The sequence below is a fragment of the Nomascus leucogenys genome, chromosome 18, assembly GCF_006542625.1.
Source record: "Nomascus leucogenys isolate Asia chromosome 18, Asia_NLE_v1, whole genome shotgun sequence".
Taxonomy (NCBI): Eukaryota; Metazoa; Chordata; class Mammalia; order Primates; family Hylobatidae; genus Nomascus; species Nomascus leucogenys.
Window position 1 is genome coordinate 44,391,688 of NC_044398.1, and position 144,179 is coordinate 44,535,866.

At 41.0% G+C, this 144,179-nt stretch overlaps 1 pseudogene; it reads right to left on the minus strand.

The window, feature by feature from the left end:
* Positions 1-45,985: 45,985 nt before the first annotated feature.
* LOC100600559 lies at positions 45,986-93,833 on the minus strand (annotated as a pseudogene).
* Between the last annotated feature and the right edge of the window lie 50,346 nt (positions 93,834-144,179).

Below are 144,179 nucleotides of genomic sequence, written 5' to 3' on the forward strand. Positions count from 1 at the left end.
TAGCCCTCGGAATGTCCACTTGTAGTTTCTACAGAAAGTGTGTTTCGGAACTGTGCAATCAAAAGTAAGCTTCAACTCTCTTAGTTGAATGGACAGAACACAAAGCAGTTTCACTGAATGCTTCTGTGTAGTTTTTATTTGAAGCTATACCCTTTTCCACTATGGGCCCAATAGCGCTCTGAATGTCTACTTGCAGTTTCTACAGAAAGAGTGTTTCAGAACTGCTCAATCAAATGTAAGCTTCAACTCTGTTAGTTGAATGCACAGCAGAGAAAGAAGTTTCACAGAATGCTTCTGTGAAGTTTTTATTGGAAGATATCCGTTTTTCCACTATTGGCACTTTAGCGCTCAAAATGTCAAATTGCAGTTTCTACAGATAGAGTGTTTAGGAACTGCTTCATCAAAAGTAAGCTTCATCTCTGTTAGTTGAATGCACAGAAGAGAAAGAAGTTTCACAGAATGCTTCTGTGTGGTTTTTATTGAAGATAATCCTTTTTCCACTATAGGCCCATTAATGCTCAGAATATGCACTTGCAGTTTCCACAGAAAGAGTGTTTCAGATCTGATCAATCAAAAGTAAGCTTCAACTCTGTTAGTTGAATGCACAGAATAGAAAGAAGTTTAACAGAATGCTTCTGTGTAGTTTTTTTTGAATATATCCCTTTTTCCGCTATAGGCCCCATAGCGCTCCGAATGTCTTCATGCAGTTTCTACAGAAAGAGTGTTTCTGAACTCCTCAATCAAAAGTAAGCTTCATTTCTGTTAGTTGAATGAACAGAAGAGAAAGATATTTCAGAGAATGCTTCTGTGCTGTTTTTATTTGGAGATACTACTTTTTCCGCTATAGGCCCCTTAGCGCTCCGAATGTCCACTTGCAGTTTCTACAGAAAGAGTGTTTCAAAACTGTTCATTCAAAAGTAAGCTTCAACTCTGTTAGTTGAATGCACAGAACAGAAAGAAGTTTCACAGAATGCTTCTGTGTAGTTTTTATTTGCAGATATATCTTTTTCCCCTACAGGCCCTTTAGCGCTCGGAATGTCAACTTGCAGGTTCTACCGAAAGAGTGTTTCAGAACTGCTCAATCAAAAGTAAGCTTCAACTCTGTTAGTTGTATGAGCAGAATAGATAGAAGTTTCACAGAATGCTTCTGTGTCCTTTTTATATGAAGATATCCCTTTTTCCACTTTAGGCCCCTTAGCGTTCAGAATGTCCACTTGCAGTTTTTAGGGAAAGAGTGTTTCAGAACTGCTCAATCAAAAGTATGCCTCAAATCTGTTAGTTCAATGCACAGAAGGCAAAGATGTTTCACAGAATGCTTCTGTGTAATTTTTATATGAAGATATCTTTTTTCCCACTGTAGGCCCCATAGAGCTCCGAATGTCAACTTGCAGTTTCTACAGAAAGGGTGTTTCAGAACTGCTCAATCAAACGTATGCTTCAACTCTGGTAGTTGAATGGACAGAACAGACAGAAGTTTCACAGAATGCTTCTGTGTAGTTTTTATTTGGAGAGTTCCTTTTTCCACTATTGGCCCCTTAGCGCTCGGAATGTCCACTTGCAGTTTCTACAGAAAGAGTGTTTCAGAACTGCTCAATCAAAAGTGAGCTTCAACTCTGTTAATTGAATGCACAGAAGAGACAGCATTTTCACAGAATGCTTCTGTGTAGTTTTTATTTGAAGATATCCCTTTTAGCACTATAGGCCCTTAGCGCTCCGAATGTCTGCTTGCTGTTTCTACAGAAAGAGTGTTTCAGAGCTGCTCAATCAAAAGTAAGCTTCAACTCTGTTAGTTGAATGCACAGAACAGAAAGAAGTTTCACAGAATGCTTCTGTGTAGTTTTTGTTGGAAGATATCCCTTTTTCCACTATAGGCCCTTTAGCGCTCGGAATGTCAACTTTCAGTTTCTTCATGAAGAGTGTTTCAGAACTGCTCAATCAAAAGTAAGCTTCAACTCTGTTAGTTGAATGCACAGAACAGAAAGAAGTTTCACAGAATGCTTCTGTGTAGTTTTTATTTGGAGATATTCCTTTTTCAACTATAGGTCCCTTTGCGCTCGGAATGTCAACTTGCAGGTTCTACCGAAAGAGTGTTTCAGAACTGCTCAAACAAAAGTAAGCTTCCACTCTGTTAGTTGAATGCACAGAACAGATAGAAGTTTCACAGAATGCTTCTGTGTAGTTTTTATTTGCAGATATCCCTTTTTCCACAATAGGCCCCTTAGCATTCAGAATGTCCATTTGCAGTTTCTACAGAAAGAGTGTTTCAGAACTGCTGAATCAAAATTATGCCTCAAATCTCTTAGTTGAATGCACAGAACAGAAAGAAGTTTCACAGAATGCCTCTGTGTAGTTTTTAATTGAAGATATCCCTTTTTGCACTGTAAGCCCCATAGTGCTCAGAATGTCTACTTGCATTTTCTACAGAAAGAGTGTTTAAGAACTGCTCAATAAAAGTAAGCTTCAACACTGTTAGTTGAATGCACAGAACAGAAAGAAGTTTCAGAGAATGCTTCTGTGTAGTTTTTATTTGGAGATATTCCTTTTTCCACTACATTACCCTTAGCACTCCAAATTTCCATTTGCAGTTCCTACAGAAAGAGTGTTTCAGAACTGCTCAATCAAAAGTAAGCTTCAACTCTGTTAGTTGAATTCACAGAACAGAAAGAAGTTTCACAGAGTTCGTCTGTGTAGTTTTTATTTGAGGATGTTCCTTTTTCCACAATTGGCCCCTTCGGGTTCGAATATCCACTTGCAGTTTCTACAGAAAGAGTGTTTCAGAACTGCTCTAACAAATGTAAGCTTCATCTCTGTTAGTTGAATGCAGAGAACAGAAAGTGGTTTCAGAGAATGCTTCTGTGTAGTTTTTGCTTGGAGATACTCCTTTTTCCACTATAGGCCCCTTAGTGCTCCGAATGTCCACTTGCAGTTCCTACAGAAAGAGTGTTTCAGAACTGCTCAATCAAAAGTTAGCTTCAACTCTGTTAGTTGATTCTGCAGAAGAGAAAAAAATTTCACAGAATTCTTCTGTGTAGTTTTTATTTGGACATATTCCTTTTTCCACTATAAGCCCCTAAGCGCTCCGAATGTCCACATGCAGTTTCCACAGAAAGAGTGTTTCAGAACTGCTCAATCAAAAGTAAGCTTCAACTCTGTTAGTTGAATGCACAGAACAGAAAGAAGTTTCACAGAATGCTTCCGTGTAGTTTTTATTTGGAGATATTCCTTTTTCCACTGTAGTCCCCTTAGTGCTCCGAATGTCCACTTGCAGTTTATATAGAAAGAGTGTTTCAGAACTGCTCAATAAAAAGTAAGGTTCAGCTCTGTTAGTTGAATACACCGAACAGAAAGACGTTTCACAGAATGCTTCTGTGTAGTTTTTACTTGAGGATATTACTTTTTCCCCCATAGGCCCCTTCGGGTTAGGAATGTCCACTTGCAGTTTCTACTGAAAGACTGTTTCAGGACTGCTCAAACAAAAGTAAGCTTCAACTCTGTTCAATAAACAGAACAGAAAGAAGTTTCACTGAATGCTTCTGTGTAGTTTTAATTTGGAGTTATTGCTTTTTGCACTTTAGGCCCCTTAGCTCTCCGAATGTCCACTTGCAGTTAGTACAGAAACAGTGTTTCAGAACTGCTCAATCAAAAGTAAGCTTCATCTCTGTTAGTGGAATGCACAGAACAGAAACCAGTTTCACAGAATGCTTCTGTGTAGTTTTTATTTGAAATTATTCCTTTTTTCTCTATAGGCCCTTTGGCTCTCCGAATATCCACTTGCAGTTTCTACAGAAAGAGTGTTTCAGAACTGCTCAATCAAAAGTAAACTTCAAATCTGTTAGTTGAATGCACAGAACAGGAAGAAGTTTCACAGAATGCTTCTGTGTAGTTTTTATTTGGAGATATTCCTTTTTCCACTATTGGCCCCCTAGCGCTACGACTGTCCACTTGCAGTTTCTACAGAAAGAGTGTTTCACAACTGCTCAATAAAAGTAAGCTTCAACTCTGTTAGTTGAATGCACAGATGAGAAAGAAGTTTCACAGAATGCTTCTGTGTAATTTTTATATGGAGATAGTCCTTTGCCACTATCCGCCCCTTTGTGCTCCGAATATCCACTTGCAGTTTCTACAGAAATAGAGTTTCAGAACTGCTCAATCAAAAGTAAGCTTCAACTCTGTTAGTTGAATGCACAGAACAGAAAGAAGTTTCACTGAATGCTTCTGTGTAGTTTTTATTTGAAGATATTCCTTTTTCCAGTATAGGCCCCTTAGCACTCCGAGTGTCCACCTGCATTTTCTACAGAAAGAGTGTTTCAGAACTGCTCAATCAAATGTAAGCTTCAACTCTGTTAGTTTAATGCACAAAAGAGAAAGAAGTTTCACAGAATTTTTCTGTGTAGTTTTTATTTGAGGACATTCCTATTTCCACAATAGGCCCCTTAGCGTTCGGAATGTCCTCTTGCAGTTTCTACAGAAAGAGCGTTTCAGAACTGGTCAAACAAAAGTACGCTTCAACTCTGTTCGTTGAATGCGCAGAACAGAAAGAAATTTCACAGAATGCTTCTGTGTAGTTTTTATTTGAAGATATTTCTTTTTCCACTATAGGCTCCTTAGCGCTGAGAATGTCCACTTGCAGTTTCTACAGAAAGGGTGTTTCAGAACTGCTCAATCAAAAGCAAGCTTGAACTCTGTTAGTTGAATGCACATTACAGAAAGAAGTTTCACAGAGCTGCTCTGTGTTGTTTTTATATGAGGATATTCCTTTTTGCACAATTGGCCCCTTAGATTTCGGAATGTCCACTTGCAGTTTCTACAGAAAGACTGTTTCAGAACTGCTCAAACAAAAGTAGGCTTCAACTATGTTAGCTGAATGTGCAGAACAGAAAGAAGTTTCACAGAATGCTTCTGTGTAGTTTTTGTTTGGAGATAATCCTTTTTCCACTATAGGCCCCTGAGCGCTCCGAATATCCACTTGTATTTTCTACAGAAAGAGTGTTTCAGAACTGCTCAATCAAAAGTAATCTTCAACACTATCAGTTTAATGCACAGAAGAGAAAGAGGTTTCACAGAATGCTTCTGTGTAGTTTTTATTTGAGGATATTCCTATTTCCACAATAGGCCAATTAGCGTTCGGAATGTCCTCTTGCAGTTTCTACAGAAAGAGTGTTTCAGAACTGCTCAAACAAAAGTAAGCTTCAACTCTGTTAGTTGAATGCACAGAAGAGAAAGAAGTTCCACAGAATGCTTCTGTGTAGTCTTCATTTCGAGATAATCCTTTTTCCACTATATGCCTCTTAGCGCTCGGATTGTCCACTTGCAGTTACTACAGAAAGAGTGTTTTAGAAATGCTCAAAAAAAAGTAAGCTTCAACTCTGTTATTTGAATGTGCAGAACAGAAAGAAATTTCACAAAATGCTTCTGTGTAGTTTTTATTTGGACATGTTCCTTTTTCCACTATAAGCCCCATAGCGCCCCAAATGTCCACATGCAATTTCCACAGAAAGAGTGTTTCAGAACTGCTCAATCAAAGGTAAGATTCAACTCTGTTAGTTGAATGCACAGAACAGAAAGAGTTTTCACAGAATGCTTCTGTGTAGTTTTTATTTGAGGATATTCCTTTTTCCAGAAAAGGCCCCTTAGCGTTCGGAAGGCGCTCTTGCTGTTTCTACAGAAAGAGTGTTTCAGAACTGCTCAAACAAATGTAAGATTCACCTCTGTTAGTTGAATGCACAGAACAGAAAGAAGTTCCACAGTATGCTTCTGTGTAGTTTTTATTTGGAGATAATCCTTTTCCACTATAGGCCCATCAGCGCTTGGAATGTCCACTTGCAGTTTCTACAGAAAGAGTGTTTCAGAAATGCTCAAACAAATGTAAGCTTCAATTCTGTTAGTTGTATGCGCAGAATAGAAAGAAATTTCACAGAATTCTTTTGTGTAGTTTTTATTTGGACATATTCCATTTTCCACTTTAAGCCCGTTAGCCCTCCGAATGTTTACATGCAGTTTCCACAGAAAGAGTGTTTCAGAACTGCTCAATAAAAAGTAAGCTTTAACTCTGTTAGTTGAATGCACAGAACAAAAAGAAGTTTCAAAGAATGCTTTTGTGTAGTTTTTATTTGGGGATATTCCTTTTTCCACAGTTGGCCCCTTAGGGATCGGAATGTCCACTTGCAGTTTCTACAGAAAGAGTGTTTCAGAACTGCTCAAACAAAAGTAAGCTTCAACTCTGTTAGTTGAATGCACTGAACAGAAAGAAGTTCCACAGAATGCTTCTATGTGGTTTTTATTTGGATATATACCTTTTTCCACTATAGGCCCCTCAGCACTCCGAATCTCCACTTGCAGTTTCTACAGAAAGTGTTTCAGAACTGCTCCACGAAAAGTAAGCTTCAACTCTTTGACTTGAATGCGTAGAACAGAAAGAAGTTTCACTGCATGCTTCTGTGTAGTTTTTATTTGAGGGTATTCCTTTTTCCACTATAGGCCCCTTAGTGCCCCGATTGTCCACTTGCAGTTTCTTCAGATAGTGTGTTTCACAACTGCTCAATCAAAAGTAAGCTTCAGCTCTGTTGAATGCACAGAAGGGAAAGAAGTTTCCCAGAATGCTTCTCTGTAGTTTTTATATGGAGATATTCCTTTTCCACTATCGGCCCCTTATCGCTCCGAATGTCCACATGCAGTTTCTATAGAAAGAGTGTTTCAGAACTGCTCAATCAAAAGTAAGCTTCAACTCTGTTAGTTGAATGCACAGAACAGAAAGAGGCTTCACATAATGCTTATGTGTAGTTTGTATTTGAAGATAAGCCTTTTTCCTCTATCGGCCGCTTAGGGCTCTGAATGTCAACTTGCAGTTTCTACAGATAGAGTGTTTCAGAACTGCTCAATCAAAGGTAAGCTTTAACTCTGTTCGTTGAATGCACAGAACAGAAAGGCGTTTCACAGAATACTTTTGTGTAGTTTTTATTTGATGATACACCTTTTTCCACTGTAGGCCCGTAGTGTTCCAAATATCCACTTGCAGTTCCTACAGAAAGAGTGTTTCAGAACTGCTCAATCAAAATTAAGCTTCAACTCTGTTAGTTGAATGCAGAGAATGGAAGGAAGTTTCACAGAATGCTTCTGTGTAGTTTATATTTGGAGATATTACTTTTTCCACTTTAGGCCCGTTAGCACTCTGAATGTCCACTTCCAGTTTCTACAGAAAGAGTGTTTCAGAACTGCTCAATCAAAAGTAAGCTGCAACTCCGTTAGTTGAATGCACAGAACAGAAAGAAGTTTTCCAGAATTCTTATGTGTAGTTTTTATTTGGAGATATTTCTTTTTCCACAATGGGCCCCTTAACGCTCGGAATGTCCACATGCAGTTTCTTAGGAAAGAGTTTTTCAGAACTGCTCCATCAAAAGTAAGCTTCAACTGTGTTAGTTGAATGCGCAGAACAGAAAGGTGTTTCACAGAATGCTTCTGTGTAGTTTTTATTTGAAGACATTCCTTTTTCCAGTATAGGCCCCTTAGCTCTCCGAATGTCCACTTGCAGTTTCTATAGAAAGAGTGTTTCAGAACTGCTCAATCAAAAGTAAGCTTCAACTCTGTTATTTGAATGCAAAGAACAGAAAGAAGTTTCACAGAATGCTTCTGTGTAGTTTTTATATGGAGATATTACTTTTTCCGCTAGAGGCCCCTTAACGCTCCGAATTTCCACTTGCAGTTTCTACAGAGTGTCTCAGAACTGCTCAATGAAAAGTAAGTTTCAACTCTGTTAATTGAATGCACAGAAGACAAAGAAGTTTCAGAGAATGTTTCTGTGTACTTCTTATTTGAAGATATTCCTTTTTCCACTATAGGCCCCTTAGCGCTCTGAATGTCCTCTTGCAGTTTCTACAGAAAGAGTGTTTCAGAACTGCTCAATCAAAAGTAAGCTTCAACTCTGTTAGTTGAATGCACAGAACAGAAAGAAGTTTCACAGAATGCTTCTGTGTAGTTTTTATTTGAGGATATTCCTTTTTCCAGTATAGGCTCCTTAGCGCTCGGAATGTCCACTTGCAGTTTCTACAGAAAGAGTGTTTCAGAACTGCTCAAACAAAAGTAAGCTTCATCTCTGTTAGTTGAATGCACAGAACAGATAGAAGTTTCACAGAATGCTTCTGTGTAGTTTTTATTTGTAGATATTACTTTTTGCACTATAGTCCCCTTAGTGCTCCAAATGTCAACTTGCAGTTTCTACAGAAAGAGTGTTTCAGAACTGCTCAATCAAAAGTAAGCTTCAACTCTGTTAGTTGAATGCACAGAACAGAAAGAAGTTTCACGGAATGCTTCTTTGTAGTTTTTATTTGGAGATATACTTTTTTCCACAATTGGCCCCTTAGGGTTCGGAATGTCCACTTGCAGTTTCTACAGAAATAGTGTTTCAGAACTGCTCAAAAAAAGTAAGCTTCAAATCTTTAAGTTGAATGCACAGTATAGAAAGAAGTTCCACAGATTTGTTCTGTGTAGTTTTTATTTGAAGTTATTCCTTTTTCCACTATATTCCCCTTAGGGCTCGGAATGTCCACTTGCAGTTTCTACAGAAAGAGTTTTTCAGAACTGCTGAATCAAAAGTAAGCTTCAACTCTGTTAGTTGAATGTGCAGAACAGAAAGAAATTTCACAGCATGCTTCTGTGTAGTTTTTATTTGGACATATTCCTTTTTCCACTATAAGCCCCTTAGCACTCTGAATGTCCACATGCAGTTTCCACAGAAAGAGTGTTTCAGAACTGCTCAATCAATATAATCTTCAACTCTGTTAGTTGAATGCACAGAAGAGAAAGAAGTTTCACAGGGGTGGAGCCAAGATGGCCGAATAGGTACAGCTCTGGTCTCCAGCTCCCAGCCCCAGCGACACAGAAGACGGGTGATTTCTGCATTTCTGCTTCAGGTACCGGTTTCATCTCACTAGGGAGTGCCTAACAGTGGGTGCAGGGCATTTGGTGAAGCGCACTGTTGGGGAGCAAAAGCAGGGCAATGCATTGCCTCGCTCAGGAAGCGCAAGGGGTCAGGGAGTTCCCTTTCCTAGTGAAAGAAAGGGGAAACAGACAGCACCTGGAATATCGGGTCAGTCCCATCCTAATACTGCGCTTTTCCAACGGGCCTGGAAAACGGCACACTAGGAGATTGTGTCCCGCACCTGGCTCGGAGGGTCCTATGCCCACGGAGTCTTGCTGATTTCTAGCACACCAATCTGAGGTCAAGCTGCAAGGCGGCAGCGAGGCTGGGGGAGGGGTGCCCGCCATTGCCCAGGCTTGCTTAGGTAAACAAAGCAGACAGGAAGCTCGAACTGGGTGGAGCCCACCACAGCTCAAGGAGGCCTGCCTGCCTCTGTAGGCTCCACCTCTGGGGGCAGGGCACAGACAAACAAAAACTCAGCAAGACCCTCCACAGTCTTAATTGTCCCTGTCTGACTGACAGCGTTGAAGAGAGTTGTGGTTCTCCCAGCACGCAGCTGGAGATCTGAGAACGGACAGACTGCCTCCTAAAGTGGGTCCCTCACCCCTGAGCAGCCTAACTGGGAGGCACCCCCCCCAGTAGGGACAGACTGACACCTCATTCAACCGGGTACTCCTCTGAGACAAAACATTCAGAGGAACTATCAGACAGCTGACTTTGTGGTCTCACGAAAATCCACTCTTCTGCAGCCACTGCTGCTGACACCCAGCCAAACAGGGTCTGCAGTGGACCTCTAGTAAACTCCAACAGACTTGCAGCTGAGGGTCCTGTCTGAAAGCCAAGCTTCGAGAACTACGCAAAGATTGCAGAAGCCTCAGTATCAGATGCGATCAACTGGAAGAAAGGGTATCGCTGATGGAAGATGAAATGAATGAAATGAAGAGAGAAGGGAAGTTTAGAGAAAAAAGAATAAAAAGAAATGAACAAAGCCTCCACGAAATTTGGGACTATGTGAAAAGACCAAAGCTACGTCTGATTGGTGTACCTGAAAATGATGGGAAGAATGGAACCAAGTTGGAAAACACTCTGCAAGATATTATCCAGGAGAACTTCCCCAATCTAGCAAGGCAGGCCAGCATTCAGATTCAGGAAATACAGAGAACGCCACAAAGATACTCCTCGAGAAGAGCAACTCCAAGACACATAATTGTCAGATTCACCAAAGTTGAAATGAAGGAAAAAATGTTAAGGGAAGCCAGAGAGAAAGGTCGGGTTACCCACAAAGGGAAGCCCATCAGACTAACAGCTGATCTCTCAGCAGAAACTCTACAAGCCAGAAGAGAGTGGGGGCCGATATTCAACATTCTTAAAGAAAAGAATTTTCAACCTAGAATTCCCTATCCCGCCAAACTAAGCTTCATAAGTGAAGGAGAAATAAAATACTTTACAGATAAGCAAACGCTGAGTGATTTTGTCACCACCAGGCCTGCCCTAAAAGAGCTCCTGAAGGAAGCACTAAACATGGAAAGGAACAACCGGCACCAGCCACTGCAAAAACATGCCAAACTGTAACGACTATCGAGGCTAGGAAGAAACTATAGCAACTAACGAGCAAAATAACCAACTAACATCATAATGACAGGATCAGATTCACACATAACAATATTAACGTTAAATGTAAATGGGCTAAATGCTCCAACCAAAAGACACAGACTGGCAAACTGGATAAGGAGTCAGGACCCATCAGTGTGCTGTATTCAGGAAACCCACCTCACGTGCAGAGACACACATAGACTCAAAATAAAGGGATGGAGGAAGATCTATCAAGCAACTGGAAATCAAAAAAAGGCAGGGGTTGCAATCCTAGTCTCTGATAAAATAGACTTTAAACCAACAAAGATCAAAAGAGACAAAGAAGGGATCAATTCAACAAGAAGAGCTAACTATCCTAAATATATATGCACCCAACACAGGAGCACCCAGATTCATAAAGCAAGTCCTCAGTGACCTACAAAGGGACTTAAACTCCCACACAATAATAATGGGAGATTTTAACACCCCACTGTCAACATTAGACAGATCAACGAGACAGAAAGTTAACAAGGATATTCAGGAATTGAACTCAGCTCTACATAAAGTGGACCTAATAGACATCTACAGAACTCTCCACCCCAAGTCAACAGAATATACATTTTTTTCAGCACCACACCACACCTATTCCAAAATTGACCACATAGTTGGAAGTAAAGCTCTCCTCAGCAAATGTAAAAGAACAGAAATTATAACAAACTGTCTCTCAGACCACCGCGCAATCAAACTAGAACTCAGGATTAAGAAACTCACTCAAAACTGCTCAACTACATGGAAACTGAACAACGTGCACCTGAATGACTATTGGGTACATAATGAAATGAAGGCAGAAATAAAGATGTTCTTTGAAACCAACGAGAACAAAGACACAACATACCAGAATCTCTGGGACACGTTCAAAGCAGTGTGTAGAGGGAAATTTATAGCACTAAATGCCCACAAGAGAAAGCAGGAAAGATCCAAAATTGACACCCTAACATCACAATTAAAAGAACTAGAAAAGCAAGAGCAAACACATTCAGAAGGCTAGAAATAACTAAAATCAGAGCAGAACTGAAGGAAATAGAGACACAAAAAACCCTTCAAAAAATTAATGAATCCAGGAGCTGGTTTTTTGAAAGGATCAACAAAATTGATGGACCACTAGCAAGACTAATAAAGAAGAAAAGAGAGAAGAATCAAATAGATGCAATAAAAAACGAAAAAGGGGATATCACCACCGATCCCACAGAAATACAATCTACCATCAGAGAATACTACAAACACCTCTATGCAAATAAACTAGAAAATCTAGAAGAAATGGATAAATTCCTCGACAAATACACCCTCCCAAGACTAAACCAGGAAGAAGTTGAATCTCTGAATAGACCAAAAACAGGTTCTGAAATTGTGGCAATAATCAATAGCTTACCAACCAAAAAGAGTCCAGGACCTGATGGATTTACAGCTGAATTCTACCAGAGGTACAAGGAGGAACTGGTACCATTCCTTCTGAAACTATTCCAATCGATAGAAAAAGAGGGAATCCTCCCTAACACATTTTACGAAGCCAGCATCGTCCTGATACCAAAACCTGGCAGAGACTTAACCAAAAAAGAGAATTTCAGACCAATATCCTTGATGAACATTGATGCAAAAATCCTCAATAAAATACTGGCAAACCGAATCCAGCAGCACATCAAAAAGCTTATCCACCGTGATCAAGTGGGCTTCATCCCTGGGATGCAAAGGCTGGATCAACATATGCAAATCAATAAATGTAATCCAGCATATAAACAGAACCAAAGACAAAAACGACATGATTATCTCAATAGATGCAGAAAAGGCCTTTGACAAAATTCAACAACCCTTCATGCTAAAAACTCTCAATAAATTAGGTATTGATGGGACGTATCTCAAAATAATAAGAGCCATCTATGACAAACCCACAGCCAATATCATACTGAATGGGCAAAAACTGGAAGCATTCCCTTTGAAACCTGGCACAAGACAGGGATGCCCTCTCTCACCGCTCCTATTCAACATAGTGCTGGAAGTTCTGGCCAGAGCAATCAGGCAGGAGAAGGAAATAAAAGGTATTCAATTAGGAAAAGAGGAAGTCAAATTGTCCCTGTTTGCAGATGACATGATTGTATATCTAGAAAACCCCATTGTCTCAGCCCAAAATCTCCTTAAGCTGATTAGCAACTTCAGCAAAGTCTCAGGATACAAAATTAATGTACAAAAATCACAAGCATTCTTGTACACCAATCACAGACAAACAGAGAGCCAAATCATGAGTGAACTCCCATTCACAATTGCTTCAAAGAGAATAAAATACCTAGGAATCCAACTTACAAGGGATGTGAAGGACCTCTTCAAGGAGAACTACAAACCACTGCTCAATGAAATAAAAGAGGATACCAACAAATGGAAGAACATTCCATGCTCATGGATTGGAAGAATCAATATCGTGAAAATGGCCATACTGCCCAAGGTAATTTATAGATTCAATGCCATCCCCATCAAGCTACCAATGACTTTCTTCACAGAATTGGAAAAAACTACTTTAAAGTTCATATGGAACCAAAAAGGAGCCCGCATCGCCAAGTCAATCCTAAGCCAAAAGAACAAAGCTGGAGGCATCACGCTACCTGACTTTAAACTATACTACAAGGCTACAGTAACCAAAACAGCATGGTACTGGTACCACAACAGAGACATAGATCAATGGAACAGAACAGAGCCCTCAGAAATGATGCCGCATAGCTACAACTATCTGATCTTTGACAAACCTGACAAAAACAAGAAATGGGGAAAGGATTCCCTATTTAATAAATGGTGCTGGGAAAACTGGCTAGCCATATGTAGAAAGCTGAAACTGGATCCCTTCCTTACACCTTATACAAAAATTAATTCAAGATGGATTAAAGACTTATATGTTAGACCTAAAACCATTAAAATCCTACAAGAAAACCTAGGCAATACCATTCAGGACATAGGCATGGGAAAGGACTTCATGTCTAAAACACCAAAAGCAATGGCAACAAAAGCCAAAATCGACAAATGGGATCTCATTAAACTAAAGAGCTTCTGCACAGCAAAAGAAACTATCATCAGAGTGAACAGGCAACCTACAGAATGGGAGAAAATTTTTGCAACCTACTCATCTGACAAAAGGTTAATATCCAGAATCTACAATGAACTCAAACAAATTTACAAGAAAAAAACAAACAACCCCATCAAAAAGTGGGCAGAGGACATGAACAGACACTTCTCAAAAGAAGACATTTATGCAGCCAAAAAACACATGAAGAAATGCTCATCATCACTGGCCATCAGAGAAATGCAAATCAAAACCACAGTGAGATACCATCTCACACCAGTTAGAATGGCCATCATTAAAAAATCAGGAAACAACAGGTGCTGGAGAGGATGTGGAGAAATAGGAACACTTTTACACTGTTGGTGGGACTGTAAACTAGTTCAACCATTGTGGAAGTCAGTGTGGTGATTCCTCAGGGATCTAGAACTAGAAATACCATTTGACCTAGCCATCCCATTACTGGGTATATACCCAAAGGATTGTAAATCATGCTGCTATAAAGACACATGCACACGTATGTTTATTGCAGCACTATTCTCAATAGCAAAGACTTGGAACCAACCCAAATGTCCAACACTGATAGACTGGATTAAGAAAATGTGGCATATATACACCATGGAATACTATGCAGCCATAAAAAACGATGAGTTCATGCCCTTTGTAGGGACATGGATGAAGCTGCAAACCATCATTATCAGCAAACTATCACTGGAACAAAAAACCAAACACCGCATGTTCTCACTCACAGGTGGGAATTGAACAATGAGAACGCATGGACACAGGAAGGGGAACATCACACACTGGGGCCTGTTGTGGGGTGGGCGTAGGGGGGAGGGATAGCATTAGGAGATATACCTAATGCTAAATGAGGAGTCAATGGGTGCAGCACACCAACATGGCACATGTATACATATGTAACAAACCTGCACATTATGCACATGTACCCTAAAACTTAAATTATAATAATAATAAAATTTTAAAAAAATGTCATTCAATACACAACAGTGTTTAAAAAAACATTTAGTTTTAATTGTTAAAACAAATTAAGTATACATATAGATTAAATAAGACATTTCAAAATCTACAGTATCCTCAAAGGCTAAAATGTAGATTACAAACCCTCACAAAGCATTATTGTCTTTCTGATACCATGCTCTATGTAAAAAATGGGTGTCCTTTTAAAAAAAAGTCTGAGGTTAAGTATTTAGAAAATTGAGTTCACAATAAATCTACATCCTAACTGATAGGAGTTATATCTGAACATTTCTCTGATATGCATGAAGATTTCTTTATTGCTACTACACCATCTAACATTCAAGACTTCTAACTATTGCTACTATGAAGGTGTATCCAAAAAGCCCAGCCTTTTCTCCTGAATGACTCATTGGCAAAACTATTTATTTCTAAATCTCAGAGTGCTTCTGTCTCATAATTTAATGCAGAATAATTGTACCCTAAACACCTGACTCATGCATGACTTACAACACTGTCATATGTCAAATCTAAGAGCACCCACATTCATTTAGGTTTTTGTACCCTTAATCTTCCATGTGAATGATCTTCACATAATATATAAGAGCCTGTAGTAGCTTGTAGGTAGCAGAAATCCACTTCACACTTTTACTTAAATGTTACAAATTAAGAAAAAGCATCAGATAATTTGAGAGTTTAATTATATTAATAATATTTGCTCAAATAATTTCAAATACTGTCATTACAAAAAAGTATACACTGAATATATCTATTGCTCCATCCATCTCAGTTTTTGAAACACACAATTAAATTTTTTTATTGTTTGGACTTTGGATTATTCTTCATAATAAACACTCTGATTTAGAGTAATGTGTATCACTGTTAGTTTCTTAGTTCTTTCTAGAGTGATTAATCTGATTTTTGTTTTCATTTATCACATTTTCAGAGTTGATTTTTTAAATTAATTTCCCACATTTATTGCACATGTAAATTTTCTTTCCAGTATAAACTCTCTGGTGTTGTCAAAGGTGTAAATTTTGAACAAAGGTTATTCTACAATTATTTCATTTGTAGGGGTTGTCACTCATAGGAATTATCAGTTGAGTAAGATTAAAGAATCAGTTAAAAGTTTTGCTAACTGCTTTATGTTTATAATTTTTTCCAGTATAATTACTCTGGTGTCCTCTATGGTGTATAGCTTATACAAAGGTCTTTTCAAAATAATTATGTGTGTAAGATTTTTATCCAGTACTTATTTTCTAATGTTGAGGGAGACGTGAGCATGAGTTGAGGGCTGTGCCACATTTTTTAAATTTTCAGTTTTTCTCTGCTGTGAATTCTTTTGTGTTGAGTAAGGTTTTAGCACCTTTTAAACGGTTTGCCACATTCTTCTTATGTTTAGTTTTTCTCTGCTATGGATTCTGTAATGTTGTGTAAGGGCTGAGTACTGGTTGAAGGCTTTGCCACATTCATTCAATTTGAATGGTTTCTGTCCAGTATGAATTCTCTGATGCTTAGTAAGGAATGAGCCCTAGTTAAAAGCTTTGCTACATTCTTTACATTTGTATGGTTCCTCACAGGTATGGTCCAGGTGAAAGCTGATGGTGGCCTGACTTGGGGAGGAAGAAGGTGGGACTGGCTGACTTATTGACAGATTGGATAGGATGGGAATGGGGATGAAAATGGGGATGGGGATGGGGATGGGGATGGGGTGGGGGCAGGAGACTTCTAGGTTCTGGAAGGATCTTGAAATATTTATTGAATGAAGGATAAATGGATGCTGTTGCTGTTTCCCGGGTACTGATATGTGTCTGGTGCTTTACACACTCTATTTCAGTTGCTCCTCACCAGAAGTCTAAGGACTAAGCATGATCTTCACATTGGAGATGAGGATGCTGAGGCTCAGAGAGGTTCCATGACTTGCCCAGGATCACACGCTGGTAAAAGGAGGAGCAGGATTGAAACTCAGGCCTGTTTGACCCCAGGTGAGGGCTCTTCACCACTCCATCCCACCCAGCCCAGCAGGCATGCACTTAGTGGGGGAGACAAAGCCACTGTAGGGTCACGGCCCAGGAGTATAAAAGGCATATTTTTGTTTTTGGTTGAAACCCCACTGGTCTTTAGCCCTGGTTGGGGCAAGATGGTAAAGTGGGAACCAGGAGGCAGACACTAGCTCTCAAGGCCTAGTTAAGCTATCGACTGGCAGAGTGTGCATGGAAACATCTCATCACGTTTTAGGGCTTCCATTTCTTTCTTTGGGCTGGTTAATTGTCAATGGCATCTCTGAGAAGCTGAATCTCACCTTAAAAATATAAAAATAAATATTTTAAATCCTACCTAAAATTGTTGTAACCAAGCAAGTTAGAGAGAAAGGCCCCACTTTGAGACAAATTCAGGAGTCCTTTATTAGCCGGCAACCAAGAGACGGCTAACGCTCGAAATTCTCTTGGCTCCGAAGAAGGGGCTAGATTTTCTTTCATACTTTGGTTTAGAGAGGGGAGGGAGATTCTAGCTGTAGCAATCATACAGAAGTAAAACAGGCAAAAAAGTTAAAAAGACAAATGGTTACAGGAAAACAGTTCCAGGTGCCGGGGCTTTAAATTCATCACAAGGTGATAGGTGCGGGGGATCTGGGTGTTATCTGCCAGACACAAAGGCAATGGCTTTATGGTCCTATCTCCGGAGCAAATTCCTGGGAACTGCAGACACTGGTTGCCTCAGTACCTTATCAGTTAATTGCGTTCTTTGATATGCTGAGAGTCAGCTTGCACAAGTTAAGTCCTTGAGGAAGGGGGTGGGTAAGGAGCCCTTGATGTCTTGCAAATTAAGGAGCCAAATGGAGTCCACCCAGTTTTCTCAGCTAAGGGAGAGTCTATTCATGTTAAAACAAGATGAGGTATCTAAGGGAGAGTCTATTCATGTTAAAACAAGGTTAGGTATTACAACATGGCATTTTAATTCAGACACTTTAACATCCTTCTTGGAAAAATCATCCATAATTTCAGCACGTTTTTGGAGCCCGGGCCTTTAGTCAGAAAGGATGGGAGAATGGAAATTGAGTTGTGATTTCTGGTGAGGGTGCCAGGGTGCACCTCAATGAGCTGAATGAGGCTGGGTCTCAGAACCCCTGAGCCCAGACCAGGTCTCTGAGGTTGGTGAGGGGAACTTCTTCCGGAACCCCTCCACCCAGCCCTGACTCCTGAGAAGCAGATAGTGTGCTTCAGGTGGCAGAGCGCAAGTGCCCAAGTCATAGGCAGGTTTTCTCATGCCTCTCTCACCAGAGATTACCCTTATCTTATACCCTGCTAAATCACGGAGGTTTGGGGAGTTCTTTTCGGCCCCCAATATAACTTGTTTGTGGAGGCCTGGGGAGTTTCTTCAGACCCCCAATAAAACTTGTTCAATTCTAACCAGGTCCTGTTAAGAATTCCTTTGTTATCTTGTTATGCTTCAAGGCCCAGGAAAGCCCTAGGCACAACTCTTGGTGGGCTTTTGTTACATTCCAGGCTTTGTGTAAGGACCCTGGTTCTATCAGCTTTTAATATTTAACTTAACCACTCAGTCAGTGCTGAAACAGTTGTCATGGAAGCCTGCATGTTCAGCTGTTAGTGAGACCTGATCTGCCACAATGAGGCTCTGCAGCCCCAACAGGAACCAATATAGTGGAGAGTGTGGTGGGTCAGCTGGGGAGACAGACAGCAGGATGCAGGAGTGACAGGTGGTGCAGCTATGCTGAGCCTCCTGCAAAGGCAGCAGAGAAGGCCCTGGCAGGGTAGGATTGCCCACAGTCTCCCCACCCCTCCCATAGGCCTCGACCCTTCCAGACTCACCAGACCCCAGGCCCAGCTCCCAGTCGAGACTGGGGATGGCAGAGAAACCAGGGTTAGTCGGGAGAAGTGGGTTTCCTGGGTTCTGGGTCTGAGGATGGGGGCATCCAGGAGAAAGCCTTCTGCTCCCCAGAGAGCTTCCTCTTTGGCAGGCCTGCATCTTCTAGGAAAAATGTCCTTTCTTATTCCAACCTCAGGAGACCATAGATTTGGGGTCTGGAGAGGTCTTAAAGAGCCCTCCTTCAACAGAAAGGGCAGCAGAGTCGCTGAGTGGGAAATGGCTTGCCAAAGGTCATAGGGCAAGTGTGAAGGAGAGCCAGGATGGGAGTCCCAGGAGGCTCTTTCCAGGATCCCATGGATGACAGGTCAGGTGGTGAGAGAAGGGGAGAGCCTCTGCAAGTGGGAGTGGATGCTGGGGCTCACAGAGGTCTAACAGTTGGGAGTGGGGTTGGAACTATGGCTGCAGCAGTACCCTTTGAGAACCCAAAATGGCCAGGGTTGGGCATGGCCCAGCCCCGTTCCATGTTTAGAGAGGGATCTTTGAGCACCCCATCTTCATACATTTGAGAACAAGGTCACTGAGAAGGAGCCTCCGAGGTGGCAGAGTGTATTAGTTTGTTTTCACACTGCTATGAAGAAATACCTAAGTCTGGGTAATTTATAAAAAAAGAGGTTTAATTGATTGATAGTTCTGCATGGCTGAAGAGGCCTCAGGAAACTTACAATCATGGTGGAAGGGGAAGCAAACATGTCCTTCTTCACATAGCAACAGGAGAGAGAAGTGCAGAACAAAGAGGGAAAAGGCCCCTTATAAAACCATCAGATATCGTGAGAACTCACTCACTATCATGAGAACAGCATGGGGGAACTACTCCCATGATCTAATCACCTCCCAGGAGGTCCCACCCCCAACAAATGGGGGTTAAAATCAAGATGAGATTTGGGTGGAGACACAGAGCCAGACCATATCACAAAACCAGAAGAGATGAGCGGTGGGAGCTTAGTAAATGTTCATTAAATCAAACCCCTGCACAAGGCTGGCTTCAGAGGTGCCACCTGTGCAGTGGCAAAGGCCCCACACTCAGAAGGGACCTGAACTTTGTTTAACGCTCTGCTATCACTTTCTTGAAATTCTTAACAATTTTTGAACAATGTACTCCATATTTTCAGTTCACACTGGGTCCCGCAAATTATGTACCCAGTCCTGCCCCTGAAAGAAAGATATGGTTTGTTCATGAAGGGGCTCCCTCTACTCCTCCCTGCCCATCCCACTCCAAGATACCCTAAGTGAAGGGGAACACAGAGCTAGGAGAAGGTGGTGTTTGATGATGATCTTGGAGGTCTCACCTGATCATGGCTGGTGATGCATGTGTGTGGGTGGGAGAACTTGGCTGCTCTCTATTCTGGCAGCCTCCATCCCATGCACAAGGCCTTCACTTTGCCTCTCTGTCCCCGTGTCCCCCTACCTGACTCAGACCAGGAGTGTAGATGGGGGGTAGACACTGAGCCCCAGTGCTCCTGGTCTCAGCTGGAGTTCCCTGTTGATTGGGGAGATCTGGCCTCACTGACTACTCCTACGCCATCCCCACTATGACAGGAGTTGGTGAAGGGGACAGGATGGGAGGCTTAATTAGCAGCCAGGGCCAGGCAGCAGGCAGTGGGGCAAAGATCGGGCTGACTTTCCCTGCTACAAATCTGCTCTCCAGAAGAGGCATTTATGGACTGGCTTAGGCTGTGGCTTGTCTATTTTATGAATATTCTTAACCCTTCCTGGGTCACTTGCCATCATCAGACTTCTCTCTCAGAGCACAGAGCACCAGACTGTTGCCCCTCCCTGTCCCCTCTTCCCCAGTCCCTGCTTTCCTCCCTGGCAGCTGAGAAGGTCCAAGTTTTCTCAAGGATTGGGCAAGTTGACATTTGCCAAGGAAAACTCCCAGGCCCCTGTGCCCCATTCTTTGTCCTGCCCTGTGCCTTCTCCCTCTTCACTTCATCACAGCTCTGGATTCGGCAAAGTGGCAGAATGGGCCTCACCTCAGCCCTTCTTCTCATCTTATAAAATTGGAACGTTAGACTCCCTCATCTGAGGGAAAACAGCTAACCTGCATCCTGAGAATAGGATGGGAAGCTGCAGTCCTGGCTTCCAACCCCTGGCAGAGAAGGAGCCCCTGCCTGCCTGGCTTTGAGGCCCCATTAGAGGCAAGTTTCCAGCAGGGTGTCCCATCCAGCACCCAGAGCCCCTCAATATCATGGGGTTCTCTCTGCCTGGTTTTTCCTCCACTCCAGGTCCTTCCCAGAGTCTGGATTCTTGGAAAAGCCGAGGCCAGGATATAGGCATTACCTGTGTAAGGCCAAGGGGAGTCCCACTGTGGGCCAGGAGGGCTCAACACTAATAAATCTGAAATTCAAGCCAAGACGGGGAGAGATCTTGGCTTGATGTCAGGGGTTTCTGTGTCATGTTGGGCTTGCCTAAGCTGGGAGGCCCAGGACATCTGGGCCTTGTGGTGCCTTCTGACACTAGGAGTTGGAGTTTGCCACAAAGAGCTAATGGGAAAGTTTGACCTGGTGATCCAGGCATAAGGCTGATGATGCCACACAAATGCCCAAGGGCCTGTGGTGCACCTGACGCTGTCCTGGGCAATGAATGGGTATAGAGGACCAATAATAATAATTCTCCTCCTGAGAAAGGAAGCTTTCTTGGGCTGGTTAACCAGGCATCTGGCCACAAGCCTGGGCCAGTGTTGATGGGCTCCGGCAAGTGAGTCATCCCAACTAATCCCCCCTCCTCCAGGTTATCACAATTAGCCCAGCTCCAGAAGTGAAAGAGCTGGCTGCAGATGGGGGTGAGGCCAGATGAAAATACTTTCGCTCCCCTTAAGAGCTGCAGCGGGGGCCCTTGCAAAAGGGGTCATCGAGCTGCAGTCTCTTCCAGCCTCCAATCTAGAAAGAGCCTGATGGATTGATCAAGGTGTCCTGGGAAAGATTTTGAGTTCAAAGAGACAATCCCCTCCAGGAACTCCAGGAGAATTTTGTGTGTCATTTAAAGAGTAAGTAGCTGCTGGGTGTGGCAGCTCACACCTGTAATTACCATGCTTTGGGAGCTGGAGGCAGGAGGAGCACTTGAAGCCAGGCATTAGAGACCAGTGTGGGCAACACAGTGAGATGGCCCCCTCTACTAAAAAAAGCAAGAAGACCTCTCTCTTTACCCGAACTTGAGAGATGTGAATAGAAGACAGGAAGCTGGCTGTTGAGGGGGGAGTCTCTCTCTTCATCAGGCAGAGGTAGGGATGCTTCCTGGGGCAGAGGTGTGGATAACATTTCTGGTTCTGCAGTTCCTGATGAAGAAATACTAGTTAACCTTTGGCAAAACTATGAGCCGAACTCAGGAGTCCCTGATGCCAGCCTCTCCAATGCGGTCCTCCCTTCCCTCCCCAATGTGTCTCGCTCTCTAGCTCTCTCCCCACCAGCTTCCAGGCCAGGAGCCCCAGCTGGCCGGCGGAGGATGTTTTGCTCCTCAGCAGCTGGGATTTGTAAGTATTTATAGGAACATGGAACAGCTCAGTGGCTGACAGGCCCAGTGAGCGGGCAGGCCCCTTCCCAGAGGTCAGCAGCTTCACTACCCCTTCCCGCTACTGCCCTGATTTGAGAGTGCCCAGGATGACAAAGAGAGAGTAGTTGAGCAAGGTATGGGGTGGCAGCCTCCACAAGAGCTCAAAGGATGCATTTGTCCATCTGCCCCGGGCTCAGCTTCCACACTCAGAGTCACTCACATGCCTCCACCCTTGCCACAGCTCACCTGTGTGCCAACATGGTCAAGGCCACACTGACCCCAAACATACACTCTTTCAACTCTCAACACTTCACTGGCACACTCACGTGTGTACACACATGCTTTTTAAATTCCATAGCCACGTGGATTCTCACAGGCTCACACCTTTGCACACACGAAGGCTCACACTCACAGACCCATTGAGGGCCCAGATCCTGGTCATTTTCCACAGGTCTTAATAAAGGTTCTGAGAGGGAAACTTGTTTCCTTTCTGAGTCGGAGTGGGAGTGTGTGTTTGTGGAGGGGGGTTAGGAGAGTGTGAGAGTGCATGTATGTTTGTGTGTGTGTAAGAGAGTGTGTGTGTAAGGAGCAGGAGTGATTATGTCCTGACTAGGGAGTGGGGAAGAGAAGGAAGAGATGGAGACAGGCGTGGACCAAGAGCCACTCAGAGCTGAAATCCTGGAAGGGAAGCGAAGCTGAGATAACGGCGAAGAAATAGACACCAACAAGGATCAAGCCAGAAGAGGGCAGGAACTGGGGACAGAGCTCGCCCCCATGAGACGCTGTCACATTGCTGCTCCGGAGGCCTGTGACACCAGCGCCATCTCCAGCTGGAGCTTCTCCCCTCTGGATCTTGTCACTGTGACATGCTTTGCTACTTGGGCAGCCAGGAGTGGTGACAGGCAAGGAAGACGGTGCCCACGGCAGCTGGCCATGCCACTCCAGCCCACCTGTCACTGCCAGTCTCATCACCTGCGGAGGCCCAGATGAAACCAGCAATTGTTCTGGCTGCCCTTGCCTCCTAGTGTCACAGTGGAGGCTAGGGGAGCAACAGGCTTTCCTCGACAAAAGGTGGGCAGGGTTAACCAGACCTTGCCCAGGTCCCTGAAGGCTGCAGCTGAGCTTGAGGAGAACGGGCCAAGTCTCTGCTCCCAGCCACCCAGGACCTATTTATTATAAGAAACAGGAACCAGCATATGAGACAGGGCTTGAGGAGGAGGTTGGAGAAGACGCATTTTTGGCATAAGCTTTGGGTCTCTGTCTGCGCTCACTGCGCCGGGCTGAGCCTGCCCCGGCCGCTTCCACGGGCAGCACCTGGTGCTGCATCTGGGACAGCGCATGAGCGGTGGCTGATCCCGCCTGGATGTCCCGGACCGGCTCCTACCCCACGCCCGCCGTCCCTAGCCCCAGTGAGGAGAGGCTCGCGCTGCTCCTCGCCATGCTTGGCAGTGACTGCTGACGAGCTCTGGGTCCCGCGTCGCACACGCACCGCCAACCCTGGCCACTAGTTAGGAGGGGACCCACGGGGCTGCCGTTCCGGGCCCCGCAGGCTGTGGGTACGGAGACAGCTGAGGGCCTGGAGCCAAGAGAAGCAGCAGCTCCCAGGGCCAACTCCGCAGCCGCAGCAGTTATCTCCAGCTTTGTTCCAGGGTCCGGAAACCAGCGGCCGCCGTCGGCCACCATCGTGGTGGAGAAGAGGGGTGCGGGGCGGCCGGGGATTCTGTTGGGCACCTCACGTGCGCGCAGGGCCCCGCTTCACAACCGCAGCTGCAGCCAGGCAGCCTGGGACCTGCGGGTTTCCCGGGCTCTGGCGCGGTATGGCCGCGAGGAATGAGGGTGCGGCCCAGGTGGGGAAGGGGCAGGGCTGCGGCTGCGGCCCCGGGGCGGGGGCAGAGAAAAGACCCCGGCGCCGTCTGGGTGCCCAGCTCCGTTCCCGCCCCTGCTAGGAGACTCCCGGGAGCGCCAGCGGCTCGGGGCCCACAGAGCCCTGGAACTCAAGGCGGCCTTGCGGCTTAGAAGCGGGGGGAGCCTGAGACCGCATTCGGCGAGGCGACCACGCTCTACCCACCACGGGGCCGCAGGACTCGGATTTCGCCGCTGGTTTTAAAATTGTGCCCGCGAAGCCCGGGAGGCTGGGAGGAGGAGCGTTCTGTGCCCCTCGGGTTGCGGTCTCCGCCCTAAACCGACTTCCAGAGCCGCCTCGGCTCCCCAGAGGGTCGGGCACCGGCGTCCCACGAGGTCGCCCGTCCTCAGCCTCAGGTCCGCCAGCCTCGCTCCGTTTGCGCAGGGAACCCAGCCTCGCTGCGCTCCCCACTGGCGGCTGAGGCGCGCGTTGCGGGCGGGAGCTGCGGCTCCCGAGGTTTCCGGGCGTCCCCGCCCTGCCAGCGATGGAGAAGCGCGGAAGCTTCGAGGTAGCGGCGTCCGGAAATTCGGTTATTGAGCGGAGTTGGGGGGTCAGGTTCTAAAAGGACAGCCCCCCGGGTTGTAATCACCACCCGGTCCGCAGCTTCCGCAGCCGCGAGTGTAGGGCGGGGCTGTTGGGTTGACAGAGCACCGAGCAGGTGGGGCGCGGGCGAGCAGCTGCAGTGATTCGCAATCCGCCTCCGACCGGGGCTCAGGGGCCGGCCCCACCTTTCCCTCGGTCACCCCTCAGCCCCGTTCCATCGACTTTCAGCACCCCTCCAGGCCCAATTCGCTTCAGAGGCGCGAGACCTGGAAGAAGGAAGCGAGCTCAGCCTCAGTCCCCATCCCCACCCCACTTTTGGGGCCGCAAAGCTGGAAAATTGAAGGGGGCGGGCCCCAGATTAAAGCTGCTCCCTTCCCAGACTTGCCCCCCTTTCCTTCTGTCCGTGATGATTTTGTTATTGTCAGGCGACAGCCAGGCTCCCCGAGCTCCCGGGACAGGGCGGTTGAGAGGGGGCTCTGGAGCCCACGCCTGGGGTCGGGCCCCAAGGGATGACCGCAGCCCCCTCGCTGGTGCAGCCGGAACAGCTGGTTTCCGCCGGGGCGGGGAAGCGTGGACAGCGTGGGCTCGGGTGCCTGAGAGGCACTCGGGGGCTCTAAGGCTTGGCCACTGTCACGGGTCGTGTGGTTGTCGCTTCCGCCCCCGCCACGCCCTCCTTCTTGGAAGCGGATTCCCAGGCAGGTGTATCGCGGACCTGGCGCCCTTGCAGGGGAGGCCCCTAGGAGTCTGAGGCGGGGACTTGAGACGCCGGGGGGCGCGGGGGGGGGGTCCAGGTTGGGAGAAGCTGGCGGAAAATATGACAACTGAACTCTCAATGCCAGGCTGTTGTGGAAGCTCCTGGGACAAGCTGTGGAAGTCCCCGCCGGAGGCTTCCCGCAATGTCCTAGGCGGCTGCAGCGCTTCTTCGCGGGGAGCGCAGCCCGGAGCTGCGGGCAGGGCAGCGCTGGGGGTGGCGCGTCAGAGGCTGGGCCTGGAGACATGAGGCCTGGCTGGGGAAGAAGGCGGGCTCAGGTTCTCCCGAGCATCCCCCTGAGCTGTCCTGGCGGGAGCAACCACTGCAAACGCCGCGCTGGCCCCAAACGCTGCGTCCTTTGAATTTTTAAATTAAGAATAATTAATAGAGAAGGGCATGGAGGTTCACGACTGGATCCCAGTACCTGGCGAGGCCGAGGAGGGAGGATCGCTTGAGCCCAGAGGTTCGAGACCAGCCTGGGAAACACAGTCAGACTCCATCCCTACAAAACAAACAAAGGGAAATAAACAGAAAAGAACCAAATTAGCCAGGTGTGGTGGTGCAGGCCTGTGGTCCCAGCTCTTCGGGAGGCTGAAGCAGGAGGACCGCTTGCGACCAAACCACTGCACTCCAGCCTGGGCGACAGAGTAAGACCCTGTCTCAAAAGATGTGTATGTCTGGGTAAATGTATAGATTTTATAACTGTTTTGAAGGCAACTTTTTTAACATTAAGTAGAGCATTCTGGAGGAGACGCCTGACCCAGAGTGCTTTCCCTAAAGTTCGGTGCCCGAAGTGCACTCTTTCCCTGGCTGGGGTCTCTCTCTTCTACCAACCCCTGCCTTCTGCAGAGGTTGGCTCCATAGTGTCTCCTGCCCCGTCCCAACTGGAGAACAGTGTAAACAATTGTCAACCAGAGGGAGCTGAAATTCAGAAGCACGCTTAAGCCAAGTCCTCAAAACTAGAAAGCATAAAGCAGGGTAGACGTTTTGAAAGCTTAAGGACAAAAGACCATGGGCAGGGATGACTGAATCCGGGGATCAGCATCGTAATTTGTTGAGAAGGAGGCCATGCTGTGCTGCCAGTTATTAATGGGTTTAATCGGTTGAAGCACAGCCCTGCTGGTGGCCTAACCAGTAGTCCAGGGCCGGAGAGGATTTGCAGGACGGGTCAGAATTTGATTGCAGTTCCTTCCACTTGGCATAAGGAGACACCATCAGCTTGATTGGGAGGGTCATGGTGGGATGGAGCCCTGCGAGGTGGCGGCACTGAGCTGACCACGCCACAGACCATAGAGTGGGAGCCTTTCCTGCCCCCTTAACGGCAGCTAACATCAAAAGCACTGGTATGGGCTGTCTATCTGCGCTGGAACCCGAGTTTGTCTTTGTCTGCAATTAAGATTCTTCTGGGTTTAATTTGCCAGTTCATCATCCAGCCCTCTGGAATCAGGCCTCCCAAATTTAGCAGGTGCTGGGGAGGACCCCAGGGAGTGGTTTATGAGGGCTGGCTGATGAAACTGCCCTTTCCTTTCTGTTCTGAGTGTGATGGTGTTTGAGATATGTGGGGCTATGGTTCAGGAGCACTTCACATGTGCAAACATGGAGAAAGCACTCACCTACACATTTAGGCTCGGAATATTGATTGAAATTAGCACTTATCATGCACTGTGGCTGTAACTTTTGCAGTTTGAGGTACAAAAGCAAAACTAGCAAGAATTTATTTTTCCTTTTCCACAATTTTACAAATAAAAGATTAATTCTTACCCTAGATGTAAGCAACCTCAGCATATTTTTTTCCTCATTAAGTGGAAAACTTTCTGCTTTTCAGTTACTGAAAGCATTTTCAGGTTTCTCTTTTGCATATCTGAATTGCCAGCATCACAACTCTTGCATATTGGGACCATTACTTGAACACAAACACCACGATACTGAGACAGTCCATCTAATAACTTAGATGGCTGCAAGTGACTAATGAGCAGGAAGCAGGAAGTGTGGATCTGCCGAGCAAAGGGATACTCACATCCTGAACCCAATACAGCAGAATGGCAGGAGGTTGCATCACAATCCTGAGAACTACGCGTGACTTAAAACTTATAAACTGTTTATTTCTGGAGTTTTATATTTAATATTTTTTGACTGTGGGTGACTGAAAGTGAGGAAAGTGAAGCCACAAATAAGGGAATACTACTATATTATAAATATGCTCAAGGACTGAAATAATAATCACATTGTGTAAACACATGTGAAATCTCAGCAGAGATAAACACTTAAAAAAATAAAAATTCTAGTACTTAAAAATACAATATCTTACAGAAAAAATTTCATTAGACTGAGAAGAGGCAAGAGAATAATTCCCAAAATTAATTTTTAAAAAGTCAGTCAACTTTTAATTTCTTCAAGTGCCTTCTAGGATTTTAGGAAACCAGATTACTACTTAAAAAACTGCTAAATAAAAGAGTAACTGATAAATAGAAAATGGTAAATAAAGCAAAAGAATCACATATTTATTCTATCTTTTCTCTACAAGCAGTACCTAGGGGTAACCAAAGAGATAATGAAGAAAAACTATCTACAAAAGTTTTCCATTTAATATATGAAAGAAGAATAATAGGATTAAAATGGCTCCATTTCTTGACCTCTAATTTAATCAATTTTGGAATTTATCATCCCTGCTGCTCTTGTTTTGGATGAGCCAGGAAAAACAGCCAATTAAGTATTATAGAAATAAACAGCTTAATATAAGAATTAGTGCCTACATTCATGTGCATGTAAGCAAAAAAAATATGAAGGTTTGGCAGCTTTCCTTCAGAAAGTCAGAAACGCAATCACAAATGGCATCAGCTGAAAACACTGATACAGGAGGTAAAGCAGCAGCTCATGAAAGAGTCCAGGAAACTTCTGTATTCAGCAGGATTATGAAGTACAGCTTGTGCAAGCTCTATGATGGGGCTACATCTGGATGCTAGAATTGCTGAGAAGAACCTTGTTAATGGCTCTGAAAGTCTCCAGGCCTGGCTGCCAAAAATTGCTGACAGTGACTTCAGCTTCACTTTTATCTTTGGAATTGTGTGTGAATTTTCTTCATTTGCAAATTTTATGAGGATTCATTTAGGGAAGAGGGTTCTCGAATATAGAGTTCCTAGTTTTAGAAAAGTGTAGTGGTTGCTGCCAAGTTGACAAAAGAATTCAAAACAGCTGCTAATATCACAAAAAGAAATACAGCTAGAAATAATGTTTGGGTAGAAAAAACAACGTCGTCTATGAAATATTCTTGAAAAAAATCTAAACGGTTCCTTAAACTTTTGTTTTTTTGTAAAAACACTTATAAATGTAACAGAAGACATCCTAAAACTCTTCACTTAAATTTATAAAACATTTTTGACAGATCTCAACTGAGAAACAAATAAATGTTGGTATATACCATGTTCGTGAATAGAAAAGATCAATACTCTTTGGATTCCAGTGTTCTTCAAATTGGTCTATATATTCCCTGCAACACCAATAAAAATTCCAAAATTTATTTTTGTAAAATGATCAGCTGATAATAACATTTACGTAGGAATGTGAAGGACCTAGTATGGACAAAGAATTCTAGAGAAAGGAAAACAAAGCTGGAGGGCTTTTACTACTGCAAGATTTACAATAAAACTACAGTAATTCAGAGCATGTGTTATTGACACAAGCATGGACATACAGATCAGTGGAACAGAATAGAGAGCCCAGACATAGATCCAGCCATAAACAACCAATTTAACAAAGACCAAGGCAAGAAGATAGAGAAATAAAAGTCTTTGCAGAAAATGGTGCTGGAACAAATGAATAAATACACTGAAACTGTGAATATAGACCTCTATCTTATCCCATAGACAAAAGCTAATTTGAGATCATTGTAGATGTAAACATAAAAACTAAAATTAGGCCGGGTGCAGTGGGTTACGCTTGTAATCCCCGCACTTTGGGAGGCTAAGGTGTGAGGATCACTTAAGGTCAGGAGTTCAAGACCAGCCTGGGCAACATGGCAAAAGCCTGTCTCTACTGAAAATAGAAAAATTAGCTGGGCATGGTGGCACGTACCTGTATTCCCAGCTTCTTGGGAGGCTGAGACACGAGAATTGCTTGGACCCGGGAAGCAGGTTGCAGTGAGCGGAGATCGTGCCACTGCACTCCAGCCAGGCTACAGAGTGAGACTCTGTCTCAAAAGAAAGAAATATATGTTATTTCTATAAGAAAATATAGGAGAACATCTTCATCAATTCTGGATAGTCAAAGACTTTTTAGGCAAGGCTCAGAAAGCAATAACCATAAGCACAGAAATTAATTTTTTGTTTCAAAAAGTTAAATTTAATTAACCTTCATAAAAATTATAACATGCTCAACAAAGTTACCGATAAGAAAATAAAAAGAGAAGTCATAAACTGGGATATATTCCTTATAGCACAGACATGTGACACAAAGTTTGTACCTGAAAGTTATACAATGCATCTGTAGATCTATAAAGACAATAACCTTTAAAACAATGAGCAAATACTTAGACACTTCACCAGAGAAGAAATACAAATATACAATAAATATTTGAAAAGCTGTTGAAACTCATTATTTATGAGTAATATGTGTATATTATATTTATGAGTAATATACTTTAATATATACAATTAAAGCCATCATAATTTACTGCTTCACGCCCTATCCACAAAAATGGCTAAGACTGTAAAGATTGGCAAAACTACATGTTAATAAACATGTGAGATAACTGGAAATCCAACATGTTTCTAGTCGGAAGGTAAAATGACCCAACCACTTTAGAAAGTGATGTGGCAGGCCAGGCGTGGTGGCTCATGCCTGTAATCCCAGAACTTTGGGAGGCTGAGGCAGATGGATAACGAGGTGAAGAGATTGAGACCATCCTGGCCAACAAGGTGAAACCCCATCTCTACTAAAATACAAAAATTAGCTGGGCCTGGTGGCTTGTGCCTGTAGTCCCAGCTACTCGGGAGGCTGAGGCAGGAGAATTCCTCAAACCCTGGAGGCAGAGTTTGCAGTGAGCTGAGATTGCGCCACTGCACTCCAGCCAGGCAACAGAGTGAGACTCCATCTCAAAAATAGAAAAAAAGAAAATGATGTGGCAGTTGTTATAAAGTTCAACATATGCCTTTCCTATAAGCAATAAATTACACTCCTTTGTATCTGCCCAATAAAATATACTCCTAGTATTTATAACTTTCACAAAAATGGACATAGAGGATATTCTCATAAATATTTCAATCCCCAAATTACCCAAATGTCCTCAGACAGAGAATGGATCATAAATTGTGTTACATGCATACAACGGGACACTCTTAGCAATAAACAGAAAAGAAAAATGAGTTAGACAGTGATATGTATGCATCTTTAAAACCATTATATTAAGAGACAGAAGCTGGATGTACAATTATGCATATTGTGTGAATTTTATTTATATGAAGTTCAGGGACAGGCAAGATTCATCTATGGTGATAAAAATCCAAATGGAGTTTGAGAATCACCTGGAATGGGCCATGAAAGAACTTTCTGCAGTGATGAAAGAAAAAGGTAAAAATAATTGCTTTAACAGCTATCAAAATATGACAAGCCAGTATTAATTAATATGATGTTTTCTTGGCACAGGAATAGACAAGCAAACCAACAGAAAAGCTTGAGAGGATTATATTGTTTTTTAAAGTTATAGGTACATACATAGGTAGCTTATAATAGCTACAAACGTTAGCTAAAATCTCAAAAACTTGTCTCATCAAACCTCTTTTTACCCAAGAGCAAGCTTTTGTACTCTGACAAGTAATACCTAAAATGTCAGTTTCTCCTTCTGAACATGTTTTCCAAATAAATTTTATAATATCTTCAAAATTTATTTTAAAAAGTTTTTTGTTTGGATACTTTTAATTCTACTTCCAACTTTGTATCCTACGTGACACTTTTGAAAGCTTTCTTATTTGATTTTTATTAGCTTCCCACATTCTATCAAAGCTGTCTTTTTCATCATGTTGGCCTCATTTGCTCTCTCCAAGTGTCCCTGGGCCCTTTGATCCTTTTTCTTAGGCTTTCTCTGAGGGATTTTGGACAGTTCTTAGACTTTCTCTCTGTCATTTCATTTTTTCAGTTTTTTTCCCACCAAACACTGTCCACATTTTCTGTTTGTTCTCATTTCCAAAACTACATAATCACAAATTGAATTCCTTTAAATTCTGTCTTGGTTTAGTAGAATGTTGACATTGCCGTACACTAATCAGTGTTTCCCAGTAGTTTATCTGCAATTACCTGTTGCAACACTTCTGGTCTCAATTTAAGACAGAGCCCAGAATTTTTTTAAGCACAAAAAGACTTGCTCTAAAATATCACCATTGTGTGTTAAATCTTTCCTTTAGTAATCACTTCTTTAGATTATTGAATTCCATCATAAACATTATAAAACATACCTTTTTAATTTTTCCAAAACTCTTTTTCAGTTTAAACTTATTCACCTTATCACATGCTTCCTAGTGATGTCATAGCATTTTTATTATTCAAACTAGGAATATTAAGAGTAACCAAATCTAAAAGGTACAATTACAGAAGATAATATTTTTAACATTTTTCCAGTACTTCTTGAATTTTGCAAGATTTTCAAAGATTATTTATTATTTTTATTAGCAGAAATGTTTAAAACTAAAAAAAAAAAAAAACCTTTTAGTACCAGAATATTATTAACCACTTTTTAAACATCATCATTTATTTTGCTTTACATGAATGCCATCTTGAAGACGTAATTTAGGTTTAGCTCAGTAATTCCAAAGTGTAGATACCTAATACAAAGTTCAGGAGGTCTTGATGCATTTTAGCGAACACAGCAAAAGAAACACCTTTTGTATGCAGATGATCTTATTTTATGTACACCATTCCATTACCCCTTAGACGCCTGATACCTAATGCTTTTTGCAAAAGCACTTAGCTTAGCCTAGACGTGGATTTATTTCAATATCCAGGAAGTTGTCAAAATCTATCTCAAACTGCATTCTATTCAAGACACGTCAACTAGTGGAGGCATGTCAAATCCTGACTGGGCCTCCTTCTTTCTTCGTTCACAAAAGCACCTTTAATCCCCTAGCCTACATTTCTGGACTCCTGAGTCACTGAGGAATGACTCAGTGTTTCCCTTAGAATTCCAAGTTTCCCTTAGAATCCTCTCAAACAACTCCTCTACAGCATTCAAGAATCTGGCCTTAAGATGCCCCTTTAGCCCCACCCACCCCACTATGGGTCAGTGGCCACAAACTGAATGACCCACGATGTCTGGAGGATGCGTTTTCACCCGTGTCCTCTAGTTTTGCTGCCCCTTCCGCACCCCTTTTCCTCTGCAACCTCCTCTCCTGAGTCCCATCAGGCCTTTAGGACCCTGCTTGGCACCTCCTCGCCCAGGGAGCCTTATCGGTTTCCGGGTGGCTTTCTACCGCTTTGTCCTTCTTTCACAGGACTTATCACTGGCTGGTGTCACCCTTAGGATTTCATCTTCTCTTCCACTCGAGACGTACGTTCCTAGGTGAGGGCACCGCGGAGCACTTCACCTTCGAGTCCCTCCGGCGTGGGCTGACTAAGGCGCCTGCAGGCAGTGAGCGCTGTGACCGCACAATTCCTCCCCAGAGGTCAACGTTTCCCCAAAGGATAACCACGGAGATGGCATCTGCCCCCAGATGACAGCAGGTTGACCCGTAGCCCGGAGCAAGGCACTTGAGCACCGCCGGGTGCAGTTGGAGAACTAGGTGCTGTGGGGTGACCAGGTTCCGTTGGCGGGGAGGGGCCGAGGGTGGTAGGGGTGACGGGAAGCCGTGGGGGGGGCGAGTGCCCTGGGGGTGAACGGGTGCGGTGGGGGTGGCCGTGTACGGTGGGGGTGATCGGGTGCAGTGAGGGTGGCTGGGTGCAGTGGGGGTGATCAGGTGCCTTGGGGGTGACGGGGTGCGGTGGGGGTGACTGGGTGCGGTGGGGGTGGCCAGGTGCGGTGGGGGTGACTGGGTGTGGCGGGGGTGATCGGGTGAGGTGGGGTGGCCCGGTGCCGTGGGGGTGTCCGGGTGTGGTAGGGGTGATCGGGTGCCTTGGGGGTGGCCCGGTGCAGTGGGCGGTGACCGGTGGGCGGGGGTGGCCAGATGTCTTGGGGATGATCCGGTGCGATGGGAAGTACAGGGTGCCGTGGAGGCAGTCCGGTGCAGTGGGGGTGATCGGGTGCGGTGGGGGTGACCGGGTGCGGCAGGGGTGGCCAGGTGCGGTGAAGGGTGGCCGGGTGCCGTGGGGTTGATCGGATGCCCTGGTGGTGGTAGCGGCCCCACCGCACTTCCCAGCCCTCCGGACTCCGGGCCAAGGGGCGCCACCAGCCCCGCCTGAGCGCAGGGGAGGGCGGCAGGAGCCCCGCCCCGCCTGCCCCCGCAGCCCCTGAAAGCCCCTGCCGCGAAGGCCAGGGAGGGTTTCCGCAGAGGCCCAGGGCGGGCAGGGCCCAGCTTCTCTACGGGGCTCTGGGGCCGAGCTGGGGAAGTCCAGGCCCCCGCGATGAAACGGAGGCCGCCCGCGCCGGGGCAGGGACAGGCCAGGGTCCCTCCCGTCCGCTCCCTCGATCTGGCGGCGGCTCCAGCCCAGTCCTGGGCTGCCGCCGCCTCGGGCTGCTCCTGGGAACTGCGCCCTGGCTGGGCGCTCCCCGTCCTCTGCCAGCGCCCGCTCCTGGGCTGGGCTCCGCGGTGGCCGCCGCACCGTTGTGCTGGCTCGGGCTGGTGACTGCTGCAGGGCAGACGCCACCGTCGCCTTCGCCTGGCTCCTGAAGGCGGTGTCTCATTTTTAAAAGGAAAGAACCAGGTGCAAAATTCTCCTACACGCCTCTCTCCACTGTGATGCTTCAAGACTCCCCCCACTGCCATGTGCCGCTGGGCTTTTCAAGTCCGCAATTCAGGGGTGCGTGATGTTTCCACAGAGGTGGTCAGTTGTCACCACTACCTGTGTTCAGAACATCTTCACTATCCCCAAAGAACCCAATACCCATGAGCAGTCGCTGCGTTCCTCTCTCTCCCCTGCCAGGCAACTACTAATTTACCTTCCCTCTCTACCACAGTGCTCGGTCTGGACAGTTCTGGTAAATGGAGTCACATAGTAGGTGGCATTTTGTGACTGGCTTCTTTCACTTAGCATGTTTCCAAGGTTCATCAGTGTCGCAGCATGCACCAGTACCTAATTTATTTTTACAGTTGAATGGTATGAATATACATACGGTAACATTTGTTTCTTCATTTGACGGACATTTGAGTTGTTTTCACTTTTGGCTATTATAAATAATGTTGCTGTAAATATTCACATTCAAGTTTTTGTGGGCCCATCTTTTCACTTCTCTTGGGAGAATACACCTGGGAGTGGAATTGCTGAGTGGTATTCCAGCTCTATGCTTCCCATGTTGAGGAACTGCCAAACTGTTTTCCAAAATGGCTGCCCCGTTTACAATCCCACTAAACTGCACCATTTATTTGAAGGGTCTCTGGTTTCCTTACAGAACCACTCAATCATAGTGTCAATACAGCCTTTAGTAAAAGTAAATCATACAACTGAGGATCCTTTTCCTTTCACCCCATTGACTAAAGCAAAGTCATTCTAGCACAGCCTTTGTAAACCTAAGCCAAGTGTTCTCTAATTTTGCTTACAGTTTTCAAATCTAAACTTTCACTATTTCAATCTTCAGCATCACAACCTTGGCGCCACACTGACCTGTTTGGAGGTAGGGGCGCTTTTTGTTCCCAAATGCTTGTTACCCCAAAAGTGAAACATTTCTTCCTGAATCATTGTTGAGCATTCAACATTGAAGCTCTGGCCCCCTGCCCTGTCCCAGGTAGCTTGTGTATTGCCATCCATAAATATAGACACAAAGTAACTTATGGACCTTGCTTCAAATTCAAAGTGAAGAAAACAAAAGAGAAATGATGAAATCAATAATAAAATTATCAGTCTCCTTTCCTTAAATTTAGTATACTCTGTAGGTAATTACTTAGTGTCAACCAAAGAGGAAGACTTACCTAACACTTTTAGGACATTTCTGCTCCTATTTTAAGAGACTAATAATTTGGACACTTTTCATAGTCTTTGTAAGCAGTTCTGTTTCTATAACTGAAGTTCATGACATCATATGACATCCAGAATAACAGAGCTAATAATTCTTTGGCCTGCTTTCTCACACACATAGTCCTTATAACTTATTTGGTTTTCAATGACTCAAGTAATAGGATCCTACCGTTTCCTATTGGTAGCAATTTTACAGTTTGGTGGTCCTAAGATTAGTTTTTCATGCCTAGTAGCTGCTGCATGAGCTACTGTAAGGCTTAGAAGTGAGTTTCACATTCTTAGAGCTGTTTTCTCTCCTTTCGCTCTTTTTTTGAGTCAGAATTTTGCACTGTCGCCCAGGCTGCAAGTGCACTGGTGCAATCTGGGCTCACTGGAACCTCCGCCTCCCAGGTTCAAGTGATTATCATGTCTCAGCCTCCTGAGTAGCTGGGATTACAGGCATGTGCCACCACCCCTGGCTAATTTTTGTATTTTTAGTAGAGACGGGGTTTCACCATGTTGGCCAGGATGGTCTCGATTTCTTGACCTTGTGATCTGCCCACCTCAGCCTCCCAAAGTGCTGAGATTACAGGCGTGAGCCAACGTGCCCTGTGTAGAGCTGTTTTCTTAGAGGTGCTTTGAGGGATTAGAAACAGAAGAAAATTTCCAAGCATAAGTTTGTAAAATACCCAAGGTAATAAAAAACTCAGAATTGTCCCAAGTTGTATACCCTTCATGTATATTTTGCTCTTTTAGTCTTACTTTATTTGTCCCTATCTGTAGACTATGGTGCTATCCAGGAATTTATAAATTTTGAGATGAAAGTGGCTTTTTTTTTTTTTTGAGAGGGAGTCTTGCTCTGTCACCCTGGCTGGAGTGCAGTGGCATGATCTCAGCTCATTGCAACCTCCACCTCCCAGGTTCAAACTGATTTCCCTGCCTCAGCCTCCCGAGTAGCTGGGACTACAGGCACACGCCACCTCTCCCAGCTAATTTTTTATATTTTTAATAGAGACGAGGCTTCGCCATATTAGCCAGGATGGTCTCAATCTCCTGACCTCATGCTCCACCCACCTCGGCCTCCCAGAATGCTGGGATTACAGGCGTGAGCCACCACACCTAACGCAAAAGTGATATTTTTTAAATTAAAAGATTGTGTAAATAATTTGAGGCCCTGCTACCTCTTTGTGGCCCTTAGGATTTACACATTGAAATCCCCTGCAGTCAAATGGCATCAGATTCCACAGATCTCATAGGTCTGGTTTTCCTGTTTCCCAGGTCCTCATTGAGCTGTTTTATTGCCAAAGCTGTGGTAATGAAAAATAAAAAACAAAAGTAAAAATATTTGGTTAGAAAATATTATTTGGAAAGAACAAATAACATTACATTTTTGCCCCACAAGCTGATGATGCGTTACATGAGACCAGAGAAGTATTTTAGGAAACTGTAATTTCTAGACTAGAGAAAGATAATTTGAAAACTGTGCTTTGCTTATTTCTTTTTGTAACATTATTTGAGAATAAATGTTATGTTTCATTCCTAATGCATTATGGTGAGTACAGTCAATACTGTAGGGTCTAAATTATAAGAAAATACAAATAGACTAACAAATCCATGAAATAATCATAATAATGCAGCAATGTTGCATTCACTAAGTAACCATTTATAAGATCAAGATTTTACTCTTTCATTATAGATATGGGAATGCAGCACTGTTAGTGGAGATGTATTCCTGTAAGAAATACAAGACATAGAATAAAATATATTTGTAGAAATTCTGATATATTTGACTTTAATTATAGTCACCGATAGTTTTAATCAAGATGAAACAGATGGCAGGAGATTATTTAGCTTTGTCAACACAAATATGAAACAAAAACTAATTCTCATAATTTTCCTATTTGCTCCATTATATTCAAACATTGGACAATGTTTGATATTCTGTGTCATACTGATTTTTTAAATTTTATTTAAAACTTTTAAAACTATTAAGTTATTAAATTGGTTTATAAAATATCTCAACACCACAGCAATTTATTAAATGTATCTCATGTTTCAAAATCCTTACTTTAGAAATACATCAAAACTATTTAAAATCTAACTTAATAATATGTTTCCCAAAATATGCCAACACAAAGTATTGAATGGTTGACTCTGTAATGAACCTAATAATGAATGATTAAATTACAAAAATTTTATCCCTAACTAGTGTCTTCAAAAGGGGCAATTTCAGTAAAAATTGTAAGTTCAAAAAAAAAATCTTTAAAAATACAATGAAGACATGAAACTTGAAACTTCTAAGTTAAAAAAAATTGTCGAGACAACTTTTTCAGACAAGAATATATAATAGTTTTTATTTTTATTTTTACTCCTCACAATCATAGAGAATCAGGCCAATAATAAAGTTAGAAATTATTCAAGAATGTGAGATCTGCTTGAAATTTTTATGATAGATATAAACAAATAAAATATTTGTTTTTGTAAAGGGGGTTACAAAAGTTTTCTTTAGACCAGGAACCATTTTCCCTTTTTTTTTTTTTTTTTTTTTGAGACAGAGTTTTGCTCTTGTTGCCCAGGCTGGAGTGCAGTGGCACAATCTAGGCTCATCACAACCTCTGCCTTCTGGTTGCAAGCTATTCTCCTGCCTCAGCCTCCTGAGTAGCTGGGATTACAGGTGCCACCACACCCAGCTAATTTTTGTATTTTTAGTAGAGACGTGGTTTCACCCTGTTGGCCAGGCTGGTCTTGAACTCCTAACCTCGTGATCCACCCACCTTGGCCTCCCAAAGTGCTGGGATTACAGGTGTGAGCCACTGCGCCCGGCCACCAGGAACTATTTTCTACATATGTTCCAAATAATAAGTGATGTTAAATGCTTAATCACTATTTCTTCAATAACAAGCCAGCACTAGTATCAAGTGTTGGACATAAAAACATTAAAATTATTTCAATTATTTATCTTGAAATAAAATTTAAAGAACTATCTTTTTTGTTGTGGTGATTCTTCGTCAGGTATGCACGGATGATGAGACATAAGTGACCAACGTAAAATATTCCAGACTAAAGATGGGGTCCTTGAAACACGGTCATGAAATGTTAGGCTCACAGACACTTAGACGGGTGAGAAAAATGGAATTTTTTAAGCAAAAAGGATAAAGGGGAACCAGGGCCCCTCAGCAGACCGAGAGTCATGCTAGCATCGGCGTCCTGCCTCACAGATTGAATTCCAGGTTCCACCCAGGAAGGGAAGGGGCCAGGCTCCCCACTACAAACACAGTGAACTTCCCGAGGTTCCACCCCAGTGCACACTTCTCTCAGTGTGCACGCCATTTTGAGGTTCTCTGATGACCCCTTTATACTCAGCTGCCTCATTCCTCCCTCTAAAGCAGCACATCTAACTGCCATTAGAATAAGGATACTGCTTCCAGCTGTCAGGGGCAGTTTTGGGGAAACAGCACTCAGAGTCCCCTCAGAGGCCTACCTAAGGGTCCCTGGCAGAAGGGGCCATTATCCAAGGCTCCAGCTGCATGACCATTCAAAGTTTGATGGCTGAAGGTGAGAAGAGACACAGCAGGTTATTAGGAAACATGTATCAAAACAAAATGAGCCAGGCATGGTGGCTCACACCTGTAATCCCAGCACTTTGGGAGGCTGCAGCAGGCAGATCACGAGGTCAAGAGATTGAGACCATCCTGGCCAACAAGGTGAAAACAAACAAAACAAAACAAGGGGAGGGGTAAGGACAGCTCAAAAGTCCCAAGGCCTTTTACCAGTTTGCACAGGGAGAGGGAGGCCAAAAGCTCAACTGGTAAAAAACTTGACCCTTTGGCCAGCATGTTGGGCTTCTGGGTTCCCTTCTCCTGAGCCCAATCCTAAGCCAAACAGTTTAAGGTTTGGGAAATTAACTTTTCTCAGTTTGGAGGATATATCTGAGGAATATGTCCCATAGTATGGAGACACAGTTACCTACCTGTGAAGAGGAGAGAGGAGGAGAAAGGAAAAGAGGTTTTTTCAAAGGAGTCCCAGGGGTTCAGGATACATTCAAAAGCCGTACAGACTGAAGATTAATGGCTACCCATCTAGAAAGAGGGGCAGGCACACTTGGTTCCCTTCTCCTCCTAGCAGATATACCCAGGGTACATGAAGGAGAGAAGGAAGAGTGTCCTCTTTCCCTCTTCAGTCCTTGCATCCCTGAGTCTCTGCAACCTTGGCAGGTGCCACTCATACGTACCAAAGCAGCTTGCACCCATGAAGCAGGGAGGGCCTAGAGAATAAGAATTATCCACTCTTATGCATGTCTCTATCCCACCTACTCTCAGTAGCCTTGGAGTTCCCTAGACTGCATTTATGCCATGGATACTACTCACCCATAAAAAGGAACAAAATACTGGCATTCATAGCAACATAGATGAAACTGGAGACCATCCTAAGTGAAGTAACTGAGGAATAGAAAACCAAACATCATATGCTCTCATAAGTGGGAGCTAAGCTATGAGGATGCAAAGGCATAAGAATGATACAATGGACTTTGGGGACTTAGGGGAAAGGGTAGGAGGTGGGTGAGGGATAAAAGACTACATATTGGGTAGTGTACACTGCTCGGGTGATGGGTGCACCAAAATCTCAGAAATCACCACTAAAGAACATATCCATGTAACCAAACACCACCTGTTCCCCAAAAATCTATTTAAATAAAAAAAGGAAAAAATTTAAAGTCTCGAATAGGAAAAAAAAGGTCTTATGAATCTATAAGACATACTTCCGTCAGCGTGCCTAATAGGTTTATGTATTTATGTGTTGTGTGCACAATATTTCTCTACTGTAAATAGATAGCTCTAATTCATTGGCTTAAAGAAAAATAAAAGTACGTAAATCAACCATTATATCTATAAAAAAGACTAGTCAAATGTTTTTTCAAGATCATGTGACTTAAGTAAAATCTTTTATAAATAAGGTGGCTTTCAAATTATCGGCAAAATAATATTAGAAATGTAAGAATTATTAGTTTTTTCTTTTTTGAGACAGAGTTTCACTCTTATTGCCCAGGCTGGAGTGCAATGTTACAATCTCGGCTCACAACAACTTCGGCTTCCTGGGTTCAAGTGATTCTCCTGCCTCAGCCTCCCAAGTAGCTGGGATTACAGACATATGCCACCATGCCCAGCTAATTTTGTATTTTTAGTAGAGACGGGGTTTCTCCATGTTAGTCAGACTGGCCTCGAACTCCCGACTTCAGGTGATCTGCCCACCTTGGCCTCCCAAAGTGCTGGGATTACAGGTGTGAACCACTGTGCCCAGCCTGTTTGCATGTGTTGATCAAGTGATTTCATGCTTATTCCTGCAGAATACTATAAGGTTTGTCATAAGGGTTATAAAATTATAAAACCCAGCCCAAGACAGAATGATCTTTGCTTGTATAATTTTTGACAAATAAGACATGGAATGTGTTGGTTTAATGAAAACAGCTAAATTCTGAGTTATTAGTAAAAATATCCTTATATTTCAACCTTAAGAAAATTACTAAAATAAGCACCTGAAATTCACAGCTATAAAAATGGTTAACAGGGAATTTGACTTAAATAACGACTACCACAGTTTTCATAAATAATCTAGGTAAAATATTAAATAATTTTGTAAATGTAATGGAATAAATACTTGTAAACAGACTTGTCATATGATTGGGGATCTAAGGTTATTAATAGATATTAAGTAGCTGAGTAATTTCCAACTTAAATAATACAGGAAAACATTTTAAAAGTGTTATTAAAAGGTAAATATTTTTGTCTAATTCAAAGCTTCTATAAAAGTTATACATAAAATGAGGTAAAAGGAACCAAGAAATAAGAGATGTAAAGAAAGTTAAAGATATAAACAGGTATTTTTGATAAAGAAGGTGAAAAAAAGCAATTTTATGTAAGAAGGAATTTTGTGTGGTAAATTTTTTGTCCTAAAATAAAATGACGGGGTTGTCCAAGAAAGAGAAATATTTAGGCAAAACACAAAGTCTAAGCATGTTTGAATCAACTATGTAAATTGTAATAAGATCAGTTAATAGGAACTTTATTTTTTTTATAGAAAACAGAGTTGTATGATTTAGTTGGGTATGATTAAGAAGAAAATTATAAGTCTTTCTGGAGGTGGGTCTTTGATATTAAAAATATTGAACAAATACAAATAATTGGTTAAAACAAGATTTTATTTAAAATATGTAAAAGATTTTATTTGATATATTTATTTATTTTTGAGTCAGAGTCTCACTCTGTCACCCTGGAGTGCAATGGCATGATCTCAGCTCACTGCAACATTTGCCTCCTGGGTTCTAGCGATTCTATCTATACTTCTGAGCTACTGTCCATAAATCATGGGCTTCCATAACCCGCTTGGCTCAAGTTTAATAATTCAATAAAACTACGCACAGAACTTAGAGAAACTTTACCTGTGTTTATCAGGTTATTATATAGAATACAACTCAGGAAAACCAAATGGAAAAAAAATGTATAGGACAAAGTAAAGTGGGGGAAAAGATGTGGTGGGTAGTAAATATTGGTAAACAGTCATGATTAAGAACTCTCCATCCTTTGTGTTCTGCAGGAACAGCTTACTGCAAATAAATACCCTTTTTATTATGATTTAGATGATACTTCCTCCTTTACATATCACAGATGCACAGACTCTCTAAATTCTCATTTTTCCCTCGTAAACAAATAATTTTGTCTTCGCTGTTCAGAACAAAATACTTGTTAAACAAACTTTAAGTTTCTCTCTTTTCCTCAGGCTCCCAGACTCTGCTCCACTTTCAGTCTGAGCCAATATACAATCTGCCTTTATGCCCCTCCAAAGAACAGGCTGACATTCTCTAAGCTTGAATCTGATTTTGCCATTCTCTATTCTCCTCTCTTCCTACCACCTTCCTTCTAATCTTGTTTGCTCCTCCATATGAAACACAGCCCTTTTCTGCCTCTTTTGAGATGCTTGCAGATCTAATGCTTGATGCTTTCCCCACTCCAATACTCCTTTAGAATAAAGTCACTTCTTACCTACATCTGAATTTATTTGACAGTATCTAGAAACAGCCTCAGGACAATAACAATTACACCCTCACAGAGAACATCACAACCTTCCTCCCATCTCAACTTTTAAAACGTCTGCCTGTGCATTCCCAGCTTTCCATGGCTCTGTAGCTTCTCAGTATAAAGGCTCCTTCTATGGCTGCTGTGAGGAGGCTGGGATGCCTGCAGGGGAGGCTCCCTGGGAAGAAGTGACTGTGCTGTTCATGACCTCCTTTGACAGGTCAAGATTGGCCTTAGCCTGCAGTCAATGGGCTCACTTCTCCAATTTCCAGTAAAGGTTATTCATTTAGTTTTAAATTTTAAAAAACTCAGTGTTTGGCCAGGCACAGTGGCTCATACCTGTAATCCCAGCACTTTGGGAGGCTGAGGCGGGCAGATCACCTGAGGTCAGGAGTTTGAGGCCAGTCTGACCAACATGGAGAAACCCCGTCTCTACTAAAAATACAAAATTAGCCGGGTGTAGTGGCACATGCCTGTAATCCCAGCTACTTGGGAGGCTGAGGCAGGAGAATCGCTTGAACCTGGGAGGCAGAGATTGCAGTGAGCCAAGATCACGCCATTGCATTCTTGCCTGGGCAACAACAGCAAAACTCCATCTCAAAAAAAAAAAAAAAACCTCAGTGTTTGAAGAATCCAGCAAAATTTATCAAAATCACTGCTTATGTTTACAGGGGTAAAGGAAATTGTAAAGGTACTTAAATTTTATACTTCAAGAAAAGCCAAAATATCTGTTTCAGACAATAAACATGTCATTTAGGTGTAATATCTATGATGACAAATAACTTATTAACTAATCATATATTAACACTTCCAGGAATGTTAAGTTTTATCCCATAGAATTTAACATTAAACTCAGACTTCCAGATAACAGGATACAGAATAGATTTATCCACTATCACAAATACTACACCATACAGAAAAGAGGAATTGTTTTTTTTGTAAATCACTAATTTATCTGCCACAATTTCTTGTGGATATGAATTCATTTCTCTGCAGCTATAAAGGAAAATAATTTTTCCTTCTCACCCAGTAATATTCCTAAAGCTAAGCCCTGAGATTTTGCTTGAAATAACCCACAAAAAGTACAGACCTCATATACTTATTAGACATTCTCAGGAGAAGAACAAGTAAAAATAATGTTTAACAAATTAAATATATCACTAGATTTTTTTCTGATAGTCACATTTTTATGTTTGAGAATATTTTCCTATCTTTCAAGCTCTATCAATAAAATGCATTGTATACTTAATAAAAATGCAAGTTGAAATAAAACAAATCTTTTCAAAATGACACATCCAGGGAGTGGCAGTACTGGCTGGAATGATAACACACCTGACTCTTGTGTCAAGTCAGAACATCCTGTCATATGGATGCTCCCACCCCTATTCTGCTCACGAAGTACCACCCTCTGGAGAGCCTCTTCACTGTGCCCCCAAGTGTGCCTGGAGTGCGTTTTTCTTTGCAGGTCCTTACACCATCTTGCTAGAATGGATTTTCCACATGTGCCTTGCCTGACAGAATGCTTAGGAAGGAGCAGAGAAGGACGGGAGCTGGCGTAGCTCTCAGTCTAATGCTTTCACATTGCACCAGATTCCTGCAGTTGGGCGTAACCCACTCTGCAAGGCATGTGTCTATTCAGGGTTTCCCAGGAAGAGGAGGAGGCCCCTGAAGGGGTGCAGCAGCAGGGGTGTGGGAAGGGAGGGTAAAGCAGAGAGAATGTATTCACAGGAGGCCATAAATTAGCATTGTGCCATGTCCACCTGTTGTTCCTGGAATCTGACACATGATTGTAGACAATGATGGCATTTTATGATTTTTAAAAAGGATTTTGTTTGTTTTAAGGTGGAGAGGGAAGAGAAGTCTGAATTGGGGAGCTTGGGAGTGGAAGCTTTTCTCATGCATGTGATTTGGTGACTCTTCTAAATGCTGATTCATTAGGGATTATTACAGCAGATGTCAACTGGTTGTGGTGATGGGGTGGGGGCAGAACATGAGTAGCAAAGAAAAGGGAGAGACGAAAAGGGTAGAGGCTCATGTAAAGTAATGAAGCCTTTCCCAACCAGGATGGTTCACAAAAAAGCTGTGAGATCCACAGTTACAAGTGACACGCATGCACACATGGAGTTCCACATGGGGTCCTGTTGAATGGAGCACACTGAGGGGAAGCTTCCCTCTCCCAGGCCACCTCAGGAGAAGGTGGAAGAGAAAGGGTGGGTGGGGAAGGCAGAGATCTCTGTTATTCTGGTCCATTTAATTATGTAACTTCTTTCAGTTATTATTTTAGCTTTAAAAGGAAATAAGGGGTTCAGATTTGAAAGGAGCTGGTATGGGTGGGGGTGGGGAATTGCCAACAAAAGAACACTGATTGTAATGTGAGAAAAATGTATTTTTGTATTTTAATAAATATTGTTGAATTAAAAAAAAAAAGAATGGATTTTCATTGTCTTTGGAGATAGTTTTCCTCCCTTCCCAAAACTGGAAAAATCCAGATGGTAGGAATTATTTCTGTCTTTCCCCTAAATATCACCACGCAATTGGCTGAACAGCAATGTGTCTCCAAGAAATGGAAACTGGGGTTGGAGAAAGAAAATCTTAATGCCACAAGGATTTAGCTTTTTAGATAAAAGGTAAAGCAGATTTATAATCACTTACCAGTAATAATTTAAAGATTCAAGTTAATTGTCTACAAATAAAATATCACTGGCTCTGATGTGTAAGTTCTGGATTTAACATGACAGTGTCTACACCGGATGGGATAGTTACTGTACATATCTGGACATCATAAAGAGTATTGAAGGTCTGCATTTGAACTACTGACTTGGTATGTGCCTCATTTGGCTCAGTAATAAATCTACCTGCACCAAACTCATATCAAGTCACTAAATCTCTCATCTACATTACATATATTCTGTAGATACACACCCACAAAATGTACATACGATACATACACTTTGTACAGACGTTAAGTCCCTTTTTTTTTTTTTTTTTTTAAGGAGTCTTGCTCTGTCACCAGGCTGGAGTGCAGTGGCACAATCTTGGCTCATTGCAGCCTCCACCTCCTGGGTTCAAGCGATCCTCCTGCCTCAGCCTCCCTAATAGCTGGGACTACAGGCATGTGCCACCACGCCCAGCTAATTTTTGTATTTTTAGTGGAGACGGGGTTTCACCATGTTGGCCAGAATGGTCTCGATCTCCTGACGTGATCCGCCCACCTTGGCCTCCCAAAGTGCAGGGATTACAGGTGTGAGCCACTACACCCAGCCGAGTCCGATGTTTTAATAGTAATACCATATTGATTCCAAATGCATATGCAACAATATTGGAAGAAAGAAAAAATGTGAAAAAAAAACAGAAAAGTTATCTTTAAAATCTAAAAAGTTAAACTATTGTTTTAAAAGCCTTACATAGTTTACAGCTATCAGCCTACACACTAAGCAAATACCTGTGCATGGGCAGGAGTCTTTGGAGTGGTTTTTATAACTTTGTTTACATTAAAAGGGACAGAAGAGTGTAAGAGTGTGTTGCTACCCTGACAAAGTCCCATTCTTTACTACGAAGTGCAATCTTAGTTGTCCTTGAGTTAACTTGAATTGAGGTGTTTCTTCTTTTGAAAATATCAACTTGTCTAGTTCTTTATTTAGCAGGAGAGGTGATATTTTCCTGTCTTTTTTGATGAGGGGTTCAGATGTTACATTACCCTTCATTTCTTCCTTCAGAAGAGGATGGCCTTAGCACACTGAAGATGAATTAAATCATCAGCACTCAAAGACCCATTTTCAGCAGCACTATGGAAGATTTCATCTTGTTCCATCCTTGAAAAAGCCTAAGAATGTCAAATAGAAAAGAGGTACAATTTTAAAAAGGTTTCTAACCTTTTAACAATCACCACTTATAATAAGCCACACCTGCAACTCCTTTAGATCGTTCAGTTACAGCTACTTTGGATGAGGTTTACACTGCCAAATTCTGTCAACTCACTAACGTAATCTTTTAGGGCTAGAATTAGATTGCTGTTGCAAAAGGGAACTTGTTTTATTAAGTTACTTAAAAATTGGGCTCCCAAAAATGTCACAGTATTGTGACAGGCTTCTAACAACAGTATCATCTGTTACTTGTGCACTTGTTCCTTAAACATAATGAACGCACACTTTTGCAAAAAGTTAATTAATCTATTCAAATTCTACCCAATCTATAGTAGTTATTATGTACTCAAAGCAAATTTTAACGAGGCAGGCATGTGCTGGATTGTATTGAAATGTCAACGAAGTCTAATGACTAAAGCATCAAAAGGCACTACTTCACTTGCACATTAATTATGGTAGAAAAATTAATTATTTAAAAATATTTACATGTTATCACAGAACACGCCTATTTTAAATGTTCATCCTTGTCAGCTGTGAGTCATTTTGTTGTGTACTTACCAAAAGTCACAAACCATAAATATTACTTTGTCCCATAAAAGTTATCATTTCCAGTAAAATCCCATGTACTTCCTGCATCCAGTACTTGAGACATGCACACCTTATACAGTCTAAGTGCAGGTCTCTCAGCTTAGGCACTAATGCTTTGTCTAATAAACCCCTGGGACTGATTGCACTGTGGTATATACAGTAGAAAATGACATAAATTTGGCTGGGTGCAGTGGCTCAAACCTGTAATCCCAGCAATTTGGGAGGCCAAGGTGGGTGGATCGCCTGAGATCAGGAGTTCAAGACCAGCCTGGAAAACTTGGTGAAACACCATACCTACTAGAAAATACAAAAAATTAGCCAGGTGTGGTAGTGGGTGCCTATAATCACAGCAACTCAGGATGCTGAGGCACGAGAATCGCTTGAACCCAGGAGGCGGAGGTTGCAGTGAGCCGAGATGGCACCACTGCACTCCAGCCTGGGCAACAGAGAGAGACTCCATTGCAAAAAAAAAAATTGCATAAATTTGCAAACTGAAAAATTACATAAATTTGCAAACTGAGTAATAAAAAAGTCAAGCGTGGTAAGTGCATTATGTATGTAGACATCATTAGGAATACAATGGCAAGAAATCATTAATGTATGGTTATTTGAAAGGGCAAAGCTTCAAATTCATTAAGAATGAATTCAATTTGATTAAAACATTCTGGCCAGGCGTGGTGGCTCATGCCTGTAATCTCAGCACTTTGGGAGGCGGAGGTGGGCAGATCACGAGGTCAAGAGATTGAGGCCATCATGGCTAACACAGTGAAACCCCATCTCTACTAAAAATACAAAAACAAAATTAGCTGGGCTTGGTGGTGGGCACCTGTAGTCCCAGCTACTTGGGAGGCTGAGGTGGGAGAATGGCATGAACCTGGGAGGCAGAGCTTGCAGTGAGCCGAGATGAAGCCACTGCACTCCAGCCTGGGTGACAGAGAGAGACTCCGTCTCAAAAAAAAAAAAAAAAAAAAAATCTGAATTATGGTCACAGAAGAGAGAATATCCATAATTTTCAAATAATGTAGATCCTTGTAAAAACCATAAAAGATACAGGAAACAGAATGCCAAAAGGTTAATAAGCTCTTCAGTATGTTAATTTTGAAGTTTTCCATTTTTCTAATCACTACTTAATATGACATAGTCACAGATGCTGGCATTGGTGTTTGACTGAAAACCCACTTGGTAATGTCATAGCCTTACCTCCAGCTTCCATGCTCGTTCTCTGTTCAAGAAGGTAATCTGGCAAGTACAAGCCATGCTTGTGTTCCAAGCTGCGATGATAGAAGTAGTATTTGGTACAAATGCTGCCAGAAACGTTGATATTTAATTAGCTTCAAGAATTGCCATTCCAACTCATTCCTGGGGAAGGAGAAACACAACAAAACCAACATAGAAAAATGTTAATACACTGGGCTATGTTCAAAAACATTATTCTCATGTAAGAAATGTGGTACAGCCATCATGTGCTCCAGTTTATTAGAACACATGAAAGAACTCGCACTGTACAGAACTCTATCCATCAAAGAAATACAAGAAAGCATGCAACTTTCCCAGTTCTTCTTTTGAAAACTTAGAAAAACTTGTACTGGAAAAAAAAAAACATGAATGTAAAAAATGTGTTAATAAACTTGATTTTCCCACATGCTTTCAAAAACATATTCAAATTTAATATGGAGAAAAATGACAAGGTTAAGAAACATGGTAAAGCCTTCAGCTTTTTCATTTCTTTGAAAACATGAAAGGATTCAATGGAGAAAATTCTTATAAATACAAACATGTGGTAAGGTCTTCAGTTGTTCCAGTTTCACATGAAGATAAGAACTCATTTCTGAAATAAAACCTATGAATGTATAGAATGTGGAAATGCCTTCATTTACGTGATATTTGCTCCAAGACCCATAATATCACACACTGTAGATAGACCTTCTAAATATAAGAAAGCACACTGGATTGGAACCCCAGTAGATTACCAAATTCAGAAAAGTTTTCAGTTTTAACAATTTCTTCAACATTTATGTGAAAACTTCCCCTAGAGGGAAATCCTATCAGTGTTATAAATTGGAAAACTTGATGTAACTTGATTATTGTATAATCTTCAAAAATGTACATAAGTAAATGTTATACTACTTATAAATTTTTTTTCTCAGTGATTCTTCATTTGAAAAGGTCTCTGTACTTCGCTTGTTTTGCAAGATAACACTGAGGTTAGAATTTTGTAGACACTCTTTAAACAATACTGTATGAATTTAACGGCAGTATTTTTTTGTTAAGACAGTTAAATAAAATTTTTCTCTATTTATTTAAAAACATCACACTGAGCTACTAGAATGGCTCCAAATTCTGCTTTGAAACAAATATAGGCTATGCAGGTGGATTCCTACACTAATTTCCAAACAGGGCACAGCTGCTCACAGTCCATTCTGCATCCAGCGCCCCAAGTGTGGGATGAAGAGAAAGGGGAACAGCCTCTTCTGCACTCGTGCACCTGTCTCAGGGGTCATTCTTGAGGGTCCATTGCACAACTCAGACTCCATGCTCACTCCCAAGGCATCGCAGTAGTGATCAGATGATGGAAATGATGGATGCCATTTATTAGCTGTCACTATTATGGGGCAGGAGTACTCTTTACACTTTGGATGGTAGAAAGATCAAAGAGAGACATCTTGGCTAGACTAAACCCATTTTATGAGATGTCTTCTGGTAGGGCGCTGGCCTTACACAGTGTTTCTCCTGAGTTGGAAATAAAACCCCAGGGTGCTCAGCATCTGTCACCCCTGGCCAGAACAGAATATGGAGATGAGTTGAATGCAGTGAGAGGGGAACAGGCTGGGAGCAGCCTTCTGCCACATGATTATTTGGCGTTTGTTTTTGTTTTTTTTGAGACAGGGTCTTGCTCTGTTACTCAGGCTAAAGTGCAGTGGCATGATCCTAGCTCAAAGCAGACTCAACCTCCCAGGCTCAAATGATCCATTCGCCTAAGCCTTTCAAGGCTTGGAACTACAGGCTCATGCCACTCAGCTGGGCTATTTTTTAAAATTCTTTTTGTAGAGACAAGGTCTCACTTATTGCCCAGGCTGGTGTTAAATCCTGTGATCAAGTGATACTCCCACCTTGGCCTCCCAAAATGTTGGTATTACAGACATGAGCCACTGTATCCAGCACTTTGTCAAATGTTTAAATAAATATAAAACTAGAGTAATCTTACCACTTTCATAGTAATCTTTGTAAAGACTTAATTGTATAAAAACAATTAATACCTCAACAACATATTTGGTTCCTTGGTTTTAACATGTTAATGTTTTATCCACTGGCTTAGTCAACAAATGCTTGATGTTCTCTGGTATGGAAAGCAGTTAGGATATAAGCAGATATGTGGTTTTCTCATTTGTTTAACTGAAAACCCAACTGAAACTACTTCCAACATTAATTTCCTATTCATATAACCATAATGCTATATGAATGCAAATCAGATAATGTTTGAATAATCAGCTGATCAGAACTTAATTTACTATAGGAACATATGCACTTCATAATCTCTTTTATGTTTTTCCACAAACATATTTTAACTGTGTAAAATACAGTATTTTATAGAATTATCGTGTTTATTAATAGTTTAGTTATTGAAGAAAACCATTATCCCTACATGATATGTATCTTCTCAGTTTGTTGTTGTTTTTTAAATGGCTGAATAGAATATCCTTTACAGGCAAAGCAAATTTTCTGAATAGGAGCTGCTTAGTCTAACTTACACGTATGTGTGTATGTGTGTGTATGTGTGTGTGTAAGTTTTCAATAATGTTTTTAAAGTTTATTTAAATAGTTTTTGAGGTACAGGTGGTTTTTGGTTACATGGGTAACTTCTTTAGGTGTGATTTTGGAGCTTCTGGTGCACCTACCACCTGAGCAATGTACACTATACTCACTATATAATCTTTTATCCCTCACCCTCCTTGCAACCTTCCTCCTTGTCCCCAAGGGCCATTATATCATTCTTATGCCTTTGCATCCTCATAGCTTAGCTCCTACCTATAAGTGAGATCATATGATATTTGGTTTTCCATTCCTGAGTTACTTCACTTAGAATAATGGCCTCCAGTTCCATCCAAGTTGCGTAAAGGCCATTATTTCATTCTGTTTTATGGCTCAGCAGTATTCCATGGTGTATATATTCCACATTTTCTTTATCTACCCATTCACTGATGGGCATTGAGGCTGGTTCTACATTTTTGCACTTGCAAATTGTGCTGCTACCAACATGCATGTACATGTGTCTTTTTCATACAACTTCTTTTCCTTTGGGTAGATACCCAGTGTGAGATTGCTGGATTGAATGGCAGTACTGTTTTCCATAATGGTTGTACTAGTTTACATTCTCTTTAGCAGTGTAAGTGTTCCCTTTCCACCAAATCCATACCAACATGTATTATTTTCCGATTTTTTAATTATGGCCATTCTTGCAGGGGGAAGGTAGTATTACATTGTGATGTTAATTTTCATTTCCCTGATAATTAGTGATGTTTCTGAAGGAAAATATATTCTAACAAGACAAATAGATGTTGAAAACTTTTAAGAAAAATCTGATAGACACTAATTTTTAAATGGTTCAATTTACTGTCAAAAAGAGACCATTATAAATAATCAACAGCAAAGGGACAAGATAAGTGTACATTAAATACTTTGTCATAATGTTTTTCAATTTCCAAAGATCACAAACATAGCTCTTGTTCAGAGAATAGCTCCTGGTGCTTCTGCGTTCACAAACAGCGTTGTGTAGAACTGGTCGTTTTGGAGCTGGCCTCTGCCACCGCTGCTTCTGGAGCTCATATCTGTGGAAACCTGCACATTGCCCTTTGTATTCTCTGACCTTGTAACTAGAGTTAGAGTCTCACCAGATTAGCTGCAGGATTTGAGACCAATTTAACTGCCATTATAGTGGAGCTAAGTGTTCATAATTACAACTTTTACTCCCTTCAAGAAACCAGTTTACAAGCTGGGCACACTGGCTCATGCCTGTAATCCTAGCACTTTGGGAGGCCGAGGCGGGTGGATCACCTGAGGTCAGGAGCTCGAGACCAGCCTGACCAACATGGAGGAATTCCATCTCCACTAAAAATACAAAATTAGCCGGGCTTGGTGGCACATGCTTGTAACCCCAGCTATTCGGGAGGCTGAGGCAGGAGAATCGCTTGAACCTGGGAGGCAGAGGTTGCAGTGAGCCAAGAGGCCAAGATTGCGCCATTGCGCTCCCACCTGGATAACAAGAGTGAATCTCCGTCTCAAAAAAGAAAAAAAAGAAACCAGTTTACAGACTCATAACTGGTTAAGCGTACTTTAGCATCTGCAACTTTCAAAGTACTTCTATTTGTTTCAAATTCATTTTCTGTTACATCCTTTACTATAATGGCTACTAGCAATATCACCATGACAACTCATGGTGATAGTTTATACTATTAACAAATAATTGGATGGCTAATAATTTATACTACTAGCAAACTGGTAATTTAGCAGCCATTTGAACAGCAATCAACCATCACTAGTCTCTTCTTAGTCACAAGAAGCCTCATTTTAGTTGTAAATATACACTGTGGTCTTTAAATAAAAGTCTTTAAAAATTTGGGGGTCCATTGTAGGTGTATATATTTATGGGGTATATAAAATATTTTGATACAGGCCTAGAATGTGTAAGAATCATATCAAGGTAAATGGAGAATCCATTGCAGATCAAGCATGTATCTTTTTTTATATAAATAATTCAACTACACTCTTTTAGTTACTGTAAAATGTACAATTAAATAATTATTGACTGTTGTCACCCTGTTGTGTTATCAAATATTAGATCTTATTTATTCTTTCTAACTATATGTGTGTACCTATTAACCATTACCCCTTACTCCTCATCCCCCATACTACTTTTACCAGACTCTGCTAATAATTCTCCTACTCTATATCTTCATGAGATAAATTGTTTTAATTTTTAGCTCCCACGAATAAGTGAGAATATGTGAAGTTTGTCTTTCCTTGTCTGGCTTGTTTCACTTAACATTTCCATCCATGTTGTTGCAAATAACAGGATCTTGTTCCCTTTTATGGTTGACTAGTACTCCATTGTGTATATGTACCACATTTTCTTTAGCCACTCATCTGTTGATGAACACTAAGAATGCTTCCAGGCATTCTGTTTCTTTTCTCTCTCCTTCCTTCCTTCCTCCCTCCCTTCCTCCCTTCCTCTCTCTCTCTCTCTCTCTCTCTCTTTCTTTCTTTTTCTGGTGAGACGGTCTCCCTCTGTTGCGCAGGCTGAAGTGCAGTGACATAATCTCGGCTCACTGCAACTTCCCTGCCTGGGGCTCCAGTGATTCTCCTGCCTCGGCCTGCTGAATGCCTGGGATTGCAGGCGCACACCACCAGGCCTGGCTGCTTTTTGTAATTTTGGTGGAGACGGGGTTTCGCGCATTGGTCAGGCTGGTCTCCAACTCCTGGCCTCGAGTGATCTGCCCACCTCGGCCTCCAGAAGGGCTGGAATTACAGACGGAGTCTCACTCACTCAGTGCTCAATGTTGCCCAGGCTGGAGTGCAGTGGCGTGATCTCGGCTCGCTACAACCTCCACCTCCCAGTGGCCTGCCTTGGCCTCCTGAAGTACTAAGATTACAGCCTCTGCCCGGCCGCCACCCTGTCTAGGAAGTGAGAAGCGTCTCTGCCTGGCCGCCCATCGTCTGGGATGTGAGGAGCGCCTCTGACAGGCCGCCCCGTCTGGAAAGTGAAGAGCGCCTCTGCCTGTCCGCCCCGTCTGGAAAGTGAAGAGCGCCTCTGCCTGTCCGCCCCGTCTGGAATGTGAGGAGCGCCTCTGCCCGACCGCCCCGTCTGGGAAGTGAGGAGTGTCTCTGCCCAGCTGCCCCGTCTGGGAAGTGAGGATCGCCTCTGCCCGGCCGCCCATTGTCTGGGATGTGAGGAGCACCTCTGCCCAGCCGCCCTGTCTGGGAAGTCAGGAGCGCCTCTGCCCTGCCGCCGCCTTGTCTGGGAGGTGAGGAGTGCCTCTGCCCGGCTGCCCATCGTCTCGGAAGTGAGGAGCGCCTCTGCCCAGCTGCCCCGTCTGGGAAGTGAGGAGCGCCTCTGCCCGGCCGCTTTGCAACCTTCCAAGTGTGAAGTGACAGCCTTCATTGTAGAATGAATGAAGACACTGGCACTGATTATATAACACCTTGGCAGCTATCTCAAGTAATTGATGGAGATATTGGAATTATAGAAGAAAGCAAACACACAAATTTGACTAAAGGCGATTTTGTGACTTCTTTCTATTGGCTCTGGCAAACCAAGGTTATTCTGGATGCAAATAGCCTTGGAAAGGTGATATATATATGAACGTATCTGATTTTTTTCCCTGTATAATTCTTACTTTGTGCATTTGATATTCAGTTGTGTTTGTAATCACGGAAAAATAAAAGCGTATATAAAAAAAAGAACGCTTCCAAATCTTGGCTGTTGTGTATAGTGCTGCTGCAATATACATGAGAATGCAGGTATCTCTCTGATATACTGATTTCCTTTCTTTTGGATATATACCAAGCAGTGGGATTGCTGGATCATATGGAAGCTCTATTTTTAGTTCTGAGGACCTCCCAAACTGTTCTCCATGGTGGTTGTACTTAAATTACATTCCCACTAAAAGTGTACGAGGGTTACTTTTTCTTTATATGCTCACCAGAATTTGTTATTGGCTATCTTTAGAATAAAAGCCATTTTAAGTGGGGTGAGATAATCTCTCACTGTAATTTTGATTTGCATTTCTCTGAAAATCAATGATGTTGATGTTTAGTATCTTTTCATATACCTATTTGTCATTGGTTTGCCTTTCTTAAGGAGTTTGGAACAGGGTCTCACTTTGTCACTCAGGTTGGAGTAAAGTGGCATAATCACTCGACCTCCCAGGCTTAGGTAATTTTCGCACCTAAGCCTCCCAAACTGAAACTACAGGCACATACCACCAAGCCTGGCTAATGTGTCCTCTTTTGAGAAATGCCTATTCAGATATTTTGCCCATTTTAAAAATCAGATTAGATTTTTTTCTATGGAGTTATTTGAGCTCCTTAAATATTCTGGTAATAAATCCCTTGTCAGATAGTTTTCAAATATCTTCCCCCATTCTGTAGATTGTCTCTTCACTTTGTTGATTGTTTCCTTTGCTGTGCAGAAGCTTTTTAACTTGATGTGATCTAATTTGCCCATTTTTGCTTTGGCTGCCTGTGCTTTTGAAACATTCTGCAAGAAATATTTGCCCAGTCCAATATCCTGGAGAGTATTCCTAATGTTTTATTTTAGTTTCATATTTGAGGTCTTAGATTTAAATCTTTTTTAAGTTTTAATTTTTAAAAAAATAGAGGCAGAATCTCACTGCATTGCCCAGGCTAGTCTCGAACTCCTAGGCTCAAGCGATCCTCCCACCTTGGCCTCCCAAAGTGCTGGGATTACAGGTGTGAGCCACAGCACCCAGCCAAGTTTTAAATCTTTAATCCATTTTGAATTGATTTTTGTATAGTCTAGTTTCATTCTTCTGCATGTGGATATCCAGTTTTCCCAGCACCATTTATTGACGAGACTGTCATTTCCCCATTGTATGTGCTTGGCACCTTTGCTGAAAATGAGTTCACTGCAGATGTATAAACTGGTTTCTGGGTTTTCTATTCTGTTCCATTGGTTTATGTATTTGTTTTTATGCCAGTGCCATGCTGTTCTAGTTACTATAGATAGAGAGTATAATTTGAAATCAGATAATCTGATTCCTCTAGTTTTGTTTGATTTTTGCTCAGGATAGCTTTGGATATTCTGAGTCTTTTGTAGTTGCATGTAAATTTTAGGATTCATTTTTTATTTCTATTTCTGTGAAGAATGTAGTTGTTTTTTGCAGACTTGTGGAGGTACCACATTGGTGGTCTGAGATCAGACCTGGAGGAATTCTCTGGATTAGCAGACAGAGACTTACTTCTTCCCTTACTTCCCCACAAATGAAGTCTCTCTCTCTGTGCCAGGCTGCCTGGAGCTGGGAGAGGAGCAATAAGAGCACCCCTGTGGCCACCATTGGGACAGCACTAGGTCTGTCAAGACAGCACTAGGTCTGAAGCTGGCACAGCACTGTGGCGGGACAAGGCCCACTGTAACAACTACCCACTGCCTACCTATTTCACTCAAGGCCCCTGGGATCTACAATTAGCAGGTAGTGAAGTCAGCCATGCTTCTGTCCTTTCCCTAAGTGCAGTAAGTTCCCCTGGTCCCTGGATGGGTTCAGAGGTGCTATCTGGGAGCCAGGGCTGGAGTCATAAACCTTAGATATCTACCTGGTGTTCTGCTCTACCATGGCTGAGCTGGCACTGAATCCACCAGGCAAATCCCTTCCCACCCTTCCCTCCCCTTTCCCCAGGTAGAGTAGTTTGTCCCCACGTACACCCTTAACACAGTCCCATGAGGATTACTGTCAGGTCACCACTGATGCTCACTCAATGCCTAAGTGCTCTCAGTCAGCTTGTGGTGAATGCTGCCTGGCCTGGAACTCACTCTTCAGGGCAGTGGGCTACCCTCTGGCCCAGGGTAGGTCCAGAGATGCCATCCAAGAGCCAAAGCAAGAGCCAAGGCCTGAATCGGGGACTCTAACAGCCCACTTGATGCTCTTTTTCACTGTAGCTGAGCTGGTATCTAAGCTCAAGAAAAATCCTCTTAACTCTTCCCTCGGCTTTTCTCAAGCAGTGGGAGTCTCTCCTTACAGCCACCACAGCTAGGGATGTGCTAGGTCACACCTAAAGCCAGCACATCTCTGAATCTCACTCGAGGGCCATGGCATGTACTACCTGGTCACCACTGATGTTTCTTCAGGGCCCAAGGGCTCTTGCATCAGAAAGTAATGAATCCTGCCATTACTGAGTCCCTTTAAGGCAGCAGTTTCCCTTCTGGCCCAGAGTTTGTCTAGAGATGTTATCCCAAAGCTGGGATCTAAAATGGGGGTCTCATGACTCTGACCAGTGCCCTCTCCTACTGTGGCTGAGCCAGTATCCAAGTTGCAAGACAAAGTCCTCTTTCCTCTTTCCTCCCCTCAAGCAGAAGAAAGAGGTCTCTGTCAGAGCTGTGAGTTGCACTGTCTAGGGTTGGAGGAGGGGTGGGCAAGCACTCCCTAGCTGCCCCAGCTGCTGTCACTCTTGGTCACATGCCACAAAATACACTGGCTCCAAGTGCAGCACAGCACTAGGACTTGCCTAAGAGTTGCAGTCCTTGTGTCCTAGACAGCTTTTCAGGTTTATTAAGGACCCCAGAGTATTTTATCCCACAGTAGCCAGGCTTTCACAACTCAAGTTTCAACCACTGGGATGAACAATTCCTCTCTGGCTAGGGCTAGTCTAAATGTTTCCTCCATGGGTTGGCATTGGATGAGTGCAGCCTTGTTTTTCTTTCTGCTATGACAAGGCAGCACTGAGTTCAGAGCAAAGTCCCACAGCTACAGTGCTCTCACTCCCCCAAGCATGTAGCCCCTCTCCTCACCACAGGTCCACTGCTGGGACATGGGGGAGGGGTGGCATCAGCAATTCAAGACTGTCTTTTCTATGCTCTTCAGTGCCTCTTTCAGTGATAAGAAGTGAAAAGCATGTATTATGATCACTTACCCGATTTTTAGTTCTTATGCAGGTGCTTTTTTATTTAGATAGTTGCTAAATTTGTTATTTCTGTGGGGAGCACAACTGGCAGAGATTGCTATTCAGTCATCAGGCTCCAACCCTGTGGCTTCATACGTTCTGAATGACAGTCTTATCTGGAGTAATAGGCAAATGTTTTAAAAAAAACCTCTTGCCACTGCCTGTCATGATCTTGATCTTCATATGCTGCTCAATGTCATCAAGAAGTATTCCTTCAGGTTTCCCTAAGTGTCGCCCACAAAGCCATTCTCACTGTCTAGTGGACACTGTGAGAGCCTCTGCTCGAAATGCCTCCCTGGCTCTCTCTACCTTCCAGCTCCAAGGCCCTTCCCTTTACAGCAGTCATGAGGCTATACTGGAAGAAAGACCCCATGAAGCTTCTGTTTCAGCATCATGTTGGTGCCATCTGTGAGCAACCCCATGACTCAGCAAGATTTCTTGCACTCTCACAGGTAACTGGGGCCCGCAAAATGCTGCTGTGGTTGTATGAGTGCCCCAGGAACCTCTTGAGTGTGGTGAGCACTGGGTGATGCTCTAGCAATGTTTCTCAGACTGCCTGAGGGGAACACTGGAACTTCTAACTCATCAGCCCAATTTCTAAACACATGCAACACTCCTATTGGGGATGGGACAGGGGCACAGGGATCTGTGCTGTTCTGTATCTCAAGGTTTCTATAAAACAGAACTTCAGAAAAAAGCAGGGGGAAGACCAGCAAAGGCAAATTCACAATGTGTAACTCAGGGTGAAACTACACATTTTTCACAATCCAGAGGCCCTAGACCTGTCACTGGCCAAATAATTATTTCAAAGGCTACACATGTGCTCCTTACAAAGAGACTGGAACTTGCACACAGCTTTGAAAAAGCCATAAAGATATTTACTGTATCATTATGTTCTGGTAGTACACTGGTAGGATAATGCCAAAAATATTCACCAGAAAAATACTTTTCAATTTATGAGCAGATTATTAAAACATCAATTTACCAAGACCTACCAGCAAACAATGAAAAATATGAACTCTTGTTCTAAAGCTAGATGGAAAAATATGTGTGGTGTTTATGCCCATTTTCATTATCTGCACAATGTAACCTTTTAAAATATTTCTTAAAATGTTTAAATTTATGGGAGCAGATAAAGTACTGACAAATGGTTAGTTCACAAAAACTGTACAAACTCACATTTCTTCAACTGTAATGTTCTCAAAGAGCTTGCAGTAGTCCTCATTCCACACAGCCATATCACTCCAAATCTTGGAGGCAAGAAGAATGGCTCCCAAGACAATCCTCTTCCAGTTAGTTGGACAAATGTTGATATCAGCATAACTTACAAGTCTTTCTATGTATATCTGCAAAACAGAGAACTGGCCTTTGACTTAGCTCAATTTAAGTGATGTGATAAGAATCCTTATGAATGACAGATTTCTTCTGGTTTTGACCAGAAAGTAAGTGCTTATGTTCTACAGAGATTTGCTTGATCAGGCCAAACAAGGGGCCATATCACAATCATAGGTCAGATACTTCTGCTACCTACTCTGCCAATGGAAATTCACAGCCAATTTTGGTCACAAGAATGACCGTACATCTCAGCCAAGGGTATCATGAAGACAGGAAGTGTTGTCACCTTCACACTTACAAAAGACAGCACACATACAGGCCCAGTGTGGATTAAAGTCATTCAATAAATCCTTAAGTGCCTACCACATGTAATGTCTCACACGGAGCTGGTAGGTAGATGGGAATTTCACAAGTACGTCAAGCTTGAATATGTAAAACCCATGTAATAGTGAGCAAATGTTAATCTCCTTTTCACAAAACTCACCCTTCTGTGGCACTAGCTTAAAAAACTGCTGGTCAAGAGAGCCTCCCAGCAGCTGCTGTGTAGAGCAGCATGGCAGGCCCAAGTCTGTGGGGTTGTAAAACATTTGCCGTATTCAGTTGGTTGCTTGATAAGAAACCCACGTGTATAAAGGATGGTCCTTCTCACAGCCCCTATTTTAGACATCTTCATGATCACTTCATAAAAATTTATTCTGTCTTACATCATCTGCAACTTAGACAATTCTGTTGGTTCTAGGGTGGAAACAACTGCCAGTCTCTGTATCCCTGGGATTCCTCTACACCTGCCAGGCAGTTGGTGAGACAATCCCATGAATTACTTTACATCTATCAAACATCTGTCCTATGAAGAATTGGGCAAAGTGAACAGCTGAGTAAAGATTAAAGGTGAGCTGTGAGGTGTTGTTACCTCAGAGGGTGCTCTGCAGAAAAGTATGTCTGTAAGCTACTTGAACTCTTTACATTGAAACAAAAGGACAAAAGTTTATATAAATAAGTGAGTTTATTTCTTGTCTGGAGGGTATCAGATTGCAGAACACTGCCAGATCTGATACTGATCTGAACACTACCAAACTCAAGTATGTTTTCAGAAACAAATTGCTATTGAACATGACGTTTTACAGATTCTGCTCCCTTTCTCCCAAACTCTGCACTCTCAAGTATTTCAAGAGTGAACCTCTCTCCCAGGGTTCAACTGTGTAGGAATCAGAGACCTCTGAAACAACATGGCAAGCCCTCTACTTCCTGTCCCCTTTCCTGCTAAGCTGCTCACCTGCTGACACTCATCCATGCCATGTGCCCTTCTGGGTGAGTTTGAGAATTTATTCCCACTGATGCCAACTCTTCCCTCAGTGCAGTTGATCCCATCTCACTTTTGCAGCACACTGTTCCCACAATCACCTCTTTCTGAAGATTTTCTTCCTCTCTACCAGAGATTTCCTCCAAATTGTGTTTCCTTTGTGCCCATCCCACTCCCCACTCCTCTCCAACTGTGTCCTCTCACTGGTGCTCACAGCACCATCCCCTCATACCAGCTCCTCATCTTCCATCTCTCCTTCAGCTACACTGCCTGCCCCTGCTGGCATGATTCTCCCAAGGCTCCTCTTGCCAACAGGCATTTGTCTCTTGTGCCTTCACGCTGACAAACTAAAGCTCTGCATACATTGCCATTTGCCTAGGTGCTGGGGCCAAATACCTGCATTTCAGTTTCCCTGCTCCAATCTGTGTGCAATGCCTCTTACATCTACCTTCACTGGTGGTCTGCATGGTTTGATGGTGACCCACAGTCTGTCACTGCTCACCTGTATTACCCTAGTTGCTTCTTAACCCTCTTCGCTGCCTCCACTCTGCCTCCCAATTATGGCTTACTGTCCCCAAAGCAGCCAGCATAACTTCTTCATTTAGAGCATGGCACTACCCTGCTCAAGATCTACCATGACCTTCCCATCAAACTGGAGTAAAACCTTAAATTCTTCCAACGGCCTACAAGCCAAAAGGCCCTGTGAGCTATGGTACTGCCTGAGGGGCCTCATCTCCACTGTTTCCCTCATTCTTCACTCTGACCATGCTGGTCACCTTGCCGTTTGTTCCCCAAACTCTAAGAAATGCATTTCTGTCTGTCGTAGCAGTCATCCTGCTGCCTGTAATGTCAGCACTCTTGTCTAATGTTCCTTCAGTCAGGTCACTGTTCAAATGTCAGCTCTCTAGAGAGGCTCTTCCTTATCATTCTACCTAAAACAGCCCCCACTCACTCTGTATCCCTTTACCCTTTATCCTGCTTCCTATTCCTGCTTTTTCTTTCTTTTTTTTTTTTTTTTTTTTTGAGACGGAGTCTCGCTCTGTCACCCAGGCTGGAGTGCAGTGGCGCAATCTCTGCTCACTGCAAGCTCCGCCTCCCAGGTTCACGCCATTCTCCTGCCTCAGCCTCTCCGAGTAGCTGGGACTACAGGCGCCTGCCACCACGCCCGGCTAATTTTTTGTATTTTTAGTAGAGATGGGGCTTCACCATGGTCTCGATCTCCTGACCTTGTGATCCGCCCGCCTCGGCCTCCCAAAGTGCTGGGATTACAAGCGTGAGCCACCGCGCCCAGCCCCTGCTTTTTCATACTACCTTAAGTTCCATCTTCCTAGAATATAAGCTCATAAAAGCAAGAACTGTGTTCCACCTGTCCTCTCCTCTACCCCAGCACTTAGAAGAGTGGCACAGCATCAGCATCCAGTGAGTGTTCATGAATCAAGTCACTGCTTGGCAGCATTCAGCACTGTGACCACAGCTTCTCCTATCTTGAACTCGTTCTCCTTTTATTATCCTCATTTGCTTTTCCTCTTCCCACTCTAGTGGCTACTCCACTGGGGGCTTGTCCCTCAAATGATAATAGTCCTTACCGACCTATTTTCTGTCCACTTTATCTGTTTTTGAGACGGGGTCTCACTCACTTGCCCAGGCTGGAGTGCAGCCTCCACCTCCTGGGCTCAAGTGATCTTCCTGCCTCAGCCTGCCATGTGCCTGGTGCCACAGGCATGTGCCATCATGTCCAGCTAATTTCTTAATTTGTTTTTTGTAGAAATGGGTGTCACTTTATTGCCCAGTCTGGTCTTGAACTCCTACACTTGAGCAATCCTTTCAACTTGGCCTCCCAAAGTGCTGGCATTACAGGTGTGAGATAATGTACCTGGCCTTACTGAGGTGGGCGGATCACGAGGTTAGGAGATTGAGACCATCCTGGCTAACACGGTGAAACCCCATCTCTATTAAAAATACAAAAAATTAGCTGGGTGTTGTGGCGGGCGCCTGTAGTCCCAGCTACTCAGGTGGCTGAGGCAGGATAATGGCATGAACCTGGGAGGCGGAGCTTGCAGTGCGCCGAGATCGCGCCACTGCACTCCAGCCAGGGCGACACAGTGAGACTCCGTCTGAAAATAAATAAATAAATAAATAAATACAAACAAACAAACAAATAAAAAGATACAGGGTCTCATCATCTGGCCCAGGCTGGACTTAAACTGCTGGGCTCAAGTAATTCCCCCACCTCAGCCTCCCAAGTAGCTAGGACTAAAGGCATGAAACCACCATGCCCGGCTCGTCCAATTTCATTCTACACACTTTCTTGGTATTTAAACAGCTGCTGTTGCTCTTCATTCTGTAGCTCTACATCAGATTCATGCTCTAGTCCTGTATATCCAAATGATGACTAGACTCTGCTACTCTGCTCTCTCAAAGGCACATCAAGCTTAGCCCACGTACAAAACTCTCCCTTTTCCAATCCAGCTTTCCCTCCTGCATCACCAATCTCTCTACATCTGGAAGCACCACTCCTGCTTCCCTCTAGCACCTGCTAAGAGTTCCAAACGACTTGCAGCTCCTCGAGAAGGCCTGTATCTGGTCCAGCGCCATTTCACGGCTTTCATTCAAGTGCACAGCAGGAGCCTTCTCCTCTAGACTCTAACTGGTTGCTAAAGAAGTATTGACATAAGTATTTTTTCATTCCTGGCCATGAAGCTGACTTTCCTCTATAAGTTTGTTGTGGGGAGGAGTAAGACTATTTTTAACAATTTGAACAGAATCTGTTATTTAAAATTATAGTTTTACAAAAGGAATTCTGTAGGGATAATGTAAATGTAATGACACAGCTATTGTTTGGTAGACCAACTGGAACCACATTTCTGGGCAACTTCATGAGCAGGCACAGGTGATCAGCAGGGGTAGATTAACCCACATTATCCAAGGAACAAAGAATTGAGGGCAGCAGCTGCCAATGACAACATGCATCAGAATTGCCTGGGGATACAGCCTGGGACTCAGCTTAGACCGACACCAGCATCCCTTCCTGCCCATCGGCCAGATGGTTTTGTTACTGCTCCCCATTCCAAACCCTCCACATGCCCTGGATGTGTGTGCACTGTGTGTGCATGTGTTTACTGAAGTGTTGGGGGAGAAATCAGAGATCCCTTCTGCTGCCTTTAATAGCAATTGCTCTGTGATGAGAAAAGCAATTGTGAGATTTTAAGCCATAATGATGATTCAACTAAAATGTGTGTATTTGCTTTCACAAGTTTCTCTTAAAATTCTGAGATAATTTCAGAAACCTACTGTTATTTAAAAACAGGACCACACCACCCTGTTTTACAAGAAGAATTTCTACAGCTGCTTTATAAATAGAAAATACCTTACCAAACTTACGATTGCAAATTCAGCTGTTAGCCTTATGGCTTTAAACAGAATACGAACAAATCTGAAAACCAATTTGTGTTAAGGATCATACTTAAAATATTCCTCCAAAACCTCTTCTCACTGAAAGAAGAAAGGATGCAATGTAAGTATACATTGAAGAAAAAACCTGAGGTGCTCTTAAGACAGCAGTGTTCACATTTGTGCCCGTGTGTCACTTAACGATAATTTTGATTGGTGAGATGTCTTTTAGTTTTTACAATATGAACAGTAGGCTCCTGAAATACCATAATGATTTAATACTCATCAACATCCACTTAAAGATAATATGAGCTTAAGCTCAGAAAATGTTTATGTTCTTTTTTACCCTTTCCCCCACATAATTCCATCCAAATGTAAGCTATTACTAGGCTTTAATGTCTTACTGACCATATGTCATTCTTCTCTGCAATAAATTTTGAAAAAATAGTTTCCTGTAACCATGAGGCTTTAAGCCTGTGCTGATAAATACAACAGTCACTAGTCACATGTGGCTATTATGCACCTGAGGAAATACATTTTTAAGTTTTTACACCATATAAGTTGATTTAAACTTAATTTTTTTTTTTTTTTTTTTTTGAGATGGATTTTCACTCTTGTTGCCCAGGCTGGAGTGCAATGGTGTGATCTCGGCTCACTGCAACCTCCGCCTCCTGGGTTCAAGCAATTCTTCTATCTCAGCCTCCCGAGTAGCTGGGATTACAGGCACATGCCACCATGCCCAGATAATTTTTGTATTTTTAGTAGAGACAGGGTTTCATCATATTGGTCAGGCTGGTCTCAAACTCCTGACCTCCAGTGATCCCCCCACCTCAGCCTCCCAAAGTGCTGTGATTACAAAGGTGTGAGCCATCACATGCAGAGAACTTAAATTATTTTTAACCCTCTTCATAAAAATCATGCTTCTGTGTTAAAAGTATTTACATATACTTATATAGCTTGATACTACTGACAGTTATCTTTTAAAAAGATATGTTTTCTGTTATTTGGATAGTGTATTTGCTTGTATTATCTCACTAATTAAACATACCTGCAGATCAGTTCTTATTCCAGCATGTACTTTTTACAACACTTTTAAAATAAGATGACTAGATGCCACATGAAATGAGGAGCAAGACTTAAAGATGCCTTTGACTGCAGGCATGAAACAGATACAAATCTATGATGAAAATACAAACTCAGGCAAGGCGTGATGGTTCATGCTTGTAATCCCAGCATTTTGGGAGGCCAAGGTGGGCAGATCCCGAGGTCAGGAGATCGAGACCATCCTGGCTAACACGGTGAAACTCCGTCTCTACTAAAAATACAAAAAATTAGCCTGGCATGGTGGCAGGTGCCTGTAGTCCCAGCTACTTGGAAGGCTGAGGCAGGAGAATGGTGTGAACCCAGGAGGCAGAGCTTGCAGTGAGCTGAGATCGTGCCCCTGCACTCCAGCCTGGGCAACAGAGCAAGACTCCGTCTCAAAAAAAAAAAAGGAAAATACAAACTCAATAAAAGCGACACTTGTTGGGCTGGGTGTGGTGGCTTATGCCTGTAATCCCAGCTCTTTGGGAGGCCGAGGTCAGGAATTCAAAACCAGCCTGGCTAACATGGTGAAACCTCTCTACTAAAAATACAAAATTAGCCAGGCATGGTGGTGGGCACCTGTAACCCCAGCTACTTGGGAGGCTGAGGCAGGAGAACCGCTTGAACCTGGGAGGTGGAGGTTCCAGTGAGCCAAGATGGCACCATTGCACTCCAGCCTGGGCAACAAGAGCAAAACTCCATCTCAAAAAGAATAAAATAAAATAAATAAATAAATAAGTGACACTTACTGTAAGTGGGTGTAACCGTTCATCAAATATGCCCAAAGATCTATCTGCATCTCTATAAAATAAGAATGTGTATTACTTCAAAAACTGTTAATATCTTAGTATAATATCCATTTAGTAAAATAATGCCTCCTGTGTGCCTATGTGCTTTGGTGTTTACTTCACCAAAGCAAACAGTTTTTACAAATTCTCCTTGATACTGACTTGCAGAGGGTTTCCTGACCTCTTCTTCCTCAGCATAGCATGTCCTGTACTGTGAAGTCTTTTATACCATAACCAGTCAGAACTGCCTGTAAGTATTGACCCTCCCTAACAGGCAATGGCAATAAACCAAACACATTGTCACTCCTCTAACCACACACTGAAACACAGAAATGTTTTATGAAGTAGTAGTGGTGGGCAATAATCTCTTTAGAACTTTAATAAATGTAAATGTGATTCAGATTTCCTAGCTTCCCTTAATTTAAACTACTGGAAATAATAAATATATCATGAGAATATACTGCAGATAACTAAAGAGAAACATCAATTTCATTTAAAAGTACAACTGGCCAGTGCAGTGGCTCATGCCTGTAAAATCCCAGCACTTTGGGAGGCCAAAACAGGTAGATCACTTGAGCTCCTTTAGCAGTTCGAGACCAGCCTGGGCAACATGACGAAACCCTGTCTCTACCAAAAATACAAAAAAAATTATCCAGGCATGCTGACACACGTCTATGGTCCCAGCTACTCAAGAACCTGAGGGGAGAGGATTGCTTGAGCTGAGATTATGCCAATAGACTCTAGCCAAGTGACAGAGTGAAACTCGGTCTTAAAAAGAAGGTACCACTATCATTCTCAAAAATAAATGAAGCTGTCACTCATTCACAAGGAAATGTGTCACTTATGTCACAAGGAAAATAAGTATTTGTTTCCAAAGACAAAATTTAAGCTTTCCCGAGGACTTTGAAAAATTGTTCCTTCTACTGTAAGCTTGACAGCTTCTCAATACTTAAAGACATTTTAAAATAAGATTGGTGGAGGGGTGGAGCCAAGATGGCCAAATAGGAACAGCTCCGGTCTACAGCTCCCAGCCTGAGCGACACAGAAAGTGATTTCTGCATTTGTGTTTGAGATACCAGTTTCATCTCACTAGGGAGTGCCAAACAGTGGGTGCAGGACAGTCAGTGAAGCGCACTGTGTGTGAGCCAAAGCAGGGTGAGGCATTGCCTCACTCGGGAAGCACAAGGGGTCAGGGAGTTCCCTTTCCTAGTCAAAGAAAGGAGTAACAGATGGCACCTGGAAAATCGACTCAGTCCCACCCCAATACTGCGCTTTTCCAACGGGCCTGGAAAAAGGCACACTAGGAGATTTTGTCCCACACCTGGCTCGGAGGGTCCTATGCCCACGGAGTCTCACTGATTGCTAGCACAGCAGTCTGAGATCAAACTGCAAGGAGGCAGAGAGGCTGGGGGAGGGGCGCCTGCCATTACCCAGGCTTGCTTAGGTAAACAAAGCAGCCAGAAAGCTCGAACTGGGTGGAGTCCACCACAGATCAAGGAGGCCTGCCTGCCTCTGTAGGCTCCACCTCTAGGGGCAGGGCACAGACAAACAAAAACTCAGCAGGAACCCCTGCAGACTTAAATGTCCCTGTCTGACTGACAGCTTTGAAGAGAGTAGTGGTTCTCCCAGCACACAGCTGGAGATCTGAGAATGGACAGACTGCCTCCTAAAGTGGGTCCCTCACCCCTGAGCAGCCTAACTGGGAGGCACCCCCCAGTAGGGAAAGACTGACACCTCACTCGGCTGGGTACTCCTCTGAGACAAAACTTCCAGAGGAACTATCAGACAGTGGAATTTGTGGTCTCATGAAAATCCGCTGTTCTGCAGCCACCTCTGCTGACACCTAGCAAACAGGGTCCGGAGTGGACCTCTAGTAAACTCCAACAGACCTGCAGCTGAGGGTCCTGTCTGGTAGAAGGAAAACTAACAAACAGAAAGGACATCCACACCAAAAACCCATCTGTACATCACCATCATCAAAGACGAAAAGTAGATAAAACCACAAAGATGGGGAAAAAGCAGAGCAGAAAAACTGGAAACTCTAAAAAGCAGAGCAACTCTCCTCCACCAGAGGAACACAGTTCCTCACCAGCAACGGAACAGAGCTGGATGGAGGATGACTTTGATGAGTTGAGAGAAGAAGGCTTCAGACGATCAAACTACTCCCAGCTACGGGAGGAAATTCAAAACAATAGCAAAGAAGATAAAAACTATGAAAAAAAAATTAGAAGAATGGATAACTAGAATAACCAATGGAGAGAAGGGCTTAAAGGAGCTGATGGAGCTGAAAGCCAAGTATCGAGAACTACGCGAAGATTGCAGAAGGCTCAGTAGCCGATTCGATCAACTGGAAGAAAGGGTATCGCTGATGGAAGATGAAATGAATGAAATGAAGTGAGAAGGGAAGTTTAGAGAAAAAAGAATAAAGAGAAATGAACAAAGCCTCCAAGAAATTTGGGACTATGTGAGAACACCAAACCTACGTCTGATTGGTGTACCTGAAAGTGACGGAGAGAATGGAACCAAGTTGGAAAACACTCTGCAAGATATTATCCAGGAGAACTTCCCCAATCTAGCAGGGCAGGCCAACATTCAGATTCAGGAAATACAGAGAATGCCACAAAGATACTCCTCGAGAAGAGCAACTCCAAGACACATAATTGTCAGATTCACCAAAGTTGAAATGAAGGAAAAAATGTTAAGGGCTGTTAAGGGCAGCCAGAGGGAAAGGTCGGGTTACCCACAAAGGGAAGCCCATCAGACTAACAGCTGATCGCTCGGCAGAAACTCTACAAGCCAGAAGAGAGTGGGGGCCGATATTCAACATTCTTAAAGAAAAGAATTTTCAACCCAGAATTTCCTATCCAGCCAAACTAAGCTTCATAAGTGAAGGAGAAATAAAATACTTTACAGACAAGCAAATGCTGAGTGATTTTGTCACCACCAGGCCTGCCCTAAAAGAGCTCCTGAAGGAAGCACTAAACATGGAAAGGAACAATCGGTACCAGTCTCTGCAAAAACATGCCAAATTGCAAAGACCATCGAGGCTAGGAAGAAACTGCATCAACTAACGAGCAAAATAACCAACTAACATCATAATGACAGGATCACATTCACACATAACAATATTAAATTTAAATGTAAATGGGCTAAATGCTCCAATTAAAAGACACAGACTGGCAAACTGGATAAGGAGTCAAGACCCATCAGTGTGCTGTATTCAGGAAACCCACCTCACGTGCAGAGACACACATAGACTCAAAATAAAGGGATGGAGGAAGATCTATCAAGCAAATGGAAAACAAAAGAAGGCAGGGGTTGCAATCCTAGTCTCTGATAAAACAGACTTTAAACCGACAAAGATCAAAAGAGATAAAGAAGGCCATTACATAATGGTAAAGGGATCAACTCAACAAGAAGAGCTAACTATCCTAAATATATATGCACCCAACACAGGAGCACCCAGATTCATAAAGCAAGTCCTGAGTGACCTACAAAGGGACTTAAACTCCCACACAATAATAATGGGAGATTTTAACACCCCACTGTCAACATTAGACAGACCGATGAGACAGAAAGTTAACAAGGATATCCAGGAATTGAACTCAGCTGTAAACAAAGTGGACCTAATAGACATCTACAGAACTCTCCACCCCAAATCAACAGAATATACATCTTTTTCAGCACCACACCACACCTATTCCAAAATTGACCACATAGTTGGAAGTAAAGCTCTCCTCAGCAAATGTAAAAGAACAGAAATTATAACAAACTGTCTCTCAGACCACAGTGCAATCAAACTAGAACTCAGGATTAAGAAACTCACTCAAAACCGCTCAACTACATGGAAACTGAACAACCTGCTCCTGAATGACTATTGGGTACATAATGAAATGAAGGCAGAAATAAAGATGTTCTTTGAAACCAACGAGAACAAAGACACAACATACCAGAATCTCTGGGACACATTCAAAGCAGTGTGTAGAGGGAAATTTATAGCACTAAATGCCCACAAGAGAAAGCAGGAAAGATCCAAAATTGACACCCTAACATCACAATTAAAAGAACTAGAAAAGCAAGAGCAAACACACTCGAAAGCTAGCAGAAGTCTAGAAATAAATAAAATCAGAGCAGAACTGAAGGAAATAGAGACACGAAAAACCCTTCAAAACATTAATGAATCCAGGAGCTGGTTTTTTGAAAAGATCAACAAAATTGATAGACCACTAGCAAGACTAATAAAGAAGAAAAGAGAGAAGAATCAAATACACGCAATAAAAAATGAAAAAGGGGATATCACCACCGATCCCACAGAAATACAATCTACCATCACAGAATACTACAAACACCTCTATGCAAATAAACTAGAAAATCTAGAAGAAATGGATAAATTCCTCGACAAATACACCCTCCCAAGACTAAACCAGGAAGAAGTTGAATCTCTGAATAGACCAATAACAGGTTCTGAAATTGTGGCAATAATCAATAGCTTACCAATCAAAAAGAGTCCAGGACCTGACGGATTCACAGCTGAATTCTACCAGAGGTACAAGGAGGAACTGGTACCATTCCTTCTGAAACTATTCCAATTGATAGAAAAAGAGGGAGTCCTCCCTAACACATTTTATGAAGCCAGCATCGTCCTGATACCAAAGCCTGGCAGAGACATAACCAAAAAAGAGAATTTCAGACCAATATCCTTGATGAACATTGATGCAAAAATCCTCAATAAAATACTGGCAAACCGAATCCAGCAGCACATCAAAAAGCTTATCCACCGTGATCAAGTGGGCTTCATCCCTGGGATGCAAGGCTGGTTCAACATATGCAAATCAATAAATGTAATCCAGCATATAAACAGAACCAAAGACAAAAACCACATGATTATTTCAATAGATGCAGAAAAGGCCTTTGACAAAATTCAACAACTTTTCATGCTAAAAACTCTCAATAAATTAGGTATTGATGGGACGTATCTCAAAATAATAAGAGCTATCTATGACAAACCCACAGCCAATATCATACTGAATGGGCAAAAACTGGAAGCATTCCCTTTGAAAACTGGCACAAGAGAGGGATGCCCTCTCTCACCACTCCTATTCGACATAGTTCTGGAACTTCTGGCCAGAGCAATCAGGCAGGAGAAGGAAATAAAGGGTATTCAATTAGGAAAAGAGAAAGTCAAATTGTCCCTGTTTGCAGATGACATGATTGTATATCTAGAAAACCCCATTGTCTCAGCCCAAAATCTCCTTAAGCTGATTAGCAACTTCAGCAAAGTCTCAGGATACAAAATCAATGTACAAAAATCACAAGCATTCTTGTACACCAATCACAGACAAACAGACAGCCAAATCATGAGTGAACTCCCATTCACAATTGCTTCAAAGAGAATAAAATACCTAGGAATCCAACTTACAAGGGATGTGAAGGACCTCTTCAAGGAGAACTACAAACCACTGCTCAATGAAATAAAAGAGGATACCAACAAATGGAAGAACATTCCATGCTCATGGGTTGGAAGAATCAATATCGTGAAAATGGCCATACTGCCCAAGGTAATTTATAGATTCAATGCCATCCCCATCAAGCTACCAATGACTTTCTTCACAGAATTGGAAAAAATTACGTTAAAGTTCATATGGAACCAAAAAGGAGCTCGCATTGCCAAGTCAATCCTAAGCCAAAAGAACAAAGCTGGAGGCATCATGCTACCTGACTTCAAACTATACTACAAGGCTACACTAACCAAAACAGCATGGTACTGGTACCACAACAGAGACATAGATCAATGGAACAGAACAGGGTCCTCAGAAATGATGCCACATATCTACAACTATCTGATCTTTGACAAACCTGACAAAAACAAGAAATGGGGAAAGGATTCCCTATTTAATAAATGGTGCTGGGAAAACTGGCTAGCCATATGTAGAAAGCGGAAACTGGATCCCTTCCTTACACCTTACACAAAAATTAATTCAAGATGGATTAAAGACTTAAATTAAAATCCTACAAGAAAACCTAGGCAATACCATTCAGGACATAGGCATGGGCAAGGACTTCATGTCTAAAACACCAAAAGCAATGGCAACAAAAGCCAAAATTGACAAATGGGATCTAATTAAACTAAAGAGCTTCTGCACAGCAAAAGAAACTACCATCAGAGTGAACAGGCAACCTACAGAATGGGAGAAAATTTTTGCAACCTACTCATCTGACAAAGGGCTAATATCCAGAATCTACAATGAACTCAAATTTACAAGAAAAAAATAAACGACCCCATCAAAAATTGGGCGAAGGACATGAACAGACACTTCTCAAAAGAAGACATTTATGCAGCCAAAAAACACATGAAAAGATGCTCATCATCACTGGCCATCAGAGAAATGCAAATCAAAACCACAGTGAGATACCATCTCACACCAGTTAGAATGGCCATCATTAAAAAGTCAGGAAACAACAGGTGCTGGAGAGGATGTGGAGAAATAGGAACACTTTTACACTGTTGGTGGGACTGTAAACTAGTTCAACCACTGTGGAAGTCAGTGTGGCGATTCCTCAGGGATCTAGAACTAGAAATACCATTTGACCCAGCCATCCCATTACTGGGTATATACCCAAAGGACTATAAATCATGCTGCTATAAAGACACATGCACACGTATGTTTATTGCGGCACTATTCACAATAGCAAAGACTTGGAACCAACCCAAATGTCCAACAATGATAGACTGGATTAAGAAAATGTGGCACATATACACCATGGAATACTATGTAGCCATAAAAAATGATGAGTTCATATCCTTTGTAGGGACATGGATGAAACTGGAAAACATCATTCTCAGTAAACTATCGCAAGGACAAAAAACCAAACACCGCATGTTCTCACTCATAGGTGGGAATTGAACAATGAGAACTCATGGACACAGGAAGGGAAACATCACACTCCGGGGACTGTTGTGGGGTGGGGGGAGGGGGAGGGACAGCATTAGGAGATATACCTAATGCTAAATGATGAGTTAATGGGTGCAGCAGAACAACACGGCACATGGATACATATGTAACAAACCTGCACATTGTGCACATGTACCCTAAAACCTAAAGTATAATAATAAAAAAATAAATAAATAAATAAATAAATAAAATAAGATTGGTGGTTAAATTAATAAAAGTGATTTCTGATACAATAAAACATACACCAATATTTTCTAAATAACCAATGCTTAATATTATAAATGCAAATATGTGGGGAAAGAACAACTTATTGTGCAAGAAAGATCGGTGAGTACTGATGGTATACATTTGCTAATACGTAAAATGCCACTATAACTAATTTAAGAAACTAGCACTTGTGAAGTTTTGATTTAGTATTAAAGAATACCCAAACTGTCTTAAAGCTTTAAAAATACACCTTTTACCAACTATATATTTGCATGAGTCTAGATCATCTTATTGCTTCTTTAAAGCAAATTGCAAAGACAGAGAGAATTCAGCTGCCTTCTATTAAGCTTAACACCACAGATTTTCAATAATATAAATACATGACACACTTTTTACTCAACGTTTTATCATAGAAAAGCTATATTTTCATCCAAAAATTTATGATAACAATATTGTTCTCAAGGAATATTTTCTATTTGCCACAACCTGGGTCATGGGTTACTACTGACATCTAGTTGGTAGAGGCCATCAATGTTGCTAAACTTTCTGTAATGCACAGGACAGTCCTCACAAAGCATTATCTAGCTCATGATAGCAATAGTGTTAAGGCTGTGAAATCTAAACTAAAAATAGATTTTGAAAAAAATATAAATTTTATATTTCTATCACAGTAAATATCAATATAATCAATATAAAATCATACTCATTGGGATACTCAATCATTTAAGAATTTAAAAAGTCTCAAGGATGAAAGAAAACACAAATAATTTGCTTCGATATTTTAGTAGGCACAATACAGCTTATGATGTCTAGAGCTGTGACCTAATGCTGAGCTTGATATCATGCAAAGTAATTAGCCAGAATAACAAGACAGGTTTTAGAAAAGCTCATCTTTGCTTGATATGATAATATATCACCAAGGTCACACTGTGGAAAGAAAAAAATATTCATAACAATAAATGTTATCATTTGTTAGGCTTGAAGACACTTTTTAAAAGGGGGGCAGAGGAAACACTCCTAGCGGCTCTGAAATTCAAATCTTATAGTTCAGAACAGTATCATAAGGGCACTTTCTTGTTTTTGTTTCTTAGCTTTTAGCAAAAATATGAGAACGAAAATGCAAGGCAGTATGCTTTTAGAAGACATGTTTCTGTTGATGAGTCTAATATATAAATAACAACGTATTTCCCTGTTATACGCTCTTCTACCCACAAAACCTTTCATCCCATGCAATTTATTTTATGCATTTATTTTTTGACCCAGAGTCTCACTCTGTCACCCAGAATAGAGTGCAGTGGCATGATCTTGGCTCACCAAAACTTCCACCTCCCAGGTACAAGCAATTCTCGTGCCTCAGCCTCCCAAGAAGCTGGAACTACGGGTTTGCACCACTACGCCCAGCTAATTTTTGTACTTTTAGTAGGGACAGGGACTCACCATGATGGCCAGGTTGGTCTCAAACTCCTTGCCTCAAGTGATCCGCCTGCCTTGGAACTCCCAAAGTGCTGGGATTACAGGCATGAGACACCGCACACAGCTTCATGCAGTTTACATCTATGTGTCCATATGTTTAAGACATACAGTAGTGTTTTCTTTTTTAAGGTGTTAGGTCCTGCATTTTAGTTTAGTTCACTATCTCCTCGCAGCCATTTTAAATTATTTCCCTAAAAATACATAATGAAAGTACTTTATAACAAAATTATTTGAAATCACTTTTGCATAATTATTAAAAAATATATTAGTAAACATAAGCACACAGGAAATCAATGATAGGTGCAGTGATCCTAAAATAAGCTGTGCTAACAAGGCAGTGTAACACAACACAGTGTAATGTGAATGGCAGGTACCTTCAACTAGTTTAACTGAAATATTTATGAAAAGATACACCTCTTCAGATATATGTAACTGTATTCCTAAGTTACTCACAGATGCTGTGTATCACAAAACAAGAGGTTCTCTTGCATAAGTTATGTGCTTCCATTTGCCCTCAGCATCCAGAATGAGGCTCAGAATAACTGAGGGAAGGCAAATCTGAATTTTAGTAATAGGTCTATACAATATTAGCATTTTTAAAAAGCCTGTAACATTAGCACTTAAGATGGATATGTCTATAGTGCTTCAAGTAGTTTTCATCTCTAGAATCATTTTAAAATCACAGAATTTGAAGTTACATGCTGGAAAGGACCAATGACCTTATATGACATTTAATCCAACACTAATTTTACAGATCAGGGAAAGAAACCTTAAAACTGACTTGCCCAAGGTCCCACCAAATAGGAGCAGTTTCTCGTCCTAAATTCAAATTAAGCAGTGTCTCTCAAACTTTGCTGCACATTAAAATCAACTGAGGAGCTTTAATAACTTCCTCATTTTCAACATGAGACTTTTTGATTTAATTAATTAGCATTGGGTAGGACTTTGGGCATCAGGGTTGTTGTTAAAAATTTCCCTGGTGATTTCAAAGTGCAGCGAAGTTTGGAATGATTGAGTTGGGGTGAAAATCAGAATCTTCTGGGATGCTTTTCTTCACATGACGATGCCTCACATCCATTCCTATTTTTCTAAAGGGCTTCTGAGTGCCTAGAGATAGAGGGAAGATTGAGGTGGGAAGATACAAATGTTTGCAGACACGTATTTTGAAAACAAACCTTGCAAAAGTGATCCCAATGGGTTCCATCTACCCCATCGACAACAGTGCACTACTAACCTGTAATAAACATTTTTCAAAATATTTTCTTGAAGCCAATGTGCCCTATTAATTTGCTCAATAAACCTTTATTTCACTAATAGTGAATATACCAAATGATAATTTCTCGAACTTGTTGATCGGAAATTAAAACTTACTTTACTTTCAGAAGTAGACTTCTAAAAATTAGAATAATGAGGAAAAAAGCATGAAATTTGTTTGAGCGAGATTAATGGAGTAATGTTTAAAACTCCTTTTAAACTGCATGCTATCACATCAAAACTTTTGAATTCAGAAGAAGCCAGGGACATAAGCCAGAGTGACTTGTTTTTGTTGTTGTTGTTGCTCAAGGATTTAGAGGCTTAGCTGAATACAGACATCAGTGATTACTCAATAGGTCCCAAAGCTCAGGACTTGAGACAGGGTTTGAATCCAGTTTTTACTGAAACACAATTTCATCTCTACTACTGTGATAAGGGAGAGAGGGAAGTGACATTATCATGAGTGTAAAGTTGCCTCTTTGTTGTTGTTGTTGTTGTTGTTACTGGTTTTAGAAATGGAGTTTCTCTCTTGTTTCCCAGGCTGGAGTGCAATGGCGTGATCTTGGCTCACTGCAACTTCTGCCTCCTGGGTTCAAGCGATTCTCCTGCCTCAGCCTCCCAAGTAGCTTGAATTACAGGCACCCCCCATTACACTCAGCTAATTTTTGTATTTTTAGTAGAGACAGGGTTTTGCCATGTTAGCCAGGCTGGTCTCGAACTCCTGATCTCAGGTGATTGGCCTGCCTTGGCCTCCTGACCTGCTGGGATTACAGTCGTGAGCCACCATGCCTGGCCGCCATGTTTTTTAAATTATACTTTAAGTTCTGGGATACATGTGTAGAACGTGCAGGTTTGTTACATATATATACATGTGCCATGGTGGTTTGCTGCACCCCTCAACCCATCATCTAGGTTTTAAGCCCTGCATGCATTAGGTATTTCTCTTAATGCTTTCCCTCCCCTTGCCTCCGACCCCCTGACAGGCCCTGGTGTTTGATATTCCCCTCCCTGTGTCCATGTGCTCTCATTGTTCAACACCCACTTATGAGCGAGAACATGCAGTGTTTAGTTTTCTGTTCTTGTCTTAGTTTGCTGAGAATAATGGTTTCCAGCTTCATCCATGTCCCTGCAAAGGACATGAACTCATTATTTCTTATGGCTGCATATTATACCATTGTGTATATGTGGCACATTTTCTTTATCCAGTCTATCATTGATGGGCATTTGGGTTGGCTCCAAGTCTTTGCTATTGTAAATAGTGCAGCAATAAACACACATGTGCATGTGTCTTCATAGTAGAATGATTTATAATCCTTTGGGTATATACCCAGTAATGGGATTGCTGGGTCAAATGCTATTTCTGGTTCTAGATCCTTGAGGAATCACCACACTGTCTCCACAATGATTGAACTAATTTACACTCCCACCAGCAGTGCAAATCATTTCTATTTCTCCACATCCTTTCCAGCATCTTGTTTCCTGACTTTTTGATGCTCGCCATTCTAACTGGCATAAGATGGTATCTCATTGTGGTTTTGATTTGCATTTCTCTAATGACCAGTGATGACGAGCTTTTTTTCATATGTTTTTTGGCCACACAAATGTCTTCTTTTGAGAAGTGTCTCTTCATATGCTTCACCCACTTTTTGATGGGCTTGTTTTTCTCTTGTAAATTTGTTTAAGTTCCTTGTAGACACTGGATACTAGGCTTTTGTCAGATGGATAGATTGCAAAAATTTTCTCTCATTCTGTAGGTTGCCTGTTCACTCTGATTATAGTTTCTTTTACTGTGCAGAAGCTCTTTAGTTTAATTAGATTCCATTTGTCAATTTTGGCTTTTGTTGCCATTGCTTTTGGTGTTTTAGACATGAAGTCCTTGTCTATGCCTATGTCCTGAATGGTATTGCCTTGGTTTTCTTCTAGGGTTTTTATGGTTTTAGGTCTAACATGTAAGTCTTTAATCCATCTTGAATTAATTTTTGTATAAGGTGTAAGGAAGGGATCCAGTTTCAGCTTTCTACATATGGCTAGCCATTTTCCTAACACCATTTATTAAATAGGGAATCCTTTCCCCATTGCTTGTGTTTGTCAGGTTTGTCAAAGATCAGATGGTTGTAGACTTGTGGCATTATTTCTGAGGCCTATGTTCTGTTCCATTGGTCTATACATCTGTTTTGGTACCAGTACCATGCTGTTTTGGCCAATGTAGCCTTGTGGTATAATTTGAAGTTAGGTAGCATGATGCCTCCTGCTTTGTTCTTTTTGATTAGGATTTTCTTAGCTAATACAAGCTCTTTTTTGGTTCCATATAAAATCTAAAGTAGTATTTCTAATTCTGCAAAGAAAGTCAATGGTAGCTTGATGGAAATAGGATTGGATCTGTATATTACTTTGGCCAGTGTGGCCATTTTCACAATACTGATTCTTCCTATACATAAGCATGGAATATTTTTCTATTCATTTGTGTCCTCTCTTACTTCCTTGGGCATGTTTTGTAGTTCTCCTTGAAGAGGTCCTTCACATCCCTTTTAAATTGTATTCCTAGGTATTTTATTCTCTTTGTAGCAACTGTGAATGGGAGTTCACTCATGAGTTGGCTCTCTGTTTGTCTATTATTGATGTATAGGAATGGTTGTGATTTTTGCACACTGATTTTGTATCCTGAGACTTTACTGAAATTGCTTTTCAGCTTAAGGAGCTTTTCAGCTGAGACGATGGGGTTTTCTAAATATATAATCATATCATCTGCAAACAGAGACAATTTGACTTCCTCTCTTCCTATTCAAATATGCTTTATTTCTTTCTCTTGCCTGATTGCCCTGGCCAGAATTTCCAAAATTTCCAATACTATGTTGAATAGGAGTGGTGAGAAAGGGCATCCTTGCCTTGCACTGGTTTTCAAAGGGAATGCTTCCAGGTTTTGCCCATTCAGTATGATATTGGCTGTGGGTTTGCCATAAATAGCTCTTATTATCCATCAATACCTAGTTTATTAAGTGTTTTTAGCATGAAGGGGTGTTGAATTTTATTGAAGGCCTTTTCTGCATCTATTGAGATAATCATATGTTTTTTCTCATTGGTTCTGTTTATGTGATGGATTACATATATTGATTTGTGTATGTTGAATCAGCCTTGCATCTCAAGGTTGAAGCTGACTTGATCATGGTGGATAAGCTTTTGATGTGCTGCTGGATTCAGTTTGCCAGTATTTTAATGATAATTTTCACGTCGATGTTCATCAGGGATATTGGTCTGATATTTTCTTTTCCTATTGTGTCTCCACCAGGTTTTGGTATCAGGATGATGCTGGCCTCATAAAATGAGTTAGGCAGGAGTCCCTCTTTCTCTATTGTTTGGAATAGTTTCAGAATGGTACCAGCTCCTCTTGTACCTCTGGTAGAATTTGACTGGGAATACATCTGGTTCTGGACTTTTCTTAGTTGTTAGGGTATTAATTACTGCTTCAATTTCAGAACTTGTTATTGGTCTATTCATGGATTCAACTTCTTCCTGGTTTAATCTTGGGAGGGTGCATGTGTCCAGGAATCTATCCATTTCTTCTAGATTTTCTAGTTTATTTGCATAGAGGTGTTTATAGTATTCTCTGATGGTAGTCTGTATTTCTGTGGGATTGGTGGTAATATCCCCTTTATCACTTTTTATTGCATCAATTTGATTCTTCTCTCTTTTCTTCTTTATTCATCTGGTTAGCAGTCTATCTATTTTGTTAAACTTTTCAGAAAACCAGCTCTTGGATTCATTGATTTTTTGAGGGGACTTTCGAGTCTCTATCTCCATCAGTTCTGCTCTGATCTTAGATATTTCTTTCCTTCTGCTAGCTTTTTGAATTTGTTTGTTCTTGCTTCTCTAGTTCTTTTAATGGTGATGTTAGGGTGTTGATTTTAGATCTTTCCCGCTTTCTGATCTGAACATTTAGTGCTACAAATTTCCCTCTAAACACTGCTATAGCTGTGTCCCACAGATTCTGGTATGTTGTGTCTTTGTTCTCATTGGTTTCAAACAGCTTCTTTATTTCTGCCTTAATTTCATTATTTACTCAGTAGTCATTCAGGAGCAGGTTGTTCTTAGTAGTCATTCAGGAGCAGATTGTTCAGATTCCATATTGTTGTACAGTTTTGAGTGAGTTTCTAAATCTCGAGTTCTAATTTGATTGCACTGTGGTCTGATTGCCATTCTTTTGCATTGGCTCAGGAGTGTTTTGCTTCCATTTAAGTGGTCCATTTTAGAATAAGTGCTGAGAATAATGTAGATTCTGTTGATTTGGGGTGGAGAGTTCTGTAGATGTCTTGTAGATCTGCTTGGTCCAGAGTTGAGTTCAAGTCCTGAATATCCTTGTTAATTTTCTGTCTCGCTGATCTCTCTGATATTGACAGTGGGGTGTTAAATCCTCCCACTATTATTGTGTGGAAGTCTAAGTCTCTTTGTAGGTCTGTAAGAACTTGCTTTATGAATCTGAGTGCTCCTGTATTGGGTACATATATATTTAGGGTAGTTAGCTCTTCTTATTGCATTGATCCCTTTACCATTATGTAATACCCTTCTTTGTCTTTTTTGATCTTTGTTGGTTTAAAGTCTGTTTTATCAGAGAGTAGAATTGCAACCCCTGCTTTTTTTTGCTTTCCATTTGCTTGGTAAATATTCCTCCATCCCTTTATTTTGAGCCCATGTGTGTCACCGCACATGAGATGGGTCTCTTGAATACAGCACACCGATGGGTCTTCACTCTTCATCCAATTTGCCAGTCTGTGTCTTTTAATTGGGGCATTTAGCCTGTTTACATTTAAGGTTAATATTATTATGTGTGGATTTGATCCTGTTATCATGATGCTAGCTGGTTATTTAGCATATTAGTTGATGCAGTTTCTTCATAGTGTCATTGGTCTTTATATTTTGCTATGTTTTTGCAGTGGCTGGTACCAGTTTTTCAATATTTAGTGCTTCCTTCAGGAGCTCTTGTAAGGCAGGCCTGGTGGTGACAAAATCCCTTAGCATTTGCTTGTCTGTAAAGGATTTTATTTCTCCTTCACTTACAATGCTAAGTTTGGCTGGATATGAAATTCTGGACTGAACATTCTTTAAGAATGTTGAATATTGGCCCCCACTCTCTTCTGGCTTGTAGGGTTGCTGCAGAGAGATCTGCTGTTGGTCTGATGGTCTTCCCTTTGTAGGTAACCCGACCTTTCTCTCTGGCTGCCCTTAAAATTTTTTCCTTCATTTCAACCTTGCTGAATCTGATGATTATATGTCTTGGGATTGCTCTTCTCAAAGAGTGTCTTAGTGGTGTTCTCTGTATTTCTTGAATTTAAATGTTGGCCTGTCTTGCTAGGTTGGGGACCTTCTCCTGGATAATATCCTAAAGAGTGTTTTCCAACTTGGTTCCATTCTTCCCATCACTTTCAGGTACACCAGTCAATCATAGGTTTGGTCTTTTCATATAGTCCCATATTTCTTAGAGGCTTTGTTTTGTCCTTTTCTTTCTTTTTTTCTCTAATCTTGTCTTCACGCTTTATTTCATTAAGGTGATCTTCAACCTCTGATGTCCTTTTTTCTGCTTGATTGATTTGGCTATTGATACTTGTGTATGCTTCACGAAGTTCTTGTGCTGTGTTTTTCAGCTCCATCAGGTCATTTATGTTCTTCTCTAAACTCTTTATTCTAGTAAGCATTTCCTGTAACCTTTTATAAAGGTTCTCAGCATTCTTACATTGGGTTGGAACATGTTCCTTTAGCTTGGAAGAGCTAGTTCTTACCCACCTTCTGAAGCCTACTTCTTAAATTTGTCAAATCCATTCTCCACCCAGTTTTGTTCCCTTTCTGGTGAGGAGTCGTGATCCTTTGGAGGAGAAGGGGAATTCTGGTTTGGGGCATTTTCAGCATTCTTATGCTGGTTTTTTTCACATCTTCATGGATTTATCTACATTTGATCTTTGTTGTTGATGACCTTTTGATGTTGATGGGGTTTTTGCATTGTTGTCCTTTTTGTTGATGTTGATGTTGATGTTATTGCTTTCTGTTTGCTAGTTTTCCTTCTAACACTCAGAGGCCTCTTCTGCAGGTCTGCTGGAGTTTGCTGGAGGTCCACTCCAGACTGTTTGCCTGGGTATCACCAGCAGAGGCTGCAGAACAGCAAAGATTGCTGCCTGCTCCTTCCTCTGGAAGCTTCATCCCAGAGGGCACCCGCCAAATGCCAGCTCTCCTGTATGAGGTGTCTATCAACCCCTGCTGGGAGGTGTCTCCAAGTCAGGAGCCAGCTGCCATTTTTAATTAAAGTAAAAGTGACTGCCAATTGAATTAGCTAAAAATGCTAGAGCATTTGAAATAAAATTGTTTATAAGCTAGTTATGTTTATAGAATGAAAAATAAAGTTAAAGATGAAGACATTAATGTTCTAAATTAGCACTTTCCAAATTGTGTTCTAAAAATAAATACTCATAACCCAAAGAGGTGATAATGATGTACACTAGACAAACCCAATGGAGCTGGTGGTGGTGTTGGTTGTTGTTCCTTTTAAAATAAACTTCATCTCAGGATGCTCTCAAAGCACATCTTTGTGGCCCATGAGGTGATCATGCACAATGGGAGAAAATCAAATGCAGATACACTGTGGTGCCAGAAAAGAAAAAGCTATTCCTTCTTCCAAGACTAATGTCCAAAGTAGTACACATTGATTTAGGCCTACAATGCACTGAAAAACTAATATTTCACAAAAAATCATTCAATAAAGGGAACCCATCCTTCTCATTGCATTCAACATTGCCTTAAGGCATAAAGGCATCAAATAAATAGCTACACTTTTTCTGGGATTGCTTATTTGCTGATTTTTCCTTCCACCATGACATCTAAGATTAAAAGAGAAATTGGTACTTAATATTTAGAATCTGGATATCAGTATATAGTTGATTCCAATTTCTTAAACTGATTGCTGAAGAGTACAGCCAAATGGCTGAAATAATTTTTGAATAAAGGAGTCTGTCCCTTGGCATTATAGTTGTACTCATGATTTTAGCGTCATTGTAAGATGAGGCTGGCTGGCAGTGCTGTCATCAAGGAATATTGTTGAACATGAAGTGTATTGTTGAGTAAAATGTTCAGTAGATACCTGTAAGGGGAAGGGAAGTATAAGTTAAACTTATCGAAGTGTACTTTTTCATTGGTTAAAATGTCAAATTTTTCAAAGCACTAGGATATTTCTTACCCTCCATAAACTGCCTGAGTGAGGTATCATGTGCACTCTATGGAAAACCCACTGGAGGCTCTTAACTTCCACAGATGATGTTTGAGATACAGTTTATAAAATGCTGCCCTTAATATGGTACCTATCATTAAACCTAACAAGGATTTTATGAATTTCCTTTATAAATAATGAGAATAGTTTAAAGGAAGATTTCATTGTTTTTTTCTATAGTGACATTAAACAGCTGAGAATTTCTATTTCTATTATTTATTTACTGAGGTAAAATGTAATGTATTAAATAATATTGGTACAAGACCATTTTACTGCAATTAATACAAGACTAATACATTTACTAAGTTACTAATACTAAGTGTATTATTTCAGGCAATATTGTGACAAAACAAGTGTTTCAGATTCAGAGGCACATGTACCAGGGCTGCTAGTCCACCAACAAGTGAGGAAGACATAGGTTTCTCTAGTCCTGTTTTCTTATGTGGAGGATAAAAAGAATGTCACTTAAATATTCTCTCACACCCTGAAAACAGATGACAACTTAAAAAATTTAACTTTTACTTCATGTTTAAATAAGACTGCCATGACATGACTCAAATAAGACTCTCAGAGAATACTTTCCATTCATTTCAAAAGTTGATTAATTTCATTCTATAAATCATCTAACCTGCACCTAGGCATTTTCCTGCTCTACCCCGTTCTCTGCCTGGAATAATGCTTTTCTCCTTCCTTGTTTCAGCAAGCTTGACTCCATCTACCCTCTTGGATCTCTTTGCCAGTAGCCTCACCAAAACATGTTTTTTTGTACACTAACTGGTTACAAGATACTAATTCTAGCAGAGTATTCCCTTCATGAGAAAGTATGCCTCTCCATAAGAGTAAGGGAGGGCCCTAACTGTTCCTACCTCCAGCTGCTCAGCATAAAATTTTGAGTAAATCAAAAAGTTCAACAAGTGTTTGACAAATTAATTCAGTTATAATTTGGAAGGTAAGTCTTACTACATTTAGTTACAGCAAAAACACTACTAACAGTTTACTGTTTATAGGTATTATTTAAGGTAGTCAAAAATAGAAACAAATCTAACTTCAGTCAGCATAAATCACAGAGTATGAAATTGTACAGTCTTTAATGATAAATGGAAGGGTTTACTTAGTAGTTTTAAGGTTTAATGACAAACACTAGAAAATAATTATACCTCATATTTTAGTAAGTCAAAACCAAAGCCTTACCATCAAAGGTCCAGTACCCGTTGGACACCAATGCCCAACCACTGACTTCTTCCACTGTACCTGCTGCCCATCATTTTAACACATTAAAAACACTAAAGCTGTTTTCCTTGTACAGGTCTTTCACCTCCTTGCTTAGGTATATTCCTAAGGTTTTTTTTTTTCTTGCAGCTGTTGTAAAGGGGTTGAGTTATTGGTTTGATTCTCAGCTTGGTTGCTGTTGGGGTATAACAGAGCTACTGATTTGTGTACATTAATTTTGTATCCTGAAAGTTTTCTGAATTCATTTATCAGTTCTAGGAGTTTTTTGGGGGAGTCTTTAGGTTTTCTAGGTATACGATCATATCATCAGCAAACAGCGACAATTTGACTTCCTGTTTACTGATCTGCATGCCCTTTTTTTCTTTCTCTTGTGTGATTGCTCTGGCTAGGTCTTCCAGTACTATATTGAATAGGAGTAGTGAGAGTGGGCACCCTTGTCTTGTTCCAGTTCTCAGGAGGAATGCTTTCAACTTTTCACCACTAAATATTATGTTGGCTGTGGGTTTGTAGTGGATAGCTTTTATTACATTGAGGTACGTCCCTTGTATGACAATTTTGCTGAGGGTTTTAATCATAAAAGGATGCTGGATTTTGCTAAATGCTTTTTCTGCATCTATTGAGATGATCATGTGATTTTTGTTTTTAATTCTGTTTATGTGGTGTATCACACTTATTGACTTGCATATGTTAAGCCATCCCTGCATCCCTGGTATGAAACCCACTTGATCGTGGCAGATTACCTTTTTGGTATGCCATTGGAAACTACCTAACATTGCTGAATGAAATCATGGATGACAACCAAATGGAAAGACATCCCATGCTCATGAATGGGTAGAATCCATATTGTGAAAATGACTCTACTGCCAAAAGCAACCTACAAATTCAATGCAATTCCTCTCAAAATACCATCATCATTTTTCACAGAACTAGAAAAAGCAATCCTAAAATATGGTACTAAACAAGAATTCGCATAGCCAAAACAAAACTAAGCAAAAACAACAAATCTGGAACCATCACATTACCTGACTTTGAACTATACAATAAGGCCATTGTCACCAAAACAGCATGGTATTGGTATAAAAATAGGCACATACACCAGTGGAACAGAATAGAAACCCCAGAAATAAACCCAAATACCTACAGCCAACTTATCTTCAACAAAGCCAGCTAAAACATAAAGTGAAGAAGGTAAACCCTATTCAACAAACGGTGCCAGGATAATAGGCAAAGCCACGTGCAGGAGAATGAAACTGGATCCTCAACTCTCACCTTATACAAAAATCAACTCAAGATGGATCAAGGACATAAATCTACCACCTGAAACCTTAAAAATTGTTGAAGATAACATCAGAAAAACCTTCTAGACATTGGCTTAGGCAAAGACCTCATAACCGATAACCCAAAAGCAAATGCAACAAAAACAAAGATAAACAGGGTGAGACTTAACTAAAGAGCTTCTGCACAGGAAAGGGAACAATTAGCAGAGTAAACAGACAACCTACAGAATGGGAGAAAATCTTCACAATCTATATATCTGACAAAGGACTAATATACAGAATCTACAAGTAACTCAAACAAATGGCAAGAGAAAAAACAAACAATCCCATCAAAAAGTGGGCTAAGGACATAAATACACAATTCTTAAAAGAAGATATACCACTAAAATGCTCAACATCACTAATGATCAGGAAAACGAAAATCAAAACCACAATGCCATACCATCTTGCTCCTGCAAGAATGGCCATGATCAAAAAATCAAAAAATTATAGATGTTGGTGTGGATGTGGTGAAAAGAAAATACTTCTCTACAATGCTGGTAAAAATGGAAACTAGTACAACCACTATGGAAAGCAGTGTGGAGATTCCTTAAAAAACTAAAAGTAAAACCACCATTCAATCCAGCAATCCCACTACTTGGTATCTACTAAGAGGAAAAGAAGTCATTATACAAAAAAGATACTTGCACATGTATGTTTGCAGCAGCACAATTTGCAATTATAAAAATATGGAACCAGCCCAAATGCCCAATAATCAACAAGCGGATTAAGAAATACCACTCAGTCATAATAAGGAATAAATTAATGGCATTTCCAGCAACCTGGATGGAATTGGAGACTATTATTCTAAGTGAAGTAACTCAGGAATGGAAAACTAAAGATCATGTGTTCTCATTCATATGTGGGAGCTAAGCTATGAGGATGCAAAGGCATAAGAATGAAACAATGGACTTTGAGGACACACGGAAAAGGGTGGGAAGGGGGTGAGGGATAAAAGACTACAAATTGGGTTCAGTGGATACTGCTCAAGTGACAGGTACACCAAAATCTCACAAATTACCACTAAAGAATTTACTCATGTAACCAAATACCACCTGTTTCCCCCAAACCCTATGGAAATAAAAATATATAAATAAATAAACTGCAGCATTCTTCCCAGCAAATATAAAATAAAATGAAAACTCAAGTTTACATTTTCCTCTCTCCTTTTTGGCAGGACAAATTTTAGATATGTTTTTAAATAATAACTTTTTTCTTTTTCAGAGACAGGGTCTCCCTTTGTTGCCCAGGCTGGAGTGCAGTGGTGCAGTTACAGTTAACTGCAGCCTCAAACTCCTGAGCTCAAGCGATCCTCTGCCTCAGCCTCCTGAGTAGGTAAAGGCACATGCCACCATGCCTTGGGCTAATTTGTTATTTAACCTTTCTGTAGAGATGAGCTCTTGCTATGTTGACCAGGCTAAAAATAAACAAATTTTAATTAACTTAAATATTTCTAACACTTTGGGCATTCATGAAAACAGCTCCATCTATCTTGTGAGGTAATTGGATAATATGGTGGTATAAGTTTGGGTAAAAATATTAAACAAGGCCTTAGGAGAAAAGTATAATATGCTTATTACAGATACATCACTAAAAAAAATTGTCTGGGTTAATACCATTAATTATATTGAAATTAAACTTTGATTCACATGTAAATATAGGTCCTAAATTTGGATTAAATATAATAGATTGACCACAAATTTATTTCTTCTGCCTCCGGAAATCTCGTTACTCATACATAAAATACAGGTTACACACAGGATCAGGAGAGAAGGTTGACAGAGATGATTTTTAATAAATGCTGGGACATAAAAAGTACATAAAATAGTGGTAAATAACACAGAAGCACAACTTTGGTCCCCACAGAAAGTGACTGGAAGAGAAGCAAGCCAGTTTGTCTTGTAGAACTAAAGGCAGGCTGTGAGCTTCCAGGCAAATGGAACTTTGGAAAGTAGGATAAAATGTAAAACAAAAGCCAGCAAGGTCATAAAATCTGTGGTTAGAGCACCAAGTCCACCTGTCCTCCCATCTGATAAGAAACTTAGATGTGTGTTCTCTGGATATACCAAACCTGAGAATTTCTAGGTTCAGAAATACCACAGCTTAAACCTGAGATATAAAGAAAACTGTACACCAAAAATAGAACTGCCAGTTGCTTCCCTAACTCTGCTTTTGGAAAGCAAGTAGACATTCTTTCACTTCCCAGGCAGAAAATTGGGAGATTCTTTCTCAGAAGAAACTGAACTGACTCGAGTAAAGATCCCCAGATAATACACTGAAGTCTCGCAAATGAAAAGCTAGTTTGGCTTCCAAAATCTCACACTGAGTGCCACCAGTTAACAGAAGTCCTGCTTCCAAATAAAACCAGGGACCACCACACATTGGAGGGAAGCCTCCAACAAGAGAGATCAAAACAACAGAAAAAAGGGATTCATGGACCAGTCAAAATCAGGAGCAAAACTATTTAAAAAACCTAAAAACACACTGAAAAAGGTATGAAATTCAATAGAAATATTAGAGTAAAAAGCCACAGAAACTGAAAAATCAAAGAGGAAAAATTAAAAACCAATGCAGGTATACTGGTCTAAGCAGCTGAGTGTCTGAATAACAAGACTATCAGAAAAAAAGGAACAGAGAAAATAAAAAAATTCTCAAGAAGAGATAGTCTTCAGACTTAGTAGCCTCAACAAAATGAAAAGATTCCCACCAAGCTGTTATTAAGGAATTTCAGACTCTCAGTGAGCAAGAAGCTTCTAAAAAGCTTCCACAGATACATAAAACTTGGTTATAAATAATATATTTCACAATGGCAATAGAGTCAAGAACAACACTGTAGTGAGAGCAGAATTGTGAAATATCTTCAGAACCATAAAGTTTAGATTCAACCTAGAAGTTTACTCTCTATCAAAAAGGAGGGATTTTAAGACTGGCCAGATCCCTAAACATCTCTGCCCAGGAAAATGTGCTCAAGTACGACTAGAGAGGATAACAGGACAGCAGGAAACAGAATCTAGGACTCAGGTGATCCCACACAAGACGGCAGTTATGTGAGATCCCAAAAGACTTTAAGGGGCTAGCACAGAAAAGCAGACATCGAACATATCTAGGGAAAGCCACTCTATATTGAACTAGAATGACAAAATGCCAAAGAAAGTTGCCCCCCTACCCACAGCAAAAAAAAAAAAAAAAAAAAAAAAAAAAAAAAAAAAAAAAGGAACAGATGTGTTTTAGCAGATGGAAAGTATCTTTGAAAGGCATGTGATAAATGGTGCAACACTTAGGGAGAAAATAGCTCTTAGAAAACAGGCAAACAAATATAGTCAGAAAATTAGCTTCATGCTAAAAAATAATGGATGTGAAAACAAACAGACCAGCCAGTGGCTACTTATTGCATTTGGCTGGGTAAAGTAACATAGGCTAGGGAAAAAGAGATGACCCAGAAAAGGTGCAGAAATGCTCAGATTTCAGAACTGTTTCGGAGAAAGAATGAAGGACATATAATGCAGAGGCACAGTGAAAACACCATATGACTTAGCAGTGAATAGAATTTGCATAGTCATAATCATATAAATATTACTAATTTAATTAAAAAGTGTGCTACAATTGGAAGAAACAGAGGGAGAAAAATAAGGTCATGGTGTAGTGAGGAAGGAATGCTTTCACCTGCTACGACAAAGTCAATAGACATTGCTGATAGTTATTCTATTTTTGTTATTTGTTATTCTGTATTTGTTATTTTGTTATTTGTTAATTCTTAGCTATTCTATTTTTGTTATTTGATTAAGAATATGATTAAATATTTAAGGCAGATCTTTATACCACAACCAGACTATTGAAATTTAACTTAAATGTCAGAAAATCTTAAAAGGTGGACACACTAAGCTGAAGATTTCTCTGGATAAATTTGATACTTGGGAAAATACAAAAAGAGGTCCATGCTATCACCACTGGGTCCCCATTATAATTTAAAGGAAACAAGAGAGACATATTTTTATATCAAACTATCAATTTCTTAACTTTTTGACTGTTTACATACATGCTTTGTATAGTTGCTTTTTCTTTTTTCTTGTACTAAGAATGAAAAAAAAAAGGTCACTTCTGATACAAATACTATAAAATAGGAGTAGTAAACATCTTACTAAATACTCCTAAATGAGGAAAAATTCCATTTAAAAAATTACTTTCAACAGTTTATATTTAAATTATCTGGCACGATAAATCTCATAAAGTAAAATCTAAAAACTGTTTTACTTTTTGAACCTAGCTTGCTTTTTGTTTCTATTACATACACATGAAAGAATCCTTATGTACAAAAGAAAAAGGAAAAAAAATGAGGACAGATGAAAAAGTTAGCTAATAAAAAAGTTTAACTCTTGCATATATGAGCCATGAGTATTTTCTCATTTACCAGAATCTAAGAGTTAACAGCTCTACAAACTACTTTCTGGCCGGGCACCTATCTCTAGACACACCAGAATCCCTGTAAGCATCTCGAACCACACTTAGTGATCATCCACTAATATGTCACTAAAAACAAAACAACTGGAAAGTAACCTATCTTAAATTTAAATTTTAAAATGACTATACAAACCTGATTGGACATGGTGTCTGCCACACAAAAAATCTTTTTTTTTTTTCAAAAATAAAAAAAGGCCAGCATAATAAAAGCTCTAAGAGGTCACGCTTTGTTTCCTACACCACCTCCAGCTTTGATGCTGGAAGGGCCTTGCAGGCAAACATTCCTACCACTGAAGAGGGAGGGACATGGAATAGCTTTTGTTTTACCTCTTCCATGGTCTGTATGTGTGAGAAGCCCATAGCTCTGGAAGGAACTGGGAAAAACAACTCTGATATGGTTTGGATATTTTCCCCCCTCCAAATCTCATGTTAAAATGTGACCCTTAGCGTTGGAGACAGAGCCTAGCGGGAGGTGTTTGGGTAATGGTGGTGGATTCCTTATGAATGGCTTCGTGCCATCCCCATGGTAAGAAGCAAATTCTCATTCTGGTAGTTTAAAAGAATGTGACACCTTCCCTCTACCTGCCTCTCTCTCCCTCTCTCACCGTGTGGAACCACCTGCTTCCCCTTTGCCTTCCATCGTGATTGTAAGCTTGCTGAGGCTCTCACCAGAAGCAGATGTTGAAGCCATGCTTGTACAGCCTGAAGATTTATGAGTCGATTAAACTTCTTTTTGTTATAAATTACCCAGCCTTAGGTACTTCTTTATAGTAATGCAAAAATGAATGCAAATTCTAACCAGAAATACCTGACTCAAGACAGGCAAAGTCTACTCAAACTACAAAAAGAAAGGTTACAAACTCCCATATTTTACTGTGCTGCATTACTTCCCATATTATTATAGATCCTCACTTGTATTCTTACTGCTTAAATCAACTGGAAAACTTGGCTGCGTATGGCTTTTTAGCAAACAAGTGAGGATTTAACATAACATTAAGGAAAATAAGCAGGAGTAGGGCATGTTTAAATTTATATTACGTTAGATGCAAAGGTTAATAACTTAAAAGTTTTGAGAAGCATAAACTTGGATGTGATAAACACATGTGATCAGGGGACTGTGCAAGAGGAGTCCAAAATCACAGATTCAATCTCTGTTGATGAAGAGCTATGTTTTCTTTTATTTGTTTAAATGTAAACCAAGCTGAAGCCTAAGTTCTATCTTTAAAATGTGCTCTTTGGAGCAAGGGAAAAGGGGCAAATAATTATAAATAAAGATAAATCTATGACTCTTCCATCACACGACAAATTGCATTGATAAAAAGATGGCAAAATGTATAAACAGAAAGTTTACGTGATTTCACTAACAGTAACAACTAAAAAAAGTATATCACATATTAAGACAAGTGAATATGTGAAAAGTTGAAAAAATTAATATGAGTTTCTAAATACTTTCTATAATACATCTGATCAAAGAACAAGAGTTTTCACTCTTTTTCTTGGAAGAAAAAACAATGTTGTCTCACCATCTGTTTGAGATTTTCTCAGGAATATTGTGCTTGCCTCTGGATGGTCAGAAGGGTTGGACTCCAAAGGTGTATCTATAGAGGGAGAGAAGAAAAACAGATGTGATCATTTATAAAAATTTATCATCTCATTTATTTGACTGCTGCATTTAGGCTATTTCACTACCTCTACTTTTATTCTTATTTATCCATTGAAATTAATGTACAGACATAAGATGAAGCCAGGCAAGATGGCACATGCCTGTATTCCCAGCTACTCAGGAGGCTGAGATGGGAAAATCCCTTGAGCCCAGGTCAGGAATTTGAGGCCAGCATGAGTAACATAGTGAGACCCTCCTTTATTAAAAAAAAAAAAAAAAAAGGTAAATTTGCCTTTAAGTTGTGTAAAATCAACTTCATAGAATAAAACAAGAGAGCAGTATGTTTTAAAAGACAGGCCTATTTTATAGGCAAAATATAAGATGTATTCTGGAGTTTTTAAAAATTTTAAAAAGTAAATTAAGCATATCTGTTTTTCCATGTCATTCTGAGGACATAGAACCTTAGTTCTGTTGAGTAGCTGTCTTCCATAGTCACGTGAGATCTCTAAGTCTTCATTTCTTCATTAGTAAAACATAGGAAGAACATATATATAGGCCTTATTTGTATTGCAAAGGGCCAAATGAGACATACATAAACTGTGCTGTAATCCTAAAGAATGACAATAAAGAGCCTTTTTTGGTCTCTCATCCAACACTACCCATCTATTAACTGGTGTGTAAAATCACTCAGAGGCTTTCCTTACACCACCAAGTGGAATATGTTTACACAAATACTTACATGCTTTGTGTATAAAGGTATAATGAATTAATTCACATATTTGTTTATTCTAAATTCTTAAATATCTTGAAAAATTCACACTCATCATGAGTCTTAATTATTCTACCTCTGAAAAAATAAGAGCCCAACCAAAGTTCTTTTTTTTTTTTTCACTTTAAGTTCTGAGATACATGTGCAGAACATGTAGGTTTGTTACATAAGTATACAAGTCCCATGGTGGTTTGCTGCACATGTCAACCCATCATTGAGGTTTTAAGCCTCACATGCATGAGGTATTTGTCCTAATGCTCTCCTTCCTTTTGCCCCCCTACCCATCCCCCTGATGGGCCCCAGTGTGTGATGTTCCTTTCCCTGTGTCCATGTGTTCTCGTTCTTTTTGCTTAGGATTGTCTTGGCTATACAGAGCCCAATCAAAGTTTAAATAGAAGAGCTATAAGACATTTCCTCTACAGTAATAATATCTCTGGCATTTAAATGAAACCAAACAGCCAATGGATTTAATATCTTTATGGCACAATGTTTTCTATTTTGAAAAATTTAGTTTTTATTCAAGAACTGTATTGTTACCCAGAATTCTTTTTACTTAGATTCATCTCTTCGCAAAATTTTAGAGGCAAACCAACCAATTGTTTTCTCTTTTCTACCACCTCCCAACCCTCTGCCTCTCCCAGCAGTGTAGAGGCTGAAAAACTCCAACTTTCTTATCTTTGAACAAGATGCTATTGTCAGGAGGGGGAAGGACAAAGGGGGAGCCATGGCAACAAACACTCTTGCACAGGCAAGATCTATTTTAATCTTCAATCTTTATATTACACATTCAAAGTCTATATTTATATTTTATGTCTTTTTTTTGGAAAATATATATATATATATTTTTATTATACTTTAGGTTTTAGGGTACATGTGCACAATGTGCAGGTTTGTTACATATGTATCCATGTGCCATGTTGTTTTGCTGCACCCATTAACTCTTTTAAAAGTTTTGACCACAAACCATCCCCACCTCTCTTTTAGAAAAAGGAGGTAAATAATGTCTGTTAAGTCACCAGAATAAATTTGCAGACACATTTTGTGTTAAAGTAAGAATTTTAAAGTACTCAGAGCCTCATAGGTAAACTCCTTTGGGGTAACCCCACACACACACCCATTTTTCTGCAGCCCTGGTGGTGATATTTCATACCTTTCCCAGTTATTTTAAGCAAACTCCATTTTCTTTCCTTCTGTGTTCAAATTAGTTAGAAGACACTAAGCAGCGTCTATCAAGGTGACTTAAAGCAACCCATACAGTCCCTCCCATGGCAACCTGCATTCTGATTTTGGATAAGAAATCCCCAAATATTTCAGTATGAATTGTCCTGAGATTTAGCTACTTTAACAAAGGAAACAATTAGGCACTTATCTGGTTCCTTCACTTAGGTACCATCTGGATAGGTACAAAGAAAGAATGGGATGGGTACTGGAAAGTTGGGATATTTTAGTTTTTATTGAGAAAAGGAACAGAATATTCCAAAGAAGCCTCAACAAAGTCCCACAGGTACTGAATAGAGCTACAGACACGAACAGCCATAAATAAATGGTCCCATGCCAGCCTGGGAGAATGAGATGAGGGAGATAGAACTGGGAGTTTGGGAGGGAAGGAGAAAAGAAACTGACTGGATTCTGTGGGGAAAGACTAAGGGGTGGGAATGCAAGGCAAAGCCAGCTTTTGTTCCTGGCCAGCCCTGGGAGAGCTGGCTACAGGCAGAAAGGAGCCTGAGTTTGGGGATGCCTCCCAGAGGACCCTGGAGACAACAGCAGCCAGAAGTGTGCCAAGGGCAGAAGGCACCCATCACCTCCTTACCTTCAGGCATCTCCCATTCACAGATGTGGTGCACATGGAGGCCTTCACCAGCTTCACAAGTCACCTCACCAGGTTTTACAGCAGCAGCCACAGGCACTCCTGCTATCAGGTCCCCAGCTGCTGCCTCATAGATCTCAGACTCACAGGGACACACTGACCCCTGGTTCTGGTCCAACTCAGGGCTGGCCCTGGGACACACACAACAGGTCAGTATGTTCCCCATGGGGCACTTCTACTGCTGTCTGCCACCACCTGTGCCTCTGCTCACAGCTTTGGCTGCACACTCCCGTTGCCCTAGGCTGAGGCTGTGCTGCACTTGCAGAGATGGTCTTGTCTGCTGCTTGCCTGCCCCCAGCCATGGCTTGGACCAATGCCTGTACCCTGCCGCCTCCCATGAGTTGACTTCTCTTGAAGGGTGAAGACCAGCCAGCTTATTTAATAGGTGTGAACCCAACAAGCACTGAGAGACACAACTGCCTGAAGAGAGTACAGATGGAGGTCCTCCTCCTTCTGCAGTCATCTACAGACTGAAGCACACTGGCCCAGGTGGAAGCCCAGGCTTGTGGCTCACAATGCCCCACCCCACACTTCACAATGCCCTCCCTGACAGCTCACAATGCCCCACCCCGGCTGCCCCACCTCCCCCACAGCTCAGAATGCCCCTGCCTGGGCTGCCTCACCCTGAGGCTTATGATGCTGCTGCTCTCCTGGCCCCTTGTGCAGTACCAGTGGGACTAAGATTTTCATTCATCACCGGCCTTCTGAGATTTTTAGTCCCAAGAAAAGCACAAGGTGTTTCCTTACTTGAAGCCATCTTCCTCTATGAATTCTATACAAATCCTCAGTTAGTAGAGTGGGTCCCATTAGCAACCAAGTTGAGCAACTTTTATTTGCTGACCGAATGTAGATACACCTGAATTGTTGACTGCTTTTGTAACTAAATATTCCTCTCCTGTCTTCCAATGGGTGGTAGTTTTTGTCTGCAACTTGACCATAGCAGTCCCTGGGGCTCTAGCTCTACTCTTAATAAAGAGTTATGGCTGTGTGTCTTGAATGACACCTTAGGACCCATCCTGCCTCCACCTCTTTCTCCATAAAATAGAAACCTAACTTTTCCCTCCAAGCTCTGAAATGCTGAAACTTACCAACTCCCTTTTCTCCCCTCTGTTTCTTCCTTCCATAGCAAAAACTTTCAGATTTTTCTCTCTTTTGCTAACAAAGCACTAAGCATGATTTTGTCATACAAAATAGAGAGCCATAAAGTGGGGTACCACAGTCCTAATTCAATAAAGATGAATACTCAACATCTGGCAATCAGTATGTGCCTGACAGTGTTCTAACAGTGCTATGCTCATTTAACCCTCAGAAACAATCTTCTTTTACAGGTTTTACAGAAGACATTAAAATGGAGAAACTAAGTTATCTCCCCAAGGTCACACGACTGCTCAGGCTGGGGCCACAGTTTGATCCCAGGTAGTATGAATTCCCCCATTTCTCAAGCAGGATTATCAGAAAGTGTATTGGTCCATTTTCACACTGCTATAAAGAAATACCTGAGGTTGACAGGTAATTTATAAAGGTTGACTAATTTATAAAGGAAAGAGGTTTAATTGACTCATGTTCCACATGACTGGGGAGGCCTTAGGAAACTTAAAATCATAGTGGAAAAGGAAGCAGGCACTTCTTACATGGCAGCAGGCCAGAGAGTGTGAGCATGTGAAGGAGCAACTGTCAAACACGTATAAAGCCATCAGATCTCATGAGAACTCACTCACTACCATGAGAACAGTGTGGGCAAAACTGTCCCCATGATCCAGTTATCTCCCACTAGGTCCCTCCCTCAACCCGTGGGGATTATGGGATTACAATTCAAGATGAGACTTGGGTGGGGACATGCCCAAACCATATCAGAAAGTAAAGGTAGAAGTCAAGCTTGGAGGGAAAGTGACATTATAGATTAGTATATTTTTAAAAGAAAAACATTTTTTGATGTGGATTTTAAAATGCCTCCCCTTCATTCAACATTGATTAAGTCCCTTCTACATACCAGGCACTGTATGTGTGAAACAGTCCTAACTCTCAATGAGTGTAGGCAGATACAGAAACAAAGGCTTAAGGAGTTCAGTTTTCTGAGACTACACTGCTGGACAGGGTATGAACCTAGGATACAGACCCACCTCTATCTGACTCCAAATTTGTTGCTGGGATGGTTTTAGTTTTATTCTGAAAATTTGAGTCATTGAGTCATACAAAGGTGAGGCATCTCTGTCAGATGTGTGTATAGTGGTCTGTATAATAATGAAGGACTGAAGGAAGCAACAAGACCAATTAAGAGATTTTATCTAAAAGAAGAGTAATGATAAAGGCAGTGGCAGTGACAAAAGTCAAGGGAAAAGTTTTCTGATCATTTGGGAAATGGAATAGGAAGTGCTTGGTCATGAGATGTGAAAGAAGAGGGGAAGTAGAGGGAAAACAGAGCGCTCAGGCTCTGTTGGGGAAGACTGAGTATGTAGTGGTGACTTCCTCCTGGCAGAGAATGTAGGAAGAGAAATAGGTAAGGAGGAAAAGATAGTTTTTTACTCTCAGTGTCATGTAAAATGGAATTCTATGGTCAAAAGTTGAATATAAATCTCTGTAGCCTAAGTCCATTTGTGACATCCCAACATATGTTTTCAAAAATAACACACATACTAAATCAAACCATTAAGAGTAACTGGAGAAATTTCCTAAAATTTGCATGCTAATAATATCACCATTTTTCATTTATTACTTTCATGGAGCAACTCTGAATCTATGGTTATAGCAAATGAGGCATCTTGTATAAAATAAAGCTAATACATGAAACAAAACATTTAAAATTCTATTGTCCTCAGAGAATAGAGAATGCAACTGAAACCATGGGCATGGAAGTGATTGCCTTGAGAAGCTGTGTATAGTAAGAAGAATTGGGAAGAAAAAAACCTGGAGAATGGGTGATTTCCATGGCATTAAGTGAAGCTTGCAAAAGTGAGCACTGGGAGTCAAGAGACCTGCATATAAATCAGGAATGGCTGCGTCTGTAAGTCATTAGAAAGGAAATGATGTCTGCTTTTCATTTCTATAACAGCAGCACCTAACACAGTGCCTGGTCAATAGGTACTCAACGTGTATTATCTCAATGCACAGAGTCAAATGTTGCCAGGAGGGCAGGAAAGCTACAAATCAGCTATGATAACTTAGTGATTGGGCTTGTGTGTGTGTGTGTGTGAGTGAGCTGGATGTCAGGCAGTGGGTAAAGTACTGAACTGGAGGTGAGAAAACAATGACACAAACTGAGGGCTTCTCTTTCCAAGTATTTGGCTGAGAAGAGAGATGTAGTAGTAGTTAAAGGGAGACATATGGTAAAGAAAGCCTTTTATTCCAAGATTCAACAAAAAGGGTGACTACACTTCTATGTTAAAGGGAAAGAGCCAACAGAGAAAATACATTTTTGAGTTTAGAAGAGAAGGAAGAATGAATGCACAAGGACCCCCAAAAGGCACAAGTGCATGCAATCCGGATTGGGGCAGATTAGCTTTGGACTTCTACAAAAGCAAGAAGGGATTTATTTAAGATTGTGATTTGAATAAAAACTGACTTTCAATATATATGCCTATAAATGTAGTTAACAGTATTGCTTCCAAAATTAATGTTAATTCTATATTAAATAAAGTTTACGTATTTAAAGAAAAGGGAGAAAGGACCATGTCATTCCAGAGGTATTTCTGGTAGAGGAAAAGTTTAGGAAGAGATCTTTTGATGACCTTTATTTTAATAGAATTTTCAAAAAACTACTGTAGGAAAAAGGATACTATGTATAGAAAAGTCTCCACATCTTGAAACATCTAACAAAAAAAAAAAAAACTTGATACACTAAACAAAACCCAAATAATGTCTTCCCTAAAAGTGGGTAACTTGAAAAGCAATTTGAGCATAAATCAAGGAGTTCAATGACAAGTATATCAAAAAGTGAAACATGGGTTTAATTTTTCCCATAAAGAGTTAAAAGAAATAACAACAACTTTGGGGGAAGAGGAAAAAATAATGAAGAAGAAAATCACATGCAATTCCGAAATGTGTGAAAATTTACAAACTCTAACATAAGTTAACTACAAAAAGGACCAGAAGAATCATTACCATAGGAAGCAACGGGTAATTTCAAAAATCAGGGAAGAAGCGATGATTCATATGTAATTTAATTTTGTTGAAAATATTTCAGTAAAGTTTGAGGGCAAAAATAGGTGATACGTTGAAATGCAGGAAACCACAGTGGAAAAAAAAGAATTCAAGAAAGTTCAGTTTCAGTAACCAATATCTAGTAAAATCCTCAGGACCTAGTGGCTACAATCTTCATTAATAGTGTCTGAAGACCTAGAAATATAATTAGATACCATTTTGGATAATTCTTGTAGACTTGAGATGATATCTATTTAAAGTTACAAAATAGTGCCTGCGCTTAACAACAGACACACTCAAGAACAGATATCCATGACTTTCATTTTTTATTTTTTTGAGATGGAGTCTCACTCTGTCCCGTAGGCTGGAGTGCAGTGGTGCAATCTTGGCTCACTGCAACATCTGCCTCCCGGGTTCAAGCAATTCTCCTCCTTCAGCCTCCTGAGTAGCTGGGATTACAGGCGCACATCACCATGCCCAGCTAATTTTTGTATTTTTAGTAGAGACAGTGTTTCACCATGTCGGTCAGGCTGGTCTTGAACTCCTGGCCTCGTGATCTGCCCACCTCAACCTCCCAAAGTGCTGGGATTACAGGCGTGAGCCACCGCACCCGGCCCACAGATATATATGACTTTAAAAATGGAAGAATTTTAAACTCTCTAAACAGAAAAATATTGGGAAGCATTGTTATGAAAATAGATTTTAAAACATTTTGAGTGAAGGCAATATTGAAGTACACTAAGAAAAATCCTATCCTACCATGACATTGGCAAGTCTGAGAGAGCAAAGAGAAATAAATTAGAGTAGTGTGATTTGAATTAATCAGGAGCTTGATTCTGTGAAATGAGCTGAGACCTTGTTTATTTATAGCTCCAAAGCAAACTAATTAATTCATCCATTCATTCAATACCCATTTAGTACCTGAGCCCTTAGCAAACATGCCGCACACTGTATGTAAGTGCTGGGGATATTGCTTGAACCAACACAACCAAGGTTCTTATTCTGGTGAAAGTTATCTTCCAGTAAGGGAATTAACAGACCGTGTTGCCCATCACCACTGCCTGCTTTACCTAGGATGACTACTGATCTCCAGCTATTGGATCTTCATTCCAGACAATAGGGTAGAGGGAGAAAAGAAGGAGGAAGGTTTTTTAGAAGGTACTCATAGCACAGGGCTTACAAATTACTGGCTTAAAACTTAGTCACATGGCCATATCTAGCTGCAGGGGAGGTTCAAAAGACATAATCATATAGCTAGGGTAATGAATACAGAAGAAACAATTGGATATGGAAAGGAAACTAGCATGCTATTCCACAATCTCTAATGAAAGATTAGGGAAGTTTTGGCTTAAAGCAAGAATAATCACAATAAAATTTTACAACTCTTTGCAAGCATATATGAAAACATACAGAAAAGGTTGTAATGATCTTGTCTTAAGCTGAGAGGAAAGAAAAAATGAGAAAAATTGAATTATAAAATGAAATTTTGGTTTAGAGGTAAGAAACATTTTATGACAGTCAAGAGATCAGGGTTGTACAGTATATTATGTGAATGTTGTGACTCATTGGTTTCATCTTGGATATCATAACTTGACATCTTGTAAAAGTCGTTTTTCATGAGAATTTTTTCAGCTGTCCTATAAAGTCCTGTCCCATCAGAAGTGAATAATAATCTTCCATATTCATGAGATATCTTAATGGCATCTTCTACAGTCTTCCATTGTTCAGTTTAGGTAAATCTGGGAATCATGTTTGGGTATTGTCTCATCCAACTTCTGTTACCCATCCCCATCATAAGTCATGAAGATCTTCGATATTTTGTGCTCTAGCAATTAATTCATCATGAAACCTGGAGTTGTTTGCTATTCCAGTCATTTGTCCTACTTCGCTTCCTGTAAGCATAATGAATTTACCACCATTAACTCCTAAACCATATGGAATTTGTACATGTGATTTGACTTTGTGAGCAAAAATTCTATGTATGTCTTGAAATTTGTGCATAGTACAAAACTTATTTTCAGTAGAGATTATATTTCTGCACTCAGGCAGCTATGTAACTTTCACTGTTATTGCTGATTGGGCTTTCCAGGGGTCATGATAACCTCCTGGGTTCTCTGGAAGAGGGACATATTCTTCACAATGACATTGTAATATTTTGTTAGCTAAAATCTTTTATCTGTCTAAATCAATAGTTCCTAATGTCTTGAGTAACAAGGCTGGTACTTTTTATTTTTCTTAGCTCTGTGAGTTAATGTGACAAATGCCTGAAGTTGAGTAATCAGGCCAATATCAGACTGGTCTTTGCCAGAACTTTTTGCCTAATACATTTCTCTACTGTTTTCTATGGGTCACAGGATGTTAATATGGGTTCTAGAATGTAATTTTAAAAAATGTTTTGTGAATGACTAGCAACATGGTAATTTAATTTTCAAATATAATTTGCAAGTGAAATGTGTAGGACTCCAATAAGGCACAATGACCAAGATCCTGAGTATGAGCCCGTCGGAAGAAGCAAATACTGCACTGAACAAGCTCACTCATGTCTGCTTACACCAGTCACTTTTGAACTGCTCAATGGCAGGCAGGGAGAATGACCTGTGGTTGGCAGATGTCCACTCAGTATGACCCTGGATTGGACATATAGTTACCTTGAGTCAGGCCAGCCATGTGTTGTTGGACTATTCCTTGGAGATACACTCATTAGTGACTGTTAAAGTACCTGAGTCATTAGGTACCTGTAGACTATGCCCACTGATATTTACATTAGGTGCAAGCTCCCTAGCTGTGCTGACACTGACTGAAGCTGTGAGGTTTCAGAATGACATGACACCCAATTACATATGCTCAGATTTACCATGTATCAAGAGGTATTCACACTATTGATTAGGCAATTATCATTCTACACACAGGCAGTAATAAAGAGTGTAAAAAACCACAGTGATGTCTCAGGAAATCAATGTACCTCCAGAAGACTCCAGTGGGTCCAAAAGCCCTTTGGATGCTGATCAGAGGCTCCTTTTAGGCAGAGATCACAGCAACAGCCACCACGTATGGAGAAGTCCTTAGAGTTCTCATGGACAAAGCTTCTGAAGGCATCTTGGACAAGACCTTGTCTTTGCTGGTTTTATGATCCTCCGCAGATGGGTCCATTCTCATTTTCTCAGCCACCTTTCACTTCCTATCAGTTCATCTCAGGTCTCTCATGATCCCAGGCAGCAGTAGTTATTGTAATCTCAGTCCATTCATATATGTTTATCTCTTTGGGGATGAGGGGACAACTTCACTGTGGACTTAATTCTACTGGAGATGAGTGATCCCATTTTAAGACATCAGGATCACAAATTATTATCACATATAATCAAGGCAGACAATAGCTACCACCTGGAGCTGAAAGCAGATAACTCCATTTATTCTGGAAACATTCTGTCTTGATTATGGTGGCAGTTACTGTGAGGGATTTCCTTTTCTTCACCTATTTTTTGCAAGGTTTGAGTCTGAACTGCTAACATTCTACTGATTTATGGACGAAGGGACTGACTGCACCATTCCAGCCTGTCACGGCACTTGCACCAATACTTCCACTTTAAGAGTTTTTCACCTTATCCAGAACTACAGTCCATTAATCCTCTCATTTTCTCTCTTAAGAGAATAAACAACACATCTCATGTACATACCCACACCCCTCTTCTCCCAAATACCAAATACACAAAAATCCAATCTCTCTCTTACTTAAGCAATTTTAGATAGTCACTTTCTCATAATTATCTTTAGCTCCCTGACTTGATGCTCATCCTCTCTCTGGCAAAATCTCATCCCTGGATGAGCCTCACTTTGTGTTGGTTCAATCACACCACTCAGCTGAACCACAAAAATATCAAAAAGTGGTCAGAGGTATCATCATAAATTCAAATTACTTACACAACAAATTGGCCCTGAATATTTTCAAATATCAATAAAAGTTTTGTTTCTCCAACGACATCATTTATTCAAAAACCCAACATGTATAACCAATCTTTTCTATGTTCCTCTAACTTTTATTCAACTTCTTTCACCTGAATATCTTGCCATATCATTGAAGGAGAAAATATATCCCATTAGGCAAGAGCCTAAGAAAATAATATGCACAGGGTGCATCCACCTCATCTTTCTCTTCCTCATCATGTCAGAAAAAGTACCCCTCCTTTTGTCACAAGGCAAATCTGAGATAAAAGATTTAGATGGCCTGTAATTCCAGCACTTGAGGAGACCAATGCAAGCAGACTACTTCAGCCCAGGATTTTGAAACAAGCCTAAGCAACTTAGGGAAACCCCATCTCTAAAATAAATACAAACAAATAATTAGCTGAGCATGGTGGTGTGGTGGCACATGCCTGTAGTCCCAGCCACTCAGGGTGGGGTGCACTGAAGTGGGAGGATCACCTGAGCCTGGAAGGTTGAGGCTGTAGTGAGCCATGATCACACCACTGCACTCCAGGTGGGGCAACAAATATTTTTAAAAGGATCTTCTCTGTTAAAAATGATCAAATAAACAGATGGCCATGAGGCTGAGGTGGCCCCAGTATGCTCAGTTCCTCCTTCAACAAAACAAAATTTGACTCAATATAAATAATAAAAGGAAACTTAAGCTTAACCAATCAGAAACCACCAACTACCATCTAACTAGAGGTTTTCCACTGTAATGATCCAAATGAGGCCACTGCTCCACTTGCCCAATCAAGTATTTTCCTTTTCTTCCACATTCACCATATAAGGGTCTTCCCCCACCCTCCCTAAGCCTCTCTGTGGGAGCTCTGGGGTGCTTGCAGTCTTGGGCTACCTGGTTTATAAATTTCTGAATGCTCAAATATACTTCCTAATGTTTCAAAGTGCCTAACTACATCTTTTAACAGCTCTCATGGTTACGTCATTGTTTCTGGATTTTCAAGTTCTACCTCCTTCATTGGTTTGATTCTGCAGTATATTAGCACGTTCTCCTCTACCATGGTAAAGACTCTCCTAATATGGGCAATTTCTTACAAAACTATACATACTCTTACTATGTGATCCAGCAGTTGCATTCCCTAGGTCTTTATCCAAATGACCAGAAAGCTTATGTCCACATGAAAACCTGCACACAGATGTTATAGCAGCTTTTAAAATAGCTGCCAAAAGTTAGGAGGAACCAAGATGTCCTTAAGTAGCTTAATGATAAATACAAATGTGGTATATTTAGAAAATGAAATATTAATCACGTCTGAAAAGAAATGAGCTATTACTAACTGCATATTACATACTAAATGCATATTACTAACTGAAAGAAGCCAATCTGGAAAGTTATCTATGATTCCAAGTATATAACATTCAGAAAAATGCAAAACTATGGACAGTGAAAAGATTGGTGGTTTCCAGTGGTTAGGAAAAGAAAGGATAAATAAATAGAGCACAAGATTATTACAGTAATGAAAATACACTGCAGGATATCATAACAGCTATAATGATACATTCATTATACATTTCATTCTTGTTATACATTTCTCCAAACCCTTAGAATGTGTGCCACCAAAAGTATCGCTCTGGGTGATAACGATGTGTCAATGTAAGATCACTGACTATAATAAATGTTCTACTCTGGTGTAGGAGGTTGTTGGTGGAGTGACTCAAGAGTGTACAGGAATCGAGGGCATATGGGAACTCTGGACTCTGCACTCCATTTTGCTGTACACTCAAATCTACTCTAAAATAATAATGTGTCTTTAAAAATCCATTACTATCACATAGCCCTTTTCAAGTCTCCAACTGGTCTGAGCCAGTTCTATTAAATCTCAGAAAACATTGGTTAATAAGCTAGCTCTGACCCAACTGGCAAGAAGAGGCAGAAGAGACCCAGGCCAGAGGAGTATATTGCACATGCATGCACCAGGAAACTGGAGGAAGCTTGGAGGCTCTTTAGCCTGGTTCTGAGCCCATTGAAACTGCAGTTACAGGCACAGATGCCTGGGGCCCCAATCTGAATTTGCCAACATCCAAGGCCACATGAACACAAATGCACAGAGTCTCCTCTGTGATCGGTAGCTAAGGATGTTAGGCCATGATTGGAGTAGGATGGGAGATGAGCTGAGGACAATAGATTCTGTAGACTTTTGTTGCCTCTTCCCAGCCCCAAGCATTTCACTTTACTCTTGCCACAGGCAGCAGGGAGGCTCCCTATGAACATCATCCCCACAGCCTATAGTTGTGTCGCCCTCAGTGTCTTATACCCTCCTATGGCACAGTCAGTCAGGACATCCAACCCTGCAAACTTAAGGGTCCACACATGGTCAAGATAATGGGGTGAGCAGAACCCTCACCTTTGATCTGCAGACAAATGCCCCCTAACTTCTGGGCCTCTACCAGCAGCTAGAGTCCCTGGAAATCTCCAGACACACACCAGTGTTCTGAACTGCAGGCTGCTGCCCCATCCTATGGCAGAGTAGACCTTTTCTCCACCAGAATTGCCCTGTTATCCAGTTGAATTAAATGTCTTTTTAACATAGAAACAGGGCACAGAAACAAGTGTTCCTTGGCCCTGAACCCCATCACACTGTCTGCAGGTATACACCCGTCCTTAGCAAATACCATAGATTTGAGGACTCAGTCCCTGGAGTGTGGTCATTGGCTCTGCTTTCAGAAAACATCAAGGTACTTTTGGCAACTCTGCAGATTTCATGAAGAAAAGCAAAAACATAAACAAAACCAAGTGATGAACACACACACACAGCCCCCACAAAGTGACTAACAGGATGTCCCTCCAGGACATTTGCAGAGAGGGGAGCAGAAAACATCCCAGGGCCGTTTCATAGCTACTTCCTTGTTTTCAAACAGTGCTGTCTAGACCAGTCTCAGCCCAAGCACCGCCACCCTGATATTCAGGAGCTGGCTTCCCTACCTGAAATTCAACATCAAGAAATGATCTCTTGGCTGGGAGCGGTGGCTCACGCCTATAATCCCAGCATTTTGGGAGGCTGAGGTGGGTGGATTGCCTCAGGTCAGGAGTTCGAGACCAGCCTGACCGACATGGTTAAACCTCGCCTCTACTAAAAATACAAAAACTAGCTGGGCATGGTGGTGTGCCCCTGTAATCCCAGCTACTCAGGAGGCTAAGGCAGGAGAATCACTTGAACCCAGGAGGCAGAGGTTGCAGTGAGCTGAGACCAGGCCATTGCTCTCTAGCCTAGATAACAAGAGCAAAACTCTGTCTAAACAAAAAAAAAAAAAGAAAGAAAAAGAAACGATCTCTTCTACTTAACATTGACAGGAATGTCCTCAAGCAGTGTCCTCATTGGCAGGGGTGGAGTGGGGGAGTTTTTTAAAAAGTGAGGTCTCTGCCCACCACCTAGAGAACCTGGAAATTTCCATCAATGCCACAAAGCCCAAATCACTGGATACTGCTCCAACGCATGGCAGATTAGACCATCTCTCCATTAGATCTGGGTTTCTATTCCATTGAATGAAATGGCTTTTCTATTACTGGGTCAGTATAAGGGAGAAAAAGGGTTTTACAACTGAACTCCAGCATACAGTCTGCACAGACACTAGGCTTGTGCAAATATGACACAGTGAGGCCCCAGGACCCTTAAGCCAGCTGAATGCACTGAGTTTCAGGAAACAGTGAGATACATTCAGCAAAACAGTGGGCTTCATGCTGAAAGAAATCAAGCCAAGAACACACACATCACTCTAACACACACACACACAAACACACACACACACACACATACACAAACACATATTCAGACACCCTAGTGGCCAACAGGTCCTCTCACCAGGAACCTGCAGACAGGAGAGCAGAAAGCCTCCCAGGGTCCATTAAGGCACTTTCTGGGACCCTTTATCAGACAACCAGCCCTGGGACAGCATTGTCTTATCCTCATCCAGCGCAAACTGCCATCACCCTCTGATGTGAGAGCTGGCCTCCTCAGCAGAACCTCTGTCAGATAAATTTCTCTTTTTAAAATCATGAGGGGGAAACTTCAGACAGTGTCCTGATCAGGGTGGGTGGAGAGGGGGGTTTCCTAGAAAGCCAGGGCAGAGCTGAAGGCCTCTGGGTTAGCTGTGGGCTTTTGATATAAAGGCAGATAAGACTGGACAGGTGGGGGAGTTAGCAAGGGGATGGACGGGGTGTGCTAAAGAACTCCAGTTGGGAGTGTTCTGTTGCTATAACAGAGTTCCTGAATCTAGGTAACTCATAAAGAACAGAAATTTATTCTCTCACAGTTCCGCAGGCTGGGAAGTCCAAAATCAAGAGGCCTCTGGAGAGGGCATTCCTACTACATTCTCACATGGAGGCAGGTGAAAGGGAGAGAGGATGGATGTGATGTGCTCACGTGACAGAAGAGTGACAAAAAGTAAACCCAATCCTTCAAGCCTTTTTTATACTTATATAAGACATAACTATTTTGTATGTATATAAAAAGTAACATCCTCCTCATCTACTGCAGGGTGGTAGGTACCACCCACATATGGGAAATGCAGAATAGATAAATAATTTATTCTCTCCTTTATCAGTTTTCCAAATAATAAGTGCCTTTTTGACCTAAACACCTCCATTAGGTTGCAGCTTCCAACACTGCTGTCTTAGGGATTAGAGTTCTAACAGATACATTTTGAGGGATACATTAAGACCACAGCAATTGTAAAACCAAAGAGTATCTGAGCCAGGTCTCAATCAATGTAGAAGTTTATCTTGCCAAGATTAAGAACATGCCCAGAAGAAATAAACACAGAATCACAGACACAGTCTGTGGTCTGTGATTTTTCACTAAAGATGATTTTGAGGGCTTCAATATTTAAAAAGGAAAAGTGACCTAGAGAACTGTGGTGGTGATCCTCATGTTGCAAGAGAAAAGGAGCACGTAGGGAAATAGTCAATTATGTACTGATCTTATGCTCAATAAGTCAGCACTTGATTAGATAAGATGAACAGGGTAGCTACCTGTGGAAATGTTTAAACTTTTATCTGTAACTGCTTACAAAGCCAAGGAAAGGCGGCTTCTTGCATGACTCAGCTTTCAGCTTAATTTTTTTTCCTTTTGCCATAGGAAATTGGGGTCCCCAATATTTATTGTCCTTTCATTCAATGATCAATCCCTAGATCTATTATTTCACCAGGAGTTGCAAAATAGTAATATTCTAATGCTATCATTACACCTTCATTTATTAGCTGAAATACTTACATAAAAAGTAACTTCCCCTTGATCTGTTATTTAGTTGTCCAGTCACACCACCCACACAGGAAATACAGAATAGATGAATTATTCCCTTATCAGCTTTCCAAATAATAAATTGGATCACTGGCAGCCTTTTTCTTGCTTGTAAGCTTATTTATTATAATTACAAATCCATGCACTTATTGCTGTTACTATACTACTTGATGTTCCAATGACAATAGGAGCATCGTGTCTTCTCCTAGGCCCTGTGATATACCCTAGTAATGTTTCACAGCATCCTTATTTTATGATATGTCAGGACGATCCAGAATCATCTCATACATTTTGTGTCCAGACCTAAATTCAGGCATTTCTCCAAGGAACTCTGATCTCTTTTTATAAAAAAATTTTATTTCCAGAATATAGCCTGGATATGAGAAATGCTGCCTTACTAAGGTGGTACTTGATTCATGGCTTTTTCTGTGAATACACACAGGAGTTCTCCTTCTTTCTAGGTTCTCTCTTTTTTTTTTTTTTTTGAGAGTTAAAACATATCATGAATCCATGATGACTTGTCCTATCCAAATTGAAGACTATAAAGTGTTTGTTTGTTAGTTTGTAACTTCTATCTGTATCCCCTTTCTTCTATACTAAGAATCCTAAGTCCTCAATGACACCAGGAATGACAGAATTAAAGTATTATTTCTCCTCATCTCCTTCATCCTATAATACCCATCTATGAATTGAAAATGAACAATGCCAACAACAAACAGTTTTAGGGTCCTTGTTTGGCAATTCATTCTTTCCTTAGGATATATTTCCTTTTGGTTGTACAAATTGCAATGCTTTAAAGTGACTCAAAACAGTTACTCTTGATATGTTTAAAACCCTCAACTAGAGTTTTAGGACACGTTTATGTTTAGGTATTTTATATTCATTTTTTATTTACTGAATTTTCATTTATTAAGATTTTATTATGAATAATATTAATATTGGCTGGGTATGGTAGAATGGTTCATTCATATTGGTTGGGACTTGGGTGCTCACTTCAGCAGATTTTATTATGAATAATATTAATATTGGCTGGGTATGGTAGAATGGTTCATTCAGATTGGTTGGGACTTGGGTGCTCGCTTCAACATACACTAAAACTGGTTGGGACTTGGGCTATACCAGTGTCTAAATATTTCTCTATCCCCCTGCCTTGATGGACCCTGCCCTGCCATGAAAAGTTGACTAAAGTAAGCTTAATTCATTAAAATGTGATTTTAATGTGCCTACTTCTCTTGCAAGACATTTGCCAAGGTTCTAAACTGAATTCTGGATAAAAACAGGTAATGAATTTTATTATCTGTTCAAGAAATGAATTCCTTGCATTTACAGATGCAAGACTGGATGACAAAACTCTGTATCCTTTAAATGACAACGATGTGGCCAGGTGCTGCGGCTCATGTCTATAATCACAACACTTTGGGAGGCCGAGGCAGGCAGATAATCTGAGGTCAAGAGTTCAAGACCAGCCTGCCCAACATGGCGAAACCCCATCTCTACTAAAAATACCCAAAAAATAGCTGGGCGTGGCAGTGGCTGCCTGTAATCACAGCAACTCAGGAGGCCATGAGAGGGAGAACTGCTTGAACACAGGAGGCAGAGGTGTCAGTGAGCCGAGAACACACCATTATACTCCAGTCTGGGCAACGGAGCAAGACTCCATCTCCAAAAAAAAAAAAAAAGATGTATGCAGAGAAGAAAGATCTTTCACTTACTTGCATGAAGTACTGAAGATGTGACATCAATTTCACTTGCTGCTTGATCAGACTGAAAGGCTGAGACATTGTTGGTGCCAAGCTCACTAGCACTAGCAAATCTCTCTTGGCTCTAGGTATGCATGGAGCTGGCATTGGTGTCATCACCTCCATGATGTAGATCTTGCTCATCAAACACTCCAACCAGCTGGAAATGAAACATAAATGTGCATTTATAAATAAAGACATTTAAATTACTACCAAAAATTTATACTACTTTGACATAAGTCTACAGTGGGAAAATACCTGAGTGACCCCAGAATGTTAAGTTTTAAGAAGCAAATCCTCATCTGGGCATGGTAGCTCACACCTGTCATTCCAGCACTTTGGGAGGCCAAGGTGAGCAGATCACCTGAGTTCAGAAGTTCGAGACCAGCCTGGCCAACATGGTGAAATCCTGTCTCTACTAAAAATACAAAAATTAGCCAGGCGTGGTGGCACACACCTGTAGTCCCAGCTACTCGAGGAAGCTGAGGCAGGAGAATTGCTTGAACCTAGGAGGCGGAGGTTGTAGTGAGTGGAGATTGCGCCAATGCACTCCAATCTGGGCAACAGAGTAAGACTCCGTCTCAAAAAAAAAAAAAAAAAGAAGGAAAAACCTCAAAAAGACAGTGTTTCTGTGAATGTTGATGCACACCAACGCGGCACATGGATACATATGTAACAAACCTGCACATTGTGCACATTTACCCTAAAACCTAAAGTATAAAAATAAAAAATAAAAAAATTTAAAAAAAAGAAAAGAAAAAAAAAAGATGGTTTACTTTTACATTTCTGAAGTGAATATTTTATAGACAAAATTCTATGGCTGAAAAATAATGAAACTGCTATCGCAGCATGCTAAGATGGAAGTAAATTTAAATATGTTCTAAAATATAGGCTATATTGTTAAGTGGAAAGAAAAAACGCAAAACACAGAGCAAGTATGCATATATATACATGTGGTATGAGCTACACTTCATATAATGAGAAGGGGATATTAAAAATTATACATGTTATCTGCTCATTTGTGCATAAGATATCTAAAAAGGATAAAAAGGAATCTAATGAAATGGGAATCTAATAAAAGGAAATCTAATAATACGAGCATGCAGAAAGAGGTGGGGAAGAACATAAGAAGCCTAAGTAACTTTGGAAAACTCTATTTTCATTGTTGAAAGCTAAAGACAGAAAAAAATGTCCCACAAATACTATCTTCTAATTAGTAAATTTGTTGCTTAACAAGCATATGGTTTCACATTTCTCAATCTACTATACACACACACACACACACACACACACACACACCAGGAACAAACAAACAAGAGAACATATCTTGGAAAATAAAAGCCAATGTTCTCACTGTTAGAAGTTACAAAGAAGGAAAAGCTAGAGTAAACTCGGTGGTGTTAGAGTGGAATCAAAGGCAACAGTATGAACTCACAGTTTTTATAAGTAGGTAGGTAGGTACACAGTCAGATAGGTATAGACAAATGTTAATGCATGTGTGAGTACACCAACATAGAGTTCCTAACTCTGTCCATGGAGAGATCCTAGAGTAAATGGCGTTCCTGTGCTAATGAGCACACCTAGTGCTCAGATTATGGTTTCTAGCACCATTCTCCAGTTAATGAACCAGGGCTCCATAGAAACAGGATTAATTTCAGGGCTGAGGTCAGGGAAGACGTGTGATAAGCCTGGAATGCTTTGTGATGCCAAAAATAAGGAAGAACTCAAAAATGATGAAGGCACATCAAAAGGAAATAGGTGCCAACCTGAAGGGGCTCTCATTGGCCAATGTTGAGTGTTGAGAGAAAAGCTGAGTGTTGGGAGAGAAGCTGAGGCAGTGCTTGGAACATGTCCAGGGTCCAAGGTCTAAAACCCCTCATGGCCTTTGGAATGTGTCTAGACTTGCTGGCTCCTTGCTTCTGGCACTCCCTTTATCTCAAGTAGCCATATGTTTCAAAGAAAATGCTAAACCGTCACAGTTGTAGCTCATTCACTTGATACACCCCTTCCTTTCAACCCCCACATCCTCACCAACTGTTTCTTTGTTTGATCACCAATAAAAAGCGTGGGATCCCAGAGCGTGGGGCCTTCACAGCCTCCATACTAGCATTGGACCCCTGGTCCCACTTTCTCTCTTAATTTGTCTTTTCTCATTCCTTTGACTCTGCCAGACTTCATAGCCCCCACGGCCTGGTGTTGGATTTGATCACCCCAACAGTTGGCACAACCTCAAAACAAAATAAATAATATTAGCAATGGATCATAATCCAAAGAATACACTAAACAGCCATGAATCCATAATAATATAAATAATTGAATAAATAAGTGGTGTAGAAGGAACAGCTGTTTCCTACTGGAGCATTCCAAACAAATACAGAAGGAATGATGGAAAGAAATCATTAGGCAACCTCCACCGTAATAACTGCTGTAGGTAAAAATCTACTCATGGGTGCTAGGATTAATGGTGGAGATTATGATAACAAATAGGACATTTATATATCTACAAATGTCTCCCCATAAAATACATTTCAGCTAAAAAGGCAAAAATACTTGGCAGCCACCACTCTACCAAGATTAACATCACCAGTAATGGCAACATCACATACCATCTGATAAAACGCACTGAGAAGTATGTAACATTACTTCTGTGGCATTCCTGCCACATGAATCATATTTATTTCATAGACTGTACCTCCATTTGAGCTTATCTGATGTTTCCTCATGATTAGATGGAAGGTTACTTCATGACGAAACATCAGACAAACCCAAATGGAGGTGCAGTCTACAAAATATTTACAAAATAAAATATGATTCTTAAAAAGTGTCAAGGTCATGAATAAAAGAAATAATGAGGAAATTACACAAACTGGAGGAGCCTGAGGAAAAATGAGAACTACATGCAACGAGGACAGAAAATGGGTACTGGAGGGAGAATTCAGATGCGCTCTGAAAATCAGTTGACAGTACTGAATCAGTATGAGTTTCTCACCTTTAATAATTGTTCTATGATTATGTTAAACATTAACATTAACATTAAGGACAGATGAAGGGTATGCAGAAATACTGTTAATATTATTTCAATTTTTCTGAAGTATACAATTATTTCAAATTGAAACATTTTGAAATAAAAATTGATTCCATTTCTTCTTATAGCTAATATAGCTCTTAAAATATTAATACACTTTTTAAAAATCCCACAAGAATAAGGTCTAAGGATCTACAATGACTGTCACCTTGAGATATTCATACTACGGCCCCACGCCTAGAGCAACTAACTTTAGGATTCCCAGAAAACAACCATGGCTGAAAGCCAAAATCAACCCCTTTTCTGCCTCCAATCCAAGGACAGAAATATACATGTACAGAATTCAAATAGCACACATAATTACAATCCTCATTTTATAAATAGTTTTGTCAATTGGAACAAATGCTATTTCCATGAATATGCACATTTTACATATCATCAATCCATTTATGAAACAACAAAGAGGGTCATAGAGACATGTAAACAAACAAGAGGCTCAGGACCCTACTGAGATATAATATAAAATCATCTGATTAAATAATCTGGAAGGAGGGTAAGTGGTATGAAGAAATCAAAACAGGATGAATAGTTGAGCCACTCAGAGTTATAGCGAGCAAACTAAGTAGGAAAATAAATTGTTAATAGTTACAAAAACTGGAAAGGTGCTTGTATGTATATTACAAACTGTCCATAAAATCAACTTGTTTATCTGACATTGGCTGGCAAGGATCTCCCTGTACTAGCAACACAGACATTCCACTAGATTAGGAGTCATCCAGCAAACTCATCCTGAAAATGGCAAAATAGTAAACGGGTTTGGAGCTGTGGTCCACATCGTCTGTTTCATACTCTACTCGACCTTTGCAGCATGACAGCAGCCATAGACAACATATAAACAAGTAAACAGGGTTATGGTTAAACAAAACTTTAAGTATAAAAGGAGTACTGATAAGGGTTTTTGCATATGTTACTTTAATTATGACTTTAATTGCGTAAAGTATTCCTGGAAACACCAAAGGCCACATTCTCCAGGCCTGCAGTGCGTGGCAGGTGGCAAAGCCGAAGGCAAGGTGGCTACAAAGCCATCTCCCATGTGCTCCCCCAGCTTCCGATTCCGGTGGAGGCGCTGGCTCCTGCCCCTCCCCCAGCATCTATATATTCTTAAAACTTAACATTCTGGGGTCACTCAGGTATTTTCCCAATGTAGACTTATGTCAAAGTAGTATAAATTTTTGGTACCCTGGTTCTGATAAGACAAGAAGGAACCTTTCAGCCAGCCCTGATTGGGTCATATTATCCAATCAGAGTTGTTTTGTGCAGTGGCTCTCACCCAATCCGAACATGCCTTCCAGGAGATCCAGTTAAATAAGAGTCATTATAAATAGTTTCCCCTTGGGCTTTCATCATTTCACCCTACTCCAGGCCGCGTGGTCTCTGCTGCTCCGCCCTGGTCAGGAGGAGAAGGAAGAGGACCAGGCGCCGTGTGCACGCACTCTCCCTGGATGCTGGAGGCCAGTCCGCCCTGGGCAGGAGGAGAAGGAAGAGAACTGGTACCGCCTGCCTGCACTCTCCCTGGATGCTGGAGGCTGGAGGCAGTGAGGTAGCAACAGCGCGAGGAGACTTTGGAGCAGCCTAATATAGCGACCTAGCCTTCCACTGTGCCTCCTCCCAGAGCCCAAGAAGCCTGGAACTTGTGGCGTCCAGCGCTGAAAGGAGGAGACGGCAACCCAGCCAAAGGTGAGTCCGGGAGTCTGGGGTGCCGGCGGCAGAGGGAGGCCAGGCAGGAGTCTCGGCCTCCCAGGGAGTGGCGTTCAGGGAAAGGCAGGAGGGCCTCAGCGGCAGGAGGGGTTACGGGCTGGGGAGGGAGGCCTTAGGCTGGGAGCCCAGCAGACCTTCTGACCCTCCCCGAGCCCCATTCCAGCCAAGCCAGGACCCCTCTGATGCACAGGCCTCTGGGGAGCCCTTTTCCTTGTTGAATCCAGGGCCCAGTGCGGCTTGAACCCAGCCCCCGACCTCCTCCTCGCCCTCTCAGAACCCGTTGGGGTGGGCGCTGGAGGAGCCCCGGTCAGAGAGGAGCCCGGGTCGGAGAGGAGCCCTCCCGTTTCTCCTCCGTGGAAGCCCTGGAGCCTCCGTTTCCTCCGGGACTGGGGTCCGGGGCCTCCTGCCCGACCCGGGGTGAGAAAGGGAGCCCCTATCAGGACCCAGTGAGAGGGCACTGGAACCCGGGAGCAGCGGGAGCCTTGGGCGGCAGCCCGGGAAAAGGATGGAGGTCCCCTTGGGCCCCTGGTCCCCCACTGCCGGGGCCTCTGTCACCTCCTGGCCTCTGTCACCTGTCCCCTGGGGTCCCGCCCTCCGGGCTGCCTGTGGGTATCTCTCATCTGGAACTGGAAATAACCCCCTTCAAAGTACGGCTTAGCAAATATTTATTCACCCATGCACCACCTTTTTTTTTCTTCATATCTAGTGTTCTTTTTGTATTGGGTCATTTGTGTTTTTCCTGTATTGATGTGAAGCATTTTTAAAGACACTTTAGAGATTAGTCCTTTATTGGTTCGTTTCTATTGTAGGTTGTTTCCTAGTCTGGTCTTTGTTGTTTAATTTAATTTTTTTATTTCTTGCTTGATTGAATTCAGGTAACAATGTTTTTCTTAGAATATTTGTATCTGTGTTTGTGAAACAGAGCATCTACTATTTCTGGGTTTTTTTATTGCCTGATCACATTGCGTATGAATGTAATGCTGGCCTCACGAAACAAATTGAAAAACCATCCCTTTCTTCTTTCTCTTTGAGAGAGTGAGCGGTGTCGATATTTTTTTCTTCCTTAAATATTTGGAACATTTTCAAAGTCTGATCCTGGTATTTTCCTTGTGGAGCATTATTGCTGGTTGATTTGTTGAATTTTTTTAAATAGTTAATTAATTTTGTTTAATGTACATAGGAGTGTTTTTATTTTATGCTATTTTTGTGCCAGTTTTAGTAAGCTGGGTTTTCAACATCTATTGTGATCTCTGTTTTCAGACTTTTGATCATATGTATTTCACAAAATTCTCTGATTATCTTGTTATAATACTGTTATGTAGAGCAGACTGTTGTTTTGAATCTGATACTGGTCACTTGTGTTCTTTAATCTCTTTTCCTTAATCAGTCTTGCTAATGGTTGCAATAATAACTATATTATTTATAAAAACAACTTTTAGCCTTGGTTTATTTCTGTTATACTTTTTTTCCATTTCATTGTTGTTTGTTATCTTTATTATTGCCTTCATCCTGTATTCTTTGCACTTGATTTTTCTTTCTTGATTCCTGAGAAAGTTGAGGTGCCTGGCGCATTGGCGCATGCCTATAATCCCAGCACTTTGGGAGGCCAAGATGGGTGGATCACCTGAAGGTCGGGAGTTCCAGACCAGCCTGGTCAACATGGTGAAACCCCTATCTATAATAAAAATACAAAAATTAGGCGGGCGTGGTGGTGGGCGCCTGTAATCCCAACCACTGGGGAGGCTGAGGCATGAGAATCGCTTGAACCCAGGAGGCGGAGGTTGCAGTGAGCCGAGATCATCCCATTGCACTCCAGCCTGGGCAACAAGAGCGAAACTTCGTCTCAAAAAAAAAAAAAAAAGAAGAAGAAGAAGAAGAAAGAAGTTGAGGTGATTGAATTTCAGTGTTTCTGGACTCCTGCCCTGCAGAGATCCTCTTGCTGTAACTTGTTTCATGTGAGGTAGAGTTTAGAAAATGTTTATTGGCCTCTGTGCCTTACTTTTCTTCATGTACTCTTCTTATTTTGTTAATTTTTCTTTAGGGATTTTTTTCCTTATATTAAATTGTAGGACTTATTGTTAAAAATCTGTAAGTTAGCCCTTTATTGGCTCATCTTTGTCATAGGTTCTTGTTCTCTAGTTTGATTTTTGTTGTTTCATTTCTTTGTGTGCATAATTGTATATAGTAATCTGGTTGATAATGATCTTGTATGCAGTAGATTTGCTTAATTTATTTATTAATTGTAACACTTTATGTCATGTTAGGCTGTGCTGAGTGCTTCTGGGAGCAGCCAGGTTTCCATGAACTCCCAGTTTAAATACTCTAGCAACCCACATGTGTGCACACTGGATAATGTCATGCATGTAGGGCAATGATGCTGGGAAGGCACCGACTCTGTCATTCTGTGAATCCACTGCACAATTACAAACATCAGCATTAAAATAAAATGGACTGTTAGGCAACTGCAAAGGACTAATGCACCTATGTGGCACAAATGTGTCTTTCCATATTCAAAGTACTTGTAAGAGCTTCAAGTTCCTCATACTCAGCCACTGACCTCAGGTGTCTTTGTACACAGGCACACATACACAGACACACATACAGGCACACATATACACATGAATGCACCCATGTGCACACATATTCACACACACATGCAGATACGCACACACAGACCTGGGTGAGAAAGTCAGATGTACATGGAACAGCCCCTGCTTTGTAAGCTGTCTGGCTTTGTAGGGAGAAAGAGGTGAAACAACACACTGGTTATCTTAGAAGAGGAGATGAAGGGAGGAGAGCCAGATATGTCCAGTGGGGAGAAATCCAGGAGCCTCTCCACCAAAGATCGAAGTCTCCGCATGAATGATACCCACAAAACATCAGCAGGAAAGACATAGCCAGCACCAAGTCAGTGGTGAGTTTCATGAGTGTCAACTGTGGCCATCCAAATTAAAGACCTGGCAGTGGGATAAGTTAGCAACTGAGCTTTCTGTATGTTACCTTATTAACTTTCTGTATATTAGCTTACTAACTTTCTGTAATTAAATGGTGATTAAGCATTTTCTGAGCCAAAAGCTTAGTATAATTTGAACGTAGTGAAAAAATGTTATGAGTTTAACACTATAATTTGAGATCTAAAAACAAACAATTGCATAAGAATTGGTCAGATACCTTGTCTTTGAAACATGCTGAAGTCTTTGAAATTAATCTGATAGCCCTGCGGTTGGTATGCTGCATAAGAAAATATTTGGCATGAAGGGGAGTAACATACCACATGTATGTAAGTAACAATAGAAAAAATGTTAACTCTAGACTTACTGAATAATTACTCTGGAATTCATGTGTAGAGAAATTCATTATGAATATACATGGGCAAATTATTAACAACCTTCCCAAAAGCAGAAAGCTCATACTCAAGAAGATTAATTTCAATGGAATGATTTGGAAGATGATTTCAAGCACAACTCTGCATTGACTCAGCATTTATTAAGTCATACAGCAGGCTGCTGGAGGCCGCACTGCAGCCTGGGCTGGTGTTCAATGTCCTCCTCCTTCCTTCTCAGTAGACTTCCTTGGCCTTGATAATAATATGTGTTAACGAACACAAATCTCAAAATACACATAACTTGCCTCCCCCGAAAGCCAGGGTATCAGCTCTGCAAATCAGATGACCCCAAGGTCAGTGGGAGTGACCAGGGACACCGCCCTGCATTCCTCCTCAGCTTTCAGATCCTGAGGAGCTCTCTGGGGCCTTCCATCTGGACAGGGAACTTGTCTGTCTGGCTTCCTCAGCCAGGTACAGGAGGCTTTGGGGACCTGTGTCTGTCTCTGGAAAGAAGGAAGGAGCCTGTGGCATCTTCACTAAGCAGAAGCACATCCAGCCCATGGCCAAACTTCAGAGTGGGGCAAGGGGCCCAGCACAGCTCCTCCGTTCCTGCAGCAGAGCCCAGAAAACACATCTGATGTTGTGGCTGCCTCAGACCTCCAAACACCATGGGCTTGAAGTGTCCTTGTTGACATGGCCATGGCCACTTTCCTCATGGGCCATGGCAAATTTTGGTTTTTGGTTTTGGTCTTTGTTGTTTGTTTGAGACAAGGTCTCACTTTGTGGCCTAGGCTAGAATGCAGTTGTGCAAACTCGGCTCCTTGCAGCCTCCACCTCCCGGGCTCAAGCAATCCTCCCATCTCAGCCTCCCAAAGTGCTAGAATTCCAGGCTTGAGCCACCACTCTAGGCCTTGTGTAGAAGTATTATACATTATTTTTAAAACGTAGTTTAGTGCTAATAATCTAAAATTGTGTTGCCGTTTGCTATTAATGTGCCTTTTGTGGTGCATCTAATAAAATGCTTTGCTTCGTAACCTGAAACAAAAAGTTCACTACATTTCCTTGATCAGATCAACAACTATGGAAGTCTTAGAATAATGATATTCACACTCAAAAGAAAAGCAACAATCCATCTTTAATGAAACTCTGTGTTTTATTAGTGGTTGAGAAATAACAGATCCTTCAGCAGTGGCAGCAGTCAGATAGCATATGAATTTTTTATTTTTATTTTTTTACTTTGATAAACCCTGAGGCTCTGTTGAGGAAGAAGCTTCCACAGTAGGCCCTAGGAGAGCTGCAGCCACCATGTCCACACTGTGTTAGGCACAAATAGGAATGTAGTTTCCCAGAGAAAACAACTTACATGGGTAGATTTGTGATCAAAGTTCGTAGAATAGCTTTAAAAATCCTTAGGAAGGCCAGGCACAGTGGCTCACACCTGTAATCCCAGCACTCTGGGAGGCTGAGGCAGGCAGATCACCTGAGGTCGGGAGTTTGATACCAGCTTGGCCAACATGGAGAAACCCTGTCTCTACTAAAAATACAAAAATTAGCTGGGCGTGGTGGCGCATGCCTGTAATCCCAACTACTCGAGAGGCTGAGGCAGGAGAGTTGCTTGAACCCAGAAGGCGGAGTTTACAGTGAGGCAAGATCACGCCACTGCACTCCAGCATGGGCAACAAAAGTGAAACTCCATCTCAAAAAAAAAAAATCCTCAGGAAGATTATTTACTTATACTCTCCTCCTTCCTCAATAAGCAATCTCAGCATTTCTGCAATAACCAAGTCTCAGCATCCAGTGAAGCAGCCAGCAACATGCGGGAGCTCAGGGCATTGGCACTGCACATGGGGCACTTGGTGGGACTTTGGCAAGGATTTCGTCATTAACACTGAGCAAAACTCTATGAAGACAGAGGCATTCTTTTAGATTAAAAACTAACAACATAAGGCGGGGCGTGGTGTCTCACGCTTGTAATCCCAACACTTGGGAGGTCAAGGGGGACAGATCACTTGAGCTGAGGAGCTCAACACCATCCTGGGCAACATGGTGAAACCCATCTCTACTAAAAATACAAAAATTAGCTGAGCATCATCGTACACATCTCTAATCTGAGCTACTCAGGAGGCTGAGGTGGGAGAATCGTTTGAACCCAAAACCAGAGGTAGCAGGGAGCTGAGATTGTGCCACTACACTCCAGCCTGGGCACCAGAGTGAGACTCCATCTCAAACAAACAAAAACTAAAAAATGAAAGATTAAATATACAGAATTTTCTCCAGAAAATCTTCAATTTCTATAGATAATCTTCAGTCTTCTATAGAATAAAATGAAAGATTATAAAATTGAAGATTAGAAAATCACATAGAGAGCTGGGCATGGTGGCTCATACCTGTATTCCCAGCACTTTGGGAGGCCAGGGTGGGTGGATCACCCGAGGTCAGGAGTTTGAGACCAGCCTGGCCAACATGGTGAAGCACCGTCTCTACTAAAAATACAAAAACTTAGCCCAGTGTGGTGGTGGGCACCTATAATCCCAGCTACTAGGAAGGCTGAGGCAGGAGAATCACTTGAACCCAGGAAGCAGAGGTTGCAGAGAGCAGAGATTGCACCATTGCACTCCAGCCTGGGCGACAAGAGCTAAACTCCATCTCAAAACAAACAAAAAAAAATAAATAAATAAATAAAAAGAAAATTCCATAGAGAAACAGCTATTTCTTGATCTTCTTGATTCTGGTGCTCATGACAAGACTGCAAGTTACTCAGTTCCACTGTCTTTTGCATCTGTGGTTGTGGTTGAAAGGAATGGCCTGAATCATGCACCTCGTAACTCACAGAGTGGCCCCATGCATTCCAGTTTTCTTTTTTTCACTTAGATTCTGAATTACCCATGTAGTTTAAGATGTTTTGTTATTCTTCACAATTCTGTCTGTGGCTAATCTTATGTTCATGGGGTTCATTTGAGTCTGGAACATGTCCCAGATGTCAAGATGCAGCATGTCATGATATTTTCAAAATCCATGAACACGGTTGTTTGGCAGTTCCACAGTAAATAAGTATTTGGAGTCTTCAGCTATTTCTTTTAAATATGCTCAGGTACTGATACTGACACTGTTGAATTCTACTTGAGCCCTGAGGCACTGGGAAACAGTGATGGTTAAAGAAATCACCACCTTGTTTTCCTGCCTTACTGCAAAGAACTTCCCTTCCCCATTGACTTAGCTAAGACTCATGGATCCCCCTTAAAGGATGTCCCACCTATGACAAGGTTAGACACAGACCCTGCAAATGCTGTCTTTGTTTCATGAAAATGTAGCTGAACTGCTTGTCCCCACAGATGCATCAGGATAAAATGCTAATTAACTTGGCTTTGATATGGGCTTTACCATGTCCTTCAGGACCTGCTCATTAGTTAGAGACCCCTTGGACTGCATAACTTCTTCAAAGACATTTTATTTTATGCTTAATCATATAGAAATGTAATGATTTGATAGATTAACTAATGTGGTTTTCCTCCCTTATTCTCCAGTTGCCCACTATTTCTCTCCCATTTAGTCTAAACCTTGGCATCTCCTCTTTCAAAGGGGAAGTTTTAACAAAAGGACAAAGAGAAAGAAAAGAGTAGACACTCACATTTTGAGTTTTAATAAACTTGGCAGAATGATGACACAAGAGTTTGTCCCATCCCAGAGCAGATGAGGAGCTTCTGAATGAGAGTGGGGAAAGGGATGGTGCTGTTGACACTCGATGGCGATTACACTCATGCAGACAGGAACCTTGAGTGGTGGGGGCTGAGGGTGCTGGGTGCAACTCCCCAGGCAGACAAAAATAAACTTGCAAGTGCAGGCACAAGATGAGGAATCACCGTGAAACTTATCACAACATTCAGCCTCTATTCAGGAAATACCACACAACCCTTAACAGGCACTTTTCTAGGCACTGGACATACCACAGAGAATAAAGCCATAAAAAAAATTCTATCCCCATGGAACTTGCAATTTTGTGCAGAAGAGCAAATAGTTCACTAAAGAAATTAGCAAAATCGGGTGTGCACACTGGCTCACGCCTGTAATCCCAGCACTTTGGGAGGCCAAGGCGGGTGGATCACGAGGTCAGGAGATTGAGACCATCCTGGCTAACATGGTGAAACCCCGTCTCTACTAAAAAATACAAAAAAATTAGCCAGGCGTGGTGGCGGGTGCCTGTAGTCCCAGCTATTTGGGAGGCTGAGGCAGGAGAATGGTGTGAACCCAAGAGGTGGAGCTTGCAGTGAGCCAAGATGGCACCACTGCTCTCCAGCCTGGGCGACAGAGCTAGACTCTCTCAAAAAAAAAAAAAAAAAAAAAAAAAGCACAACTGTAGAATGTTGGAAGGTGTCAAAAGTTATGGAACAAAATGAAGGAAAGGGGATAGGGACTGCTGAGGGGTGGGCTACAATCTGAATTGGGGGTTAGGAGGGGATGGAGTGAGAATGTCCCATTTGATCACAGCCTTGATGCATGTGAGAGAGCCTGGAGGAGAGAGTGGGCAAGAGCCCCCGAAGTGGCTGTAGCAGGCTGGTGCTGCATTACATAGAGCACATTAAGTGTAATGTGATGGCTATTTTGTGTAATCCTTTAAAATCCCAATAGAATTAGCACTGTCTGGGAGGACTACATTTTGAAATAATATTTTCAAAAATAATTATTTCAAAGAAAGCACAGCAGTTGCATCTTATTGAGAAGTGGGAATATTGGATGATAGGTTAAGCTATCATTTTGTGTTAGAATATGAAGCAAACATGGCTTGGTGTGGTGGCTCACATCTGTAATTCTAGCACTTTGGGAGGTCAAGGAGGGTGGATCATTTGAGGTCAGGAGTTCAAGATCAGCCTGGCCAACATGGTGAAACCCCATCTCTACTAAAAGTACAAAAATTAGCCAGTTGTGGTGGTGAGTGCCTGTAATCCCAGCTACTGAGGAGGCTGAGGCAAGAGAATTGCTTAAAGCTGGGAGGCAGAGGCTGTGGTGAGCCAGGATTGTGCCACTGCACTCCAGCCTGGGTGACAGAGCAAGACTCCATTTAAAAAAAAGAAGAATATTAAAGCAAACCATTAAAAAAATTGCAAAGTCCCAGAAATGTGGCAAGACAAGCAGCCCTATTGATGGCCATAATGAAGCCCTATAGATTTCTCGGAGGAGCCTCCATGTGTTAGAACCATACTTAGGGCTGCAGCTGGCTGAGACATTCTCCATCAGCCTCTGGGATCAAAGGCGGGGTGTGGAGGTTGTCTGGATGGGGCCACGAGCCTCCCTCTCAGTAAAACACAAGCACAAGGGCTACATCTCTCTTGGTTTTTCATAATGTAGGAACACAAGCAGAGCTTAGTGTTCTCAGAGCCTCTGAGATCCTGGGCAGAGCATTTGGTAAGATGCTGCAGATATTTCCTTCTAAAAATAAAAATCCCCTGGTAAATGCTTAGGCATCTCAATGGCCACACCAGCCCTTGTGTGTGTACCCAACTCTCTTCATTTGGCTCTGTTCCCATGAAATTCTCCATGTGAAATTCGGGAGGGGATTGGACAGCTTGCATAACTTAGTTGATGACTCTCCTACAATCTTCTAGACTTCACTAATCTTTGAGACTCTTCACCCGCTCATGTGACAAAGTCACCTAATTCTGTAAATTTGGGCCAGTTCATTTTTCTAGATCTCAGTTTGCTCATCTGTGTACAAGAGGTTTAGTGTAGGTAAACCAAGGACACCAACATGCCTGTCTCTCCAGATGTTCAATAACAGAAGAGAATAGGAGCTGGAGGGGGTGGGGTGCAGTTCCAAGTCCCAATTCCATGCCTCCAAGATCAGCTGTTTGTCTTTATTCATCACCAGGCACGCATCTCCTTGATACCCTCAATATCTAGACATAAAATGTGACATGACAGATTATCTATGTGTTATTTTCTTCTCCATTCCTCATGACTTGTATTTCCTTAACTCTTCGAAATCAATTTTCCACATTTTTTGAAGGAGAATCTTTTGACAAAGATGTGAATTATCTACAAGCAACTGAGAGAAAGGGCTATTGCCCTCAGTGTGCTGGTGATAAATTTCCAAATGATGAATAAAAGATTTCCTGTGGCATCAGTTTCCTTGATGGTATCTTTATTTTCTTTTTTTCTCTTGAGTAGAAGGGAATGAGCAGAGCAGCTATGCTTCTGGGTTTGTTTTGTTTGTTTTTAGCTTATGTACAAAAGCAAGCTCTGTTTTTCGTTGAAGTATTTTTTGTATCAGAAATGGGTTGTAAAAAACTCATTGTGGGTTCAGGGAAGAATGTTTTAACATGCAAAGAAATGTTGCAAAATTGGAAAGAGGACATAATTCCACAAAACTAAATAAAACTGGGGGAATTTTTAGGATACTCTGAATAAATCTTATTTGCATCCCACTAACCCCAATCAAATAATAATTTAGATTTGTTTTATTTACTAAACTTCTAATACACACATTCAGAGGTGGTCCAGTGCAGTCCCACCATAGAAACACTTCCCATGCTTAGCCACTGTTGTCATTAATCTCTCCAAACCCAAACCATGGTTCAAACACAGTCGTCCCTTGGTATCCAGAGGATTAGTTCCAGGACCCACCTTGGACACCCAAATTTGCTGGGAACAGGCCCTAAGCCTGTCATAAACAGGCCTTAAAGAAACTGGCCATAAAGAGGATTTCTGCAGCAATGTGACGTGCTCATGATGGCTATGACGCACACTGCGAGAAGTTGTTGGTTTACTGGAGCAGGGCAAGGAACACCTGGCCTGCCCAGAGCGGAAAACTGCTCAAACCACAAATAGCATGAGCGGCCTGTGCCTTAACAACATGTTTTTGCTGCAGATAATCAGCCAGAGACTGTTTCTCTGCTCCTCGCTAAAAATGCCTTGTTTCCCGTAAGGAATGCTTTTAGCTAATCTATAACCTATAGAAACAATGCTTATCACCGGCTTGCTGTCAATAAACATGTGGGTCACACTCTGTTTGTGGCTCTCAGCTCTGAAGGCTGTTATCCCCCTGATTCCCACTTTGCATTTTATTTCTGTGTCTTTGTCTTCATTCCTCTAGTGCAGCTCGGTTGGGGTCTCCACGACCCAGCTGGTCTCGACACAAATCCATGCATTCCCAGGTCCTGAAGTCAGCCTTGTGGAGCCTGTGGGTAGGAAAAGTCGACCCTCTGTGCATGTAGGCCTGGAACCTGGCCAGTACTGTATTTTCCTGCCACATTTGGTTTCAAATGTGGATACTGCCTATATGGATCTACTGCATTTATTTTTAAAAATCCCCTGTAAGTGGACCTGCACAGTTCAGGCCCAGATTGTTCCAGGATCAACCCAACAGTAGAAATCAAGTATCTTTTTCATTGTCTCTTGGGATCTGTCTTTTCACCAATAAAACATGAGGGCTTAATTAATTTATCCCTAAGTCCAATCTAGCTGTTTATCAATATCCTCATAAACTATTAAAACACCTGTTGTGGGTTGGGCATGGTGGTCACACCTGTAATCCCAGCACTTTGGGAGGCTGAGGTGCGCTGAGATTGTGCCACCGCACTCCAGCCTGGGCAACAAGAGCGAAACTCCATCTCAAATAAATAAATAAATAAAACACCTGTTGTGAAGTCTTAGGGAAATGTGCCCGGCTCTGGCTTCTCCCTGCTTGGGTTGTTCAAATTATGCCAAGATAAGAGGCAGTGATTTCAATGAAAGAAAAGTATCTCACAGGCTATTTTGTTTCTTTCTTTTTGTTTGAGACAGAATCTCACTCTGTCACCCACGCTGGAGTGCAATGGTATGATCTTGGCTCACTGCAACCTCTGCTTCCCAGGTTCAAGTAATTCTCCTGCCTCAGCCTCCTGAGTAGCTGGGATTACAGGTGCCCACCACCACGCCCGGCTAATTTTTGTACTTTTAGTAGAGACGGGCTTTCACCATAGTTGGCCAGGCTGGTCTTGAGCCCCTGACTTCAGGTGATCTGCCTGCCTCAGCCTCCCAAATTGCTGGGATTAGAGGCATAAGCCACCGCTTGCCCAGCTCACAGTCTTTAGTCTCCTCTTGAGAAAAACAGTTTCATAGATATATTCTCACTCAGCTGGTCCTTTCTCTTTTCTTGAGAAACATTTCTGATATTAGTTTTTACCACAGTAAATCTGCCACAGTGACTGAGCCCCCAGCCAATATGAACTGTATAGGCACATCCATTGCTTTCCACTGTGCAGTGACCCATGAACCAAAGGGTGAAAATGGTGTCAGAGTGACAAATTTGAAAGCCTGATCTAGTACTCCAGAAGTTTCTTTATATCGTTTCATTTGACAGAAAAGATCCGTAGTGAGAATGTAGAGATAATATGAAAAATGTAGAGATAATGTGAAAAAATAATAACAGGTCCATTGTTAGAAATTTCCCACACAAATTTTAAAGTATAAAATGCCTGGCAAGAAAATTATTAAAGGGAAATGACACATGTGGAATTCAAATTACTCTCAGAGCACTCACAGCCTCTCTTAGTAGGTACAGTGAGCTAGACACCCTAACAAGACAATTTGTTTCTTTCCTAAATTTCAAATTATATTAGTGACTGATTTTATTATAATAGTCACAGGCAGTGTGAGTCAAAACTATTTCCATAGCCTACGTAGAATTTGTGGCATTCTGATCCTTTTTTCCCCTGGATCTGCTTTTATTGTTGTTCAGTTTGTTTCAGAAAATGGGGAGTGTGTGAAAATCAATAAGGCTGTTGAATTTGTCTCCTGTATGTTTAGCATCCAAGCCGCTCAAAACTTCCCCAGGTGTGAAGGAGTGAGAAGGGATTTGCATTTCTGTCTTTCTTTTTAACTTTCAATGTATCTGCTGTCAAATCTCCATATGCTATTTCCCTCACCTCCCATTTGGAAAATTCCTATATAAATCCATCATTTTATTAAATGCATTGTTTTAGAGCTTAACTGACCCAACACTACATATGTTGTAGAATCTGGATGACTTCCAGCCACCTTCTTACCTCTGATTCTTGAGTCTTGTATGCAGCTGGGTAGTGCTGCATACAAGACTTGGTTTAAACCATGGGGGATGGTTTAAACCATGGGGAGTGGTTTAAACCACACCCATGGCATTGGGTTCACTGCTGGGAACATTAAAGAATTCAAGATTCTATTATGAGATTATTGAATTTTTTCAACTTCATCCAAGCAGACATAGGTAATTGATGTGCAGAAATATTTCAGAAATTAGGTCAGCAGACATTCAGTTGTCCAGGGGTGCCACCCATGTGGGCTCCACTGGACACTCAAGCCATGTGTATTCATTGGGTCTTTGGGGGCTTGACCCCTTGTTGAGAAGCTGACACAGCATTAGACAACTATAATAAAAAAGAATTAATTCATACTATATTGCATCATGAATCTGTGGGTCATATTATTCCAAAATATATATTTTATAATTGTACTTGACTGTGAGAGAAATTAATGTACCCATGTATGAGTATATGCTGATTAAAACAAAAATATACAGACAGTAAGTTTTTTTTGATTATGTGATTTTTTAAAACAGGAAAGTCACTGGTTACATTATATAATTTTAAACTTTATATCATAGAAGGTAGTAAGAAGTTCTAGTATCTTTTCTTTCTCACAGACACTGAGTTCTGGCTAAATACATTACGATATAACTTTTAACAAAAACATTACCGCAAATACATAGTAATGTAAATCTCAGTTAAAGAAATAAATCCCTGAATACTATGATCAAAACACTTTGAGAATTTCAGAGCTGATTCTATACCTCGAAGAGATTTGATGACTAGAAAACTTAATTGCAATAAAAGACACTTCCACATCCCTGTTGACCTCTGCAGCCCAGCGATGTCTCCTCTTTCCCCCATCTCTGCTCACAGGTGCCATGTGGACCATGGTTCTCAGGGCAGTGCTAAAGCAGTCACAGGTAGAGGCTCCCTCCAGGGCACTAAAACTCCCATCCCTGGAGCGTGCAGCCAGTCTTGGGCAGCTCCAGACCCCAGCTGACCTCACTTACTGTTGCCAGGAAAAAGTCCTGTTTGTGGACTTCTTGCTGCAAGGGGTGGCTCACAGTGCATGTGATTCCTCCCAACAGGCAAACTGGCCACACTCTGCGGATGGTGAACTGCATGTCCAGGGAGCATAGGCCAAGGTTATTCACATGGAGCTTAAGTCGAAGCCCTGGCTGAGCTCTTAGTGTCTCCCATTCTTGACAACAGAGCAATGAAGGGCTCCTTCCTGACAGTTCATAAATGCTCATTCAAACCACAGTGAGATTTTGCTACTAACACCATGTCTTCGTTTTCTGAAAATGACCTGTGTGTTTCTTTTTGTAGACTTCACAATCAGGAGAACAGATAATTAGGGTGGGTTGGGTCTGGTGCAGTTCTTTCCAGAGATGAGACTGGGGACGAGATATGCCTCCTTACTCTTCAAAATCAACCTCATGTAAAACATCAATTTCCTGTCTTAGATGATCTCAGTATGTAGCATGCAGCTGCTTCTCCCTGGTCCCATCAGCCTCAACGTGGTTTAGCCCTTAAATATTTATTGAAATTATTACCATATCTTTCCAGTGAGTCCCCCAGGCCTTCCAGATTATCCAAAAGATTAGTCCTCATAAATACAGACAATCACCTTGAAATACAGCTTCCATCCAATTCTGTCTGGTTTCAGAAGTGCTGGTGCCTTACCTCTTAGGTCAAGTGCAGACCCCCTGCCAGAATTTCAAGACCTCCTACAGCCTGTGCTCACCCTGTGTATCCCAGATCCACACTGTGGGCTGCCAAGGGGAACCTGGGACTCAAGGAAGGACACAGCAACCTTCTTAAAGGTGTGGCTAAAGGAAGTTCTTAATTCAGAAAAAAATGATAAAATAAGGAAGCATAACATCAGGAATGAAGAAAAATAGAAATAATAAAAATATGGATAAATACGATAGACTGGCCTTCTTGAGTTTTTCTAAACTGTGTTTGATGATTGAAGCAAAAATTACTCCATGGTCTGATATAGTTCTTCATGCATGTAAATTATGTTGTAAAGTGAGAAGGAAAAATGGGCCTACATGGAGGCAAGGATCCTCCACATCACATGGCAGAATGTGGACACCAGTGGGCTGCAAGTGATGTGCATAAAATGTCACACCTGAAGTAACAGAGGATCTAGAGAAACCCATACATTCTAAAACAGTGTAGATAAACCAAAATGGAATTTAAAAAAATATTACCTTCTCTCAGCTAAAGTGGAATCTGTGTTATTCAAGGCAGAACCAGCCTGACCAATCATGTTATATATTGGCTCAGGGGGCCACGCTCAGGGTTCCCAAATGATCCTGTACCTGAGTTGTACCAGAGCAAGCTTGCGGGGTCCACCAGTGTTGTACACACCCCCACATAGAGAACAATGAGAAGTTCTATTTTCACAATATAAGCTTGGATCTATGTAAACACTTTGTTTTAATAGTGTTTATATTTTCTAATGGTAAGAGTAGATATGAATTAGTGTCTTGTCAATCATCTCACATCATCAGAGCAGTAGAAGCTTGTTTATATTGATATTTCTCTCTGCATAAATATATATTTTTGTTCTTCCTGGGGTCTGGCCTTAGTTCCCTTATCTGCTGTCTACTCTATCCTGAGGCTGTTCCCCAGACATGGCCCAGCCCTGGCATTCTGCTCTGCTAGAAACATATGACAATGGTGCCATAACTTCTCAGACTTCCCTATTAAGACAAAAGAGAGCCCTGCTTCCCTGCTCCCCTTTTTGATGCTTTAGCCTCTTTTATTTTTCTCTCACCCAGGCTGGAGTGTAGTGGTGTAATCTCAGCTCACTGCAACCTCCGCCTCCTGGGTTCAAGCAATTCTCCACCCTCCAAAGTAGCTGGGATTACAGGCACCCACCAGTATGCCTGGTTAATTTTTGTATTTTTAGTAGAGACAGGGTTTCACTACATTGGCCAGGCTGGTCTCAAACTCCTGGGCTACAGTGATCTGCCCACCTCCACCTCCCAAAGTGCTGGGATTACAGGCATGAGCCACCACACCCAGCCCGCTTTAGCCTCTTTCCTGTTTTAAAAAATTTTTATTTTGAAGTAATTTTAGATTTCAAGAAGAGTTTCAGAGATAGTATGGATGGTTTCAATATGCCTTTAACTTCCCCTAAGGTTAACATCTCATGTAACTATAACATATTTAACAGCACTAAGAAGAATTAACATTGGTATAATACTATAACTAGACTATACAATTCATTTGGATTTTGCCACTTTTCTATTATTATTATTATTGGTTCTAGGATCCAAAACAGGGTACTGTGCCGTGTTTGGTCATCATGATTTGTTAGTGTCTCTGACTCTGTGACAGTGTCTCAGTCTTTCCTGTTTTTCATGACCTTGGCACTTTTGCTGAAAACCAGTCAGATATGTGTGGAGTTCCCTTGGTTTATGTTTGTCTGACTAGACTAGGATTACAGATTTGAGGGAGGAATGTTGCAGAGGTGAGGTGGCCTTTTCATCACATCCTATGGGGATAAGGCATCACTGGTGACATGAACCGCAATCACTCGGTTTAGCTTGTGTCTGCCAGGTTGCTCCTCTGCGAGGCTATTTTTCCCTTCCACCCTCTATATGTTAAAATTGAGTCACTAAATCCAGCCCACACTTAAGGAGAGGAAAATTAAACTCCACCTCTTTAAGGCAGAAATAACAATAAATTTGTGAATGTATATTAAAATAACCATGGTAATTAGTAAATATTCCGTTAAAGATACTTTCAGACTTTGCAAAGATACTGTTTCCTCCTCAAGTTTCACCCACTAATATGGATCCCTCATTGGATCTTGCCAACAGCCACTATCACTGTAGTGTTCTAATGGTGATTTTCCTTTGCCCTCATGTTTTCTACATAAATTATTTGAAATTCTTCCATGGGAAAGATTAGTCTCTTCCTTCTCATTCATTTAATTAACAATTTATTTGCATAGTATGGACTCATGTCTCTTTATATTTTACTTTGGATTATGACGCATGCCACATCCTTGTGTTTTGAGCACTTTCTGGCCTGCTGGCACATCAGGATGCCCCAGGATCATTTTATGTTTTCACTGCCCCAGTCCTAGAAGCAACCATTGCTCCAGAGATCTGAATAATTATATTGGAGAATGTTATTTAGAAACCAAGATTTATGCTCATTGCTTATGGGATGCATGTATCTCTTAGCAGACAGAACTAGGAATAGTGTGTCCTAACCCATATATATATATCATCTATCAATCTCTAGGTATATGTATCTGTCTATCTGTCTGTCTGTCTATCTATCTATCTATCTATCTATCTATCTATCTATCTATCTGCCTAACTACCATCTCTCTGTGAGTCTATCTTATCTACATATCTATCTGTGTATATATTGATATTTTTAACTCTAATCTGGCACCACAGGATTTTTTCTAGTCTTGTACCCTTTCTAACTTATAACTTCCTTCTGTAACAGTGAGGAATCTAGCTCACATTCTCTACAACTTATTCATTTTCTCTAGCCTAGTGTAAATGAAAAGTAATGTCAGAATTAACTTTTGTCCCTGTGATAAACAAAATTACCAACTAGATACAGTGTTTACACACAGCTCAGTTTGTGTAAACCTTATCCAGTCAAAATACCATTTTCCAAAGTTAGTTTGGTCAATATCTTTTTCCTCTTGGAATGCATTAACCTGGTTGGTTGCTTGTTTTAATAAGCAAAGAATAAAGATCAGTGTTTGTGGTGTAGCATTTGGCAGTGTTTGACAAACCTGTAGAGTTATGGATCCATGATCCAGTACAGCCATAGCAATGATTATAAAATGTAAGTTCTTTTATCAAGGGTAGAGCAAACTTATAGGACAACGCAGCTCTGGCTACCATTTGCAGGAGAAAAAGAGTGGAGAGTAAACATCAAACTGCAGTTACCTCATCTGTAACAACTAAAAGAATGCTAAGATGATTAGGAATATATGTGCCAGAGGAGAGAAAAATGAACTTGGGTTTATAAATGAAATTCAAGTATAACTCCAAAATGGGAACCAAATTCCTGGGACTACGTATTGCACTAGATTTGGTACATTATAAATAAATATGAATAGATAAATGGAATTTTTTCAATCCATAAATTATTAATTTTGAGACACCATCAATATTTTCAGAGGCTTGAAGGAAGAAAAATAGTAAACAAAATATGCGTATTTAAAAACTCATACTGACTAGAAATATTAAATATGAAAAATATGTCAGCTGGGTGCGGTGGTGCACACCTATAATCCCAGCATTTTGGGAGGCTGAGGTGGGCGGATCATGAGGTCAAGAGATCGAGACCATCCTGGCCAACATGGTGAAACATCGTCTCTACTAAAAATACAAAAATTAGCTGGGCACGGTGGCACATGCCTGTAGTCCCAGCTACTCAGGAGGCTGAGGCAGGAGAATCACTTGAACCCGGGAGGCAGAGATTGCAGTGAGCTGAGATCATGCCACTGCACTCCAGCCTGGCAACAGAATGAGATTCTATCTCAAAAAAAATAAAAATATGTCTAACCATTGAAGAAATGCAGTTAGAGGTTCAGCACAGTGATCAATAATCAGATGATTTTAGTTGCCTCATAATCATAAAAAAAACACATAATAAGGACAATAGTGAACAGAGATAACTCTAGAGGAAAGGAAGCAAGAGAATGAGGATTCTGAAAGTCTGTCCTCAGAACTCAATGGAAACCTCTAAGACTAGCTGAAAGTGTAAGATGCAAAGGGGAGAGAGTGACACAGGAAATAAGGTCCCAGTTGTTCATAAGACAGGTCAAGAACACTGGCATCAATTTATAAAACATGGCATTTGTAATGAACTCATGCACTCCAAACCTGCCTGTAGCCCTTCCTCTGCAGATAGACTACAGCTCTAAAATGATGTTATAAAAAAGAACATCTGCAGGGACAGAATGTTAAGTTAGATATTCAAAATGAACCAGAGGATGTGTCTTTAGGAGGACCTTTATGGGTATTTAGTCTGACTCCCTGATTCTTTAGTTGGGTTAAGTAGGCCCAAAGAGAAGAGTAATAAGGCAGTTGGTAAGTAGCTGGGCTGTAGTGTAACTGAACTTTGCAAATTTAGTGACAAGACTCAAAAATTCTAGGGCTCATCATTTTCCATTCTGGGAAATTTGAATTTCAGACTCAATGCTGTTTGTTCTCAGGGGATTGGCTTTTAGACAACGGGTTCCTGGTGAGCATGTGCTGCCAACAAATTAAGAACTGACAGTCCTTGGTTACTTTGCTTACATTCTCACATCCCCATTTGTCATTTTAGACCTCATTAAGTATTCTAACCTTAGTCCAATATAAGCTTTAAACATATATGTATGCATATACATATGTAAAGCTTCTTTCATAAGTTTCCTGATTTTCTAGGGGCTTTATTACAAAAACATATTCCATGAAGTACATAGCTCAGGCAGTCAATGACATTTCCTTTCTAAATCTCACTTTGTTAACTCATGCTTTTAGCTGCATTTATATCACCAAACACAGCAATAAAAGGTAAATTTAAAGTGTTTCAAACTGAAATCTATACTTAGTATTCGTGGTGACACTCTGCAAAAATTTGAAGTCAGTTGAGCTGACTGTCACCAGAAGGCACTCATTGCTTTAATAGTGAATGCCACAAGCCTAGGTGAAGTTCTCTCTACAAGAGCTTTCCTACACTTATAATTATTTCACACTCTAGAACAATTACTAATGGCAAAGCAAGGCAATTATAGTCACTCTGCAAAGTGGGACCACAGTGCCGCATAGACATTTAATTGACTAGGATGTTAGTGTAATGCAATTTTCTGATTAATCAAAATGTCTGGATTACAAAGAGTTATTTATTTCAGGATGCCAGTACAATGAGTCATACACATTTTAAATTTAACAAAAGAGGAACAAATTAGGACTTCTAATACAGGAAAACTAACATACTTCAAAGAGTAATTATGCTTTACTATTAAAACTGATCCTTAGGGGAGTGAAGTCAAGACAAATGGCAAAGTACAAACTACCAAAAATCCATTTCTCTATCTGCACAATTACATTGGAAGAAATTGGCTGAGGCAAATGTTTTGAACCTCCATAGTTTATTTTGAACACTCACAGCTTCCAGGGGACAGCTTGCCTGGTACATTATGGTAATCTTTGCTTTATTTAAGCCACCAGCAGAGTTACAACTACCATCCCCCAACCACAGTCTCTACAGTCTCATGTCATGTGGCATTGGGGTCCATAACCCACATTCAAGGGTGAAAGGTCTTGCTGGAGCCAGGGTGGGCAATAAAGACCTGGCCTTCCAAATATGAGGGCTCTGTGCTCTAATTATGGAATGCTTCTCTGATAAATGTGGTGTGGGCATGTAGGCTGGTCACCAGTTATCCAACCTCCATAAACTGAAGTAGCCACCAAGGGATTCAAAAGGGATACACCTGTTTTTGGAAACTAAAAAGTAATTGCATATGTGAGAGAATTTAGAAAGCCAACATACCTGCCTAGGGAAAGACAAAGGCCCAGTAATGACCTGAATAAGACCTTAAGTTTTTACCTCAGGCTAATCTCCAATAAGGAACACCATAAAACATTTTTTAAAGCCCAACAAGCCCTGGAGGAAGAGGGAAAATCTGCTCTCCAGTTTGTGCATTATAAGGTTCAGAGTCCAGTCAACAACAAAAACAACAAAGAAGGCATAAAAAAGGGGAAAGTATAATCCACTTAAAGGAGCCAAATAAATTAAAACCCAAGGAAGCCTGGATGAGTATATCAGACTTACTACTAGACAAAAACTTTTAAACAACTGTCCTAAAGATATTCAAAGAGCTAAGGAAGACAGGGACAAAACAGGAAAATGATGTCTGAAAAAATGTGTATTCCAAAAAGGATATGAAATTATAAAAAAGAGCCAAGAAATTCTAGAGATGAAAAGTACAATAACTGAAAATACTCTAGAGGGGTTTAAGAGCAGATTTAAGCAAGCCAAAAATAATAATAAATACACTTGAAGAAAGAACCGTTGAAATTATTGACTCTGAGAAAAAGAAAGGAAAAAAGTAATAAAAACTGAACAGAGCCTAGGGAATATGTGAGATACCATCAAGCAAACAAACATATGTAGCATGGGAATCCCATTAGGAGAAGATAGATAGACTGGGGCAAAAAGAATATTTGAATAAATACTGCCTAAAAAATTCCCAAATTTTATGCAAAAAGATGAATCTACAAGTCAAAGATGCTCAACAAACCCTGAATAGGATAAACTCAACAATACTCATGCTGTGATACATTATAATCAAATATTAAAAGACAGAGAATACTGAAAGCAACAAAAGTGAAGTGACTCATCGCATACAACAAACCATCAGTAACATTATCAGGCAATTCCTCATGAGAAACCTTAGAGGCCAGAAGTTAGTGGTTGAATATATTTAAAATGCTTTGAGGCTGGGTGTGGTGGCTCACACCTGTAATCCCAGCACTTTGGGAGGCCGAGGTGGGTGGATTGCCTGAGGTCAGGAGTTAGAGACCAGTGTGGCCAACATGGTGAAACCATGAAACCCTGTTTCTACTAAAAATGCAAAAAAAATTAGCCAGGCGTGGTGTCAGGTGCCTATAATCCCAGCTACTCCAGAGGCTGAGGAAGGCAAATCTCTTGAATCCAGGAGGCAGAGGTTGCAGTGAGCAAAGATCGCACCATTGCACTCCAGGCTGGGTGACAAAGAGTGAAACTCCATCTCAAAAAGAAAAAAATGCTTTGAAAAATTTTTACTTGATGATTTTATATTCAGAAAAGCTATTTTACCTCATGAATGAGACATAAATGAAGACACTCTCAAAAAAATTTTTAAAGCTAAAGGGGTTCATTTTTCCATAGACCTGCCCTGCAATATATGCTAAAGAGATTCTTTCAGGTTAAAATGAAAGAAAGTTAGACAGTAACCTGAAGCCTCTGATATGTTTTGGCTGTGTCTCCACCCAAATCTCATCTTGAATTGTAATCCTCATGATCCCCATGTGTTGTGAGAGGGACTGGTGGGAGGTAATTGAATCATGAGGGTGGTTTTCCCCATGCTGTTCTTATGAGAGTGATTTCTCACAAGATCTGATGGTTTTATAAACTTCTAACATTTCCCCTGCTGGCTCTCATTCTCTCCCCTGCCACCTGTGAAGAGGTGCCTTCTGCCATGATTTTAAGTTTTCTGAGGCCTCCTCAGCCATGTGGAACTGTTGAGTCAATTAAACCTCTTTTCTTTAAAAATTACCCAGTGTCAGATACTTCCTTAATAGCAATTGGAGAACAGACTAATACACCATGTTTAAAAAAAAAAAAAAAAAAAAGGTAAGGCAAAAGTATATTATAAAGAATTATAAAGAATTCTTTATAAAGAATAATTTTGTTTTCTGATTTTGGTTTGTAATCTAACTTTCTATTTTCTATAGAATTCAAAAGACAAATGTGTAAAAATAATTAGTAATCTAAATTATTAAGCACACAATGAATAAAGATGCAGTCTGTAGCATTAATAACAGAAAGTAGGATGAAACTGTAGAGAAATTGTTTTGTTTTGTTTTTTTGAGACAGAGTCTCACTCTGTCACCAGGCTGAAGTGTAAGTAGCATGATCTCAGTTCACTGCAACCTTCGCCTCCCAGGTTCAGGCGATTCTCCTGCCTCAGCCTCCTGAGTAGCTGGGACTACAGGTGTGCACCACCACGCCCAGCTAATTTTTGTGTTTTTAGTAGAGACGGGATTTCACCATGTTGACCAAGATCGTCTCAATCTCTTGATCTCGTGATCCACCTGCCTCGGCCTCCTAAAGTGCTGGGATTATAGGCATGAGCCACCGCATCCAGCCAAGAAACAGTTTTTGTATGCTATTTAAGTGGTATCAATTCAAATTATATTGTTATAACTTTAGGATGCTAGATGTAATCCCTATAGTAACTACCAAGTAGGTATCTAAAGAATATACGTATAAGTAAGTGAGATAAGAATCAAAAGTTTCACAACAAAAAATTACATAAAAAGGCAGTAATGAAGGAAGTAAGGAACAAAAACTTATAACGCATATCAATAACAAGCAACAGGAACAAAAGGCAGCGGAAACTTCTGCAGACTTAAATGTCCCTGTCTGACAGCTTCGAAGACAGTAGTGGTCCTCCCAGCATGGAGTTTGAGATCTGAGAATGGTCAGACTGCCTCCTCAAGTGGGTCCCTGACCCCTGAGTGGCCTAACTGGGTGGCACCTCCCGTAGGGGCCGACTGACAACTCATACGGCCAGGTGCCCCTCTAAGACGAAGCTTCCAGAGAAAGAATCAGGCAGTAACATTTGCCATTCTGCAATATTTGCTGTTCTGCAGCCTCCGCTGGTGATACCCAGGCAAACAGAGTCTGGAGTGGACCTCCAGCAAACTCCAACAGACCTGCAGCTGAGGGTCCTGACTGTTAGAAGGAAAACTAGCAAACAGAAAGGACATCCACACCAAAACGCCATCTGTATGTCACCATCATCAAACACCAAAGGTAGATAAAACCACAAAGATGGGGAGAAACCACAGCAGAAAAGGTGAAAATTCTAAAAATTACAGCACCCCTTCTCCTTCAAAGGAACACAGCTCCTCACCAGCAACAGAACAAAGCTGGACAGAGAATGACTTTGATGAGTTGAGAGAAGAAGGCTTCAGACGATCAGTAATAACAAACTTCTCTGAGCTGAAGGAGGATGTCTGAACCCATTGCAAAGAAGCTAAAAACTTTGAAAAAAGATTAGACGACTGAAGATCAAATGATTGAAATGAAGTGAGAAGAGAAGTTTAGGGAAAAAAGAGTAAAAACAAATGAACAAAGCCTCTAAGAAATATGGGACTATGTGAAAAGACCAAATCTACATCTGATTGGTGTACCTAGTTCAACCATTGTGGAAGACAGTGTGGCAATTCCTCAAGGATCTGGAACTAGAAATACCATTTGACCCACCCATCCCATTACTGGGTATATACCCAAAGGATTATAAATCATGCTGCTATAAAAACACATGCACATGTAAGTTTATTGTGGCACTATTCACAATAGCAAAGACTTGGACCAACCTAAATATTCATCAATGATAGACTGGATTAAGAAAATGTGGCACATATACACCATGGAATACTATGCAGCCATAAAAAAGGATGAGTTCATGTCCTTTGTAGGGACATGGATGAAACTGGAAACCAATCATTCTGAGCAAACTATCACAGGGACAGAAAACCAAACACTGCATGTTCTCACTTATAGGTGGGAATTGAGCAATGAGAACACTTGGACACAGGGTGGGGAACATCACACATTGGGGCCTGTCATGGGGTGGGGGGAGGGGGTATGGATAGCATTAGGAGATATACCTAATGTAAATGATGAGTCAATGGGTGCAGCACACCAACATGGCACATGTATACATATGTAACAACCTGCACGTTGTGCACATGTACCCTAGAACTTAAAGTATAATTTAAAAATAAATAATAAAAAACAAGCAACAAAGTGGCAAGATTAAGCCCTGTGTTACCAGTAATTACTTTAAATCTGAACAGATTAACAATTCCAATCAAAGAACAATAGCAGAATTAATTTTTAAAAAACATGATACAACAATATCAATACAAAATCTACAGGAGACATGCTGTATGTCTAAAGACAAAAATAACTTGAAAGTAAAAGTATAGTAAAATATATTACATGCAAATAGTAACTAAAATAAATCTGAGTGGCTATAATAATATTAAAACAAAATAAACTTTAAATCTTAAAGTTTAAAAGAGATAAAGGAGACTATATCACTAAGAGAGTCAATAGAGCAAAAAAAGTTGTAAGCATTTATGCACCTAATGACAAACCCTCAAAATATATGACATAAAATTGACAGAATGGAAGGGAGAAATAAACAATTCTATAATAGTTGGTGACTTCAGTGTCCTACTTACAGTCACAAATAGATCAATCATATAGATGAAAAGTTAAAAAAAAAAGACTTGAACAATACAGTAAACCAACTACAGATGCACCTTGAGTTACCATGGGGTTACATCTCCATAAAGAGAGTTGAAAATATAAGTTGAAAATGAATTTGATATACCTGATCTACAAAACATCATGGCTTATCTGGCCCATATAAACATGGTCAGAACACTTACATTAACCTACAGCAGGGCAAGATCATCTATCACAAAGCCTATTTTATAATAAAGTGTTGATTATCTTACTTTATTTATTAAATATTGTACTGAAACTCAAAATTCTTACAATTATAGATGCAAAAATTTTAAACAAAATATTAGTAAATTGAATTCAATAGTCTGTTGAAAGAATTATTCATTATGGGTGAATAGCATTTATCCCAGCAATGCAAGGGTGGTTCAATACAAATATATCAACTAATGCAATACATATTATTAATAGAAGAAAGGGGGAAAAACCTATACATGATTGTTTCAGTTGATTGTTTCAGTTGAAAAAGGCATTTGAAAAATTCCAACACTATTTCATGATAGACTTTCAGAAAACTAGGAATAAAGGAATAATTCCTCTACATGACAAAGGGTATTTATGAAAGACCCATGGCTAACACCATAATCAATGGTGAAAAACTAAAAAGATTTCCCACTAAGAACAAGGCAAGGATACTCCTTTTTACTGCTGCTATTTAACAGGAGGTTCTAGCCAGAGCTATTAGATAGGAAAAATAAAAACATCCAAAATAGAAAGAAAGAGGTAAAAATATCTCTATTTGAAGATGACATGAACCTATATGTAGAATATTCCAAAGAATCCAAAGAAAAGCACCAGAGCTAATAAACAAATTCAGCAAGATTATGGGTACAAGATGAGAAATTTTGTTTGCTATACCATTGATGAAAAATCCAAAAAGAAAATTAGGAAGTGACTCCATTTACAATAGCACCTAAAAAGAATTAAATACTTTGCAATAAATTTATTTAAGGAGGTTAAAGACTTACATACTAAAAATGATAAACTGCTGCTGAAAGAAATTAAAGAAGAAACGAATAAATGGGCAGACATCCCTGTTTGTGTATAGGAAGACTTAACACTGTTAAGATGCCAATATTACCCAAAGAGAGATACAAAATTCAACAGAAAAGGAAAAGCTGATTTTCAAATTCATATAAAATTACAGAGGGCACCAAATAGCCAAAACAATCTTCAGAAAGATGAATAAATTTGGGGTACTCCTACTTCCTAACTTTGAAACCTACCACAAAGCTACAATAATTAAAACACTGTGGTACTAATAGATCAATGTAATGGAGATCCCAGAAGTAAACTTTCAAATATACGGTGAATTGTTTTTGACAAAGATGCAGAGGCCATTCAATAGAAAAATGATAGTCTTCAAAAAACAGTGCTGGGAAAACTGGAGACCTACTTGCAAAACAATGAAGTTGGACCCTTACTTTACAACATATGCACAAATTAATACAAAATGGATTTATGATCTAAAGGCAAGACCTAAAACTATAAAGCTCTCAGAAGAAAGCATTGGAGAAAATCCTCATGACATTGGATTTGGGAACATGATACCAAAAACACAGACAACAGAATGAAAAAATTGGTCAATTGGACTTGATCAAAATTAAGAACTTTTTTGCATCAAAGAATACTATCAAGAAAGCAAAGAGACAACCTACTGAATATGATAAAATAACTGCCAATTATGTGTCTGACAGGATAGTAATATCCAAAATATATAAAGAACATGAATAACACCATCACAATCAAAGAGATAACCTAATTAAAAGCAAGCAAAGGACTTGAAAATTCTTTGACATTACTCAAAGAATATACACAAATGACAACAATTGAAAAGATGCTTAACATCATTAGTCATTAGAGAATTGCAAATATCAATCACAATTAGATACCCCTTTCTACTTAGTAAGATGTGTATGCTAAGAAAAAATGGAAAATAACATGAAGTGACAAGAAAGTGGTGAAGTTAGAACACTTGTGCATTGCTTGTGGGAATGTAAAATGGTCTATCTGCTGTCAAAAATAGCGTGGTGGGCTAGGCACGATGCCTCACACCTGTAATCCCAGCACTTTGGGAGGGCGAGACAGGTGGATCACTTGAGGACAGGAATTCGAGACCAGCCTACCTAACATGGTGAAACCCAGTCTGTACTTAAAAAAAAACACACACAAAACTTATCTGGGCATGGTGGTGCACCCCTGTAATCTCAGCTACCTGGGAGGCCGAAGCAGGAGAATCACTTGAGCCCTGAAGGCAGAGGTTGCAGTAAGCTGAGATTGCACCACTGCACTCCAGCCTGGGTGACAGAGCAAGACTCTGTCTCAAAAACAAAAAGAAAAGAAAATAGTGTGGTGTTTTCTCAGAAGTTTAAACATAAAAGTGCCATGTAACCCAGCAATTCTGCTGTAAGGTGTACATCCAAAAACCTGAAAATAGAGATCTGAACAGACATATGTACATCACTGTACACAGGCACATCATTCACAATAGCCAAAAGGTACAAATCACCCATGTGCCCATGAACAGATGAATGAGTAAACAAATCATGGTATGAACATGCAAAGGAACATTATTCAGCCATAAAAATTAATTTTTAAATATATGCTAAACATGGATGGACCATGAAAATGTTATGCTTAGAGAAATAATCTAGACACAGAGTGACACATTTCTCATGATTCTCCCTACATGCTGTACCTAGAATAGGCAAATCCATAAAGACAGAAAAGTAGAATAGAAGTGACCAGCGACAGGGAGGAGAGAAGGAAAGATTATGGTTGAGTAGATCAAGTTTTTGTTGGGAAAGTGAAAAAAATTTAGGTATAGATAGTATTGATGGTTATATAACATTGTGAATGTATTTGATGCCATTGAATTGTACACTTACAAATAAATTAAATGATATGGTTTATGTGTATTTTACCAAAGTAAATCACCCTCACAATTTTGAAATCAGGATGGAACAAGTAAGAATACTGATTTTTAGAAACAAAACCCAAAACTACAAACATGTCAGTTGGGATAAGGGGTTTTTGCCAATAAATTTGAAGGCAAGTACTTAAATTGTACCTAAATATAGTGGAAAATGATAAACCTAGTACATGAAATCTCTAATGGCAGTTTTATGAGATGCAAAGAAACATGTTTTGAAGTTATAGGTTTTTTTTAAGTGAAAGCAAGTTTATTGAGAAAGTAAAGGAAAAAGAATGGCTACTCCATAGGCAGAGTAGCCAAGTTACAGTTTTTTAACACAGAAACAGAAAACTAAATGCCTCATGTTCTCACTTATAAGTGAAAGCTAAATATTGACTACACATGGACACAAAGAAGGGAACAGCAGACACCAGGGCCTACTTAAGGTGGAGGGTGGCCATCTGTACACCAAGCCCTGCAACACACAATTTACCCATAAAATAAACGTGCACGTATACCCCTGAACCTAACAATGTTATAGTTTTTTTTCTTTCTTTCTTTTTTTTTTAGACAGAGTCTTGCTCTGTCGCCCAGGCTGGAGTTCTGAAGTTCTTAAGATCACTATGCCTCCTCTTATTTTGACTTTTTACCAGCCAAAAAATATAACCAAATATGCCTAATTATAACTCTAGAAAATTGAACAATGCAATGTAGGGAAGAAAAAATCCACGATCTAGAAAGCTATAATGTAAGTTGAGTTCTCCACTGTTATGAATGAGTTACTGAGTGCTCACAGAAACATTATTTAAAGAATTTCATTGGCCAGATGTGGTGGCTCATGCTTGTAACCCCAGCACTTTGGGAGGCCGAGGTGGGCAGATCACGAGGTCAAGAGTTCGAGACCAGCCTGGCCAACAGAGTGAAATCCCGTCTCTACTAAAAATGCAAAAATTAGCTGGGCATGGTGGCAGACGCCTGTAATCCCAGCTACTCAGGAGGCTGAGGCAGGAGAATCGCTTGAACCCGGGAGGGGGAGATTGCAGTAAGCCGAGATTTTGCCACTGCACTCCAGCCTGGGCGATAAAGCTAGACTCTGTCTCAAAAAAGAATTTCATTGAATGAACGTAGAACACTTCGTGCCCACTGGACGTGAACTCAGGATGGAAGAGGCACTTATGCGATTTGCTGTCTCTGACTCAGCTTCCAGAATGTCATGGTGTACATCATGTAATGCACATCTTTAGAAAGAAGAAAACATGATTGGAAGAAATATGCAAAAAATTACTTTTTAAATTTTAGTTCCTGATCCAAAATTTTCAATGGTATCTCCTTATCGAAAAGATAAAACCCAAACTTTTTAACAGGGAATCATTTGTGACAGAAAGTATATTCTCAATCACTCCTAGTAAGTACTAGGACTGAATACTCAAATCTTGCTAGATTGAGATTGCTTCTATTGAGTATACGTCTCTGCCATGATTATGCTCAGATGTGTGCAATTACTTAATTTCTCCCACTGCATTTGATTGTAATATGGCTATTTCTGCTTGACACCACAACCCCAGGGCCCAAAATGAATTAATGAATTAGTTAAGCCTGTTAGGTCCTCTCTGCATCCTCCCTCCTTATTATATTAACCCCCTCCTCACCCCTAGACTCTTATTGCTCAATGCATATTAAAATCTTCTGATTACTCTCTAAAACACAATTACATTCCACACTTTGGTGCAGATATCTTTCCCTGTTCTTCAGTTTGTTTCCAACAGCAAATTTCTAGATTCTCCACATAGATCTTACATTTTTTCCCCACTCATTAGCCAAACTGCATGACTCACATTAGCCCCAAACATCCCCTATTATATTAGATAACCACCCTCTCTCAGTTTCAACTGCCCATGTGTTTCTCTGCCCACTAGAATTATACCCAGATATCAAAATCAGCTTAAATTGTCACTTTTTTCAGGTAACTTTCTTGTTCTTGTTCTACCTGAAAATGCAGTTCTTTCATTCTGCTTCCTTGGCACTACGGCCACACCTCTTTTATGGCATGCATTATATTGAGTTTGTTATACTTCTGCAAATATTTACTTCAGCTCAAATTCTGTTGAAGTCATGAATTCGGCTAGTATTTACCTCTGTCTCAATGGAATCCTGCTGAGAGTAGATGCAGGCTTAGTGTGTTAGAGAAGCTGAGGAAAGGGGTCCTGAAATGAGTGGAGAACCAGAGACAGGTGTAGGAGGAAGTGGGAGAGCCTCTAACCCAGTGTTCTACTAACAAACTGGCCCCTTGCAACTACTCATCATATACCAGCAGTGCACTCAGAGAAATGCACCACCTGAATGAGCTGTGTAACACTAGGAAAGCACATCTTTAGTTGGAACATTACTGGTTTCACTTAAAGCCAAGTATCACACACCTTATATACACCCTTTGTTTTCTATTTTTCATTTCTAACACTTGTGTATTAGTATTAAAGAGAGAAATATAATTTGAGTGCTTGTCATCAGTGAAGAAAGTGGTTGGCGTAAGTGAAAAGATGAAAAGAGCAGACATTCTGAGGGTCCTCAATCTGGACCTTATTGATTTTTAAAGGATTCTGGGGCTTGAGTGTCTCAACTAATCCAAAAAAAGCCAGCGGCAAGATCCATACAACTACAGATCTCACTAGGTATATCTCCCATTCCATGAATGTGGGAGGAGGTGAACATATCAGCCTTGCCCAGTTTCTCAGCTTACATTTATTTGGGGGTCAATCCAATACCATCATATGAATTATTTGGTAACTGGAATATTTGAGCAAAAATGTTTACTTTTTGCACTTGAAAATACGAAAAGATATGGACATAGAGTGCATCTTTATTAGAGAATACTGAAAGTCCCTACAAGTCCAAGTTTTTAAATCCTCAGTTGACTGGCAGAATAGCTCATTGTTAGGTAGAGCTCTTTTCTAGGGCCCAACTACATGGCTTAGATACAATGCACAGAGAAATGGGCCAACCCCACCTTTCTAGCTCATTGGTTATTAGCAAAAATCTTCGGCCTGGGCTGCAGTTATGGCTATAGTTGGCTTCACAAGTGTGTGAAGATTTCTGCTAGATGCAGGAGGAAAATAGGGTGATGACAGGGCTGCTGCATGTTGCTCTGGAGGCTTCTCACTGCACAGTGAACTGCCCGATCACAGCAGCCCTAGACAAAACTGGATAACATAGTTCTTAATGGTTTCTTCCTCATTGAGCATCCCCTGATCTGAGTGGCTGTGAGGGAAGTTTTCATAAGGCAAAGATATTAGCT